We start from the raw sequence: 121,896 nt of genomic DNA, 5'->3' as shown, positions 1-121,896 counted from the left end.
GATGCTACTGTGGGCTGTACAGTATTGCCTATGCAGAGTACTTATTGCCTGTGCAGAGTACTACCTGTGCAGAGTACTTACTATCTGCGCAGTGTGCTGCCTTTGCATAGTGCTGGCTGTGCAGAGTAGTTATTGCCTGTGCAGAGTACTTACTGCCTGTGCTGAGTGCTGGCTGTGGAGAGTACTTCCTTCCTGTGCAGTGTGCTGCTGTGCAGAGTACTTGCTGCCTGTGCAGAGTGCTGCCAGTGGAAAGTACTTACTGCCTGTGTAAAGTGCTACCTGTGCAGAGTACTTACTGTCTGCGCAGTGTGCTGCCTTTGCAGAGTGCTGGCTGTGCAGAGTACTAACTGCCTGTGCAGAGTGCTATTTGTGCAGAGTACTCACTGTGCAGTGTGCTGCCTGTGCAGAGTAGTTACTGCCTGTGCAGAGTACTTACTTCCTATGCAGTGTGCTGCCTTTGCACAGTGCTGGCTGTGCAGAGTACTTGCTGCCTTTGCAGAGTGCTGACTGTGCAGTGTGCCCCCACCCTTCTCATCCCAAATTGCAAGCTCAGAGGAAGGCAGGCAGAGTTCCCCCCAAATTTTGGAACACTGCTTGTTGGAGCTGGTTGAGGTGTCATGGACATGTCTTCACCTATGAACACCCGTGGGAGTTAAGTCCTCCCGAGGTGTTATATTCTAAGATGGGACCTGGCTGACGGCTGTGAGGTGAATTGGCCAAGATTTTTGTAAGGTCCATTGCGTTAGTTAATGGACTGAGTGTCAACCCTCCCCGAGTGTGGGCTACCAGACAAGGGTGGCAAGCATGCCCTTAGGACAGGGAGGCTCCCCTTCTGTGACGGCTGTGCTGAGGAGCAGCACCAGGACTCCAAGCCCATCCTCACTTTGGAAGTCATGGCTCCTGCAAAGGCAAGTGTGGCCGTAGTCTGTGGTCCCTCAGTCGCTACACACCTTCCTGCTGTCCTGCCTTGTCCCCTGATCCTGTGAGATATGGCGAGTCCCACTCCTGGGGCAAGGTGGCGTAAGAGCTAATGGCCCTAAATAGCACCTGGTGCTAAAATGCCCAAGGAGCTTAGCAACCTCCTCACTGAATGCAAACCACCCAAGGAAACAGCCCAGGCGCTGCTCGGTGTGTGCTGACCCCTCATGCACTGGTTCTCGCTCTCGCAGGTCTAGAGGCCACACCCGCACTGCACTAGTGGAGACTGACTCGGATTCCAGCGACATCTACTGGGACACCCTGGGGAAGGGAGCAGCCACGTACAAGACCGGGCACTGGAGAGGTCCACTGCAGATCTTTCCAGTGACAACGCCTAAGGTCAAATCAATGAGGGATAATAGAGAATTAGAAACTCAAACTTGAAACTTCATGTGTCTTGAAACTCAAAATATTTTAAAAGATTTTATACAGCAGGAGGGAGACAAAAGGGCCAACTGGTTGTTGAGAGTACCTCGTTCTGGTTCTGTGCTATGTCAGCCAGTATTTCCAAGGACCCCCAAATTCATAATCTTTTATTAAAAGACCCCCAGAGCCTGAGGACCAAATTCCTGAAAGACGCCAGTGACCCTGACCCCTACCCACGAGGGACTGCCCCAGAGACCATACCGCTGAGTCCACCAGAATTAAAGGCTCCCACCACAGATGATCCCAATGCCATAACTGAGGCTACTGGTGACAAGGGAGAGCCAAATTATGCCCTGGTGCCAAGCCCACCCCTGTGTCATTGTTATTACAGCAGAGGCTCAAAGCCAACAGTAGTCACTGGATGAATCCTGACTCACTCTCCATCAGATTGGTGTGGTCAATGGGTCTATCACTTCTTTTTTTTATTATTTATTGTTAATTTTGTCTACAGGATGTTATAGGTTTTGTTTTTACTGTGGCTTTCTTACTAAGTGCCAGATACTGTGCTAAAAGTTACACATGCACTGTCTCATTTAATCTTTTTCTTATTATTTTTATTTTATTCCAGTATAGTTAACATACAGTGTTATGTTAGCTTCAGGTGTAAAATACAGTGATTCAACACTTCCATATGTCAGCCAGTGGTCATCACAACAAGTGCACTCTTAATCCCCACACCTATTATGAGTACAGGTCTTTCACCTCTCTGGTTAAGTTTATTCCCAGGTATTTTATTATTTTTGGTGTAATCGTAATTGGAATTTCTCTTTCTGCTACTTCATCATTAGTGTACAGAAATGTAACAGAATTCTGTATATTGATTTTGTATCCTGTGACTTTGTTGAATTCATTTATCAGTTCTAACAGTTTTTTCATGGACTCTTTTCTCTCTCTTTCTCTGTATATATACATATGTGTGTGTGTGTGTGTGTGTGTGTGTGTGTTATCTGCCAACAGTGAAAGTTTTACCTCTTCCTTACCAATTTGGATTCCTTTTATTTCTTTTTCTTGTCTGATTGCTGTGGCTAGGGCTTCCAGTACTACGTTGAATAAAAGTGGCAAGAGTGGACATCTTTGTCTTGTTCCTGACATAGAGGGAAAGTTTTCAGTTTTTCTCCATTGAGGATGATGTTAGCTCTGGGTTTTTTATATAGGGCATTTATTATGTTGAAGTATGTTCTCTCTAAGCCTACTTTATTGAGGATTTTTATCATGAATGGATGTTGTACTTTGCCAGATGTTTTTTATGCATCTATTGAAATGACTATATGATTTTTATCCTTCTCTTATTGATGCAATGTATCACATTGATTTGTGAATATTGAACTACCCTTGCAACCCAGGAATAAATTCCACTTCATTGTAGTGAATGATTGATGGACTGATTGATTGATTTTAAGTAATCTCTATACCCAATATGGGGCTCTAACTTACAACACTGAGATCAAGAGTCACATGCTTCATCCACTGAGCCAGCCAGGCATCCCCAAAGTTTTTTTGTTTTTTTTTTTTCTTTTTTATTTATTTATTTTTTATTTTATTTTTTTTTTTTCAACGTTTATTTTGGGGACAGAGAGAGACAGAGCATGAACGGGGGAGGGGCAGAGAGAGAGGGAGACACAGAATCGGAAGCAGGCTCCAGGCTCCGAGCCATCAGCCCAGAGCCCGATGCGGGGCTCGAACTCACGGACCGCGAGATCGTGACCTGGCTGAAGTCGGACGCTTAACCGACTGCGCCACCCAGACGCCCCTCCTCTTTCATTTTTTATTTTGTTTATTTGAGTCCTCTCTCACTCCCCCTGCCCCGCCCCTTTTTTATGAGTCTGGCTAAAGGTTTATCAATTTTGTTGATCTTTTCAAGAACCAGCTTCTGGTTTTATTGATCTAATCTACTGTGTTCTTAGTTTCTATATCATTTATTTCTACTCTAACCTTTATTATTTCCTTCCTTCTGCTGGCTTTGAGTTTTGTTTGTTGTTATCTTTCTAGCTCCTTTAGGTGTAAGGTAGGTTGCTTATTTGAGATTTTTCTTGCTTTTTGAGGTAGGCCTGGATTGCAGTATACTTCCTTCTTAGAACAGGTTTTGCTGCATCCCAAAGATTTTGGACCATTATGTTCTCAATTTCATTTGTCTTCATGTATTTTTTTATTCCCTCTTGATTTCTCTGTTGACCCATTCATTGTTTAGTTACATGTTATTTAACCTCCACATATTTGTCCTCTTTCCTGTTTTCTTGTGGTAGATTTCTAGTTTCATAGCATTGTGGTCAGAAAAGATGCATGGTATGGCTTCAGTCTTTCTGAATTTGTTGAGACTTGATTTGTGACCTAATGTGGGATCTATTCTGAAGAATGTTCCATGTGCACTTGAAATGAAAGTGTGTTCCACTGTTTTAGGATGGAATGTTCTTAATATATTCATTAGATCCATCTGGTCCAATGTGTCTCATCTTCTCAAAGAAAAAAAGAAAGAAGGAGAGGAAAGAAAGAAAGAAAGAGGAAAGAAAGAAAGAGGAAGGAAAGAAGGAAGAGAAAGAAAGAAAGATAGATCGATTTCTCCCTGTCCCAACAACAATGCAAACAATGTTTGCAGTCAATGAGATACTGCCACAACCTTGAACTCCTATTCTTTCCCAGTAAACTTTTGTTGAAAACAACCTTTCCCAATTTCTTTCTAAAACCTAATAAAAGCTTCCCTTCCCTTTGTCTCTTCTGATTTGCCTGTGGTTCACCATAGCATGCATGTTTCAAATTACAAGTCCTCTGTTATCCCCAAATAAGCTCATTTTGTTAGTGAAATAACTGGCTCTTTTATATTTAAGGTTGATGCCTTAACATAAAAATTATTTTGAGCTGAAGCATATTGAGAAGCAGCGAACCCAGAAAGAGCTCTCTCTTTACTGTCTAAAAGCAGGAAATAAATTCTCCTTTACTGGAGACAGACTTATCAGGCCAGTGATGGCACCAGAGGAATCTGCAGAAAACCTTATGTCCGTAGTTTCCTTCCGTGTTTCTACCTTCCCACAGTTTGCTGCCTTTGGAGCCTAAAATCCTCCCTTGTCTTATCATTTCTCTGCAAATTTATTATTGTTCATTGAAGATGGTACAGAACCTGGAGTGCTAAGCCAGCCTGCTTTCGAGTTACTTTTTTGAGGTTTCTCTATGTGATGTTCGCTGCTTGCACTATATAATGCTTTTCTCTTGCTAACCTGTCTTTATGTTAAAGAGCCCCAGCTGAAAACGTCAGGTAGGTGGGGGCCATGTTGCCTCCCCTACAAGGTGAAGAAGTCTACGTTCCTTCCAAAGAGGTCACAGTCTGAGACACCTGGTTCTACCACCGGTTTCTCAGTTTCCTTCCATTCCTTACCCACACACTTGATTACCCCCTCACCTCCCAGCCCACCTTGAGACCCTGTACCCCCACACCCGGGCTCTTTAATCTTTATTCAAATTATCCCACGGCATGTAAGGCCCCCCTTCAAATGCAAGTCAATTCTATCACCTTCCTCATAGAACTATCTCCAGTTCCTCAGCTGGAAATAACAAGTTCCTCCCTTTGGTTGTCCATCCCCCTTAGATAGTAGCAGGTGAGTGAATGGTAAAATTACAAGAAAAAAACCCCTGTAAACCCAGCTATGGTGCTCTAGGCAAAGCAATTAATAGCTGTGAAATTTCTGTCATCCAGAAAAGAAAACCATGTTGCAGTATATGAATAATATTATGTAAATGATGTACTGTATCCACATATAAAGAGTATCCTAATTGCTTAAAATGTCCATTTAACTGTTGTATCTCCTATAATGTGTTATACATATGCATGAAATACATACTCCTAGTCAGTACAAAATTTCATAAATGTAAAAGAACGATAGCACTGTTTTCTGAGTGATAAGATTGTGGGATTTTCACCACATCTTCACTGTTTTGAAATCAAGCTACTTTGTCCCCTTCTGTAGCCACACAGCTTCTGCCGATTTGTCAGTTTGTTGCTTCTCAGCTTCAAATTCACCCTTCTTGCCTGTTCCGGACAGTGGACAGCTGATCTGGCCCTTTCCTTTCCCTCCTGTCATGATAGGTATGAATCTCTGCCAGTGGACCATGCTGGAGCACGGAGGAGGAAAGACTTTCCTTCCTGCTTCCAGTGTGCTTACTCATCAGGCCCTCCAAAACTTCTCTCCAACCCAAGAGCACCAGGAAACCTGGGAAAAAATGGTCAGAAACAACATTTTTGAAACTCTAGAAATTAGGGCCGCCTGGGCGGCTCAGTCGGTTAAGCGGCCGACTTCAGCTGGGGTCACGATCTCGCGGTCCGTGGGTTCGAGCCCCGTGTCGGGCTCTGGGCTGATGGCTCAGAGCCTGGAGCCTGCTTCCGGTTCTGTGTCTCCCTGTCTCTCTGCCCCTCCCCCGTTCATGCTCTGTCTCTCTCTGTCCCAAAAATAAATAAACGTTGAAAAAAAAATTTAAAAACAAAACAAAAAAACATACTCTTACCATTCAATTCAGCAACTGTTCTCCTGTTTTGGCGTCTGCCCAAAGGACTGGGAATCTCATGTCTATACAACACCTGCAGATGGATGTTTATAGCAACTTTATTCCATAATTGCCAGAACCTGAAAGCAACATAGGTTTCCTTCAGTAGGTGGTTGGACAGATAAACCTTGGTCTCTCCCGACGATGGGATATTACTGATGTGCTAAAAAGAGATGAGCTCGTCCACTTTTGTGTGCCACACAGTTGTGTGGCAACTGAGGTGTTGGCAGGCAGGCACCATGGATCAGGTAATGGAGTGCATAAAGCCAAGTCGGCAGTTCGTGAAGGGCTCAGTTTGACTGGTTAAAAGATGCACTACACCCGACAGGAAAGAATTCCAGAAGATTGTCATGGCAACAGCAATAAGATATGCTATAATAGGATTCATTGGCTTTTTTTGTGAAATCGATGCATATTCCTATCAATAACATCATTGTTGGTGGCTGAATATCTTTTAAGAAGAGTTTTTCATCTTGGGGATTGGTAAACAAGTGAGAATTTAAGAAGCTCATGGAGCAAAAATTTGCCTGTATGTTTTGGGTTTTGCTATCATTTTTTTCCTCCAGATGTTTTGTATTTCTAAATTAAAATAATTTTGAAATAACAAAATAAAAATTGAGCTATCAAGCCATGAAAAGACATAAAGACATAAAGGAAAATTAAATGCATATTACTAAGTGAAAGAAAAGGCTACATATGGTGTGATTCCAACTCCGTGACATTCTGGAAAAGCCTAAACTGTAGAGACAGTAAAAAGTTTGGTGCTTGCCAGGGGTGAGGGGAAAGGATATGAACAGGATGAACTCAGGGGATTTCTAGGGCAGTGAAACTATATACTATAATATAATACCATAATGGTGGGTATGTGTCATTACGCATTTGTCAAAATTCATAGAATGTACGCCAAGAATGATGTCGACCATGGACTTTGAACAATGATGAAGTGAAAAACTGCTAATAAGTAAACAAATAAAATTTTTACCTAACCCAAAGTCATTAAGATATTTTGTTTTCATCCAAAAGCTTCATTGCTTACATTTCATATTTAGTTTTGCAGTACACCTGGAATGAATTTTTGTGTCTGGTGTGAGGTTTGAGTCAATATACATTTTTTTCCTCATATGACTTTTCAAATGACTCTGTACTATTTTTTGAAAACCATCCTTTTCCCATGCCACACTGTATTTATCCTCACCCTTTGTAATAGCTATAAAGTATTCCATTCTAAGTCACTCCCATTACTTATTTACCATCTGCCACGGCCTCTGCTATCATCAAACAGCATGAACATCTTTAGATATCAAGGCATTCTTCTGCAATTGTTAAAAGTGGAACTGAACTTCTGAGCCAGAAAACATTTTTTGAAAATTAATAAATGATATGGTTCAAAACTGAAAGAATACAAAAAGGCCCAGTGAAAAGTTCACCTCCTACCAATCCTTCCAGTCCCTCCACCAGGTAACTGCAGTCATGAAATCTTGAGTATCTTTGCAGAAACCTTATAATGGACGAACAAGCATTAGTTACATGTTTTTCTTTACATAGCTAGTGGCACACTGTATGTTCTGTTCTGCATCTTGCCTTTTTAGCTAAACAATGTATGTTAGAGGTCTTCCTATTACTGCACATAAACAAGCATCGTCATTCATTTTTGAGGCCACATATTCCATTGGAAGGGTATACCGCCACTTAGTCTCCTACTGATGGACATCTGGAACGTTTCCAGTTTTTGCTGTTCCAATAATGCTACAATGAGTAACTTTGCACATGCCGTTTTACATGTGTGCGGTACATCTGTTGGGGGAATTTCTAGAAGTGGACCTGCTGGGTCCAAGGGGATATGCATCTGTCATTTGATCAGCATCACCAAATTACACTCCCACAAGCAAAGGGTAAGAGTTCCTGTTTTCCCATAGCCCTGGCCTTTTATTTATTTATTATTATTATTTAATTTTTTAAATGTTTATTTACCTTTGAGAGAGAGAGAGACAGAGACAAAGAGACAGAGCACGAGTGGGGTAGGGGCAGAAAGGCGGAGACACAGAATCCCAAGCAGGCTCCAGGTTCTGAGCTGTCAGCACAGAGCCCAACCGGGGGCCGAACCCACGAACCGCGAGATCATGGCCTGAGCCGAAGTCAGACACCTAACCGACTGAACCACCCAGGTGCCCCTGACTAATGACCTTTTAGATCTGGGATCTTTAGCCATTTGATAGGTGGAAAATTGTAGATTATTTGGCATTTATTTTATCGTGGTGAGATCGCGCATCTTTTCCGAAGTTTAACTTCGCAACTTGTGTTTTTTGTCAAAATCCTTTGTATACACTTCTTTAAAATCGCTCACTGCAATTTCCTCCTAATGTTTCCTCATGAGAAGCCTTAGACTTGGGCTTCCTGGTCAGAGTTCGAACTTTTTAAAAGGTCCCAGCTGACCGTCCCGAAGGGAGGCCCCGTTGATGCTCCTTCCACAACTTGGTCCTGAACCGGGCTCCCTTCCTCACTGACTCCTGAGTAAGCTTGAAGCTGGCATCTCCAGCTACGGTTGGGGAACCCTGGCCGGCGGGGGAGGAGTTGGCCCCGCCCAGTCACCAGGAGTCCCCGCCCCAGACGCGTAGCCCCGCCCCCGCCCCCCGCCTATCACGACCACGCGGCCCCGCCCCCTCTGCGTGCCCTGGCGTCGCACGTCACGTGACGTCCAGAAGCTGCGGGCTGGGGAAGCCGTCCGCCATTGTTTCCCCGCCCCGGTGCTGGCGCCCTCCGCGCACGATGGCTTCCCCCGAATGAAGCGCGCTGCGGCCGGACCGCGGGGAACCGGCGAAGGCGCAGACGACGCCCGGACACCGTCTCCAGCTCCGGTCGGCCGCCCGGTCCGGCTCCCGGAAGCAGCCCGTTGCTAGGCAACCGCGTCGCTCCAGCGGGGAGGGGCGGGGCGTGCGGAGGGTCTGCATGGACCAGTACTGCATCCTGGGCCGCATCGGGGAGGGCGCGCACGGCATCGTCTTCAAGGCCAAGCACGTGGAGGTGAGCGGGGCCGTGGGATCTCCGCCTGCAGCCGTTCCTGGCCGAGGGACGCTCCCCCCCACCCCCCGCCACCGTTTCCGCTGCCCGCGTGTGCACCGCTGCGCCTGCCTCCTCGCCCCGCTTCGTGGTGTGCGCCCACCACTTTGGCCCCCATCAGTGGGGGCCGTCCGGGTTGCAGGCTTCCCACCCACCCGCGAGGCCACCGCAGCTATGCCGCGAGTGCCCGAGGAGCGTGGCCTGAAAGCCTCTTAGCTGTTTGCGCGGCGCTGGGACAGCTGGTCCCGAGCTGTACCTGATTTCCCTCCCTTCCCACCCCACGAGGCCCCTGGGCCTCTGCGTCCCACCCAGGTGGCGCCTTTCCCGTCCCCGCGGCCCCTTTCCCAGCCTGGGATGGGTGGCAGTGTCTGCGTTCTGTCCTGCACAGACTGGGGAGATCGTGGCCCTCAAGAAAGTGGCCCTGCGGCGGCTGGAGGATGGCATCCCCAACCAGGCCTTGCGGGAGATCAAAGCCCTTCAGGAGATCGAGGACAATCAGCACGTGAGTGGGGCTGGGGTTGGAGGGCCTCTCCTTCCCTTGTCACCCACCGACTTCACTCCGCACTCATCCCTCTCACCCACTGATTTCTTCCCTTACTCATTCTCTTCTTCACTGACTTCTTTCCATAAAGCATTTAGTGATTTTTAATGATAATGATCACTGCCACCCATTGAGCTTCTGTTCTGGTCACAGGCTGGGTTAACTGTTTCAGGTATTTGTCATTCTGAGTTCTCCGCTGCTCAGCCAGGCCCATTTCAGGATCTCCCCTCTGCCAGCTTGTGGGCGCTCGGCTGGTCCCGGGAGGCTTTGGTCAGGGTCTGATCGAGGACATTCTAACCTTGGGTCCTCTCATGGGCCCTACCCTGTGCTGGGCGTTGGCCCCGAGCGGACTTCTGATGATTTAAGTGCTGCAGGGGAGATGGACAGAGGCTGCAGGGCCCACGTGGCTTGGTCCATGGGGCTGGGAGGCGCTGTGGGCACGCGAGGAGGGGCACTTCCCCTCAGCCCCGTTGCTCTTCACGGTGCTGTCTCTCATCCCTGGGAGGTGACTGGTGTATCCTGTCGTGCTCTGACTTGCTTGTTATCCTCTGGAGATGTCCATGACATGTTGGCTATGTAACGGAAGCACTTTGTAAACTGCTTGTAAAACACAGAAACTATGCGTCCTAGTTTTGTACAAACATGTGTGCCTATATGTGAGTGTGGGATTGTACGTGCCCTATCTGTTGTAAAGTCGGTTAGAACGTGCTGTAAGTTTGATTGTAGGTGATAGGGTTTTTCTTCTGTTGTTTTTTCTTTATAATTCTGTGTATTTGAGTATATGTGTGTGACCTGGGGAATGATTGGGTGCTATCTTCGAAGTCTGAAAACCAGCAATAAAAGTCCACGGGCTCAGGGCACCTGGGTGGCTCAGTCGGTTGAGTGTCTGACTTCGCTCAGGTTGTGATCTCACGGTTTGTGAGTTCAAGCCCCACATACGGGCTTGCTGCTCCCAGCTTAGAGCCTACTTCAGATCCTCTGTCCCCATCTCTCTGCTCCTCCCCCTCCCCTCAAAAATCAACAAACATTAAGAAAATTAAACAAAAAAAAGGTCCACGGGCTTGCACACACAGCCCATACATGGGAGGGTGACACGGGCCCTCCACCTGTGAGTCAGCAGCCCTGGAGGTCCCACCTTCAGATGCCCCAGCGTGGAGCCCAGGCTGCCCTCATCTCCGACCCGAATGACCGCGCCATTTCCTTGCTGGTGCTCCCCTCCCCACCGTCCAAAAGTGTGGATGAAACCCTTCACTTCCCTGCTGGAAAAGCCCACTGGCTTTTCTTCACACCGAGAGCTGCAGCCCCTCTTCATCCTACACGACCTCCGAAGCGTCCCCTGTGACGGGTACCGTCCGGGCCTCAGCACAGGGCAGACGTCCTTCCCGTAAAGGACCCTACGTGCCCGTGCCCCTCCTGCCGCCTCACTGTCCCCTCTGCCCCCAGGGCTTTGTGCTTGGTGCTCCTCTGTCTGTGCTCCTTCCCGCATCCCTGCCTTACCGACTCCCCTCGCCCTATTTATTCTGTCTGTCCTCGTCAGAACCGGACACCCCAGCCCTTGGCTCGCTCAGTTGTCTGTCTCCCTGTGCTGTGAGCGCAGCACAGGCCCTGCCAGGCCTTGCTTCTGTTCTGTGTTGTGCAGCCTGGCCCCTCTGACCCGTGGTCCCTTGGGAAGTGTATGTGACGTGTGTCCAGCTCTCCTGGTGCTGGGGTTTCGTGGCCCTAGAGGAGCCCAGAGGAGACCTGTGCCCTGTGTGTGTTTGTGTGTGTGTGAGTGAGGGGCAGGGGGTGGGGGGGGGGGACACTGCAGGTGGTTTTCCAGTTCCTGGGCTGGGGGGATGCCCAGTCACTGCCCTGGGTGACCTTCCCACCTCCTCTTCCCTGAGTGAGTGAGTGGAGTGTTAGAGGGGGACCATCTTCTCTCTGGAGAGGGGAACGACTGGGGGTTCCGCATCCCTGGTTCCGAGCTCAGGTCTCACATCACCCACCCGCCTGGTCCTCTGTCTGGGGCGGGGCTGGGGTCCCCCAGCGGGTCGGAGCGATGTGGGTCCCGGGGCTGACCGGGTGCCTGCCCGCAGGTGGTGCAGCTGAAGGCCGTGTTCCCGCACGGCGCAGGCTTTGTGCTGGCCTTCGAGTTCATGCTGTCGGATCTGGCCGAGGTGGTGCGCCACGCCCAGAGGCCCCTGGGCCAGGCACAGGTCAAGAGCTACCTGCAGATGCTGCTCAAGGGTGTGGCATTCTGCCACGCCAACAACATCGTGCATCGGGTCAGTGTCAGCACGGCAGCGGCGGGACCCGCGGGCCGGCCCTTGAAGAGGGGTCAGAGGGGCGGGACCCGTGGTGTGGCCACACCACAGACTCAGTGGCCCTGGAGAGGGTGGGGCCTGGGCTGACCCGGGTGCTTCGCCTGCCACAGCCTCCTGCCCCAAGGTCCTCAGGGGTGCGGAGGAACTGATGCCCCCTTTGGTGTCTTCAGGACCTGAAACCGGCCAACCTGCTCATCAGTGCCTCAGGCCAGCTCAAGATAGCAGACTTTGGCCTGGCCCGGGTCTTCTCCCCAGATGGCAGCCGCCTCTACACACACCAGGTGGCCACCAGGTAGGGAGGGCCAGTTCCCAGGCAGGAGTTGGCAGAGGACAGGCCCCAACCTTCTCACCGGGCTGAGATGCTTCTGGACGTTCTGTTCAGACATTGCTTGTGGGGCTGATGTGGGGCGGGGGTGACCTTTCTGGGCAGCGTCCGTCAGACAAGCAAGCTGGCTGTGCCCACCCCCTCCTCCCAGGTGGTATCGAGCCCCGGAGCTCCTGTATGGTGCCCGCCAGTATGACCAGGGCGTCGACCTGTGGTGAGACTTCTGTGGGCTGGGCACGGGGGAATGTGGGGTTGCTAAGCCATTTGGGGGCGTCTTCGTGCTGTGAGCTCTAGGTTGCCTTGGGGGTGTTTTCCCTCGTTGGGGAGTCTCTGAGGAGTTTGGGTCAGTTTTCACTTGGGTGGGGGTCAGGTGTGATGGGAGCGGGAAGCATCTGGGCTGGAGTCAGGGAGGTAGTTGAGGCTCAAGGCATGGATCCTCTAATCTGGTAGGCAGGGGTTGGTTATATGCCTGGGTGTGAAGGCTCTGAGCCTTTATTTGGGTAGGATGGTTTGTCCATGCCTAGGCACTTGAGATTTAGGGGCTATTTTGGAGGTCTGTCCCAGAAAGTGAGGAGTGAGAGACGGTGGCTGCGTGTCCCAGAAACTGAGGCTCTGAGAAGTCTCAGAACCACTGAGGGGGTTGCTATGTTTTCTAGGGTTGAGGCCAGTGAGCTGTTGGAGAGGGGGACGTGGTCTGTGTTCTAGGCTTGTGGGTTTTGTTTACGAGTCCGTAGCCTCAGGTACGAAGCCGCTGTGCTATTCTGTGGTTCCTTGGCCCTAGTATGGGGTGTGGGTGCAGTGTGGGGAGATCTGTGTCATAGTGTGAGGCGATCGAACTGGTGTGGGGAGATCTCTGAGCTGTCTGGGTCTGTGTCTGCAGGGCTGTGGGCTGCATCCTGGGGGAATTGTTGAACGGATCCCCTCTCTTCCCTGGGGAGAATGACATCGAGCAGCTTTGCTGTGTGCTTCGAATCCTGGGCACCCCCAGTCCTCAAGTCTGGCCGGTTTGCAGGGGTTCCCAGCGGGGAACGGGTGGGGGCAGGTGTCTTCCCTTCCCCCCAACAGCTAGGACCACCCTCTGTGCCTTTTCTCTTGTGGCTCCACACCTCCCTGGCCCCCTCCCCTCCCCCAGACCACTGTTCTGGCCTCTCTTGGCGGCTCCTCCCATCCTGCCCTGCTGGATGCAGGAAGCCGGGTCCTGTCCCTCCCCTCCTGCCGGCACACTGGCACTTTGTACACATGCCTGAGACGTGGGGTGGGGGGGGATGACCGGTGAGCAGGTGGGCCACGGCTGCACGGACTGATGACCATGGTCCTAGGAGATCACGGAGCTGCCCGACTACAACAAGATCTCCTTCAAGGAGCAGGCGCCTGTGCCCCTGGAGGAGGTGCTGCCCGACGCGTCTCCCCAGGCCCTGGACCTGCTGGGGCTGTTCCTCCTCTACCCTCCGCGCCAGCGCATCTCAGCCTCCCAGGTAGGGTGACCCCGTTTCCCTGACCCTCCTCACTCGGGGCCCTGTGACAGGCTGGCACCAGAACCCGGGGGGCCACGGGCAGGTGGGGACCCCAGTAAAAGACATGGCCACCTTGCCGGAGAGCGCGCCTGGGTTGTGGGTGACCGGCGGCCTCATCCCTCCAGTGGATATTTACTCTGCATCTGCACACGCCTGGCATCTTCCTGGGCCCTGGGGGTGGGCAGGTGGGACTGACTCTGGGTGGGGGGGGGGGGGTGCCAGTTTAAGCTTGGGGAGGCGTTTTTCAGGGAGAAATGATGAGCAGAGGTCTGGCGAGGGGGACCTGGAAAGGGGTTGTGTGGCTGGGAAGGAGAGGCAGGACCATGGGCTGACGTGGGAGCCTCTCTCGGGTGTACCCGTGCCCGCAGCCTCACCGTCCCCGTGCCCTGCCCGCCCCAGTACTAGCAGGCCCCTGGTGAGCCGTCTCAGCGGACCAAGGCCGCTGGACCGAGGCCACCTGCCCGCCTCCCTGTCTACGCCACTGCCTCTCAGATCCTGCTTGTGTCTCTTTGGGGCACCCTCCCCTGGCAGGCCAGCTCAGACCCCAGCAGGGCTCTCCTGTGGCTCCCTCTCCGAGCAATCACATGCTGGGGGACATCACCTCTGTGACCCTCCTGGCCACTCTCCCCCTGCCCCCGGGCCCCGGGCCTGCTGTGTGTCCTCAGGCCTTAACTGTGCGCCTCTGGGATCTCTGCTCCAGCACCCCTCCCTGGAGCTCGCCCGCACTGCTCTGCAGGCCCGCAGCCTCTCTGGTTCCCCCAACCTCTGCTGTCGCTCTGACACAGCACTAGTCATCTGACGCTCCCTGTCCCTTTCTCCTCTGTCTTGTCTGTCACCCATACCCCTGACGTGGGGAAGACTCCCGGGGAGGCTCTGTGTTCTGCCCCCTGCTGGCTCCCGAGAACCTGTGACGGTGTTCAGGTGCTGAGCGCGTGGAGATGCTGTGGAGCAGGTGTGGGAACGGGCCTTGGCAGGGCAGTGCTCCGTCCTCCCTCAGAGGCAGGTGAGCTGAGGTTGGGACGGGGAGGTGACTCATTGCCTTCTGTCCCTTGCTTGCCGCCCGCAGGCCCTCCTGCATCAGTACTTCTTCACGGCTCCCCTGCCTGCCCACCCCTCGGAGCTGCCGACTCCCCAGCGCCCAGGGGGACCCACCCCCAAGGCCCACCCGGGCCCCCCCCACGTCCATGACTTCCACGTGGACCGGCCTCTCGAAGAGTCACTGTTGAACCCGGAGCTGATTCGGCCCTTCATCCCAGAGGGCTGACGCTGGGCCCGCCCTGCCGTCCTGTCCCCCAGAGCCCCCTGGGCTTCTTGTTTCTCTGCTGAGCCTGACCCAACCTCCTGTGGCCTCCACACAGCCTCACTAGGTCCACCCCTCACCTGGTCTGCTCCCAGGCTGGGGATGAGGCAGAGGGGACCTACAGCCGGTGCCATTGGCCTCCCATGTGCGTGCTGCCAACTGACCCATCAGAGGGAGACCGTGAGCTCCGTGGCTGTGGCTGCCGTGGTGCTGGTTGTCCAGGCCCTGCCTTCCCGGTCAGGGATGGCCCCGGTAGAGCCATCTAGGGGAGCGGAGAGTGTAAGGTGTCCTCATGTGGGAACACCAGTGGGAGGGCAGCTTTGTTTGATTTTGTTTTCAGAGGCATTGAAAGCTAGTTCACTTTGGAGATTTATTGTAAAAAGCCCAGGTAGTTCTGCCTGGTGTCAGCCCCCCTCCATTCCTACCGAGGGAAGTGGCCAAGGTGGCAGGCATCGTTTCCTGGCCCTTGTTTCTCTGTGGTCACCAGGAATGCAGCTCCATTCACGGCTCCTCCGGTCCTGGGGGCTTCATGCAGTGGGGCTCCCATTTGGAGGTGCCTTGGCAGAATTCAAGCCCCAGGATGGCTCAGGTTGGGGACCGATTGGGGTCAAGCCGCTTACCAGCATCTCTACCCTGAGGACAAGGGTGAGCCAGGACCAGACGTGCCACCTCCTTACTCAGGTACAGAGCAAGTGAGGAGATAGGCATTCTTGGAAGTCATTTCTTAATTCAGTAAATCTGAATACTTAAGCCCAGTTGGCTCTTGTTTGCTTGCTTAATAAATTTTGATCAGCTGATTCTATAATCTACACAGAAATGAAAGGGTTAAGAGAAGGCAGAAGAGAAAAACCAGGGAAGGACTCACTGTTAGACCTAAGACTTTTCATAGGGCCTGTTGAGACAGTGCAGTCCTGGTTCAGGAAGAGTTAACAACGGACCAGAGAAACAAACATATCCTTAGCAATCTCTTACTCTTAAAATGTGCATTTTGTTCTTCGTGTGGCTAAACCCGTGTCAGCCCTGAGCACAGGTGACACTGCCAGGCATTGCCTCCAAGCTTCTGGGGAAATACAAAACAATAGACACAGCGTTGCTTTCAGGGAGAGGTCTGATGTTTTAGGGATCTGTCCTCTGCCTGTTTGTCCAGCCACATCTGTCGATGCCAAGCTCCAGTCTAGCTAATTTCTGGGAGCTCTCAGCTCCGTTTAAATTTGAGCCTGTACCCACGTCTGGATCACTGACCCTCCACAAACTCCATCCACAGGATACTCTAAACTTGCCCTTGAACCTGACCTCACCTTGAATGTCAAGGTCAGAGTGAGGCTGAGGGTCACTGTGAAAGCAAAGGGGAGGCCAGGGTGAAGATCCCAGTGATGGTCACAGTGAGTGTCAGGGTCAGGTGAGGGTAGGGATTCAGGATAGCGTGGATGGCAAGGTTGAGGGTTGTGAGCTGGGCGAGGTTGGAGGAGGGTCAGGGTCAAGGGTGAGTGTCAGGACCAGGGGCAGGCCCGAATCTGGTAAATGGGAGGCCCATGTCAAAGGCCAGGTTGAGAGCGGCAAGGGTCCGAAATGGAGGACAGGTCAAAGGTGAAGTCAAAGGCCAGAGCAAGGGCTTGGGAGGGGCTGGGTTCAAGACCACCACAATGTCCAACGTGAGGGTCAGTGCAGGGGTGAAGGTCAGAGCGAGAGCCAAGGGGTGGTCAGAGGCAAGTGGAAGGTCAGGGAGGAGCGGGGCCGACTGGCTCCAGCTTAAGGCGGAGGGCTGGCAGGCTGGCAGGCTGGCAGAGGATTGACCCGACAGAACGGAAGCATTGAGCACTGGGTGGGCGTAGTCTGCGGGGCGGAAGTGGGCTGGGATGGGCGGGGCTTGGCCGTCCGGAGCGGAAGGAAGCATCTTGGCGTGCTCCTCGGCCTGCCGGCCAGAAGCACGGCGTGATGGGCGGGGTTTGGCCCTCGGGGCGGAAGCGTGGCGAGATGGGCGGGGTTTGGCCGGAAGGCCAGCAGCGCGTGGAAGGCGTGGCCGGAGGGCGGAGGCTGGGCGGTGCGGGCGAGATGGAGCCGAAACTTGGGTTCCATGAGCTCCTGCACGTTTTCTCCTTCCTGGAGGCCCGAGACCTGCTCTGCGCCGCCCAGGTGGACAAGGTAGCGCGCCCTGTCCGGGAGGCAGGACTGGCTTTATGGTTCCTGCGTGTCCAAGGCTGGCCCTTTGCTGGGCCTCAGTTTCCCCGTTTGGGGGGCGGCGTCCGGCGGCCAATTCCGTGGTGGGCCGAGCGCGCTGAGGCCGGGGTGGTGACCTGAGGGCTTGTGTGGGTGCTGCGAGCCGCCGCCCCGGGGACTCCCAGAGCCCTGTTCGCTGGTCTGCTGCGGCCCCCCTGCCATCAGCTTTCACTGCCTGGATGGGCTTGGGGGGCCTGTTTCCTTGCCCCTCCCACCTCTTCTGGAACATTCTATGATTTCCCTCTGGGTCTTGTCTGGGAAGCCAAGAGTTTCCTGTGAGTGGTCAGTCCCCTGGGGTCAGGGCGCCCGCACGCCTGGGTCCTGGCTGTCATCCGCCCCGTGTGCACCTGCGCCGGCTCCTCCTAGGGCTCCGCACAGCTTAACTGCTGGTATAGTGTATGTGGTTCACGTCCGCTTCCCCCCCCGCTGGATTCGTGCCTGACAGCCAGCATCCTGTCTCTGGCACCCAGCGTGCCCTTTGTAAATACTTGTCGAGTCAGGGAATTTCATAAAGGAACCTAAAATACATTTGTTCACCTTAGATAGAAAACTGCCAGTTATCTTACCGGCAAAAATGGGTTTGTTTGGGAATAACGGAGAATTGCAATCCAAGACCAGCGGGGCCTGGCAAAACAATCGGCGAGTCCAGAGAAGAAAGCTGAAGAGGCTCTTTTACAGAGGAAGGCGAGGCTGGAAGGGCTGTTGTGAACTAAAAGTCCATTGCAGTGAACTGGGGACTGGAAGTGTGGTGGCTTCTCCCTGGCTGGGCTGTGACAGTCTCCTTTGCTGGGCTGTTGGGAGGTGGGGTGGGGAGAAATCTTACTCCCTCTGAGGCAGTGAAGGAGTAGCTAAACTGGCGTTGGTTTGCAAGGTGCTGGGTCTGCAACTGACCAGGGCTGTGGCCTGAGAGCCCCCCTGCTGGTCTCCAGAGGATTTTCTTTTTCTTTTTCTTTTTTCGTTTTTAAGGTTTATGTATATTTTGAGAGAGAGCGTGAGGGGGAAGGGGCAGACAGAGACGGAGAGAAAGGATCTGAAGCTGGCTCTGTGCTGACAGTAGAGGGCCCGGTGTGGGGTTGAACTCCCAAACCATGAGATCATGACCTGAGCCCAAGGCAGACATTTAACTGCCTGAGCCACCGAGGCGGCCCTCCTGAAGATTTTCCTTATTAATTGTCACACATTATCATATCGTTTTACAGAAAGATCAATAAACAGATTCGTGTTTGAATTCCATAACTATATTTAAAATGTGTCAGGTAAAATACCGGGTTTTCTTCCCCTTTTTTACCAATGAAGAGACAGTCCCACCCAGCTAGTCCCATACAGGGCTGGGACTGGATCCCTGCAGCAGGCTAGGGATGGCGCAGGGGCAGAGTTAGGAAGGAGGGCGACTTGTACCCTTGGGCAGCACAAGCTTCTCTGGGACATGGTTTCCCTGCTGGGTAAGATGAAGTCAGTTATCCTTGCCTCACTGTGTTGTCGTGAAGGCCAGCATCTAACAGAGGGGTCCTCTGGGTGGGTAGTATTTATTTTTCAGATTATATTGCACATCATACTCTGTGTTTGGGAAATAAGGTCTCAATTAGGTTTTGAACTGGGAACTCCATAAAAGGAAAATGCGTAAATCTTCTTGACTGTCTTGGCTTGATTTCTGCAAATTATAAACTTTACGTTCCTGCCAAAAAGACCGAGGCACTTTGACCCGGCAGGTGAGCAAGGGCTGTGTGAGCGGGGCCCGGGCTGCGAGGATGGTGTTTGCTTCTGCCAGGGACTGGACAGCCAGGTTCGGGGATGGGGCCTTCAGTGCGTCTGGACCACACACAGCTCTCCAGAGTGGTTCCCTCGGAAGCTGTGTGGGCTCCGGGATCCAGGCTGGCCTAGTTGGAGAGGCCAGGGCGTGCCAGGACGCAGCTGTGGGTCTGGGTGAGGGCAGGCATGACACTCTGGTTCCCTCCCAGGACTGACTGATCCCGAGAGCCTCTCTCAAATACTTCTGCAGGGGGCGGTTTACGGGAGCAGGGCTGACTGTCTCCCAAGACGGCTGTTCTATCTTGGCGTCTCTGGGACACCATCCAGGCCAGTGCCTTTAGTTACTCCTCTGCGGCAGCCTTTCTGGAGCCTGTTGCCCTGCCCGCATTTCCAATTCTTCCTTCTCGAAGGAGCCAGTGATCTAAGTAAACAGGCTACCCCGCCACTCCTCCATTCACAATTGCCAAGTGGCTTCTCACTGGTTTTGCCAGTACGACTTTGCGAGTTGGGTCTAAGCAGATTCCCAGCTCCTTTCCCCAGAGCGCTTTACTCCACTTAAGGCAGAATGCTTGCTAGTTTTTTCCCACTTCACAGTCTTTGCTCCAGTAGTCTTCTCTCTCCCTGGAATGCTTCAGCTATTGGGGATTTTGTCAGTAATCACTTCTGAGCCCCTCGGCTCCACCGACATTGTTGTACTCTCCTTTCTCACTCTTGATTGTTTTTATTGGACCGTCCACATATGTCTGATTCCCCAGGGTGAGTTTTGTTGCCCACAGGCACTGAGTCTGATCTAGCTCTCTGTCCTGTCTATGGTGCCTGGCAGGCCAGGTGCCAACTGCATACAGACTGACCAGACTTCTCTGTCCTCTTGTTCTAGGTCTGGAATGAGGTTTCAGGGACCAAGGAACTGTGGAGGTAAGTGAAGGAAGAGCCAAACGTGGGCAGGAGAGGGTCCTGCAAAGGTGAGGGGTGTAGCGTGTAAGTGTTTTGAGCACCGTGTGTCTGGCTCCGCTGAGTACATCAGAAAGGACAGTCCGTAGCACCTGTCAGTGGGGAACTACTCCTGTCATGCATGTAGTGAATACTTTTTTTTTTTTTATAGTATATTGAAATATAAGAGATTTTATTAATTGAATGGGAGATTGACATGCATCAGGAGTACCAAACTTGGGCAGATATGTACAGCAGATGCATGTGGCCAGCTGACAGAAGACAAATCAACAAACCACTTTTATTTTTTTATTTTTAAATTTTCTTAAATGTTTGTTTATTTTTGAGAGAGAGACACACAGAGTGCGAGCAGGGGAGGGGCGGAGAGAGAGGGAGACACAGAATACGAAGCACGCTCCAGGCTCCGAGCTGTCAGCACAGAGCCCGATGCGGGGCTCGAACTCAGGAACTGTGAGATCATGACCTGAGCCAAAGTCAGACGCTCAACCGACTGAGCCACCCAGGTGCCTCCAAATCACTTTTATTTTAACTCATCTTTGGTGTAACAACATAGCTGTGTATGAACGCATATGGTATTAGAATTTTTCAAAATTTAAAAGATTAAAGTTGAAAATAAAAAATATCTTAATCATTAATTTATTAAGTTTTTTTCTTATTCTTTTTTCCTTTGGAACCTGACTCCTTTTGGCCCAAGAGAGGAGTCTCACATCTTCTGTCTCTTGCTGAACATAAGACAGGCTGTGGCCTTGGCCGTCCACTAGGAGCTGTGTTTAGTTTTAGCCACTTATGATGGAAAACAGCTGTTCACACACAAAGAATCTTCCACGCTTGGAGGGAATCTCTGCTTGATGGGTTTTGCTTTCAGGGTAATGTTGCAGTTGTGGTCCTTGAGGATTCTGGATGCCAGGCCTGCCACTGCCGTGTTCGGTGTTCTGTGGCATCTGTTGCTTCTCATCCACTTCTTATTGCTAATGTTTGTTAGAAAAATGATGCCGATCTCTTCAGTTAGTCTTGAGGAGAGCTTTTATCGGATTCCAGTCTTTATCTCTGCACTTTGGGGAATGTCTCTGGAGAGAACATTCAGTTCTGGACGTTGATTTCTCTGTAGGGGAGTGGACAAGATTTTTTGTCTTCCCAAATGTGATTCTCAATGACATTGTGTCCTGGGAAATAAATGGATTGACTCCTGGGTTGGTGTATTTGTGGAAGTGCTCGCAGAGCCGTATTCCCACATTGGAATAGGTAGGAAGCCAGCCCTAACCCTGCTCTTTGTTCTTGTCTCTGCTGAGAAGCCAGGAAGGAATTTGAGTGACGGGAGTGAGTTCCTTCCCACAGCTCAGAAACTGTCTTCTGCGGCTTATCACCTGACCTCTGCGCGTACGTGTGTTACCACGTTGTGCCTCCAGGTGCCTTGGGTAGATGGTTTGGCGTTTGCAAACCAAGTCACAGAGTGGTTTCAGTTCATCACTGTTTCATAATTGGTGCTAAACTTTTAGCATAAAGTCATTCCTCAAGATTGTATCCTTGGACTGCGTTCTTATAAAAACCCTGGGTTTAGGGGTGTCTGGGTGGCTCAGTCGATTAAGCATCTGACTCTTGGTTTTGGCTGAGGTCATGATCTCACAGTTCTTGAATCAGGCTCCACATCAGGCTTTGGATTCTCTCTCTCTGCACCTCCCCTGCTCATGTGTGTGTTTGCTCTCTCTCTCTCTCTGTCTCAAACTTAAAATACACACACACACACACAAAACAAAAAACACTGAGTTTATGTTTCTGGAGCTGGGACAACAGCATTTCAGGAGCATTGTCATCTGTGGTCACATGCATATCATTTCTGATGCTGTGTCTTATCATGAGTACCGGGCCCCAAAGTTCTCCAGGCCCGTTAGAAATTCTCATGGACACAGTAAATTAATGTAGTTAACTGGTCATGTATTTTTTTTTTTTTTTAACTTTTTTAACGTTTATTTATTTTCGAGACAGAGACAGAGCATGAACGGGGGAGGGGTAGAGAGAGAGGGAGACACAGAACCGGAAGCAGGCTCCAGGCTCCGAGCTGTCAGCCCAGAGCCTGACGTGGGGCTCGAACTCACGGACCGTGAGATCGTAACCTGAGGCTGAAGTCGGACGCTTAACCGACTGAGCCACCCAGGCGCCCCTGGTCATGTATTTTTAATATGTATTGTATAATTTTATTCTGTTTATTTTTTAATTTTTTAAAGTTTATTTATTTTGAGAGTGAGAGAGAGAACAAGACTGCGAGCTAGGGAGTGGCAGAGAGAGGGAGGGAGAGAATCCCAAGCAGGCTCCTTGCTGTCAGCACAGGGTCCAAGTGGGGCTCGAGCTCATGAACCATGAGAGCATGACCTGAACTGAAATTAAGAGTTGGCCCCTTAACCAACTGAGCCACCCAGATGCCCCTGTATTGTGTAATTTTAGTTGGAAATGCTGCAAGGTCCTTTTTTTAATGCCTCAGGACCTTTTAAATTCTGTTTCTTCAATACAGTAAGCGTTAGGTTTTGGTTAGAAATAAAATCGCAAATATTTGCTTTTGTTTAAGGTACATAATTTCTGTTGTGTACAATAGATTATTTTGTTATTAGTTGCTATCTGAAAAGTCTTGGTATCAGTATTTTTTTCGCTTGATATATCGCAATTCAGAGGCGTATCACATAATTTATTCATCTTCATACTTCAACCTTTTTGATGGTCTGCCTTCATTTCTGTCAAATCACTTTTTCATTTCTCAATATTGTTCATAGGTCCTGCTTAAGTTTTGAGTGTGTAATATGTAGAAATAGACTTAACTTCCACAAAGAAATGTGCCTTCTCCTCTTTTTCTTAAGCCACATTATTTTCTTGGTCTAGCTTTTGTTTTCACACTCTTCACATTGAGGTGCGGGTGCAAGAAATTTCCCTGTCTTCTTATTTCAACTCAAAGCCAACAACAGGAGTGGTGGTTTGAGGTGTCTCGGTCTCACCACCCAGAAGAGAAAAGAGACGGTGAAGCCGAGGGCTCGTTCTTGTGTGAAGGGCTCAGCTTCATGTGGCTCCAGACCCATTTTGTCCGATGGGAATTTAGGTTCAGCATAACCAGACCACCTGCCTTTTCCTGATTTTCATGTGACAACTCAAGAGTTTTAAGTGTCGGCAGCTAGTTCACTGGGCTAATCCTGTGCAAGCCAAACAGAATAATCTGGGGGTCCATTCTGCCCACAGGCTGCCAATATGGTGCTTCTGATAGAAGGACTAGAGTTCCAGCAAACACAGTAAAACCCGTTCGGAGCGCAGGTGGTGGATCCTTCTCCGTGTGTTAGAAGGTCCCTAGTGCCTAGCACAGGCCTGGCGTGGAGGTACTCGGTGAGTGGAGAGGCCATGACGACTGGGTGTGGTACTTGTTGAGGCCACGGACCGTGAGCCCCGCATTTCCCACCTGACCTTGTGTTCTCCGTGAGGTAGGAGTGCTGGGCTGGAGCCACATGATGCCACCTCAGCTGTGGGGACTGTAAATGCTGGAAGCCTCTGCCCGTGAAGCCTCCCCAGTCCCCTCCCGGCCGGACATCCGCTCTTGGTGCTCAGTTCCCATAGCTCCACATGTTGCCCCTCCTGAAACGCCACGTTTCTCCCCCGCCCTTTTGTTCTGCTCATCCTCCTCCCAACCACTGGCTGAGAGTGCCCTCGGCAGAAGCCATGTCTCACTTGCTCTGGTGCCCACAGACCGGGTGGGGATTCTGTAGTTCTCTACAGTGTGGCTGAGCTAACGTTTCTCTCCTGAAAAGTCTCATGAGAGAGGTGCTGTCAGAGAATTGACAGTAGTCGCACGGAAGCGCAGAATGCAGGCTCTTGGGAAATGGTGGATTTGAAGTTTTTCTCCTCCCTAAAAGCAACGAAGAAACTGGCACAAATTGTCAAAATCAACTTTTTCAGGGCTCTGGAAATTAACAAGAGACTTGTAGTAGCTTAGGAAGTGTTTGTTCAAGAAGAAATATTTGAATCTTAGAACACCAGGTTTTCTTGCCCTGTTCCCATAAAGCCCTTCGGTTCTGTGTTAGCCTTGAATGTCATCAGCGCACAATCACAGACCAGGAGCCTGGCAGTCACTGGAGGGAGAAGGATGGGATTGGATTTTCGTTCCTGGAAAATTGTCATTATTTGACCTGTCTGGTATTTCTTGGAAGACCCCATGGGCAGACTGTTTGTATTTGGTCTGACTTCGAGTTCACCCAGTATGAAAAGCCTTTTCTTTGGGACCTTTGTCCAAATAATAACAGACAATTGATGAACTTTGTGATTGTCAGAGCTGATGGACAGCAATTGAGCAAACAAGTAAGCTAACCAAAAAGCTTAAAAGGAAAAGCTGAGGACGTGACATCTTTAGGGACTTGGACCTTGAAAAGCTGTCACATTCCTAAAAAGCCCAGGCACGTGTAACAGGGTTGTGCACAAACTCAGGGAAGACCTAAGAAGGCTCTACACTCACATGTTTGGCTAACCCTGAGGTTCTGTGCAAGTCGGAAGTTAAGTCTAGGGCAGAGTGGTCAGCTACCTTACTGGGTGTTGAGTGCATGCCCCAACATGCACAGAAGCCCTTTGGTGATGACTGGGAGAGTTGGTGGTTCTAGGTGTTTGGGAAATCCCTGTCCAATCATTAGTGAGCACTGATTTAACTGGGCGAGAGTTCAGTGGCCACAGGTAACAAAGAATGCAGGCTTTTCAGAATTTATTCAGAAACATCACTAAACAAACAATAATAACAGTAAGGAGGTAGAACAACAAATCTAGGGGTGGGGTCAGATTTCCAGAGTTCCACATTATTTAAAATGTTCAGTTTTCAACAAAAGTAATGAGTCATGCAAAGTAATAAGGTGTAGCTTCTACACAGGAAACAAAGCAAACAACAGAAACTGTCTTTGAGAAAGACCAGGCCTTGGACCTACTAGATGAAGACTTTAAATCAGCTATTTTCATTATGTTCAAAGAACTAGAAGAAACCATGTACAAAGAACTGGAAGTAGGACAACGTCTCATCCAATAGAGCATATCAGTGAAGAATCATTATAAAAATAACTAAATAGAAATTATGGAGTAGAAAAGTATACTATTGACCTTTTTAACTTTTTTAAGTGTTTTATTTATTTTTGAGATAGAGACAGAGTATGAGCAGGGGAGGGACAGAGAGAGGGAGACACAGAATCCAAAGCAGGCTCCAGGCTTTGAGCTGTCAGCACAGAGCCCGATGCAAGGCCTGAACTTGTGAACCACGAGATCATGACCTGAGCTGAAGTTGGACTCCTAACCAACTGAGCCACCCAGACACCCTAACCTTTTTAATTTAAAAAACTCAGGATTTGAGCAGATAGAAGATAGAATCAGTGAATTTGAAGATAGGTCGGTGGAGATTATCTGAAGAATAGAATCAATATGAAGAAGGAAGAAAAGTCAGCAGTGCCTAAGAAACCTGTGGGCCACCATCAAGCATGCCAACATTGTATAACAAGAGTCCCAGAATGAGAGGAGAAAGGGAGAAGGAAAAAAATATTTAAAGAAATAAGGTGTGGAAACTTCCCAAATTTGACGAAAAATGTTAATTTATACATGCAAAAGCTCAATTAGCTGCAAGTAGGATACACTCAAAGAGTTCCACATCAAGACACATTGGAGGGACACCTAGATGGCTCGATCAGTGGAGCATGCAACTCTTGATCTTGGAGTGATGAGTTCAAGCCCCATGTTTGGTGTACAGATTGCTTTTAAAAATAAAATATTTAAAAGGACCCATTGTAATCAAACGAGAGCTGAAGACCTAGAATCTTGAAAGCAGCAAGAGAGAGGCAACTCATCATGTAGAAGAGAACCCCAATGAGATGACCAGTTGATTTCTCATTAAAAACCATGAAACCCAGAAGGTAATGGGATGACATATTGAAGGTATAGGAAGAAAAGCTTGTTACTAAGAATTGTATGTCTAGAAAAATGAAGGAGAAAATGAGGACCTTTTCAGATTAGCAAAAAGCTCAGAGGGTTTGTTGCTATATGCTTGTCCTATAAGAAATGCTAAAGGGAATCTTTCATATTGAAGTGAAAGAACATTAGGCAGGAAGTTGAATCCACATTAAAAAATTAAAAAAAACACTAGTGAAGTAACTCTATAGGCATATAGAAAAGGCAGTATAAATATGTTTCTTAATTGTAAGTCTTTTTTTCCTGTATTATTTAAAAGACAACTGCATAAAACAACTAAGTCTCTATTCGTGTATATTTAACATGTAAAATGTAATTTGTAGATGTAGCGGCACAGTTGAGAGGAGCAGGAAATGACGCTACAAAAGAGCAAAGTTTTTGAATAATGTTGAAATTAAGTTGCTGTTGGGGCACCTGGGTGGTTCAGTAGGTTAAGCATCTGACTCCTGATTTCAGCTCAGGTCATGATCTCATGGCTTGTGGGTTCAAGCCCAGTGTTGGGCTCTGCACTGACATCATGGAGCCTGCCTGCTTGGGATTCCTCTCTGCCCCTCCCCTGCTCAGGAAAAAAAAAAAAAGAAAAAGAAAAAGAAATTAAATTGATATTAATTAAAACTAGATTAATCCCCAAGGCAACCACTAAGAACTCAAAAAACATGATAGAAGAAATGACAAGGGAATTAAAATAGTATATCAGAAAATATTTAAGGGGTGCCTGGGTGGCTCAGGTGGTTAAGCATCTGACTCTCGATGTCAGCTCAGGTCATGATCTCACAGTCCTGAGATTGAGCCCTGCATCAGGCTCTGGGCTAAGTGTGGAGCCTGCTTGGGATTCTGTCCCTCTCTTTCCCCACCTCTCTCACTTGCACCTGTTCTCTCACTCTTTCACAAAAATAAAAATAATTTAAAAAGAAAATATTTAACACAAAAGAATAAGGCAATCATAGAGAAATTGCATCAAACTTACAGAAATAAGTAGCCAAATAACACATAAATTGTGTCTTATCATTGATTACATTAAGTGTATTTAATGTACACACCAATAGAAAGAGGTTGTTAGAAAGGATAAACAATATTCAACTTTATGCTGTCTACAAGAGACATACTTCAGATTCAAGGACATAGATAAATTGAAATTAAAAGAATGGAAACAGATATACCATGCAACAGTAACCAAGGGAAAGCTGGAACGGCCATGCTAATATCAGACAAAATAGGCTTTAAGACAAAAAAGCATTACTAGAGAAAGAATGCCATTTCATGATGTCTATCCACGAAGATCAAAAAATTATAAACATATATGCACTTAATAACAGCAACAAAATACACAAAGGGCTGACAGAACTGAGAGGAGAAATAGGCAATTCAGCAGTAAGAGTTGGAGACTTCAAGAAATACCCTTGAATGGCAGTTGCATGACCAAAGCTGCATGCCCTTGGCCTTGGGTCAATTGTTAAAGTTCCCTGTCGTGTACAAGGGGATCAGGTAGACTTCATGGGGGTGTCAGGAAAACTGGCTAATACACAAGAAACACTGACACCTGGTGGTGGTGAGCGCTTGCTCATTGTCACTTCCTTGCTTTCCCCATTTTACGGTGGGGACAGTTAAGGCATAGGTAGGCAGAGTGAGTTGTCTAAGCCACTAGATGGTATAGCCAGGAATCAAAGCTAGACCTGTCGACACCACAGTACCTTCTAACGTGTGTCATGTCCTGCCTGGGATCATGGGTCTGTTTTCCAGGCAGCTGTGTCTGAGACGCTGGTCATCATGTAAAACCTCCCAGATGACCTTGGGCACACAAACATGGAAAGAGTACTATCTCTGCCGATCCGAGCTGGAGTTCCGAATGGAATGTGGGCGGCCAGAGAAGGACTTCATCTGCAAAGCCATTGCCGGGCACACAGGTATGGTGGGGAATGTAGTCCTGTGTGCTTTCCCACTGCTCACTCCTCCTGGTCGAGTGTCGTGGGACTTGGTGTTCAGCCATTGAGCAGGAAGGTGACACTTGATGAGTACGTGCCCTGCTGCGTTCTGTATTTGCGCCATGTCCCTTGGTGCCTGCGGTAATCCTGTGAAGAAGGAATTGTTACGTTTATTTCAGAGTAGAAAGAAAGAAAGTGAGATATTAGGCACTTGTTTGTGGCTTTGTGGGTGGTGGACAGGGGCAGTCCAGGGTGTGAAGCCCTAGTTCTTTCTGTCCACTGCTCACCCCTAACGAGCACCTGTGTGCTTCTGAGAATGCAAGAGGAATGAGTGTCCTGCCCGTCTTTCCCCAGTCTGAGTGTCCATAGCCCAGGCATCTGTGTATGCATTCAAGGCCAGTCTGTGTTCTCTTCCAGGAGAGATAGACGAGCTGGCTTACATCTCAACCAAGGAGTGCCGGTTTGACGGGCAAGAGAAGTCCTTGGTGTGCACCGTGTCCTCGGACAGCACCGTCCGAGCCTGGGATGTGCAGGAGGTGAGCCTGCGGAGGGGCCGGGGTGTGACCCGCTGGGTCTTAGTGAGGTCTTTCCCTTTTGCCAGCTATTTAACCCTCCTGGCCAGCTCGGAGGCGGTGGGATCCCCGTGGTACAGACGAGAACTCTGAGCTGCAGGAGACCTGGTCACACTCGGAACTCAGGTCTGATCGCAGATGGAGCCTGATCTGCCTTTGACTCTGTGCTGCCTGCCTCGGAGAGGTGGCCACCTGCCTCAGTGCCAGTCCCGGACCTGCAGCGTCTGCTTTGGAGCCAGTGCCCAATCTGGGTGGTTTTTCCCAGACAATTGCCACTTTTAGTTACCCTCGTATACCAATTAAGTGTTGAGACCTTGATAACACGAGCGGGGTTTTCACGCTTGGTTGTCACAGTTAAAAAGCTTCCTGGTCTTATTTTCTCACGTGGTTCTCACAGCAGCCAAGCAATATGTGCATTGTTATCATCATGAGTTTTTAGGCCGTCAGTCCGAGACCAAGAGGGAAGGTGTCTCGGAGTCTTGACTCATGTGGTTCCCTGTAAATCCATGGGTTCTGTGCATGTAGACAGAACCCAACCTTCTATAAAGGACTTTTTCCTGGATAACTACAGATCAACTCACGATTTTCCAGGTCCTTGCTACATTAGGTAGGGAGCCTGCTCATGTCCCCATCGGTCAGGTCTGCTGGAAGTGCCCGGTCCTGCTCATGGGAGCCTCGTGCACAGAGAGCAGAGGGGCTCCCCTGACCCCCCCGGCCCCTGTGAACAGGGCATCCTGACTCTCAGCAAACTTCCTTGTCAGTGTGCGAGGGAAGCAGACCACTGGGAGCTGCGTCTTTGCACCCCCGTGCTAGCTGTGGGGTCACTGCTCTGCCCAGATGTCACGTTAGAGTCTGGTAAGTGTGGGTGTGCACCACATTTGTCCACATGGGGACGCTTGAGAGGCCACCTGAGGCTCCTGGTGGCAAGTGAGCCTCAAAAGCCTTAGCTGGGCTCTCGCCAGATCTTGAGGACCAGGGGGCTGGGGCAGGTCTGGGGACAGAGGCAGGTGGTGCTGGGTGGGGGGACTTTGGGGATCGGCTGTGGTTAGTTACAATTTATTTTGCTTTTGAATCATGAAAGTGAAACAGTTGAGGGTTTGGGAAAGTCAGGACTAGGAGATATTTCATGAGTGAAATAGTTCTCCCTGCCTGTTCTCAGCAGCTCTTCCCAGAGGTGACCACTGTTCAAGGGCTGTCTGAACCGGTTCCCGGTTCAATTCACCAGTGTTTATGTTAGTAGACTCGGTTTCTCGATCTGCGTGCTTCGGAGGACATGTTGTCTGCCTACTTTACAGAAACTTCTCTAGTTTCCAGGTCCCTATTCTTATCCCCTATTGTTCTGTTTTGTTTAAAGGGTCCAGAGTCATTTGTGTCCTTTCTGTCTGCTCTGTGGTCAGGTTTTCGGTTGTTGGTGGGTTCCTCTTTCTTGTGCTTGGTTTCTAGGGTCATTTCGTGGGAGGGCCCTGCGTGTGCCAGTGCGGGGGGCTGCCCGCCTCCCTGTGCCTTCTCTGAGGACCCGCCTCAGCTGCAGACCCCTAGCCGAGGTGTGTGGCTCCGGGTGGGGACCCGGCAGGAGACCCGGCGACTGGGAGGGCCCAGCGCTGCCCAGTTACGTGGTTCTCAACTTGAAAGGGGCGGGCGCCTGGGTGGCTCAGTCAGTTAAGCGTCCGACTTCGGCTCAGGTCATGATCTCGTGGTTTGTGAGTTTGAGCCCCGCGTCAGGCTCTGTGCTGACAGCTCAGAGCCTGGAGCCTGCTTCGGATTCTGTGTCTCCCTCTCTCTCTTCCCCTCCCCTGTTCATTTTCTGTCTCTCTTTCTCTCTCAAAAATAAATAAACATTAAAAAAAAATTTTTTAGGGGCACCTGGGTAGCTCAGTCAGTTAAGCATCCAACTTCGGCTCAGGTCATGATCTCACAGTCTGTGAGTTCGAGCTCTGCGTCAGGCTCTGTGCTGACAGCTCAGAGCCTGGAGCCTGCTTTGGATTCTGTGTCTGCCCTTCCCCTGCTCATGTTCTGTCTCTCTCTGTCTCAAAAAGGAATAAAAACATTAAAAAAAAAAAGGGAGGAGAGTGCTTTGGTGCAGGCTCGGCCGACATTTTCTGGAAAGAGCCCTGTGGTCCCGTTGCAACCACTCAGCTCTGCCCTGCAGGAGCAGAGAGCAAAGAGAGATACGCTGTGTTCTGGCTGAGCTCGTGATGCGGCTGATGGACAGGTGCACGTGTTTCCATGTGTCGTGAAGTATTCCTTTGATTTTTTTTTTTCCACCAAAATACAAATATGGGCAGTGGGCCAAGTTGTACTTGCGTGTGGTCTGTGTTTCCATCATGGGCCTGTTCCAGAGCGGTCTGTGCACATTCTGCCTGGTTGCACAAACTCAGTTCTGTGCACGAGCAAATCTCTTGTAGAAGACGACCCCTCTTTCCTCCTCCTACATCCACACAGGGTAACCTTCCCATCCCCACATAATAATGTGTATTCTTAGTATTACAATCATTGTGTAAAAGCTGTTCACACCAAGCCAAGAGGCGAACTAACATTTTGCTTTTCCGGAAGTGAATAAATATTCCTAATCTGTTGAGACCACATTTTTGACTGGTGATACTGGTGTCTGATCTGGCTGTCCATCCGGTTGTATCCACTGCCCCCGGAGAATTCTAGGGTTTGAGTTTGTCTTTTTCTGGCATCAGTCTTGGTGCCACCAGCAGAGCCCCCTTCCTTCCTGTGGCAGGTGTGTGGCCTGCGGTCCCTGGCGCGTTTCTGCGCTCTGTCCCCCTGACCTCCTGCAACCAGGAGTCTCATGCCTTCTTCACTGATGCTGTGTTCCTCAACACTCCCTGCCCTTCCCCCATCACTGGTGCCCAGCTCCTGCTCGCCGAGCTCTTGCTGGTTGATGACGGTCATCACCTTGCTGCTTGAGCAACAGAAATCAGCTGAGAAAGCAACCCATAGAGGAGTCAGACATCTGGTTGGAAAGAGATACAGATCATGGTACAATGAACATGTGCTAGAACAAGGTCATAATGACCCGGCACTGGAAAGGAAGCCCAGGGGGCGGCCCTGGGACCCTGGGACAGTGGTTAGTGGATGGTTCTCTGCCCCCCTTCAAGTACCCTGGGCCCACTGGCACTGACTCTTTACTGCGGATTCCAGTTGTACAGTCCTGGGAGAGGCTGTGGAATCACCCAGCTCGGGCCTCGGCCAGGGCACGCCATAGGAAAAGGGGTGTTCTGCGCAGGGCAGCACAGACATGCCCTGTGGACATTCATACCTGCGAGCCTGAGTTAGCCGATCTAAATGGGGCTGCCTGAGGACAGGCGAGAAGTTCTCTCTCTGCAGCCATAGTGGCCCAGGCTGCGCTCCCTGGCCGGCCTTCCTCAGTGGAGCTGGGTAACCACCGTGTGCACGCCTGGCCCCCCGCCCCCCAGTGCCGGTGGTGCCTCTCAGCCCTGGGGAACTTAGCCACTGCTCTCCAACGTCTGTGTTGTGCTCTTTGCTGCGTGGATCCCGTGAGGGTGGGGACCCTGCTCTTTCCCCCTGTGCATCCCCTGTGCGCACTAGGGAATGATTGTGGAATGAACAAAAACAGTACGTTTGTGAAACGAACAGCCCCCAAGTAAGTTGTTATGTTCCTTTTGTTGTTGCCCAGGGCACAGAGATCTGGTCGAGCCCTCTGCAGCCCGCTGCTCTGGTGAACGTGGTGACCTTCCCTCGGCTCCAGCTGGCCATCACCGTGGATGAGCGGGGCCTCATCAAGGTTTGGGGAGCGGAGAACGGATGGGAGCAGGCCTCCTTCCGCCTGCCTACATTCTCGTCTGCATTGCAGGCCTGCGACCATCCAGAGGGCCCTTTCCTGCTGGTGAGTGACTGGCTCTCAGGAGCCTCTGCGTGTCCTAGCTGTCCCAGGGTCGTGGACACGGTGATGGGGGGCGCCTGGAGCTGGGCACTCGCTGTGGCAGACCAGGCAATGATTCTGCTGTCCGCACAGCCGGTCTCCCTGGCCCCCCTCTGCCAGTCCCCAGGCGTCAGCGAGACCGGGTCGTGGGCTGCCTGTGCCCTTGCTTTCTGCCTCCTGACCTTGCTTGTATTCTTTCTTCTCCCTGCAGTTCCTTCTCTCTTCTGCATTCTTACTCTTCCTTCCCTTGTTTCAAGTCCCAGCTATGGTCCAACTCAGGAGAAGCTGAGGCACGTTTGACAAAACATGAGCGTTTGCCCAGGACACCAAAGGCTACTGTTACCAGGATGTCCATTTAGAAGTGACTCAGGCATCGGGAGGGTTTGGCGAGAAGAAACCAGGAAAGTGGGTTTACGGTGGCAGGTGGACGAAGTGGCTCTTGGCTGGAGGCAGTGTCCCCACCTGTGGGGAGGAGGCCCTGGAAAGGACGGGCAGGCTGGTGTCCCAAATATCAGGAGGAGCGGGTATCCAGGAGCAGCTTTACGTGCGCACGGAATCAAATGGAAAGGGACTAAGCTCAGCAAACAAAACAAGTAATGTCTAGTGAAACAGATTTCTCATAAACCACTCTGCAGTTGTTGAAGACTTTAGAGTAAGTGTGATTAGTATCCCCAGATGCGTTTGAGAATCTGTCACGCAAACGAGGAGGCCGTGGGCTGTCCCTGGGAGTGGTAGACAGTGTGATGCCCAGTTACTTGTCTGCAAAGGGCAGTTGGAGAAGTTAGAGCGCATGCAGTAGTGGAGAGCAGAGAGCTAGGTGCAACAAAAGGGTCCGGACCGAGGTTCAGGAGATGCGGCGGAGACCAAGTGCTGAGCCCAACGCTGCGGCTGCTTTGCCCTGGAGACGCTTTCCCCAGGCAGCCGAGAGGCCACAGACCTTTGAGAGCTGAGGGGACGAGTTGGGGTGCGGGGCCACTGAGGGTCAGGCCCCGTGCCTCCCCTTTTACTTGGGGGTTGTCAAGTGGTACGGCCCAAGAGGAGGGTGTGAAGGTTGGCAGTTGCCCGCCCTGGCTGCAGGCCACCTGGGAGGAGTTTGCAAAAATCCTTCCTGGGCCAGGATAACACCACCAAGACCTCATGTTATTTCCGTTTGCAAATGTAGCATTCAGCACACACTTAGAGCTAAGGGGACCACGAGAGAGGAACTAGTACCAGCCACAGTGGCTGGGTGAACCGCGGGTGACGTCGGGAGAGCCACAGGGTTTCAGATGCTGCAGTTGCTGCACACTGAGACACCTGTGGCCTCTGTGTCCAGGGAGGTGACTTTGAACAGGGAGCTCAGAACTATGAAAAATGACGCAACAGATTTAGAAAAGAGCCAAGTAGAAATTCCAGAACAGAGATGGGGCACAAAGGTTAGCTCAGAGGCTGGGGGTCATAGCAGGGTGGACAGTGGAATCACTCTAAGATGGGGGGCATAGGGGAGCTTGTGGGCCTCTGGCAACATCCTGTTTCTTACTTGCATGGCGACGTGAATATTTGCTTTGTAACAATGTATGGAGTGCTATATTTGTGTTTTGTGCACTTTTCCGTCTGTGTGTTTTCTGCATCAGTGAAAAGTTCATAAGAGAGGTTACCTGGAGTGACATGGGGATGTCGAGTGAGGTGAATGGGAAGAGAGGGGGGGAGATGTAGACAGTGCTCCTCAGGCTTTGGTGGGTTGTGAACCACTGAGATGTTGTTTAAATGCCGATTCCCATTCGGTGAGTCCCTGGGGGTGACTAAATTCTGACTTTTTAACAAGCTTCTTGGTAGTATTGGTACTGCCAGTCTGCAGACGACACTTTGAGTAGCAAGGCCATAGAGGAAGACCCATGACAAATTCTGGTATTTGGTAGCAGGAGCAGGTGAGGGAGTGCATGGGTCAAAGGCAACATTTGAAGAGGTGTCAGCAGATGTTTTCCTAAAGTAGACTAAGGACGTTAATCTCTGGAATCAAGAAGGCCTGTGAACCCCAAGGGGGATAAACCAAAATAGATCTGCACACGGGCCTGTCAGAGTGAACTGAGATTATCCAAGGACCAACAAAGCACACGGGCCCAACAGAGTGAAGATTATCCAAGGACCAGGAAAGCAGCCTGGGGACGTAGACTGCCTTCAGCGTCTGACTTGTTAACAGCAACTATGGGACCTCAGAGACAGTAGAATGGTATCTTGGAAGAAGTAATCGCCGGCCAGGAATTCTAGAAGAGAAAGTGTCCTTCCAGAATGAAGGGGAATGAAGGCCTGTCAGATAAAATGGAGAATTAGCACCAGCCACACCACCAGTGAGAAGGACACGCGTGGGACTTGAAGCAGAAGGCAGATGAGCAAAGCTGGTATCCCAGGGTGTCGGGAGACGTTGACGAACAGCACTGGTGGAGGCAAGGAGATCTGAGGGTACCGACTGTGCGACAGCAGTAACCATGTCTTGTGGATTTTAAACTTAGGTGCAGAGAAGAAATTTGTGATGTCAGCATTTACATTAGGAGAAGGTTAGGAAGCACCAAACAGCCCAAGATCCTTGAATTGGCCGGGCCGAGTCATGTACTGATGGGCAGGGACGTCTGTAAGGCAAGGCTGCGTGTAGCAGAGAGAAATGGAGGAGCGAGTAACCTTTAAATCGTGAGAGGAAAAGGGGTAGGATCAAGTCTGGCACCAAATTTGGCTTATCAAGCCCGATGAAGCCACGTGAGCCCCAAGAGGATATGAAGAGGTAATCTGCCATATAACAACCTGCTTTTGGGGACAGTGGCTCCCAGGAGGCTGGTCTGAATGGCCGGAGGCCAGCAAGTGACTGGCTTACTCTTCCTGTGGGTGGAGCCGGCGGCGGGAAGGCGAGTGCGCAGGGGCCGGGTTTCTGTGGGTCGAATTCTCGGCAGGTGCTCTTTATCTGCTCGGCCTGATTGGGAGCAGAGCCGGGGGAGCAGCAGGCCTAAAAGCTGTCAGCAACCAAACATCAGAGGTGGAGTCGGACTCCAATATGCTTCCCTTCTGATGACTTTACTGTAATTCTGTCTTCGGGCCGATGGCTGAAATGTGCAGATTTTATCTCCTTGAACCAGGGCTTGTGTGAGCCAGCCATTTGTGCGGTGCCCCATGAGGCTCATAAGGTTCGTTCGGGAGCTCGAGTGTTGTGTATTTGAGAAGTGAAGTGAGTACCTTGGTCGCTGTTGGTATGTCTGGGTCTCCAGAGGGGAGGCGGTGTCTGCTATGTGTGGAGACATGTGTGATGGCCATTTATGTCTTGGGGGGGGGGCAGGGAGTCCAGGGTTCCTGAGGTCTTCACCAAGAGGGAGAATTTTGGACGAGACGCTTTGTTTCTGGCCACATGGCTGCAGCGCTGGCAATGGCCTGAGAGCGTAAATGTGCATCTGGGGCTGGTCCTTACCTGGGGCTTCCCGGGCTAAGGTGACCGCCCGAAGTTAGGTCCACGTTTATCAGGGATGTTCCCGTTAGCAGGTGGGCTGCGGTGGTGGGCCCTTCGCATGCGATGGCAGCAGCGTGGCCTGTGCACTGCAGGATCGCTCTTTCCTGTTTATCTAGAGGGTGGCCTTCTCCAGGGTCCTTGCAGGTGACACGGATCTGAGGACAACAGGAAGCTCCTTCCTTGTGTAGAGGGAAAGCCCAACATGACCCAGGCCTGCCTGGGTCCTGAGGATGCCATTTTTAGGTCAACAGGGAAGCTTCTGTGGCTGTGCTGAGCCTGCAAGGTGCTGCCCCCACATCCCCAAGACATAACGCCTCCCTGGGAAGTCGGGGGCTCAGGCCCTCTGAGCACCAGCCACACCACAGGGCCCAGATGCGGCCGGCAGCATTCGCTGGATGGGTTGTTGTGTGGACAGCAAGCTTTGGCCACAAGCACTCGTGTTTTTTGGGTTGCCCTGTAGGAGGATGGGGCAGGGCCAATTCCCTACCGAGATTTGGCTCAGATTTGGAGATTGCTAATTCTGTACATGTACCGGGAGAGGATGGTAAAGGGTATCCCCACTCACCACCCCCCAAATTCATGTCTACACAGAGCCTTAGAATGTCACCTTATTTGGAAATGGTGTCTGGTTAAGGATCTCAGGTATAATCATCCTGGATTTAGGTTGGGCTGTCATAAAGGAGGAGAAGACACAAACACACAGAGAAAGCCCTGTGCACACTGAGGCAGACAAGTCAAGGAAAGCCCTAGAGTCTTTAGAAGGAAAGGGCCCTGCCAGCACCGTGATTTTGGGCTTCTAGCCTCTAAAACCATGAGAGAATTAAAAAAAATATATATATATATACGTATATATATGTGTACGTATATATATATATATATATATATACATATGTATATGTATATATGTATATATATATATACACGTATATATATATATACATATGTATATGTATATATGTATATATATATATACGTATATATATATATATATATATACGTATATATATATATATATTTTTCTTTTTAAGCCACCTGATTTGTTATTGCAGCCCTAAGAAGTTAATATAAGACTCTAAAATGGGACACTTTGGGGCCCCTGGCTGGCTCATTTGGTAGAGCGTGCAACTCTTGATATCAGGGTTGTAGGTTCAAGCCCCATATTGGGTGTGGAGATTTATTAAAAATAAAATCTTTTAAAAAACCCAAAAAACAAAAAACAGCACTTAAGGAAGTTTGGAATGAAAAGGATGCGAAGAGAGCACGCACTGGAGATGCTAACCAAAAGCAGGCTGACCAGCTATTAATGTTAGGCCAGAAGACTTCAAGATAAAAGTCATTGCTAGATATTCAGGGACGCTCTGCAATAATAATTAGATCAGCCTCCTAGGAAGATACAGCAAAGCTAATTTTGGATGCACCTCAAAATTGGCCTCAACATATCTAGAACAAAATTTGTGGGATTTCAAGGAGACTGGTCAAATCTACAGGCATTATGAGAAGTTTGTTACACAGCTAAAGGAAAATGATCTGGGTGGGCCCGCTGAAATCCCATGAGTGCTTTGAAGGCAGAGAGTTTTCTCTGGCTGAACACAGAAGAAGTCAGAGGCTGGAGCCCTGGGGGGCAACTCACGTGAACCGGTCATTGGCTGCCATGTTGGGGGGGGCCTGGGAACCAGGAACGCCCCACCCCTCACCACCAGGGAGACTTCAGCTCAAGGGACTGAGCTGCCAACAACCCTAGTGGGCCCCCAGGTGAAACCCTGGCACCTAGACTCAGCTTTGTGTGACTTCTCTTACCCAAGGATTACTTGGAAGTGCAACATGTAGATCGTTTAGAGTTAAATTATATGTGTGTGCAAGGTCAGCATTGAGGTTCATTTTTATTTACAAGTGGATATCCGGGACATGTAGGAAAGGCCATCCTTTCTTCACTGAATTACATCAGCACTTTTGTTTGTCAGTGTACCAACATCATGTGTGAATCGATTTCCACTGCTCTGTGTGTCTGTCTTTGAGAAAGACACAGGCTCTCGTTAAAGTAAGTCATGATCTCTAGCAGCTTCTTTCTTTCTTTCTTTTTTAATGTTTATTTTTTGGAGAATGAGAGGGACAGAGCGTGAGCAGGGGAGGGGCAGAGAGAGAGGGGGACACAGTATCCAAAGCAGGCTCCAGGTTCTGAACTGTTATCACAGAGCCTGACACGGGGCTTGAACTCATGAGCCACGAGATCATGGCCTGAGCTGAAGTCTGGTGCCCAACTGACTGAGCCACCCAGGCGCCCCCTTTAGCATTTTCTTATTTCAAAATTAGATTTCTGTAAAAATTTTCAAGTCAGCTTGTCAATTTCTATTAAACTGCTTACTGAGATTTTGATGACATTGAATCTATAGATTGATTTGGGGACAGCTGACATCTAAATATGTAATCTAAGTCATAAATAAGGCATATATGTCTCTATTTACTTATAAGTTTTTTTTTTTAATGTTTATTTTTGAGAGAGAGAGAGTAAGAGAGAGACAGAGCACAAGTGGGGGAGGGGCAGAGAGAGAGGGAGACACAGAATCCGAAGCGGGCTCCAGGCTCTGAGCTGTCAGCACAGGCCCGACACGGGGCTTGAACCTACGAGCTGTGAGATCATGACCCAAGTTGAAGTCAGACACTTAACCGACTGGAGCACCCAGGCGCCCCAAAATATGTCCATTTAGAGGGGACTTTACTTATGTCTCTCAACAAAGTTTTGTAGTTTGAAGTGAAGAGGGCTTGCATATATTTTATTAAAATTACTTATTTGCATTTTATACTATTTTAAATGTTATTGTTTAAAAAAATAATTTTCCAATTTGTCCTTGCTAGAATATAGCATATATAGAAATATATGGAGGGGCGCCTGGGTGGCGCAGTCGGTTGGGCGTCCGGCTTCAGCCAGGTCACGATCTCGTGGTCCGTGAGTTCGAGCCCCGCGTCGGGCTCTGGGCTGATGGCTCGGAGCCTGGAGCCTGTTTCCGATTCCGTGTCTCCCTCTCTCTCTGCCCCTCCCCCGTTCATGCTCTGTCTCTCTCTGTCCCAAAAATAGATAAACGTTGAAGCAAACTATTAAAAAAAAAAAAAAAAAAAAAAAAGAAATATATGGAAATGTGTAAATAATTTATAAATGCATAGTTTTGCATTTATAAATTGCTTTACATAACTATAGCACACATAAAAATTATTTCTATATAAACATACATGGGAATACATTTGAATTTTGTATATTTTGTATCTAGCAGCCTTACTAAGCTTGTTTTTTAATTTTAATAGGTTTTTTTTTTTTTTGGTGGACTAGAAAACTTTCCTAGGTAAAGATTTCTTAGGACACAAAAAGCACTGACTGTATAAGAAAAAAATAAATTGCACTTCATCAAGTTGAGAAATTTTGCTCTTTGAAAGCATTGTTCAGCAAAAGGCAAAACTTAGGAGAAAAAATTTATAATAGTGCAAACTGTCTCAGGACTTTGTCTAGAATATATAAAGAGCTGTTATCACTCAGTAGGTAGGAGACAGCCCCACTTTGAAACTAGGCAGAAGATTTGAACACTTCACAAAAGAATATAAACAGGTAGCCATTAGCACATGGAGAGAGAAGCTCCATGAGTCATCAGTGAGATGCAACTTAGAACCATGGTGAGATCCAGCACCATATTGTCCTAAAGAGCTGAAATTAAACACGTGTTTACAAAGATGTGGCACAACACTTTGGAGAATTGTTTGACAATTATTTTAGTATTAAAAAATGCTTACCATATTTTCCAGCAGTTTTCTCTTTTAGGTATTTACCCACGAGATACAAAAATCTTTACACAAAAAGACTTGTACACAAATATTTGTAGGAGTTTTAGTAATAATAGCCAGATTGGATGCACCCCAAGTGCTTATCAACAGGTGAATGGATTTATAAAAATGGTATATGTGTACAGTGGAATATTACTCAGCATGGAAAAAGAACAAGGTTGTGGATCTGTGCAGCAACGTGGATGAAACTCAGAAACATGCCAAGCGAAAGAAGCCAGCTACAACAGAGTATGGGTATACTGTAGGATTCTATTTCTGGAAAGTCCAGTCCCAAGAGAATAATCTGTACTGTCAGCAGACTGGTGGTCCTTAGGTATGGAAGGGACTGATAAAGGACACAACTTTTTAGATGATGGAGATACTGCAGAACTGGATTATGGTTGTGATATCTAGTAAGTCTGCTTCCCCTTTTATTTTTTCAAGGTTTCCTTAGCTACTTTCATGTTTATTTTTCATATGAACTTTCTATCTCCTAGAAAGAAAATGATGTTTTCATTGATACCAAGTTCAGTTTAAATACCAACATGGAGGGGCGCCTGGGTGGCTCAGTCGGTTAAGTGTCCGACTTCAGCTCAGGTCACGATCTCGCGGTCCGTGAGTTCGAGCCCCGCGTCGGGCTCTGTGCTGATGGCTCGGAGCCTGGAGCCTGTTTCGGATTCTGTGTCTCCCTCTCTCTCTGCCCCTCCCCCATTCGTGCTCTGTCTCTCTCTGTCTCAGAAATAAATAAACGTTAAAAAAAAAAAAAAAGTAAATAAATAAATAAATAAATACCAACATGGAGAAAATGGACATCTTTATGATGCAAAGTCTGTCCAAGAATAAACGATGTATTTCCATTAATTCAGGTTTGCTTTTTCTTCAGAAGTGATTTATATTTTTCCTCAGATTAGTTTAGCACATTTCTTGTTGTTAACTTTATTCCAAAGTATTTTATTGTTTGTTTTTGTTCCACTGATATGTGAGAGTATTTTCTGTCCTATTGTTTTCTTTTTAAAAATTTTTTTTTTCAACGTTTCAATGTTTATTTATTTTTGGGGGGACAGAGAGAGACAGAGCATGAACGGGGGAGGGGCAGAGAGAGAGGGAGACACAGAATCGGAAACAGGCTCCAGGCTCCGAGCCATCAGCCCAGAGCCTGACGCGGGGCTCGAACTCCCGGACCGCGAGACCGTGACCTGGCTGAAGTCGGACGCTTAACCGACTGCGCCACCCAGGCGCCCCTGTCCTATTGTTTTCTAACCAGGTGGCGTTTGTTTAAATGAAGGCTGCTGTTGTTCTTTTTTTTTTTTTTTAAATTTACATCCAAATTAGTTAGCATATGTGCAACAATGATTTCAGGAGTAGATTCCTTAGTGTCCCTCACCCATTTAGCCCATCCCCCCTCGCACAACCCCTCCAGTAGCCCTCAGTTTGTTTTCCATATTTATGAGTCTCTTCTGTTTTGTCTCCCTCCCTGTTTTTATATTATTTTTGTTTCCCTTCCCGTATGTTCATGTTTTTGTCCCTTAAAGTCCTCATATGAGTGAAGTCATATGGTTTTTGTCTTTCTCTAATTTCACTTAGCATTATGCTAGAGGGTATTATACCCTCTAGTTCCATCCACGTAGTTGCAAATGGCAAGATTTCATTCTTTTTGATTGCCGAGTAATACTCCATTGTGTATATATACCACATCTTCTTTATCCATTCATCCATCGATGGACATTTGGGCTCTTTCCATACTTTGGCTATTGTCAGTAGTGCTGCTATAAACATGGGGGTGCACGTGTCCCTTCGAAACAGCACACCTGCATCCCGTGGATAAATTCCTAGTAGTGCAATTGCTGGGTCGTAGGGTAGTTCTATTTTTAGTTTTTTGAGGAACCTCCATACTGTTTTCCAGAGTGGCTGCACCAGCTCGCATTCCCATGTTGTTGTTCGTTTTATATTCTGTCATCTTACTGATTTCTCCTACTTGCATTTATTTTATAATTGATTCTCTTAATTTATAACGTTTATTCATTCTTGAGAGACAGAGAGAGAGCATGAGTGGGGAAGGGGCAGAGAGAGAGGGAGACACAGAATCCAAAGCAGGCTCCAGGCTCTGAGCCATCAGCACAGAGCCCGACGCGGGGCTTGAACCTGTCAGGAGCTGCGAGACCATGACCTGATCTGAAGTCGGACACTCAACTGACTGAGACACCCAGGCGCCCCCTTTTGTTTTCCAATTATTTTTTAACATTTATTCATTCTTGAGAGACAGAGAGTGACAGAGCATGAGTGGATTCTCTTCATTTTTTTAGGTAAATACTTTGTCATCCAAAAGTAGAGATACTTATTTTTTTCAAGCCTTCGGCATCCAGCTTTCTTTTCTCTGACTGCTCTGGCTAATACTTCCAGGAAATGTTAATTAGTGCTGGCACTGGTGGCCATTTCTCCATGTAGCTGAGCATAGTGGGCCGACCTGGAGAGCTTCGCTCTGGGGGAGGGGGATGCTGGCTTCAGGAATGATGTTAATGAAAAAGCCATCAATGACTATTTCACTATTAGTTTTGTTTTGTTTTTTCTCAAAAAGCGTCCATGAGTTTTATTAGATGTGCATGTGAGTGGAAGAGAGAAGCGACAGTTTCTGGTTTGAAAACTCTCCAGATATTTACACCTTTTAGATAATAGAAATAACCATTACAAATTCATTACCAGGCAGCAAGTATCAAATAAAACAGTCTTTCAGAGTTTTTTTTAAGATCTTTTAAAACTATATAAAAGTGTATTTTTAAAAATAATTCATTGTCAAGTTAGCTAACATACGGTGTATACAGTGTAGTCTTGGCTTTGGGAATAGATTCCCATGATTCATCACTTACATGCAACACCCAGTGCTCCTCCCAACAAGTGCCTTCCTCAATGCCCATCACCCATTTCCCCCACCCCCATCAACCCTCAGTTTGTTCTCTGTATTTAGCTCCTCCCAACAAGTGCCTTCCTCAATGCCCATCACCCATTTCCCCCACCCCCATCAACCCTCAGTTTGTTCTCTGTATTTAAGGGTCTCTTATGGTTTGCCTCCCTCTCTGTAACTTATTTTTCCTTCCCTTCCCCCGTGGTCTTCTGTTAAAGTTTCTCTAATTCCACATATGAATGAAAACATAATATCTGTCTTTTTCTGACTAATTTCACTTAGCATAATACCCTCCAATTCCATCCCTGTTGTTGCTAATGGCAAGATTTCATTCTTTCTCATTGCCAAGTAGTATCCCATTATATACAAACCACATCTTCTTTATCCTTTCATCAGTTGATGAATTTGGCCTCTTGCCGTGATTTAGCTCTTGCTGATAGTGCTGCTATAAACATTGGGGTACGTGTATCTCTATGAGGCAGCACTCTTGTATCCTTTGGATAAGTTCCTAGTAGTGCTATTGCTGGGTTGGGGGGTAATTCTATTTTTTTTTTAATTTTTTTTTAACGTTTATTTATCTTTGAGACAGAGAGAGACAGAGCATGAACAGGGGAGGGGCAGAGTGAGAGGGAGACACAGAATCCGAAACAGGCTCCAGGCTCTGAGCTGTCAGCCCAGAGCCCGACGCGGGGCTCGAACTCACGGACTGCAAGATCATGACCTGAGCCGAAGTCGGCCGCCCAACCGACCAAGCCATCCAGGCGCCCCTGGGGTAATTCTATTTTTAATTTTTTGAGGAACCTCCATACTGTTTTCCAGAGCGGCTGCACCAGTTTGCATTCCCACCAACTTCACTATTAGTTTTAAGGTGTAGAATTTTGTGAAAGCCTTTTTCAGCATGCAGATATAATTACAGGACTTTTCTTCTTAGGTTTATTATGGTGATGTTTTTAGATTTTAAAGTATTAAATCACATATTTCCTTTTTTTAATATATATATATATATATATATATATATATATATTTTTTTTTTTTTTTTTTTTTTTTTTTTTTTTTTTGGGAGAAAGCACGAGTGGGAGAGGGACAAAGAGAGAGGGAGACACAGAATCTAAAGCAGGCTCCAGGCTCTGAGCTGCCAGCACAGAGCCCATCGCTGGGCTCAAGCTCACTAACTGCGAGATCATGACCCAAACCAAAGTTGGAGACTTAACCGATTGAGCCACCCACGCACCCCATATATTTCTTTTTAAAGTGCTTTTTAAATGCTAGTATTTTAGTTGGATTTTGGATCTATGTGAAGTAGGTCTTTAGTTTTTTGTAGCTTCCTTTATCAGGTTTACATATAAATGCTATACTTCATTTGAGGAATCTGCACGTTTTTATTCTTTTTTAATGCCCTGGAACAATTTAAGTTACATTGGGATTATATGGTTTTTCAGTTTGGTAGAATTTATTTTTGACATTATTTGGTGCTGGGTGCTTTTTTTTGTGGGGAAGTTTTAAAACAGTTTTCTCAGTGTCTTCTATGGAAATTGGTCTGTTCAAGCTTTTCTTTCTCTGCTAAGATCAAATTTTAATATATTGTATTAAACTACCCACTGTATCTAGGCTTTCAACGTTTTTATGCATACAGTTGTCTAGAATACTCTTTAGAGATTCTTCCCTTAAATTTCCTCTGTTTGAACATTTGTTTCCCCTTGTCATTTCTTTCTGTATATATGTGATTTTTCCCATTTTTTTGTGCTTATTTTAGCTGGCACCTTGTCTATTTTATTTAATATTTCCATTAATTTCTAGTTTCATTTCATTGTGATCAGGGACTGTCGTATTACTTTACCATATAGAATTTACTGAGATTTCTTTGTGACGATATATTCAAGTTCTGTGAAAGTTTGTGTGTGCTTGCAGGGAAGGGGTAGTCTCCATTATTATGACGCAAAGATCCAAATTCTGTCATTAATTGTATTGTTAGGTCTTATATTTATTTACTGTTTGTCTACTTGGCCTGCCTTAGACTGAGAGCATTGTTACTATTTATTTTTATATAATAATATATTTAATTCTGGGGCACCTGGGTGGCTCAGTCAGTTAAACAACTGACTCTTGATTTCAGTTCAGGTCATTATCTCACAGTTGTGGGATCAAGCCCCATGTGGGGCTTTGTGCTGGGCATGGAGCCTGCTTGGGGTTTTCTTTCTCTCTCCCTTCCTCTCTCTCTCTCTCTTTTCTTCCCCCCTCTCAAAAAGTCACAATATATTCATAAATATTTATTATTTTTTAATGTTTATTTATTTTTGAGAGAGACAGAGACAGAGACAGAACTCTAGAGGGGAAGGGCTAGAGAGAGGGGGAGACACAGAATCTGAAGCAGGCTCCAGGCTCCGAGCTGTCAGCACAGAGCCCGATGCAGGGCTCGAACTCACTAACTGTGAGATCATGACCTGAGCCGAAGTCGGATGCTTAACCGACTGAGCCACCCAGGCGCCCCATAAATATTTAAGTATTATTGTGTTTCACTCTGTTTCTCCTTGTATCTGCTTCATAAAGATTATTGGGGGTGTTTCTTTAATAGGTGTAATAGGTTTTATTTCTTTGTTGTGAATTACAGCCTTTAATATTGTTAACTTTGAAAATAAAACTTCCAGTTATTTTATTAGCAAAAATGGGTTTATTTGGGAATAGCAGGGAATTGCAATTTAAGACAAGCTGGTCATGGCAAAACTATAGCTGAGTCCAGAAAATAAAGGAGAGAGAGGCTCTTTTATAAAGGGGGAATAGGGAGGAGCTGTTGTAAACTAAAAGTCTGTTGGAGTAAACTGGGAGCCGGAAGTTGAGTGGCTTCTCATTGGCTGAGCTGTGACTGCCTCTCATTGGCTAGGCTGTACTGGTGAGGAAGGAACCTTCCTCCCTCCTGCTGGGGTAGTACAGTAGCATCCACCTGTGAGCTCCTTCTCTTCTTGTTGGGTCTACAAGTAACAACCAGTGTTTGGCATGGGCACTCCCAATGCCCACCTCCTGACTCCCATCTTATTTTATTATTTTTTTTTTAAGTTTATTTTTTTTGAGAGAGAGGGAGCACGAGTCGGGGAGGGGCAGAGAGCTAGAGGGAGGGGAAAGAACCCCAAGCAGGCTCCATGTTGTCAGCACAGAGCCCAGTGCAGTGCTCGAACTCACAAACTGTAAGATCATGACCCAAACTGAAACCAAGAGTTGACACTCAACCAACTGAGCTACCCAGGTGCCCTGGACTCCATTCTAAATGAGGTTTCCTTTTGTTTATTTTCACAGTGTGGGGAAGTGTCTATTGTTGCATTTCCTACTTTGGGCCTGAGTCCTCCCTTTTCTGGTATCAGGCCCACTTCACCTGCTTTCCAAGGATTTGTGTGTGCCTGGCACACCATTACCCTTCCATCATGGTTAAACTTTCTGTTTCGATTGAGCCTCTTGAATATTCAGCCATGTTTTCTTTTGTTCATCAATCTGATCATCTTTTTATTCTAACAAAGTGAGTTAAGCCATTTATATTGAACAGTGTAATTTACATGCCTGATCTCAACTTTTGTTTTATGTCACATTTAGGGTGTGATGTGGCCCATCACTGAGCTCCTTTCTCTGAATATGTTTTCCCATTTTTACATGTTTTTGGGTAGTGGTGATATCTTATGTTATTTAGAAAGGTTTGTATTTTTGTGGGGGTGGTTACCTTTGTCTTAATACTTTCTGTCTCCATTTTCTCTATCCAAGCCTATGTACTATTTTGTTGGCTTTAAATGATACCACTTACCTCCCATGGCAATCGGTGAACTTATTCTACTTTGATACTTCGCCTTTGTCTTCCCACTTTTGAAGATCCATTATTCCCACCTTTTTGAGAACATGCAACATTTACACACCTTTTCCTTGTCTCCTTTTTTTTCTTCTTCTTTTTTTAATTCTTTGACCCATAGCGTACTGTACGTAGTAGCCACACCAGTTCTGGTGACATTTTCCCTGTATCTTGTGATCTGGTGGGACCCATTCTCTAGTAGATCCCCAAGGAAGTCTCGCGGATGCATCCTTGTGCAGATCCCAGTGGGCCTGACACTGCTTTTCTGTAGCCTGGAGGCTTGAAGGATGGCCTGGATGGGCCTTAAGTCCCTGGCTCATACTTGTCTTGAATTTTGTAAAAATATTATTTCATTGTGTATGTGTCTGTTGAAAAGTCTACTCCGACCTTGACTTTTCCTTGTTAGACACTTGGGACTTTTAAATCAAAGACCCATATGATTTTTGAAATATTTAAAGGGTAGTAGTTTTGTTGTGAGATGTCTGTGGTGACTGTCTGGAGTTGAATTTTCCAGGAACATATGTACTCTTTCAGTATATGGATTCAGGTTTTATTTGCAGAAAATTTCATTGTACATGAGTTTTAAGTATTTGTCTATTAATTGTTTGCTTTTCCTGCAGGAGCTTCACTTGTCTTTTTACTAGGTCGTCTTTGCCTGTCTTCTTGGACACCTGCTCTTGGATGCATCTTATTAACTCTTTATTCCGTCTTTGTTCTCTTGCCCATTTTCCTTCTTCCCTTTAGTGTCCTTATGGGTCCAGTAGAATGTATTCTCCCTTAGGCATATCGCTATTCTTAAGATAATTTTTTCTTCATAATCTTTCCTGAATTAATTTAACTCTTATTTCACATCTTGGCTTTTTGTCCATTTTGGTCTGAGTGTAAAATGTCTGATTCAGGGTGTTCTTTCATGTCTGCACATGCTTATTTTATGATAATTTGATTCATGTTGGGGTGTGGCTACCGGTATCTTGGTTCCTAGTTGTTCTTTGGGGAATCAGCTAAAAAGTTTTGCTTCTCACTTACTTTCTCTTCCTTCTAATGACTTTGAATGTTGCCTGCCATTTTCTGCACATTGTGAAGTTTTTGTGTTTTCTTGGCCAGTATGAATAGGTATTTTTATGTAAGTTGAACAGAATACAAAGTCCGGAGAGGGTTCCATGTGTAAATGCCTGTGGAAAGATGTCCTTTTAAAACAGTAGGTGAAGGCTTTTTTCCAAGATGGCGGAGCAGCATAGATGTTGTAAGCTTGTCTCATCCCTGAAATGCAGCCAGATCAACACCAAACCATTTTGCACACCTAGGAAATTTTATCTGAGGATTAACACAACAATCTGCATAACTTGAGCCACAGAACTTGGCAGGTATGTGAGGTGGAGAGGTGAACTGGGAGAGAAAAATCCGTGGAGGGTAAGGAGCTGTTTTTGCAAAGAGAGGGCAGAGAAAGGGAAAGGGGGAGAGTGCGGCACACCAGGATCGTGCAGGAAAAGCACTCCTCTGAAAGTAGCTGGCGAGAAAGAGAAAGAGTGGAAACTCTTACAAAGGATTGAACAATAAATCTGTTCCCCAAAGACATTCATGGGAAGAAAGGAGAGGGTTTCACTACCATTAGGATTCTATAAACGGTGGAGCATAGAGTTGGAAATTCTGGGGCTCAATACTGGCAGTGCTCTGGTGAGGAATGAATCTCCAGGAGCAGGCAGTGAGGTCCAAGGGGTCTGTGGGCCACATGAGAAGCGGTTCCCCTGCTTGGAGTGCATTTGGTAGAGGCCATACAGCCTCCCCTCAGGCAAAAGTCCCAGCCGACCCTGGAGAGCAGCCATGTTTGCTGGTATTGGGACAAAGGTGCCACAGTGTGGTGAAACCTGATGCTGGCTGTGTGTTGTGATTTGTCACAATCTCTCAACCTCTTGCTGCAGTGTGATTGCTGAACATTTTCTGGGGCAAGCTGGCACCCGGCCATTGCTCAGCGAGACCCTCCCCCAGAGTGTCAGGGGGCATCCAAGCCTTAGGGTTCTCTGAGGTGAGGGGTTTGGAGATACAGCCCCATCTGAGCTAAAACTTGGAAGGGAGGTGCACCTGGCAGGCTGACAGCTTGAACACGGACAGGATAGAAGTGGGGAGTGGACAGAAGCCTGAGACAAAGCAGGGGCTTGATTACCAGTTGGTGAGAGCACAAAGTTCTTGTGCCAGAGGCTAGGAAGCAAGGTGAAGCCATTTCCACCCCACCCCACTCACACGCGCACGCACACACACATACACATGTACATCACGCCGATCCACCTCAGTAAGCTAAGCAGTGACATCTAATGGAGAATGGAGCCATTACACCAAACCCCGCCCTACTGTACCCTCCAGGCACATCCCCCTAGAAGACCAGCACAAGTCACTCTGCCTGCTTAGTGTACAGACTATAGAGTGCTTCATAGTTTTATTTTTAGGGAAACTGGATGGAGCTTCATTTGGGTTTCAATCTGTTTGCTGGTTCATCTTTTGTTTCTTTTGTTTCTTTTTGCTCCTGTCTTTGTTAAAAAATTTTTTTCTCCTTTTTCTTGGATACAGAAAGAGAGAATTTTATTTTTCTTTTCTTTTTTCTTTTTTAAAGTTCTTTTTACTATGTTTTTTACTTTTTCTAAATTTTAAAATTCTATTTCACTTTCTTCATTTTATTCTATTTTATTATATATATTTTTTAATTTTTAAACTTTTTCTTACCTTTTCTTTTAATTTTCTTTTTTTTCTTTCCCTTTTTTCTCTATTACATCACACTTCTTTCAACAACCAGACTAAAACACACCTAGGATCTAGCTTCCATTATTTGATTTTTTGTGTTGTTTTTAATTTTTAGTTTTTAATTTTTATTTATTTTACTAACTTTTTTTCTTCCTCCAAAATGACAAAATGAAGGAATTCACCCAAAAAGATAGAACAGGAAGAAATGACAATCAACACAAATATAAGATGTCTGAACTAGAATTTAGAATCACGATAAAAGAATACTAGGTGGGGTTGAAAAAAGCATAGAATCCCTTACTGCAGAGATAAAAGAAGTAAAATCTAGTCAGGACAAAATTTAAAATGCTGTAACTGAGATACAATCTCAAATAGATGCCATGGTGGCAAGGATGGACAAATCAGGGCAGAGAATCAGCAATATAGAAGACAAAATTCTGGAGAATAATGAAGCAGAAAAAAAGGGAAACTAAGGCAAAAGAGCACAATATAAGAATTAGAGAACTCAGTGACTCATTAAAAAGGAGTAACATCTGAATCATAGGAGTCCCAGAAGATGGGGAGAGAAAAAGGATAGAAGGTTTATGTTAGAATTATAGCAGAAAACTTTCCTAATCTGGTGAAAGACACAGACATCAAAATCCAAGAAGCACAGAGAACTTCCACTAGATTCAACAAACACTGACCATCAACAAGACATATCATAGTCAAATTCACAGAAAACACAGACAAGGAAAGAATTATGAAAGCAGCAAGGGGAAAAAATCCTTAACCTATAAGGGAAGACAGATTAGGTTCACAGCAGACCTACACACAGAAACTTAGAAGGCCAAAAAGGAGTGGCAGGATATATTCAGTGTGCTTAATTGGAGAAATATGCAGTCAAGAATTCCTTATCCAGCAAGGCTGGATTCATTCAAAATAGAAGGAGAAATAAAGAGTTTCCCAGACAAAAACTAAAGGAGTTTATGACCACTAAACCAGCCCTGCAAGAAATTTTAAAAGGGACTCTGTGAGTGGAGAAAGATGAAACAAAACTAAAAAGACCAAAAGCAACAAAGACTAGAAAGGACCAGAGAACATCACCAGAAACTCTAACTCTACAGGCAACATAATGGCACTAAATTCATATCTTTCAGTTCTCACTCTAAATGTCAGTGGACTAAACGCTCCAATCAAAAGACACAGGGTAACAGAATGGGTAACAAAACAAGATCCATCTATATGCTGTTTCCAAGAGACCCATTTTAGACCTGAAGATAACCTTCAGGTTGAAAGTAGAGGGGTGGAGAACCATCTATCATTCTAATGGTCGACAAAAGAAAGCTGGAATAGCCATGCTTCTATCAGACATTTTAGATTTTAAAATAAAGACTGTAACGAGATGAAGAAGGGCATTATATCATAATTAAGGGGTCTATCCACGAAGATCTAATAATTGTAAACATTTATGCCCCCAAGTGGAAGCACCCAAATATATAAATCCATTAATCACATAAAGAAACTCATTGATAGTGATACCATAATAATAGGGGACTTCAACACCCCACTTACAGCAAAGGACAGATCATGTAAGCAGAAAATCAATAAGGAAACAATGGCTTTGAGTGGCACACCGGACCGGATGTACTTAATAGATAATAGAACATTTCATCCTAAAAGCACATTCTTCTCAAGTACACATGGAACATTCTTCACAGTAGATCACATACTGGGACACAAATCAGCCCTCAACAAGTACAGAAAGATCGAGATCATACCATCCATATTTTCAGACCATAATATTATGAAACTCGAAATAAACCACAAGAAAAAGTTTGGAAAACCACAAATACCTGGAGATTCAAGAACATCCTACTAAAGAATGAATGAGTTAACCAAGAAATTAAAGAGGAAATCAAAAACCTCTGGGATGTAGCAAAGGCAGTCATAAGAGGGAAGTATAGAGCAATCTAGGCCTTCCTAAAGAAGGAAGAAAGGTGTCAGACACACAACCTAACCTTACACCTTAAAGGACTGGAAAAAGAATAGCAAATAAAGCCCAAAGGCAGCAGAAGTCAGGAAATAATAAAGATTAGAGTAGAAATCAATGGTATTGAAACCAGAAAAAACAAAAAAAAAAAACAAAAAACAGATGAATGAAACCAGGAGCTGGTTCTTTGGTTCTTTGAAAGAATTAACAAAATTGATAAACCCCTATCCAGTTTGATCACAAAGAAAAAGGAAAAGACCCAAATAAATAAAATCAAGAATGAAAGAGGAGAGATCACAACCAACAGAGCAGAAATACAAACAGTAATAAGAGAATATTATGAGCAGTTATATGCCAATAAAATGGGCAATCTGGAAGAAATGGGAAAATTCCTAGAAACATATAAACTATCAAAACTGAAACAGGAAGGAATAGAAAATTTGAACAGACCCATAACCAGCAAAGAAATTGAATTAGTGGGGCGCCTGGGTGGCTCAGTTGGTTAAGCATCCGACTTTGGCTCAGGTCACGATCTCACAGTTCGTGGGTTCGAGCCCCATGTCAGGCTCTGTGCTGACAGCTCAGAGCCTGGAGCCTGTTTTGGGTGCTGTGTCTCCCTCTCTCTCTGCCCCTCCCCTGTTCATGCTCTGTCTCTGTCTCAAAAATAAATAAACATTAAAAGAAATGTAAGAAATCAAATTAGTAATCAAAAATCTCCCAAAAAAATGAGTCCAGGGCCAGATGGCTTTCCAGGGGAATTCTACCAAACGTTTATTTTTTTTTTTAAGTTTTATTTTATTTATGTTGAGAGAGAAAGAGTGAGGTAGGGGCAGAGAGAAGGAGAGAAAGAATCCCAAACAGGCTCTGCACTGATGTGGGGCTTGAACTCACAAACCTTGAGATCATGACCTGAGCCAAAATCAAGAGTTGGATGCTTAACCAACTGAGCCACCCAGGTGCCCCCAAACACTTAAAGAAGAGTTAACACCTACTCTTTTGAAGCTGTTCCGAAAAACAGTAATGGAAGGAAAACTTCCAAACTCATTCTACAAGGCCAGCATTACCTTATTTCCAAAACCAGACAAAGACCCCACTAAAAAGGAGAACTACAGGGGCGCCTGGGTGGCTCGGTTAAGCGTCCGACTTCAGCTCAGGTCACGATCTCGTGGTCCGTGAGTTTGAGCCCCACGTCAGGCTCTGGGCTGATGGCTCAGAGCCTGGAGCCTGCTTCCAATTCTGTGTCTCCCTCTTTCTCTGCCCCTCCCCCGTTCATGCTCTGTCTCTCTCTGTCCCAAAAATAAATAAACGTTAAAAAAAAAATAAAAAAAAAAAAAGAACTACAGACCAATTCCCTCATGAACATGGATGCAAAAAATCTCAACAAGATACTAGCCAGTTGGATCCATCAATACATTTAAAGGGTTATTCACCATGATCAAGTGGAATTTATTCCTGGGATGCAAGGCAATATCTGCAAATCAATCCATGAGATACATCACATTAATAAAGGAAAGAATAAGAACCACATGATCCTCTAAATTAGATGAAGAGAAAGCATTTGACAAAATACCCCATCCTTTCTTGATTAAAACCTTTAAGACAGTAGGGATGGAAGGATCATACCTCAAGATCATAAAAGCCATATGTGAAAGATTCACCGCTAATGTCATCCTCAATGGGGAGAAACAGAGCTTCCGTATAAAGTCACAACACTGTCCACTCTCGCCATTCTTATTCAACATAGTGTTGGAAATCCTAGCCTCAGCAATCAGACGACAACAACAACAAAAAATAAAAGGCATGCAAATCAGCAAGGAGGGAGTCAAAACTTACACTCTTTGCAGAAGACATGATACTGTATGTGGAAAACCCAAAATATTCCACCAAAAAAACTGCTAGAAGTGATCCATGAATTCAGCAAAGTCGCAGGATATAAAATCAATGTACAGAAATTGGTTGCATTTCTTTTTTTTTTAATTTTTTTTTTCAACGTTTATTTATTTTTGGGACAGAGAGAGACAGAGCATGACCGGGGGAGGGGCAGAGAGAGAGGGAGACACAGAATCTGAAACAGGCTCCAGGCTCTGAGCCATCAGCCCCAGAGCCTGACGCGGGGCTCGAACTCACGGACAGCGAGATCGTGACCTGGCTGAAGTCGGACGCTTAACCGACTGCGCCACCCAGGTGCCCCAGAAATTGGTTGCATTTCTATACACCAATAATGAAGCAACAGAAAGAGATATCAAGGAACTGATTCCATTTACAATTGCACCAAAACTATAAAATACCTAGGAATGAACCTAACCAAAGAGGTGAAAAATCTGTACACTTAAAACTATAGAAAGCTTCTGAAATATATTGAAGAAGGCACCAAAAAAAAAAAAAAAAAAAAAAAGGAATACATTCCATGTTCATGGATTGGAAGAACAAATATTGTTAAAATGTCAAAACTACCCAAAGCAATCTACATATTCAATGCAATCCCTACCAAAATAACACCAGCATTCATCACAGAGCTAGAACAAACAATCCTAAAATTTGTATGGAACCAGAAAAGGCTCCGAATAAGCCAAAGCAATCCTGAAAAAGAAAACCAAAGCTGGAGGCATCATAATTCCAGATTTGAAGCTGCATTACAAAGCTGTAGTCATCAAGACAATATGGTACTGGCACAAAAACAGACACATAGATCTAAGGAACAGAATAGAGAACCCAGAATTGGACCCACAAATGTATGGCCAACTAATCTTTGACAAAGCAGGAAAGAATATCCAGTGGAATAAAGACAGTCTCCTCAGCAAGTGGTGCTGGGAAAACTCGACAGCCACATGCAGAAGAATGAACCTGGACCACTTTTTTACACCATGCAGAAAATAAATTCAAAATGGATGAAAGACCTCAATGTAAGACCGGAAGCCATCAAAATCCTCGAGGAGAAAGCAGGCAACAACCTCTTTGACCTCGGCTGCAGCAGCTTCTTACCTGACATGTCTTTGGAGGCAAGGGAAACAAAAGCAAAAATGAACTATTTGGACCTCATCAAGATAAAAAGCTTCTGTACGGCAAAGGAAACAAGCAGCAAAACTAAGAGGCAACCAATGGAATGGTTTGCAAAAACCGAGAAGATATTTGCAAATGACATATCAGACTAAGGGTTAGTATCCAAAATCTATAAAGAACTTACAAAACTCAACACCCAAAAAATAAATAATCCAGTGAAGAAATGGGCAAAAGACATGAATAGACACTTCTCCAAAGAAGACATACAGATGGCCAGCTGACAAAATGCTCAACATCACTCATCATCAGGGAAATACAAATCAAAACCACAATGAGATACCAGCTCACACCTGTCAGAATGGTTAAAATTAACAACTCAGGCAACAACAGATTTTGTAAGGATGTGGAGAAAGAGAAACCCTTTTGCACTGCTGGTGGGATTGCAAACTGGTACAGCCACTCTGGAAAACAGTATGGAGGTTCCTCAAAAAATGAAAAATAGAACTACCCTACGACCCAGCATTTGCACTGCTAGGTATTTATCCAGAGGATACAGAAGTGCTGTTTTGAAGGGGCACATGCACCCCAAAGTTTATAGCAGTGCTATCAACAATAACAAAGTATGGAAAAAGCCCAAATGCCCATTGACAAATGAATGGATAAAGATGTGGTATATGTATGACAATGGAGTATTACTCGGCAATCAAAAAGAATGAGATCTTGCCATTTGCAACAGTGTGAATGGGACTAGAGTGTATTATGCTAAGCACAATTAGAGAAAGACAAATATGCCTTCACTCATGTAGAATTTAAGATACAACACAAATGAACATAAGGGAAGGGAAGCAGAAATAATATAAAAACAGGGACGCCTGGGTGGCGCAGTCGGTTAAGTGTCCGACTTCAGCCAGGTCACGATCTCGCGGTCTGTGAGTTCGAGCCCCGCGTCAGGCTCTGGGCTGATGGCTCGGAGCCTGGAGCCTGTTTCCGATTCTGTGTCTCCCTCTCTCTCTGCCCCTCCCCCGTTCATGCTCTGTCTCTCTCTGTCCCAAAAATAAATAAAAAACGTTGAAAAATAATATAAAAACAGAGAGGGGGAAATCCATAAGAGACTCTTAAATACAGAGAACAAACAGGGCTGCTGGAGGGTTTGTGGGTGGGAGGATGAGCTAAATGGGCAAGGGGCAATAAGGAGGACACTTGCAGGGATGAGCACTGGGTGTTATGTGTAGGCAATGAGTCACTGGATTCTACTCCTGAAACCATTATTGCACTATATGCTAATTTAAAAAAATAAATTAAAAAAAAATAAAACATAGGTGAAGGAGAAGCTATTTGAGAAACTGAAGACTTGGTCAGGAAGAGAAAACAAGTTATTCCCATGTCATTCAGTAGAAATATATTTAGAATAATTAAAAACTAATGCAGAAGGCAAGAGTATAAAGGTATCTGGAAATACATAAATGGTTTTGAGTCAAGAAAAATTACATAGTTTTGATTTACCTAAAATTCTGTTCCGATTACCAAAACATCTGAACCAGAGAATATTGTAACATTAAGATCCATGAAAAGTTGTGAGTAAACACTGTATCTTCTTTAACAAAGCACTGATAGCAGATGATATGAAGCATAGAGTGTAGGTGAAAAAAACAGCACAAATGGTCAATAAAATGTAATTACTAACTGGTAAGAAAGTGACATTAGGATGAGGCTTTTCAAAAATTTGAGGAAAAAAAGTTAAAAATAGAAAAAAAAGGTTGAGGCTTTTATTTTCACTTATTAGGTGAGCAAACATTTTCAAAGATTAGCATTGTAATAAGTTGGATGAGAAAAAGGTATTTTTTTGTACATGCATAAGAACATAGATTGAGCTCTTTTCAAAAAACTTTTTAAGTTTCTCTTGTGAAAAGAGAGAGAGAGCGAGAGCACACATGTGAGCAGGGTGAGGGGCAGAGAGAGAGAGGAGAGAGAGAATTCCAAGCAGGCTTTGTGCACTGTCGGCCCAATGTGGGCTTGAACCCACAAACCGTGAGATCATGACCTGAGCTGAAATCAAGAGTCGGATGTTTAACCAACTGAGCCACCCAGGTGCCCCAGATTGAGCTTTAAAAAACAAATGTGTATTTACTTTGAAAGAGAGAGAAGGCATGAGTGGGGAAGGGACAGAGGGAGAGAGAGAGAGAAAGGGCCCAATGAGGCTCCACACTGAGTGTGGCTCAATCCCACCACCCTGGCATCATGACCTGAACAGAAATCAAGAGTCACATGCTCAACCGACTGAACCATCCAGGCACCCCAGGTTGATCTTTTTTGAAAAGCTTGTTGGTTTTCTTCTGCCAAAAGTCTCAGTCTGATGCTCTTTGACCTAATAAAGCCGCTCTCGGGATCTCTCAGGAGGAAATCCTCGTGTCGGTGCAGAAAGCTAATGCACAGGAGTGCTCAGTGCTGCAGTGGCCAAAATTGTGAACAGCTCCCATTTCCACTGCAGTGAGAGAAAGTGAAAGGTCGTGGGAAGTCTCCTCTGACAAGAACTAGTTCCAGGGAGTATTACAGGCAGAAAGGCAGTCTGCAGACAGCGCCTGAGTCTCACACAGAGAAGAATCACTGAAGGTCCTGCCCGGAGGCTGCAAAGGGCGGGCGGAGGGTTCCCTCTGGAGGCTTACCTCCTGTTCGGACGTTCCTGTTTCTGGTGTGAGGAGGTGGCATTGCCTCAGCAGGGAGGCGGGCAGGCAGCTGACCTCTGCCCTGGGGTGAGGCCACGTGCTGACCGTGGCCCTTGCCTTGCAGGTGGCCTGTGCCGAGGGCTTCCTGTATGCGCTCACGGTGCCCCAGCTGCAGCTGCGGTCCAGGACTCGCGTGTTCCCGAGCAGCCCCACCAGTCTCCTCTGCTCTCCTGACTGCCAGTGGGTGTTCGCTTCAACCCAGAACTCAGACCTGGGCCCGAAGGTCAGTGGTGGGCTATGTCCCTTGCTCGGGGGGCCTGGCTTTGTGCACGGAAGGTGGTGGGGCCTGTGCCCGGGCTTGTGGATGCGTCTAGGAGGGTGGCTTCCGGTGCAGGACCAAGCCCGCCAACGGCACCGGCACCTTGACGGGATGGTCCAGGGACAGAGGAGGCATCTGAAGCAGACTGCAAGCAGATAGGAGAGGAAAGCAGAGGCATGTCAGGGACAGGCGCTGCCCCAAACCACCAGAGTCATTGATTCGGTTGTCCTGGTACACTGACCGACGCGGGACTGGTGGGCGAGGCGTTTCCCGTCAGACCAGACGGGCTGGCCCCAGCGTCTGGGGGTGCACAGGTGGTTCCAGCAACCCCGTAAGACAGAGTGAGGTCACTGGGTGTGGGTCTGCGGCGCTCCCGGGTGGTTGTCAGCGGCATGGGCCACGTGATGGTGTTTCCCCAGGTGTTCCACACTCGCTCCCTGCTGTGTCTGGTGGAGGAGGAGCCTCCCGTCTCCACCACTCTACCCATCTGGCTGACCTCCAGAGCCTGCTGGGCCCCTGACGAGACAGCCAGGCTGATGGTGACGCACAGAAATGCCAACGGCATGCAGCTGGTCATCACCACCTACGAGCTCGGGACCAAGCGGTCACGGGAAGGAGTGGACGTCGTGGGTAAGGATCCCCGTGCCAGGACTGTCACCGTTGTGCTGTGGTGCTTCAAGCACAGATTGCTCAGGTTTCCTTCAGGCCGCTTTTCTTCCCTCTCAGTGAATACAGCGGCCCAACAATTGTTTTGTTGTTTGTGATCGTATGTGCTGGCCGAGTGGCTGAGCACTTGCTGTGGCCCCGGAAGCCAGACAGTGACCGCCGGCCACGTAGTCTCGCCTCCTCACTGTCTTGTCACAACTCTGACAAATGCACTCTTCTCAGTCCTCAGTGTGCACAGAGGTGACTAAAAGCCACAACCATTTCTTCCCCAAGGAGCTCCTAGGCCAGCAGGCAAATAAGACCCACAGTCATCTCCTTTTCTGCCTTCTCTGTCTCCCAAACCACACGTCACTGTGCCTGGCCAGCCCTGTGGCCCTTAGCAGTTTTTCTTTTATATTATGTTCATTTGTTTTCATATCATCATTTGACAATAAACTTTACTCTGAGCTTCCTAGCACCCGAGGAAAAAAGGGAAATGGGATGTGTAATATAATCCCTTGTCTGATACAAGCATGAATTCTTCAAGAAAGGTAATTTTTGGGGTGCCTGGGTGGCTCAGTTGGTTGAGCGTCCAGCTTTGGCTCAGGTCGTTATCTCACAGTTCATGGGTTTGAGCCCCGCATCAGGCTCTGTGCTGACAGCTCAGAGCCTGGAGCCTGTTTCAGATTCTGTGTCTCCCTCTCTCTCTGCTCCTCCCCTGCTCATGCTCGCGCGCGCTCTCTCTCTCTCTCTCTCTCTGTCAAAAATACATAAACGTTAAAAAAAAAAAGAGGTAATTTTTTTTCCTGGTGCTAAACACCATAAGGAAATGATCCAATTAATTGTTTTTAAATGAGGAATGCCACACAGTATAAAAGATAGTGTTGTCAACAGCAGTTTTTCGCAGATGTTGTGAATGTCCTAGTTCTCATGTAGCCACTTCTTACCTCACCCTGCCGTAGATGGGAAGCGCGGGGGGGCCCATTCCCTGGAGGGTGTGTGTGCAGATATTGTCACTTCCACATGCATATTGCCTCAAATCTTTGTAGTGCCCGTAACTAGGGTGTTGGCATCGGTGTTGGAGAGCCGGTGAACGGGAGGCTCCAGCGGGTGGACGCTTGGGTTGGGATTGAACGTAGGCGTGACCACGAAAGTGCTGCTCTTTCCAGTGCCATGCACGGCATATTCGGTGAGGCCCGTGTGCTCTGGACCCCCAGCTGCTATCGCAAGATGACAGTCTGTGTGTTTTTCTTTCACAAAGTACAACAGATGGCAAGTTTCCTCCTGCCCAACTCCATGACCCCTCCTCACCTCATGAAGGGCCACGGCTCTCAGGTGATCCTGCTGGTGTCCGGGTCGGAGCTGGCGCTCTTCACCATCCACGGGGTGCAGCTGGCAGCCTTCCAGGACCACCAGAGGCCCATCACGTCCATGTGGGTGGTGAGTGTGGGCTTGCCTGTGTTGCACCCCCACCTGAAGAGCCCGTGGCCCCACCTCACCTGGCTTTTCATTTCAAGGACCAGAGCCGAGTCATCACCGCTTCCTTTGACCTATCCCTGCGAGTCTATGTGTGGAATAAAGAAACGAAGCCTCCCGTCCTCAAGAGCTGCTATCACCTGCTTGGGGGCTCCCACAGATGGGCCAGGTAACTGCTTCCACTTTCCTTCACAGTGGCCTCACCTAGCCTGCCAGCGGCATCTGTAAGATGGCCATTGGAAAGGGTGAGACTGCGGCTTGGGTCTTAGCTCCGCCATTCCCTCGCTGTCTGGGCACCCGAGGCAAGTCACTGCTCAGATGCTATTTCCTACTCTGCTTAAAAAAAAAAAAAAAAAAAAAGATGCTAAGCATCACGTACATTATCTCCTCTAATGTACAAAGCTACCACCTGAAGTTGGTGTTACCCGCTTTTCCAGATGAAACAGAGGCTCTGGGATGTGGATACTTTGCTCACAGTCCCCCGGGGACGCGTAGTGATGCCCAGGGGGGCCCAGCACCGCCCTGCAGTCCAGCTCTCATGTGATTCCGAAACCATATACCACGTACAGGTGGTGGCGGGGTCAGTGGGAGTGAGATGGTGAAAGTCCCGAAGAAGGCAGTTTTGCTTTGGGTTCTAAAAGTAGTGTTTGGAATCACTTATGTTTCTTCTTGCCACAGTGAGTTCTACAAAGTAGACAGGCCGTGGATCTTACTCCCCTGGCCTGCTCACGACAAGAGCGCTGACAGCCATCGGTTACTTGGTATGAGGTCTGGGGTAAATTCGACCTCCTGGGGCAAACATCTTACCTTCGTAAATGAAAAAACACTAAGCCCAAAACCAAATATTTTAAAAACTAGATTTCTATAACCTACTTCGTTTCTGAGTTTTCAGTTAGTTGTCATTCGAGGATAATTATTAAAGCAAACTCCTAATTAACACAGAAGAATCTTCATTTTTAGTAAACAACTCAACTTTCTGATAGGGTAAAGAATTAACTAGAGAGTCAATTTAAATCTTAACGACAACTGGCCTGTAAGTCGGTTTTAACCCTCTCTCTTAAATTTCTAAACAAACTGTACTGGACAGCCTGATGCTCTCTTTCTTATTGTTTTTTTTTTTTTTTATTTTTTTATTTATTTTTGGGACAGAGAGAGACAGAGCATGAACGGGGGAGGGGCAGAGAGAGGGGGAGACACAGAATCGGAAACAGGCTCCAGGCTCCGAGCCATCAGCCCAGAGCCTGATGCGGGGCTCGAACTCACGGACCGCGAGATCGTGACCTGGCTGAAGTCGGACGCTTAACCGACTGCGCCACCCAGGCGCCCCTCTTTCTTATTGTTTTTTAAAGTTGATTTATTTATTTTGAGAAAGAGAGTATGAATGAGTGGAGGAGGGGCAGTGAGAGAGAGAGAGAATCCCAAGCAGGCTCCGTGCTGTCAGCACAGAGCCTGATGCAGGACTCCATCCCATGAAATCATGAGATCATGACCTGAGGTGAAAGCAAGAGTTGGACACTCCACCGACTGAGCCACCCAGGCCCACTGTGCCCCCCGCCCCCCTCTCCACCAGACGCTCTCATTCTGAGGACTTGGCATCTTCACAGTTGCTTCATCACTCAGGATTCCTCCTTAAATTCCTTTGAAGTTCGAGGCCACGTTCACATCTGTAGGTGCTGTATTTTCGCTAGTTAATGCCCCAGTGCTGTTACCCCTTCAGGCCCCTGCCCTCAGCGTGGGGGTCTTGCGGCCTTGTGGTGCTGAGTCTGCGAGTGACCAGAGGCCTTTGCGACAAGCCTCTCAGGTTGGGGAGGTCCCGATTTATAGGCCACAAACACTCGGACTGTCGGTGATGGCTTCCTTCTGCAGCGGCAGGAAAGCCTCTGTCTTCTGAGGGACACACAGCACACACACTTGTCCTCATGGTCGCTGAAAAGAGGCTGGGTGGGGAGGCTGCCTGCCAGGGATTGTGCTCCCATGTCAGCCTCAAAATACACTTTTTGTCCTCTCTTTTCTGTACGCGTCTTTAAAGAATTCTCTACATCATTACTGAGTGGTTAGAACAGCCTCTCCCTGAAATAACACTGTTCTCAACTTAGCAGGCAAGTGGCACTTTTAGACATTTCTTTTTTGCCTGTCTTTTAAAACACATACCCATGCATTACACAACACATCCATTCACTGACATGACCCTGTTCTTTCATGCTGAGCACGTAGCACTCTTAGAATCTTCTTTTTCATATGTGTTTTTACACACTGAATTACATGGATGTAGAATGGTGAATACATCCTTCACTGAAATGACACCATTCTCAATGTGGCAAGTAAGTAGGACACTAAGAAATATCTTTTTAAAAATGTGCTTTAGGGGCACCTGGGTGGCTCAGTTGGTTGAGCATCCGACTTTGGCTCAGGCCATGATCTCGCAGTTGGTGGGTTTGAGCCCTGCACCAGCTGACAGCTCAGAGCCTCGAGGCTGCTTCAGATTCTGTGTCTCCCTCTCTCTCTCTGCCCCTTCCCCACTTGTGCTCTGTCTCTCTCTCTCAAAAATAAATAAATGTTGGGGCTCCTGGGTGGCTCAGTGGTGAGTGTCCAATTTCGGCCCAGGTCATGATCTCACGGCTTGTGGGTTCGAGCCCCATGTTGGGCTCTGTGCTGACAGCTCGGATCCTGGAGCCTGCTTTGGATTCTGTATCTCCCTCTCTCTCTGCCCCTCCCCCACTCATGCTCCATCTCTCTCTCTCCCCTTCAAAATAAATAAACATTAAAAAAAATTTTTAAGTAAGTAAATATTAAAAAAATTAGAAAATAAATATAAATTAAAAAATAAAAATAAAACATGTGCTTTAATCAGGACCCTGGAATGAATCATGATAATGAATTATGCCCCATTCCTAATTGAAAACAGATTCCTCAGGAAATCCTTAGTTGAGTGGTAATTTCTCTTGGGGAGCTTCATTTGACAACAAGAAATCCTGCCATCTTGTTTCATGCTGTTCCCCATAAACTTTTTCCAGCATCTTTTGAATGCTGCAAGACATAACCAGTACTTTCTGAGAGCTTTTCAGTTTCCCAAAATGTTATCATCTGTGAATACCTATTGATTCTCTAAAGAAAATAGGGAAGACAGGTATGTTAAATATAAATTTACCAGCAACCTAGCTGCATACTCCCAGGTATCTACCCAAGAGAAATAAAACTTATGTCTACACAGAGATTTGTACATGAATGTTCTTAGCTTTATTCAACATACCCCCAAAGTGCAAATACTGTGAGTGCCCATCTGCTGGTAAATGGATAGATTCAGTCGGGAATCTGACTCCACAGTGACAGGGAACAGCTTTTTGACACGGACACTGTAGGTGAACCACAAAAACATTGTGCTACATGAAAGAAGCCAGATGTGTGAGACCACGTTGTATGATTCCATTTACATGACCCTTCTAGAAAAGATGAGTCTGTAGAAACAAGGCTGCCTGGGGCTGGGCGTGGGAGGGGATTCACTGCCGACGCGCCCCACGGATCCTCTGGAGTGATGGAAATCCAAACTGGATAGTGGTGATGGTTGCACAACTCTGCACACTTACTAAAAATCAATGGACGAGAAAAGACTAAGGAATTCTCTAAAGAGAATAAGAAAGGAAGCAGATGCTGGTTCAACTTTTCTTGCCAACAAACCGTGAGGACCACTGGCTGACTGACTATGCTGCCTGCTTCCTGCCCAGCCCCAGTGTAGACTGTCCAGTGCTGCAGTTTTCTGAGTCTGGACATGCCACCTTGCATTCTTGATACTAATTTCTAAGTTAAGTAGAACTTCAGTTGCTACTTAAACTCAGTAAGTCAGTGTGGAATTTACTCCAAGCTAAAAGGTATTTCATAAAAGTCAGAGTGGCAGTGTTTTTAGAAGCAATCTATAGCCAGAAACAGCTTCTGCAGGAAACTCCAATCCCTTGTGTGGTTCGGTTGGTTTGGTTCTCTCACCGGCTCGTTCTCTGTCATGCTCAGAGCAGCACTGTCGGTCTTTCTAGGTGAAGAGAACACTGTAGAAAATGATGGCCCCATTAGCTCCTGCATTTGTCTTTCACTGAGACTGGTCAGGAATTGATGGGCTGATTCTCACTTCCAGGGAAATGACTCTACCCCGCCAAGATTGGATTGGATACCAGTTCTTCTCTATCAGGAGATGTTTCTAGACCAGCTGGAATCGTTGTGATTCAGGCAGCTGCTGTCAGGAGGGCCCCAAGCTGTTGTCCCCACTCCAGAATGTGATCATCTTGCTATCTGTTAGAGTGAACACAAGTCTCAACACAGATGGGGTGCCCTGGCTGGAGACGGTCAGGACGTTGCACTCCATTCTCCGTGTAAAGGCTTCGCTACTTAACCACATGTCTCTTCCTCAAGTTAACGTGCAACCTGTCCCTTCCTTTCGCAGTGGATTCACCCACGTGGAAGGCGACAGTATGAGCATTGTAGGTGTGGAAGCCAGGAACATTGGGACGAGTATTCTGAGGTCATATTGCTTCAGAGTGCAGCATGGCTCAGATGACTGCATCAATTGAAGATCATCTCACTTTGGTGAAGAGCTTGTCTACATACAGACTAAATGATGACTTATCACCATCGAGACAGAAATGAGCAATTCTCAGATACCTGTTATGGACCAGGCACTGTGCTATGTGACTTTTTGTTAATCCTCACAAACCAGTTAAAGAGGTATGATGTCTCTGTTTTTCACATGAGGAACAGGACCAGTAATGGGAGAGTAACCCATTATTGGCCTGTTGTCCAGCTGCCACGCCCCCTGCCTAAGCTTGTTCAGATAGTAAGTGGTAGAGAGGAGTGGATGCCAGAAGGCCCAAGTACAAGGGGCTGGGCTTGTACCATGATTATTTTGTTGTTAGATATGTAACGAAGTAAGGAAATGGTTTTCCCCCCCATTCTGTTATGTGCTTTAGGCACACGTTAATAAATGGTTGTGTGGCACCACACTGCCCAGCTCTAGGGATGCCATTCTGTGTCTTGTACAGATGGCATCCCTGGAGTTGGTCCACAGGGAGGCCCTGGCTGCTTTGGTGGGTGGGTCACTGGGGTACTCAGCTACAGGCAGCAGGGACAGAAAGCTAGGTAACTAACACCAAGAAAGCAATTTACTGGAAGGAGATAGAGAAGTGTGCCGGGTCAGTGGGGGGGGGGGGGGGGGGGGGGAGCTGGAGAAACAGATCTGGAACCATAGGAAGCAGGGCCTGTTCCAGCAGTGTCTGGCCTATCGTCCCTGTTTTCCCCAAGACTTCCACGCTGCTGCCACTGCATCTGTGGCACTGACACCGTCTGAAAACTTACCAGCTGCTTCTGGGGAAGGGTGACTTCAAGGCTAGGAACACCAGGATGTGAGTGTGATTTTCTGACTTTGCCGCAAGCCCTCACCATCCAGGTCAGGATGGGAGAGTCTGACCCTTTAAGCTTCAGTAGAGCAGCTCCCAGTCCAGACTCACACTGTGAGAAATTCTTCAAAACTAGGAAAAGTTCCTGAGAAACAGACAATGAGGATGAAGAGCTCGCTACCACAGCCTGCCACTTCAGCTGTCCAGTACCGATACCCCCTTGCCCAGTACTTGCACGTTATACCCAACATAGCACCTGTGTCCCATAGAAGCCCAGATGCAGTTATTTACCCAAGAGGAGAAGATCTGTGTCCTCCCCCGTTTAAAATCTAAGGTTTGTTTTGGGATAATTTTACATTTACAGAAAAGTTGCAAAAACAGGGCAGTGGATCCCCATATATCTTTCGCTCAGCCTCCCCTCGTGTGAATACCTTACATAAGGTGGGCATTTGGAAACCCAAAGTCTTTGTCAGCTTGAAGTCAGAACTCTCTGTTTGTCCCATCACAGTCCTACCGGGTGTTCAGCGGTCCTAGTGCATCCTGCTTACAGCCATGGGGGAAGGGAGAGGAGGCAAAAAATTCGCTGAAAAACACACACACATGACACAGCAAGAAAGGAAATAGCTGTTCAGAAGATAAAGGGAAGATTCAGGTAAGTTGAGATAGAGGAGTTTTTGCTGAAGACACGGGAAAGGGGTTGGAATGTTGGCAAAAGAGGGGAGGTCCGATAAGGGACTGGTGAGGGTACAAGCCACCCGAGAGGTGTGGACATGTGATAGCTGGGGAAGCAGTGTGGTCAGTTCTTAGGGAAGGCAGCCCACCAGGGCCTCATGTGTGCTGGCAGCAGCATTAAATGGTGTCACGTCTGGGTGTGATGGCCCTGCCCAAGGACAGCTCTGTGGTGCGGGAGGCTTAGGGAGAGAGTTGCCCTAACTCGAGCACAGGAGACTCTTGGAGAAACCATGTGTTGAGTCTGGCAGATGTGCTCCTCAGGGAAAAGCAACATCTATGAGGTGTGATGCCACAGCCTGGGGGAAACACAGGAAGTGTGTCCTGCTCCCAGGTACTCTAAATCCAAGTTCTGAGGCTTCTTTCCCTTTGAGGGCTGATGCTGCCGGGGAGCATGAGGGCCTTAGCAGCACCTCTGATTCCTGCCAGCAGGGAAATCTCAACCTTCCTCAGAGCCTCTGTTACTGCAGGTGCAACACCCAAGATATTCTGTATAAGTACAGAAAATACTGAAAAAATTTCCCTAGTTCTTGGCCACAGGTGACATCTTAACAATTTCTAAAATATTAATTACTAACTATAATAATGCCTTTTTAAAAAGACAGTTACCACAAACACAATCACTCTTAAAATTCACTTTTATTTTTTAAAGTTTATTTTTATTTATTTTGAGAGAGACAGGAAGAGAGAGAGAATCGCAAGCCGGCTCCATGCTGTCAGTGCAGAGTCTGACACAAGGCTTGGACACACAAACTGTGAGATCATGACCTGAGCTGAAACCAAGAGTCAGGTGCTTAACTGATTGAGCCACCCAGGCGCCCCTAAAATTCACTTTTAAATAATTGATGGGTTAAGTAGAAAGTACAAAATAACAAGAATGGGAGATAATTTTCTTAACTGGATAAAGGGGATACAAAAGAGCAAATATGCTTGATGAGTGGTCAGAAATGTTTCCACTGATGCTAGAAACAAGGTAAGTGTGACATTGATCACCACCATAATTAAGTATTGCCCTACAGGGGGAGGAGTCAACATGGTGGAGAAGTAGGGGGACCCAAAGTTCCCTTGTCCCTCAAACATAGCAGTATTGAGGCCAGAAGACTTGGAATTCCAGGCTACAGAGTGACAAAAACATCTCCAGGGGCCCATGAGGATAGCTTGGCAGGCCATAGGTGCATGACTGTGAATTGGGAGAGAGGAAATGGACAGTGTAGGCATGGAGGGGAGGAATCCCCTTCGGTGGAGAGACAAAAGGAAGAGACTGTGTAGGATTGTATTTGGACAAAAGAAAAACATCCAGACCATAGACGAGGGAACAGAAAAAAACAGAGAAGAAACAAATTCCTAACACAATCCAGGGTTGCAGGGCTTTCTCTGGACTGGGGTCTGCTGCCCTACACATATGCCCTGGGGGAAAGGGGAGGCAGAGCCCAGCCCTGGGCTCAGTAGCCAGCTCAGAGGTGCAGTCAGAGAGAGGAGTCCTGTCCCTTGAGTGCTGTGGGAAGAAGGTATATAGCCTCCAAGGACAAAAGACCCTGCAGGTGCCCACCAGCCAGAAGCCCTTTGTCATCTGGCTGGGTGGAGTGGCACAACCCCAGAACCAGGGCTTGTGGAGTGGGATCCCTTAAGACATCAGGGTTTGAATCCCAGCTGAGTGCCTGGGTGGTGTGGGAGACTGTGGAATGGGACAAACTGGCCTGTTTGTGCCCCCGCAGCACTGTGAGAACAACCTGAACAGAGTGGTCTGGACACCCAGTCCAGGAAGGAGAGACTGGGGTTTCACCATTTTTCTCCCCATCCAACAAGGTGGGGCTTCAGGGAAGGGACAGTAGGCCCACAGTGGAGGCAGGACTCACCTCTACAAATTGTGCCCCTCCATGCCTGGTAACTGCGTATCTACAAGAGCGGGATTGATGCTGACAAATCAGACAGCCTCTCCTCCAGACCAGCACAGCCACTGACTCCAAGGCACTGTCATATATTGGTCCAGTGGTTTTGCATTTTCTGATATGATTATTGGTCTATTCTTATTATAGATTATATACATATATATTGTTATTATATGTATATACATATATCATATGTATATATGTGTGTGTGTGTGTACATATATATGTGTATATATGTATATGTATGTGTCTATATACACACACACACATTTCTTCCTCATTTCTTTCTTCCTCATTTCTTCCCTTCTCTTTTCTGGTTGTCCGTTTGTTTAAGTAGACACTTTTAATCTAGTCTTTTTACACGTATTCTGTATCTCCTTTATTTTCCTCTCTCTGGATTAAACCATGTAGTTTCTCTGATTCTCTGCCTGGTCAATTTCTTTCTTCTTTTCTTTTCCTCACCACCATCATTTCTCTCTTTCTATGGGATAAGGCTTCTTCCACCACCACCCCCCTTTTTAAAATTTTTCCAGGGTTACTTCAATGAACAAGTCAAACCACAACTGGTGGAAGATCCAAACTGCCACTATGAGTAAGAAGAGAAAGCAACCAGAGTCACAACAACAGAGAGCACGCAACACACTCCAAAAACACCTCCTGAAGGGTCAGGCCCTGGACAGTGTATGACCCCTTTTTAATATAGTAGTGCTTGTAGGTGCAGGACACATAACAAGCTATTAAAACACATGAAGGATAGAAAACTAGCCCAAATGACAAAACGTAACTCTCACTAAAAATTCCAGGAAGAAATGGCAGCTAGAGAATTGCTCAAAACAGATAAAAACAATATAACTGATCAAGAATTTAGAATAATAGTCATAAGATTAATAGCTGGGCTTGAAAAAGCATAGAAGACAGCAGAGAATCTATTGCTGCAGAGATCAAGGAACTAAGGCATAGTCACGACAAATTAAGAAATGTTGTAAATGAGGTGCAAAATAAACAATGCAATGACAGCAAGGATGGAGGAATCAGAGGGGAGAATAAGTGAAATAGAAGATGAAGTATGAAGCTGAGAAAAAGATAAGAAAATGCTAGACCATGAAGGGAGAATTAGAGAACTAACTCAGTGAAATGTAATAATACCCATATCATAGGAGTTCAGAAGAAGAAGGAGAGAGAGAAAGGGGCAAAAGGTTTACTTGAACAAATTATAGTTGGGAACTAACCTAATCTGGGTAAGGGAGCATAAATCCAAATCCAGGAGGCACAGAGAATTCTTCAGAATCAACAAAAATAGGTCTTCAACACAGCATAACATAGCTAACCTGGCAAAAACAAAGATAAAGAGAATTCTGGAAGCAGTTGGGGAAAAACAGGCCTTAACCTATAAGGATAGACACATAAAGGTAGTAGCAGACCTGTCCACTGAAACTTGGCAAGCCAGAAGGGACTGCCAGGAAATATTCAATGTGCTGAATAGGAAAAATATACAGCCAAGAATCCTTTATCCAGCAAGGCCATCATTTAGAATAGAAGGAGAGATTAAGGCATTCCCAGACAAGAACTGAAGGAGTTCATGACCACTAACCCAGCCTTGCAAGAGATCCTAAAGGACACTCTGAGTGGAATGCTGTAAAGACTACAAAGGACCAGAGAGATCACCACAAACATGAAACCCACAGATAACACAGTGACATTAAGTCCGTATCGTTCAGTAATAACTTTGAATGTGCATGGCCTCAATGCTCCAATAAAAAAACATAGGGTATCAGAATGGATTAAAAAAAAAAAAGATCCATCTATATGCTGTCTACAAGGGACTCATTTAGACCTGAGGACACCTTCAGATTGAAGTAGGGGGATGAAACACCATCTACCATTCTACTAGAAGTCAAAAGAATGCTGGAGTAGGCATACTTATATCAGATAAACTAGGTTTTAAACTGAAGACTGTAACAAGAGATGAAGAAGGGCATTATATCATAGTTACGGGGTCTAGCCATCAAGAAGAGCTAACAACTGTAAATGTTTATGCCCCCAACTTGAGAGCACCCAAATATATGAATCAATTAATCACAAACAAGTAATCTTATTGATAAGAATACAGTAATTGTAGGTGACTTTAATACTCCACTTACAACAACGGACAGATCCTATAGGCAGGAAATCAATAAAGAAACAATGGCCTTGAATGGTACACTGGACCAGATGGACTTGATAGATATATTCAGAACCTTTCATCCAAGAGCAGCCAAATACACATTCTTGAGTGCACATGGAACATTCTCCAAGATAGATCACATACTGGGTCACAAAAAAATGAAATGAAAAATGAAAATGAAAACATGACAGTCCAAACCCTTTGGGATGCAGCAAAGGCAGTGCTAAGAGGTAAATACGTTGCAATCCAGGCCTATCTCAAGAAATAAGAAAAATCCCAAATACAAACCTAACCTCACACCTAAGGGAATTAGTAGCAGAGCAGCAAAAAAAGCCCAAAGCCAACAGGAGAAGAGAAATAATAAAGATTAGAGCAAAAATAATATAGAATAAAAAAAAAAAACAGTATTACAGAGCAATGAATCTAACAGTTTTTTTTTTTTTGAAAGAATAAACAAACTGGATAAACCCCTAGCTAGACTTCTCAAAAAGAAAAGAGAGAGAACCCAAATAGATAAAATCATGAATGAAAGAAGAGAGATCACAACTAATGCCACAGAAATGCAAACAATTATTGAATATGAAAAATTATATGCCAACAAACTGGACAACCTGGAAGAAATGGACAAATTCCTAGGTGCCCACACACTACCAAAACTCAAACGGGAAGAAATAGAAAATTTGAACTAAATCAGTTATCAAAAATCTCCCAACAAATAAGAGTCCTGGTCCAGATGACTTTCCAGGGGAATTCTACCAGACATTTACAGCAGAGTTAATACATTCTTCTCAAGCTGTTCCAAAAACTAGAACTGGAAGGAAAGTTTCTGGACTCATTCTATGAAGCCAGCATTACCTTGATTCCCAAACCAGACAGAGATACCACTAAAAAGAAGAATTATCCCTGATGAATATGGATGTGAAAATTCCCAACAAGATACTAGCAAATCAAATTGAACAGCACATAAAAAGAATTATTAACCGTGATCAAGTGAGATTCATTCCTGGGCTGCAGAGCTGGTTCAACATTCACAAATCAATCAGTGTGATACATCACATTAATAGAAGAAAGGATAAGAACCATGTGATCCTGTCAACAGATGCAGAAAAAGCGGGGCGCCTGGGTGGCGCAGTCGGTTAAGCGTCCGACTTCAGCCAGGTCACGATCTTGCGGTCCGTGAGTTTGAGCCCCGCGTCGGGCTCTGGGCTGATGGCTCAGAGCCTGGAGCCTGTTTCCGATTCTGTGTCTCCCTCTCTCTCTGCCCCTCCCCCGTTCATGCTCTGTCTCTCTCTGTCCCAAAAATAAATAAATGTTGAAAAAAAAAAAAGAAAGAAAGAAAGAAAGAAAGAAACTGTCTTTAAAAAAAAAAAAGATGCAGAAAAAGCATTTGACAAAATACAGCATCCTTTTTAAGTAAAAACCCTCAAGAAAGTCGGGATAGAAGGAACATACCTTAACATCATAAAAGCCACATATGAAAAGGCCACAGCCAATATCATCCTTAATGGGGAAAAACTGGGACCTCTCCCCCTGAGATCAGGAACATGACAGGGATGTCCACTCTCACTGCTGTTGTTTAACTTAGGGTTGGAAGTCCTAGCCTCAACAATCAGTCAAAAAATGAAATAAAAGGCATCCAAATTGCCAAAGAAGTTAAACTTTCACTTCTCACAGATGACACGATACTCTACGTGGAAAACCCGAAAGACTCCACCAAAAAACTGCTAGAACTGATACATGAAATCAGCAAAATTGCAGGATGTAAGATCAATGTACAGAATTCAGTTGCATTTCTATACACCAATAATGAAGTGACAGAGAAATCAAGAAATTGATCCCATTTAAAATTGCACCAAGAACCTTAAAATCCCTAGAAATAAACCTAACCAAAGTTGCAAAAGATCTGTATGCTGAAAACTTTAGAAAACTTATGAAAGAAATTGAAGAAGACACACAGAAATGGAAAAACATTCCATGCTCATGGATTGGAAGAAAAAATATTGTTTAAATGTCAACACTGCCCAAAGCAATCTACACATTCAATGCAATCCCAATCAAAATCGCACCGGCATTCTTCTCAGAGCTAGAACAAACAGTCCTAAAATTTGTATGGAGCCACAAAAGACCCGAATAGCCAAGGTAATGTTGAAAAAGAAAACCAAAGTTGGAGGCATCACAGTCTTTAACCTCTACTACAGACTTTAGCCTCTGCTACAAAGCTGTAATCATTAAGACAGTATCATATTGGCACAAAAACAGTCACATAGATCAGTGGAATAGAATAGAGAACCCAGAATTGGACCCACAAATGTATGGCCAACTAATCTTTGACAAGGAAAAAGTATGCATTGGAAAAAAGAGAGTCTCTTTAGCAAATGGTGCTGGGAGAGCTGGACAACAACATGCAAAAGGATGAAACTAGACCACTTTCTTATACCATACACAAAAATAAACTCTAAATGTGAGTCAAAACTAAATGTGAGGCAGGAAACCATCAAAAACCCTAGAGGAGAAAACAGGCAACAACTTTTTTGGCCTCAGCCGCAGCAACTTCTTACTTGACATATCTCTAAAGGAAAGGGAAATAAAAGCAAACATGAACTATTGGGACCTCATCAAGATAAAAATCTTCTGCACAGCAAAGGAAACAACAAAACTAAAAGGCAACAAATGGAATGGGAAAAGATATTTGCAAATGACATATCAGATAAAGGGTTAGTATCCAAAATCTATAAAGAAATTACCAAACTCAATACCCAAAAGACAATCCAGTGAAGAAATGGGTAGGCAGGAGACGAATAGTCACTTTTTCAAAGAAGACATCTAGATGTCCAACAGACACATGACAAGATGCTCAACATCACTTCTCATCAGGGAAATACAAATCAAAACCACCATGAGATACCACCTCATATCTGTCAGAATGGCTAAAATTAACAACTCAGGAATGAACAGATGCTCATGGGGATGTGGAGAAATGGGAACCCTCTTGCACTGTTGGTGGGAATGCAAACTGGTGCAGCCACTCTGGAAACAGTATGGAGGTTCTTCAAAAATTAAGAATAGAATTATCCTATGACCCAGCAATAGCACTACTAGGAACTTACTCAAAGGATGCAGGAGTGCTGATTCATAGGGGCACATGTACTCCAATGTTTATAGCAGCACTATCAACAATAATCAAAGTATGGAAAGAGCCCAAATGTCCATCAACTGAAGAATGGCTAAGAAGATGTGATTTATATGTACAACGGAATACTACTTGACAATGAGAAAGAATGCAATCTTGCCATTAGCAACAACGTGGATGGAACTGGAGGGTATTATGGTAAGTGAAATAAGCCAGTCAGAGAGAGACAGATATCATATATTTTCACTCATGTATGGAATTTGAGAAACTTAACAGAAGACCATGGGGGAAGGGAAGGGGGAAATAGTTTCAAACAGAGAGGGAGGTAAACCATAAGAGACTCTTAAATACAGAGAACAAACTGAGGGTTGATGGAGGGGCAAGGGAGAGGGAAATGGGTGATGGGCATTGAGGAGGGCACTTGTTGAGATGGGGCACTGGTTGTTGTATGTAAACAATGAATCATGGGAATCTACTTCTGAATCCGAGAGCATACACTGTATGTTAGGTAACTTGACGATAAATTGTATTAAAAAAAAAAGTGTTGCCCTGGAGGTGCTGATTAATTGTAAAATTTTCAAAAATTAAATTCTAAAAATATTAGAAATGGATGTTTGTTGTAATTTCCAAACAGTACCTTCTCCCTTAGAAACCTAAGAAAAGCATTAGAATTAGCAAATCAGCATGATTTGAAAATAATATTTGAAATCAGTGTAACATATTGAGATCAGTATAATAATAATTAGAAAATATGATAGGAAAATTATCCCATTTGCCACAACACTGGCAACTATGATACCTTGGAATAATCTAAAATGAAAAAAACTTTATGAAGAAAAAACACAGCTTTTCTAAAGGAATAAATAATAGAGAGATAACCCATGTTCATGATAGAAGAATTACTACTTTTAAGAGGCCATATATTGAAAGCAATACTGATAAAATTGCTACCGTTTAAAAAATAGAATGTAAAAAGATGATTATCTGATTTATATTCATCTGTACAAGTACAAGAGTAGTCAAGACAATCTTGCAGAAACAAAAAGGCAGAGGAAGGCGTAGACCTGCCCTGTGAATTATGAAGACAAAGTTAAATTTTATCGAGACCAGCAGCATCAGTGCATGAATAGACAATAGAGGATCAAGAAACAGACCTATGTATATTTTGAAATTTGGTATACAATAGGTGACATTTCAAATCAGAATGGAGAAATGATGCTTCAGTAAGTGATCTTGGAAGGACTGGCTATCCACATGGAATGAAGCAGATCCTTTCCTCATACTGTGCACAAAAATAAGTTTTTATGTGTGAAGGATCTAAACTTTTTTTTTAAGTTATAGGGAAAAAATTAGAAAAGAGTAGGCTTTTAAAGCAGGATTAAATAATACAAAAGCAAAACTTATAGCAAAATAATTAGTCTATATAAAGATTTAAATCTTTTGTACAAGTGACACCATAACCAAAATTAAGACATGCTGTTGACAGCAACCCCTAAATTGAGCAAAGAGGAAACATAATTTGCAGAAGAAACCAAATCCTAAAGTACAGGATAAAGTGCTCAAAATCATTAGTAATCACAACAAAATAAAACAGTAATGACCTATCACTTTGTACTATTAGGCTGGCCAATAAAAAGAAACAAAGAAAGCTGGATGATGCCGAGTGTGCAGACGCATAGAGATATGCGACACAATGATGGAAGCTGCCTCTACCTGGCTCGCATCTGAACATCTTTGGCCAATCCAAGGTATGTGTTCCCAGTAGTGTGGGTTCCAGGTAACAGTGTCTCAGCTCCCCACCATGTCCCTGCCCACCCCCTGTTCTGATCATCAGAAGGCTGCATTCTCTACTATTCCCTGCATCTGGCAGGAGGGGCAGACTTAGATGCTAATCTCTTTGCTCTGAGGGTATAGCTTTTTGAAGTCCTAGTTCAGTGTGAGGCTGACTCCTGTGCACCTCCATTATGCACATCCAGCACCTAGGTGGCTGACAGAGAGCCAGCTCCAAATGCCCTGCAGTATATGCCTCAGTCACTTCCAAGTTTGGGGCAGCCTGGGGTAGATGGGGTGCCAATCGCAGGAGAGCAGGAACTGGTTGAAGGAACTGGAGAAGGTGTACAAGCTTTGTGTCCCAGCTTAGTCCACCATTTGCATCACTCCCATTGTGTACAGCTTTCCTCCCTTGACTGAGAACAAAGGCATCCTTACTCTTTGCAAGTGTGATTGGAATCTCCAAGTTGATGATGACCTGTTCTAATCTGAACACCTGTGCCAGAGCACTAGCAAAATGAGCAAGAGTTCTTCTGCTGGATTCCCTTTACTCTAAGCAGCACTTTGGGCTCTGTGGGTTGCTTGTTTGGTGGGGTGATCCAGACCTTCATCCCCAGGGTGATGTTGTGGTGGTTTTCCTTGCTCATTGAAAGTCATTGCTGGGTATGACAGTTAAGAGATACCCAGTTATTTACATAGACACACTCCACTCTACTTGATTCTCTACTAGCAGTCTAGTCCCTGATGCTTGTCAGTTACAATCCCAATCACCAGAGCCAATCCTTTCTTTACCTTTGGGCCACTGGCCAAGAACAGAGAATAGTCAGGTGGTAGTCATAGCTTCTACTTAAGAGGAATGTTTGCTGTAACCCTGAAAGAAGTGTCTCCACTCATATCTCCAGGAGCTAGGACCTGTAATCCCAGAGAGCCAAAGGTTGCATGAATAGGAAACAAAAAAATATGTAGGGTTGTGGTCTGTCATAAGAGAGGGGGCCACCCCTACACTTGTTGGTTCTCAGACTCATGTATTCTAGCAATACTGGCACTACTGGTCATCAGTCATTATTGATTCAGAATGTATGCCACATCCTGGATTGGAAGATGGTATCCAAGCCACACTAAGTATTGACTCTTGGCCAGCACCTTAGGGGAACCATCAATAGGGCATCCCACCATCATATCAGACCAGTTAATTCTGGATGATGGGTAGGGGACAAGATCAATGCATTCCATAGTCATGAGCTCATGGTTACACCTCCTTTGGTGTAAAATGGGCCCTTTGTTCTGAGGCAGGACTGTGGGATATCACAGGTAAGGCATTCTGCAGGTGTCTGGGTGATGTGCCGGTAGAACCATGGGCAGGGGTCATAAGGACAAAATCATGCCTTGTGATTAATGGTGCCAAGTTGATAGCATCAGTCTGCTGTCGACTAGATGGGCCTTTGGCAATGGTGGCAACTATGTCAGTCTTGACATAGGAAGCCCTTGCCATTGGGCCTGTGCTTAGCTCTCACCCCTGACACTGTTCACGGGCCTTTGCACAAGGACTGGGTTGTCAAGAATAGCCTGTCTGGCATGGCAGCCAAAAGATGGTCATCCTGTTACCAGTAATACTGAGAGCCTTTTCTGCAGTGTGTGGTCTCTGGCAGGCTTTCAAGTAAGACACAAAGATCTCATGCTGTCTGCCCTACTGCACATCTCTTTCTCAGACCTCAGACCCTTCTAGGCCCCTGACCAGACAAGCCATCTGCCACTGCCAAAAGTCCATATGTCTCTGTACCTCTAGTCGTTTTCTTTCATATGAATGAATTACTAACAGAGCCACTCCAAGCTTGGCTCACCTGAAGGACTTCCTTTCATGGTGTCTTTCAGGGATGTCCCAAGTGGCATTCTAATGAGGCAGGAGTGCAGCAGCAGACCATTTCAGCCAACACCCACATAATGAGCCAGCCTAGCTTTGATTCACTCTGAGTCATTTCTTTATGCTGGTTAGTCATAGGAAGCCCCCATGAAACATGGGTGCTGGTTGAGGGAGAGGCAGCACAGGTAGGAGTCCGGGCCACCTGTTCCTGTGATTTACCTGGGCCTTATGGCCCCGCTTAAGCCCAGTCCCAAATGGGCCACTACCATTACACGATTGATCATTGCTGTGATGATGGATCATATCAATTTCTGTGTTGACGGATCATATCAAATCTAGTTTATGATGGCAAACTCAGATCACTTGTCACTTTGTGTCCTGTGGTGGGGTGATCTGTAACTACCAGGGCATGAGAGCTGCTCTTCAAATGATACCTTCAAATAGAGGGTATCAGTTTACTTTGTGTCCTGTGGTGGGGTGATCTGTAACTACCAGGGCATGAGAGCTGCTCTTCAAACTGATACCTTCAAATAGAGGGTATCAGTTTACTCCAAATCATACCTCTCTGTTCTGTCTTCTCTATTGGAGCTTTCCAGATTCCAAACAACGTCCTTACCAACCGTAGATCTCACGAGCAACTTCCGACCTGCTGAGTTCTAGGATCAAGAAGGAGGGCAGCTTGTGCCACAGTTGGGGTCTTCTCTGGACCCTTGGGAATTTGACAGCCTCTGGGGTTATCCAATAAATGAATCAGAGTATTCCTAACTTTGGTACTTGTTTCCTCCAAATTCAAATTCCAAAGAGACCCACAATGTATTATTTTCATTGTTGTTATTTAAGTGGAGAGATATTTCAAGTGCAGCAGCTTGCCCATCACCTGTGAAGAAACATCCCTACCTGACCTTGATCTACCCAGTGCCAGGAAATAGCCATAAGTTCCTTTGAGAAATGGTTGCAGGAATATTTACTGTGTACATTTGCGTGGAGTTACAGGAGTGTTACTAAAGGGGGACTGACCTTCCACTTCATGTACTCTGAGTGTGTAAATTTAGAGCTGAGCCCTGGGTGTGGGACCCTGATTTTCCATTAAGGTAGCAAACGGCTAATTATTTATTTATTTTGTTTGCTTGTTTATGTAAATAAATTATCACCCTAGAGAACTGTGGTATCAGCCACAACCTGAGATCCCTGCAGATCAAACCATCTTGATTGCCACTCCAACTTTGCCTGTCCTTAGTCTGCTGAGATGGCTTTAGGTATTTGTGCTTAAGTAAAAGTCATGAATCAAAGGTGAGTGCCCGGGTCAATAAATGATCTCTCTGCTCTTAAATTCTACATTCGCTTCTACACAGACTCCCCAGGCCCTATTGTTAGGCAGCTCCTGTAATACCTTTTGTTATATAGGCATTTTTTTCTCACAGGAGGACTTTTTATTTCTCTCCCCAGGCTGTGCTGGTACCTGACTCTTGGTATCAACACAGAGACAATGAGGAGTCGGGGGAATGGAGGGGCAGGTAGGTCCTGAGAAGGACAAACATCATCATTTAAGGCATCCACTTCAGGTGAGGCTAATGTGGAAAACGCTGTTTCTGCCATCAGGAAGTGTTCAGGGACATGAGGGGGAGGGGTTTCAAAATTATCAGATTGTGCTTCCAAATATCCCAATCCCAAATATTAGAGTATTACTCATCCTGCATCTGGGCCTGATTTTCACATAAAACCTGCTGAGGCTGTAAATGTAAACTCCTTTGCATTCCACCCTGTGTTGACAGAAGATAAAGTTCTCTGGCTTTCAGATATTTTCTTAAGTTGGAGAATGACTGTCATTTAATTTTTGTAAACTGACATGATATTGAATTTCATCCAAGTACTAGAAGGTAAACTAATTCAAGTAGCTCACTGACCAAGAGAAAGAAGCAGGAGTTCTCGAGAATATAAGGAGGTACACAGTTTACTTCCCAATATGGGCATCACATCTACAACTACAGAATCTATTTTCTTTGCAAGTACACAGAGCATTTACAAAAAAAAAATGAAATATACTGGGAAATAAATCAAATCTCAGTAAATAGTAAAGAATTACTATTATTCAAAGTATGTTCGCTGACCATAATAAAATTATTTTAGAAATAAGTGACAAAAATATCAGAAATTTCCATGTTTTGAAATTAAGCTTACTACAAAATAACCACATGTCAAAGAGCACGTTGAAAGAGAAATTTAATTACTTTTGAACAAATGATGAAAAAATACTATGAATCAAAACCTGCAAAGTGCAGCCAACTCAGGATGAGGTCGAATTTTATAGCCATAAGGGCCTATATTGGGAAAGAAAAAAAAAAGCTACAAATTAATGAGCTTCTAATCCATCTTAAAATGTTATAAAAAATAACAGGAAAACAAAAATGGAAATAAAACAATAAAAACAATGAATTCATAAAACAAAAAAATGCATAATAAAAAGGAACAACAAAAGTTAACATGTGGCTCTTTGACAAGACTAATAAAATTGACAACTCCTTACGAAGACTAAGTAACAGAAAGAAACAGCACAAAAAGCCAACAGTGGGGATGTGAAAGAGGACATTACTAAGGAGAGTGTGGAGGATATCATGAATAATGATATGCCGGTAAATTCTCAGTCTGGATGACATGGATGAATCCTACAAAAGTATTACCCTGCTAGAAGGAGTCAGAAAGCTGAAGAGTCCTATATTCATTTAAAAGAAGAATTGAACAGAGTTGAGAGTTTCCTCAGAAATTAACAGAGAAGATATGTAGATGACAAATAGCACTTGAAAAATGTCCAGGATCATTAGTTACTGTGGAATGCAAATTACAATCACAGCTACTAGTATAGGTAAAATTTTAAAGGTAAGAGTGGAAAATAACAATTGTTGGCCAGGATGTGGAGCAGTAGGAACTCTCCTGGCCTGCTGTGGGAAAGACAAAATGGTTCATCCTCTTTGGGAAATGGTTAAACAGTTTCTTACCAAGTTACACATGCACTTAACAGACCAGCAATCCATCCCATTTCTTGTGTTTACCTAAGAGTAAAAAAACATACATGTGTACCGTAAGAAAGAGTCTAACATCTTTTGATGTTTTTGGACAATTTTTAAGCCTAACACCTCTCTCTTCCCCTTCTTCCCAGTTTCATGCAAGCTAATAATACCTCAACACAGGTGCTCTCTCACTGCTTTCGTGAAGATATGAGGCTCAAACCACACAAGTCCCTGCCCATGCTCTGGAACCTTCCTCCAGCCCCACTCCCATAAAACTCCAAGCCAGTCTCCTTTCCTTGATCTTCTAAGTCATTTTTTGGGCCTGCTTGGCAGGCATTCTGCTTTCCCCAGAAAGCCTCCTTATGTGAATAAGTGAGTAAGAAGGCTTTTCTTAATTTGGGGTGCCTGGGTGGCTCAGTTGGTTCAGCATCTGACTTCAGGTCATAATCTCACAGTTTGTGAGTTTGAGCCTCACATCGGGCTCTGTGCTGACAGCTCAGAGCCGGGAGCCTGCTTCGGGTTCTGTGTCTCCCTCTCTCTCTCTCTCTCTCTTTCTGCTTCTCCCCGGCTTGTGGTCTGTCTCTCTCAAAAATAAATAAATAAACATTAAAACAAATGTTTTTTTTTTTTTTTTTTTTTTTTTTTTTTTTTTTACAAAAAGAAGTCTTTTCTTAATTCGTGCTAGCATCATCAGTCTGGACATCCAAACCAAACTTGGCAAATCTGCCTCTGCAAGGTGACTGCCATATCCGTGCAAAGGCTTGCGTGTGAATGTTTATAGGAGCTTATTGAAAACAGCCAGGTATAGGAACAACCCAAATGTTCATCAACTGGTGAGTGGATAAACAAGTTGTAGTTCATCTATATACACAGTGAAATACCACTCAGCAATAAAAAGGAACAAAATCCTGATACATACACAAGCATGGATGAATCTCAAAGGCGTTATGCTAGGTGAAAGAAGCCAGTCACAAAGGCTATATACTGGTTGATTCCACTCTAGGAATAGAAACCAAATTAGCAGTTTCCTGGGCCTGGGTAAGGAGAGAGGATTGAAAACAAAGGAGCATGAAAAGATTTTTCATTGGTGTTAATGGTCTACATCTTGTGGTAGTGGTATATGATGTGTACATTTGTCCAAATTCAATGATCTGCACATAAACCTGACTTAAAAGGAAAAAACTTCCACAAAATGGAAGCTCCAGGCTTCACTGGTGAGTTCTGCTAAATATTCAATGAAAAAGTAATTCTAAATCTTATACCGTTCCCAGATAATAGAAATAAGTGAATATTCCCAACATTTTACAAGGCTAGCATAACTTGATAATGAAACCCGACAAAGACATAAAGAGAAAAGAAAATTATAGGCCAGTGTCAGTTATAAACATGGATACAAAATGGCAAAATGTCAGTAAAACAAATCCAGTGATATATTTTAAAAACAGACAATATATCATAGTCAAGATAGGTTTATTCTAGGAATGTAAGGTTTGTATAATAGAAAACCTATCAATGCAACTTACCACATTAACAGATTAAATAAGGATAAAAATCATGTTACACCTCAGAAGATGCAGAAAAATTATTCAGTAGAATTTAAAATTTATTTTAATAAAAAATTAGCAAACAAGGAATAAAGGGTAACTTATATTGAGAAATGTGTCTATATTAAACCTACCACAAAGCATCCTTACTGGTACATTGAAATCTTTCTATTTATAATCAGGAACAAAACAATCCACTTCTGTTTAACGTTTTATATATCTATATCTATATCTACATCTATATCTATATAATTTATTGTCAAATTGGTTTCCATACAACACCCAGTGCTCATCCCAACAGGTGCCCTCCTCAATGCCCATCACCCACTTTCCCCCTCTCCACTCCCTCATCAACCCTCAGTTCTCAGTATTTAAGAATCCCTTATGGATTGCCTATTTCCCTCTCGGTAACTTTTTTTTTTCCCCTTCCCCTCCCCCCTGGTTTTCTGTTAAGTTTCTCAGGATCCACATATGAGTAAAAACATATGGTGTCTGTCTTTCTCTGACTGACTTATTTCACTCAGCATGGAACCCTCCAGTTCCATCCATGTTACTGCAAATGCAGGATTTCATTCTTTCTCATTGCCAAGTAGTATTCCATTGTATATATAAGCCACATCTTCTTTATCCATTTGTCAGTTGATGGGCATTTAGGCTCTTTCCATAATTTGACTATTGTTGACAGTGCTGCTATAAACATTGGGGTACAAGTGCCCCTATGCATCAGCACTCTTGTATCCCTTGGGTAGATTCCTAGCAGTGCTATTGCTGGGTCATAGGGTAGATCTATTTTTAATTTTTTGAGGAACCTCCACACTGTTTTCAAGAGCGGCTGCACCAGTTTGCATTCCCATCAACAGTGCAAGAGGGTTCCCATTTCTCCACATCCTCTCAACCATCTATAGTCTCCTGATTTGTTCATTTTAGCCACTCTGATTGGCGTGAGGTGGTATCTCCATGTGGTTTTGATTTGTATTTCCCTGATGAGAAGTGACATTGAGAATCTTTTCATGTGCCTGTTGGCCATCTGGATGTCTTCTTTAGAAAAGTGTCTATTCATGTCTTCTACCCATTTCTTCACTGGATTATTTGTTTTTCGAGTGTGGAGTTTGGTGAGTTCTTTATAGATTTTGGATACTAGCCCTTTATCCGATATGTCATTTGCAAGTATCTTTTCTGATTCCATTGGTTGCCTTTTAGTTTTGTTGATTGTTTCCTTTGCAGTGCAGAAGCTTTTTATCTTGATGAGGTCCCAACAGTTCATTTTTGCTTTTAATTCCCTTGCCTTTGGAGATGTGTCAAGTAAGAAATTGCTGCGGCTGAGGACAGAGAGGTTTTTTCCTGCTTTCTCCTCTAGGGTTTTGATGGTTTCCTGTCTCACATTCAGTTCCTTCATCCATCTTGAGTTTATTTTTGTGAATGGTGTAAGAAAGTGGTTTAGTTTCATTCTTCTGCATGTTGCTGTCCAGTTCTCCCAGCACCATTTGTTAAAGAGACTGTCTTTTTTCCATTGGATACTCTTTCCTGCTTTGTCAAAGATTAGTTGGCCATACGTTTGTGGGTCCAATTCTGGAGTCTCTATTCCATTGGTCTGTGTGTCTGTTTTTGTGCCAATACCATACTGTGTTGATGATTACAGCTTTGTAGTAGAGGCTAAAGTCTGGGATTGTGATGTCTCCCGCTTTAGTATTCTTCAATATTACTTTGGCTATTCAGGGTCTTTTGTGGTTCCATACAAATTTTAGGATTGCTTGTTCTAGCTTCAAGAAGAATGCTGGTGCAATTTTGATTGGGATTGCATTGAATATGTAGACAGCTTTGGGTAGTATTGACATTTTAACAATATTTGTTCTTACAATCCATGAGCACGAAATGTTTCTCCATTTCTTTGTATCTTCTTCAATTTCCTTCATAAGCTTTCTATAATTTTCAGCATACAGATCTTTTACATCTTTGGTTAGGTTTATTCCTAGGTATTTTATGCTTCTTGGTGCAATTGTGAATGGGATCAGTTTCTTTATTTGTCTTTCTGTTGCTCCATTCTTGGTGTATAAAAATGCAACTGATTTCTGTACATTAATTTTGTATCCTGCGACTTTGCTGAATTCATGTATCAGTTACAGCAGACTTTTGGTGGAGTCTATTGGGTTTCCCATGTATATCATGTCATCTGCAAAAAGTGAAAGCTTGACTTCATTATGCCAATTTTGATGCCTTTGATTTCATTTTGTTGTCTGATTGCTGATGCTAGAACTTCCAACCCTATGTTAAACAACAGCAGTGAGAGTGGACATCCCTGTCGTGTTCCTGATCTCAGGGGGAAAGCTCTCGGTTTTTCCCATTGAGGATGATATTAGCTGTGGGCTTTTCATAAATGGCTTTTATGATGTTTAAATGTGTTCCTTCTATCCCAACTTTCTTGAGGGTTTCTATTAAGAAAGGATGCTGAATTTTGTCAAATGCTTTTTCTGCATCAATTGAGAGGATCATATGGTTCTTATCTTTTCTTTTATTAATGTGATGTATCACATTGATTTATGAATATTGAAGCAGCTGTGCAACCCAGGAATGAATTCCACTTGATCATGGTGAATAATTCTTTTTATGTGCTGTTGAATTCAATTTGCCTAGTATCTTGTTGAGGTCTTTCTCCTGTCCAAATATGGTCCTGCACTTCCCTAGCCACTCTTTCTCTTCCCTTTGTCTCTCCACAGAAGGGGGTTCCTCCCCTCTGTGTCCACGCAGCCTTTTTTTTTTTTAATCTCCCCCAGTTCGCAGTTACCCACCTATCTTTTTTTCCAGCTTTCCCATTTTCTTCCTAGTAGATTCAGTCTCTTTTCCTCCTGGGCTCTGGTGTTCAAAGTCCTTTGGCTTCTACACTTCTTTGTTTGAGAGATGGGAAGGATGGATCCCCCTACTTCTCCACCATGTTGGCTCCCTGCTCCTTGCTGTTTAACATTTTTATTGGAGAACTGAGCCTGAGCAGTAAGGTACATAAAAATAAGTGTATAGTAGGGGCGCCTGGGTGGCGCAGTCGGTTAAGCGTCCGACTTCAGCCAGGTCACGATCTCGCGGTCCGGGAGTTCGAGCCCCGCGTCGGGCTCTGGGCTGATGGCTCAGAGCCTGGAGCCTGTTTCTGATTCTGTGTCTCCCTCTCTCTCTGCCCCTCCCCCGTTCATGCTCTGTCTCTCTCTGTCCCAAAAATAAATAAACGTTGAAAAAAAAAAATTAAAAAAAAAAAAAATAAGTGTATAGTGATTGGAAAGGATGAAATAAGAGACCATCCTTTTTGGAAATAAGATGATAATATATGTAGCAAATCCCAAATAGACTTCAGGTCAACTATTAGCATCAATAAGACATTTTAACAATTTTGCTAGATAAAAAATGAGTAAATAAAAATCTAGTGTTCGTCTACATGCCAATTATTTACAAAATAAAGGAGATACTAATTACAATGCAATAAAAAGTTTTATTTTTAAGTAGGCTCCACACCCAATGTGGGGCTTGAACTCACAATCCTAAGAGAGATCGAGTCAGGTGCTCTACTGACTGAGCCACCCAGGCATCCCAATGCACTAAAAAGTTTTAAGTACCTAGGAATAAATGTAATAAAATGTGTATACAGTCTTTTTAAGTGAAATTATAAACCTTTAATTAGATTTATTAAAGAAGACCCAAGTAAGTGCAGAATATTATGTTCCTGGATCAGAGGACTCTGGATATATCAATATCCTCAGTTTATATATTTCCCCCCCCAATGCAATCCCAACACAGTCTCAATACATTTTTGTCTGGAATTTGACAACATGGAAATGCAGAGGGCTGAGAATAGCTAAGGAACAGTAAAAAATGGTACTTGTTTTTTAATGTTTATTTTTTTGAGAGAGAGCACGGGCAGAGGAAGGGCAGAGAGAGAGAGAAACACAGAATCTGAAGCAGGCTCCAGGCTCTGAACTGTCAGCACAGAGTCTGACGGAGGGGTTGAACTCATGAACCATGAGATCATGACCTGAGCTAAAGTCATATGCTCAACGAACTGAGCCACCCAAGCACCCCGTAACAGTCAAAAATGAAATTAAGGTGTAATATGAACACTTGTTACGAAGAAGACTAAGATAGTACAGTGTTGGTAGTGGGATGAGGAAGGTGAGAGAGATCAAGGAAAGAAGGGAGAGCCCAGAAATAGATCCATGGACATAGTAACACAGCAGAACAGGAAGTAACACTGAAGAGTAATGGGAGGGAAGGATAATTTTTAGAAATAAATAGTGTTGGGATAATTGAGTAGCCATGTGGAAAAAAAACGAATTCTTCCTCAAACCATATGCAAGGATCAACTCTATGACACATGGAAAGTAAACTATAAAGCATTTAGAAGAGTGAGCATATGGAAGAGTTTGTTTGTTTTTACTGTGTGGTATGTTAGAATTATTTAAATCAGTCATAATAGAATTGCCCATTAAGGAACAGATTTATAATTTACATTAAAATTTAAAAATTCTGTGCATTAAAAGCACCATTTAAAACTTGAAGAGATAAAGTAGGCGTGTCAAATTTTTCCAACATATATAAACAAAGGGTTAAAATGTAGACTATATATATTTAAAAGTCTCGGGGTGCCTGGGTGGCTCAGTCGGTTAAGTGGCGGACTTCCACTCAGGTCATGATCTCGCGGTCTGTGAGTTCGAGCCCCGCATTGGGCTCTGTGCTGACAGCTCAGAGCCTGGAGCCTGTTTCAGATTCTGTATCTGCCTCTCTCTGACCCTCCCCCGTTCATGCTCTGTCTCTCTCTGTCTCAAAAATAAATAAACGTTAAAAAAAAATTTTTTTTAAAGTCTCTTCAATGAGAAAGAGCAGGCAAAGAATGGAAAATAGATGGGAATTGATAAATAAGAATTGCCAAATATGAAAATTTACTTAAAATTATTATTCAGGAAATGTATATTAAAGTATGGTGAGATACCACTCTAAACCCTCAGATTGGCAAGAAACTTAGAAAGCTTAAAAGTAACAAATGTTGAAGATCTGTCACAACAGGAACTCATTCATCACTGGAGTGCCTATTAGTATCTCCCCTTGGAAAAATGTTTATTAAATGGTAAAGTCAGAGGTACTCTTATCACCACTCCTAGGAATATATATCTTTAGAAGCTCTTGCACATGTGAACCATGACATATGAACAAGATTTTTCATAAAAGTGTTCAGTAGCCCCAAAGTAGAAAAAAAAAAAAAACCCAGGAGTTCAAAAATAAAATAAATATTCTATGGCAGAGATACACAACAGGAATAATAATACAAATAAACAGACTATATGCAGCTACATGCAACAACACTGGTGAATCTTACAGAAGGTTGAGCAAATGAAGTAAGATATAAAAGAATAAATCTAGTACAGTCACACTTAGATACAATTCAAAAATAAGCAAAATGAAATGGTATTACTTACAGATGTAAACATAGGGGGTAAAACCATGAAGCAAAACAAAGAATTGATTACCACGAATTCAAGATTCAAGATTGCAATTATATATAAAGTGGATTAAGAGGGTTTTTATCATGAAAGAACACATATGTTCTTTCTAGGGACCTGCAGTTTTCTATTTCTTAACCTGAGTAGTAATTGCATTAGTGTTTGCTTTATAATACTTTGCTAAACTGTACATCTATGTTTTATCCATTTCTCTGTACATAGTTTCACAATAAAAAGTTTAAAATTGTATGTTGTCTGTTGTATAACAAATCACCACAATATTTAACAGTTTAAGCAATCAAATATTAATTATTTCACACAGTTTCTGAAGGTCAGGTTTCTGGGGATGGTACTGGCTAGGGCTGTGATCATCTGACTGGGACTGGAATCCACTTCCATGATAGCTCACTCTCATGGCAGTGGGTGGGAAGTCTCAGCTCCTCACCACACAGGCCTCTTCAAAGGACTGAGTGTCCTCACAATGTGATGGTTGGCTTTCTCCAGAGAGTGATTTGAGAGAGAGGACAAGTCTGCAGTGCCTTTCATTACCTAGTATTGGAAGTCAGACAGTGTCACTGCCACATTCTGTGCAAAAAAGAAAGTCATTCACACTCCAGTCATGCTGAAAGATAGGGATTAATAAGATCGATTTCTCCAAGGGAGGAATATCAAAGTATTTGTGGACATACTTAAAATCACCATAAATTTTATAGAAAGCCTACTATAAACAAAAGTACTTGCAACATATATGAAGCAGAAGACTATTACAAACAAGGACAAAGACCCAATATGCATACTGACAAAGGACATAAAACACATTCCAGGGAAGATATAAAAGAAACTATCAAGAAACATTGCTAATGAAAAAAATCTGGGGGCGCTTGGGTGGCTTCAGTCAGTCGAGTGGCCAGCTCTTGGTTTTGGCTCAGGTTATGATCTCATGGTTCCTGGGTTTGAGGCCCACATTGGGTTCTGTGCTGATAGTGTGGAGCCTGCTTGGGATTCTCTCACTCCCTCTCTGTTCTACCCCCACTCGCACGTACATGTGCACGCATGCTCCCTATCTCAAATAAATAAACTTAAAAATTTTTAGAGTCTCTTGTGGTTTGTTTACTTCTGTCCTTGATTCGCCTCCCTTCCCATATGTTCATCTCTTTTCTTTCTTAAATTCCACATATGAGTGAAATCATATGGTATTTGTCTTTCTGATTGACTTATTTCGCTTAGCACAATACATTCTAGCTCCATCCATGTTGTTGCAAATGGCAAGATTTTATTCTTTTTTTTTTTATTTTTTTTTAACGTTTATTTTTGAGACAGAGAAAGACAGAGCATGAACAGGGGAGGGGCAGAGAGAGAGGGAGACACAGAATCTGAAACAGGCTTTAGTCTCTGAGCTGTCAGCACAGAGCCTGACGCGGGGCTTGAACTCATGGACTGTGAGATCATGACCTGAGCCGAAGTCGGGTGCTTAACCGACCAAGCCACCCAGGCGCCCCAAGATTTTATTCTTTTTGATAACTGAGTAAAAGATTCCATAGTGTGTGTGTGTATACACACACACACACACACACACACACACACACACACACTACATCTTCTTTATAAGTTGATGAACATTTGGGCTCTCTCCATATTTTGTTTATTGTTGATAATGCTGTTATAAACATTGGGGTTCATATACCCCTTCGAATCTGTATTTTTGTATCCCTTGGATAAATACCTAATAGTGTAATTTCTGAATCATAGGGTAGTTCTATATTTAGTTTCTTGAGGAACCTCCATACTGTTTTCCAGAGTGGGTGCACCAGTTTGCATTCCCACCAACAGTGCAAAAGGGTTCCCCTTTCTCTGAATCCTCACCAACATCTGTTATTTCTTGTGTTAATTTTAGCCATTCTGACAGCTGTGAGGTGGTATCTCATGGTTGTTTTGATTTGTGTTTCCCTGACAATGAGTGATGTTGAGCATCTTTTCATGTGCCTGTTAGCCATCTGGATGTCTTCTTTCGAAAAGTGTCTATTCATGTCTTCTGCCAGTTTTTTAACTGGGTTGTTTGTTTTCTGGGTGTTGAGTTTGATAAATTCTTTATAGATTTTGCATATGAACCCTTTATCCGATATATCATTTGCAATTATCTTCTATTCTGTAGGCTGCCTTTTAGTTTTGTTGTTTCTTTCACTTTCACATCTTTATCTTGATGAAGTCCCAATAGTTCATGTTTGCTTTTGTTTCCCTTGCCTTTGGCAACTTGTCTAGTAAGAAGTTGCTATGGCTGAGGTCAGGAGATGCTGCAAGTCCTCTCCTCTAGTACCTTGAATGTTTCCTGTCTCATATTTAGGCCTTTCATCCATTTTGAGTTTATTTTTGTGTATGGTGTAAGAAAGTGGCCTAGTTTCATTCTTCTGCATGTTGCTGTCCAGTTTTCCCAGCATCATTTGTGGAAGTGATTGTCTTTTTTCCATTGGATACTCTTTCTTGCTTTGTCAAAGATGAGTTGACCATATAGTTGTGGGTCCATTTCTGGGTTTTCTTTTCTGTTCTGTTGATCTTTGTGTCTGTTTTTGTGCCAGTACCATGCTGTCTTGATGACTACAGCTTTGTAGTATAGCTTGAAATCCAGAATAGTGATGCCTCCAGTTTTGTTTTTCTTTTTCAGGATTGCTTTGGCTATTCAGGGTCTTTTGCAGTACCATAAAAGTTTTAGGATTGTTTATTCTAGCTCTGTGAAAAATGCTGGTGGTATTTTGATAGGGATTGAATTCAATGTATAGATTGTTTGGGGGTAGTACAGACATTTTAACAATGTTTGTTCTTCCAATCCGTGAGCATGGAATGCTTTTCTATTTCTTTGTGTCCTCTTAAATTTCTTTCATAAGTGTTCTATAGTTTTCAGAGTACAGATCTTTTACCTCTTTGGTTAGGTTTGTTCCTAGGTGTCTAATTGCTTTTGGTGCAATTGCAAATTGGATCTATTCTTTGATTTCTTTTTCTGCTGCTTAATTATTGGTGTATACAAATGCAACAGATTTCTGTACATTGATTTTATATCTTGTGACTTTGCTGAATTCATGTATTCTTGCAGGGTTTTTTTTGGTGGAGATTTTCAGGTTTTATACATAAGCTTTCATGTCATCTGAATAGTGAAAGTTTGAATTCTTCCTTGCTGATTTGGATGCCTTTAATTCTTTTTGTCTGATTCCTGAGGCTAAGATTTCCAGTACCGTGTTAAAAAGTAATGGTGAGAGTGGAAATCTGTATCTTGTTCCTGACCATAGGGGAAAAGCTCTCAGTTTCAGTTTTTCCCTGTTGAGGATTATATGAGCTGTGGGTCTTTTGTATATGGTGTTTTTGATGTTGAGGTATGTTCCATCTATCTCTCCTTTGTTTGTTTTTAATCAATAATGGAGCTGTATTTCTCAAATGCTTTTTCTGTATCCAGCGACAGAATCATATATATGGTTCTTGTCCTTTCTTTTATTAATGTAGTGTATCACGTTGATTGATTTGTGAATACTGAACCATCCCTGCAGCCCAGAAATAAGTCCCACTTAATCATGGTGAATAGTTCTTTTAATGTACTGTTGAATTTGATGTCTAGTATCCTGTTGAAAATTTTTGCATCCATGTTCATTAGGAATATTGGCCTGTAATTCTCCTTTTTAGTGGGGTCTTTGGTTTTGGAATCAAGGTAATGTTTGCCTTATAGAATGAGTTAGAAATTTCTATTTTTTGGAACAGTTTGAAAAGAATAGGTATTAACTCTTCTTTAAATATCTGGTAGGGGAGCCTGGGTGGCTCAGTCGGTTAAGTCTCCAACTCTTGGTTTGGGCTCAGGTCATGATCTAACAGTTCATGGAATCAAGCCCTGACTCAGGCTCTGTGCTGACAGTGCAGAGCTGGCTTGGGATTCTCTCCCACTCTCTCCCTCCCCCACACATTCTCTTTCTCTCTCTCTCAAAATGAATAAATACACAATAGATATATAGATATATAAATATAGATATAGATATATAGATACATATAGATATAGATATATAAATATATAGATATATCTGGTAGAATTCCCCTGGGAAGCCATCTAGCCCAGGACTCCTGTTGGGAGTTTTTTGATGATGGATTCAATTTCTTTGTTGGTTATAGGTCTGTTCAGATTTGTTTCTTCCTGTTTCAGTTTTGACAGTGCATCAGTTTCTAGGAATTTGTGCATTTATTCCAGATTGCCCAGTTTGTTGGCATATAGTTTTTCATAGTATTCTCTTATAATTGTATTTCTGTGGGATGGATTGTAATCTATCCTCTTTTATTTGTGATTTTATCTATTCGTGTCCTTTCTCTTTTCTTTTTGATAAGTCTGGCTAAGGGTTTATCAATTTGTTTATTCCTTCAAAGAACCAGTTCTTAGTTTCATTGATCTTTTCTACTGTTTGTTGTTGTTGTTTGTATATCATTATTTCTGCTCTAATCTTTACTATTTCCATTCTTCTGGCTTTAGGCTTTATTTGCTTTTCCTGTTCTAGCTCCTTTAGGTGTAAGGTTAGGTTGTGTACTGGGGATTTTTTTGCTTCTTGATATAGGCCTGCATTGCAATATACTTGCCTCTTAGGACTGCCTTTGATGCATGCCAAAGGATTGGATTGTCTCAACAGTGTTGATAGTACACATCTGTGTCTTACTCCTGACCATAGAGGAAAAGCTGTCACTTATACCCTACTGAGGATGATATTAACTGTGGGTTTTTCATATATGGCCTTTATGATGTTGAGGTATGTTTCCCTCTATCTGTACTTTGTTGAGGATTTTTATTAAGAATGGATGCCGTATTTTGTCAAATGCTATTTCTGCATCTGTTGACAAGATCATATGATTCTTATCCTTTATTTTATTAATGTGGTGTATCATGTTGTTTGATTTGCAAATATTGAATCACTATTGCAACCCAGGACTAAATCCCACTTGATCATGGTGAATGATTCTTTTTTTAAGTTTATTTATTTTGAGAGAGAGAGAGGGAGAGTAGGGGAGGGGAGGGGAGAGAGAGAGAAAGAGAGAGAGAGAGAATATATCTCAAGCAGACTCCACACAGTCAGCACAGAGCCCAACGTGAACTCACAAACCTTGAGATCATGACCTGAGCCAAAATCAAGAGTCAGACACTTAACTACTGAGCCACCCAGGGTCCTCATGGTGAATGATTCTTTTAATGTATGGTTGGATTTGATATCCTAGTATTTTGTTGAGATTTTTTGTGTCTATGTTCATCAGGGATATTGGTCTGTAGTTTTCTTTTTTACTTGAGTCTTTATCTGGTTTTGGAATCAGGGTAATGCTAGTCTTATACAATGACTTTGGAAGTTTTCCTTCCATTTCTATATTTTGGAATAGTTTGAGAAGAATAGGTATTAACTCTTCTTTAAATGTTTGGTCAAATTCCCCTGTGAAGCCACCTGGCCCTGGACTTTTGTTTTTTGGGAGGCTTTTTAATTAACGATTCAGTTTCATTGTTGATTATCAGTCTGTTAAGTTTTTCTATTTCTTCCTGTTTCAGTTTTGGTAGTTTATATGTTTCTAGGAATTTATCCATTTCTTCCAGATTTTCCAATTTTTTGCCATATAATTTTTCATAATATTTTCTTATATTTGTTTGTATTTCTATGGTGTTGGTTGTGATTTCTCTCACATTTGTGATTTTATTTTCCAGTTCCTTTCTCTTTTTGGTAAGTCTGGCCAGAAATTTATAAATTTGGCTAATTTATAAACAGCTTTGGTTTCACTGCTCTGTTTTATTGTTTTCTGGGTTTTGTTGTTGTTGTCGTTGTTTCTATATCATTTATTTCTGCTCTAATTATTTACCTTCTCCTGATGGCTTTAGGCTTCATTTGCTGTTCTTTTTCTAACTCCTTTATGTGTAAAGTTAGGTTGTGTATTTCAGATTTTTCTTGCTACTTGAGGTAGGACTATATTGCTATATACTTCTCTCTTCTGGCCATTTTTGCTGCATCTCAAAGCAGCATTTGCAGCCATTTGGACTGTCATGTTTTCATTTCCATTGATTTCCATGTGATTTTCAATTTCTTCTTTAATTTCTATTTACTCTTTAGTAGAATGTTCTTTCTCTTTTTTTATTGAGGAGAAACAGGATGCAAGTGAATGAGGGAAGAGAGAAAGAATCTAACGAAGGTCAGAGAGAGAGAGAGAAGCGGAGTTCACCCAATGCAGGGCTCCTGCTCACCCGATATGGAGCTCAAGCTCACCCAAAGCAGGAGCTCACCTGATGTGGGACTTGAACTCACAAACCATGAGATCATGACCTGAGCCAAAGTCAGGTGCTTAACCAACTGAGCCACCCTAGTAGGATGTTCTTTAACCTCCAGGTATTTGTGGTCTTTTCTAATTTTTCTTGTGGCTGAATTCAAGTTTCATAACATTGTGTTCTGAAAATATGCATTGTATAATCTCAATCTTTTTGTATTTGTTGAGGCCTGATTTGTGACCTAGTATGTGATCTGTTGTGGAGAATGTCCCATATGCACTTGAAAAGAATGTGTATCCTGCTGCTTTAGGACGAAATGTTCTGAATATATCTGTTAAGTCCATCTGGTCCAGTGTGTCATTTAAAGCCACTGTTTCCTTGTTGATTTTCTGCTTAGATGATCTGTCCATTGTTGTAAGTGGGGTGTTAAAGTCTCCTAATATCATTGTATTATTACCAATAAGTTTCTTTAAGTTTGCAATTAATCGTTTTATATATTTAGGTTCTTTCAAGTTGGGGGCATATATATTTACAATTGCTAGATCTTGTTGGAAAGACCTCTTTATTATGATATAATGCCCTTTTTCATCTCTTGTTATTGTCTTTGATTTAAAATCCTGTTTGTCTGATACAACTATGGCTACTTTGGCTTTCCTCTGATATCCTTTTGCATGGTAAATGTTTCTCCATCCCCTCCTTTTCAGTCTGCAAGTGTATTTGGGTCTAAAGTGAATTAAACAATTCTCTTACAGGCAGCATTTAGATGGGTCTTTTAAAAAATCTATTCTGACATCCTATGTCTTTTTTTAAGTTTTATGTATTTATTTTGAGAGAGAGAGAGGAAGAGAGAATCTCAATCAGGCTATGTGCTATCAGCATAGAGCCATTTGCAGAGCTCAATCTCACCATGAGGTCATGACCTGAGCTGAAACCAAGACTCAGGTGCTTAACCAACTGAGCCACAAAGGTGCCCTCACCTTGTGTCTTCTGATTGGAGCATTAAGTCCATTTACATTCAGAGTAATTATTGATAGATATATATTTAGTGCCATTTTATTACTTGTTTCGTCATTGTTTCTGGAGATTTTCTCCCTTCCTTTCTAGTCTTTGTCGCTTTTGGTCTTTCCCACTGAAAGAGACCCCTTTAATATTTTTTGCAGGTGGGTTTAATAGTCATGAATTCCTTTAATTTGTGTTTGGGAAACTCTTTATCTCTCCTCTATTATGAATAGAGTATTCTTGGTTGCAGATTTTTCCCATTCAGCACATTTTCTATATCATGCCACTCCCTTCTGGCTTGCCACGTTTCTGTGGAGAGATCTACTGCTAAACTTATAGGTCTTTCCTTGTAAGTTAAGGACTTCTTTTGTCTTGCTGTGTTTAGGATTTTTTCTTTATATTCTGCAAATTTAACTACAATATGTCTTTTGCTTATTAGCCTGCTTTTGTTGATTTTTCTGAGTTCTCTGTGCCTCCTGGATTTGGATATCTGTTTCCTTTCCAAAATTAGGAAAGTTTTCAGCTATAATTTCCTTAAATAAACCTTCTCCCCCCTTTTCTCTCTCTCCTCCTGGGACTCCGATGATCTGAATGCTATTACATTTGATGGAGTCACTGAGTTCCGTAAGTATATTTTTGTGATCCCAAGATTTTTCTTTCCCTTTTTTGCTCAGCTTCATCATTTTCCATAATTCTATTTTCTGTATCACTTATTCATTTCTCTCCTTCTTCTGCCCTCATGGTCTTTCCATCCAGTCAGTTTCAAGTGTTGGTTATTGTATTTTTTATTTCATTCTGATTGGTTTTAAGCTCTTTTATCTCTGCAGTAAGGGAATCCCTGATGACTTCTATGCTTTCCTCAAGCCCAGCTAGTATCCTTATAATTGTTGCTTTAAATTCTGGATCAGGCATATTACTTATATCTGTTTCAGTTAGATCCCTGGCTGTGACCTTTTCTTGTTTTTTCTTTTAGGATGGATTCCTCCATTTTGGCACTTTGTTTAGGTCTCTGCCTTCTTCTATGTGTTAGGAAAGCCTGTTATGTTTCCTGCTCCTGAGTAATGGCTTTATGAAGAAGAGGTCATATACTATCCAGAGCCTGGAACTTCAGGGAGTGTCTCTGGTGTGTGCTGCATGCACTCTGCTGATATTACAGCTGCTCTGTTCCACAGGCCAGTGGCTCTGCAGAGTTTCTTCTTGTCTGCAATGCAGAGCGTTTGGACCTTGGACTCATGGTGGTGAGTTTTAATTAGGTGTGCTTTGAGCTACTTTCAAAGAGACCTGATGCTCTTCCACTAGAACTGAAGCTTTGCAGAACTCTGTGACCAGTAGACATGGTGTTGTGCAGGGGTTTGTGCTGGTCTTCTAGGAAAGAGGCCTGCTGCACTCGTCCTAAGGTACACCTGCCAGAGAAAAACAGCACTAGCAGAGCACAGCGAGGGTGGGACTTGGTGTAAGCAGGCAGCCAGTGTTGGCTTTGTGCTGTTTACTGAAGTTTGTCTATGCGGGGTAGTGGGTAGGGGGAGGATGGGAGGGAAATGGCGCCAGCCGTCTCCTTTGTCCCTGGAGAGGGGAGTTCATGCTTACTGCAGTCAGGGAGGCCCTCCCAGAAGAGTGAATAATTTCCCCTTGTTCTTCCTAGACATTTTTAAGATTGCTCTTTTCACATTGTGTCCAGTTTGCTTGGGCTATATCCCAACCAGGCCAGCTAACTTTAAAAACTCCAAACTTTAGGGACCTAGTATGGTGGGGACCTGTGCTGGTCTTCTGGGAAAGGGTCTCACTGAGCTGGGACTGATACAGTCTGATCAAACTGATCAGACTGATACAGACTGATAAAGACCCAGAAGATCTGTTGCATCAGAGCACAGAGGCATGGGATTTGGAGCAAGCAGCCAGTGTCCAGGTTAGCCACCCTCAGCAGGTGTCTCTGCACCTATACTGAGGGTTGGGGAAGGGAAATGGCACCCACTGACTCTTTTGTCCCCAAAGAGGCAATGCTATCTCTCTCTCTCAGATGTGCTCTAAGAAGGAACAATCTCTCCCAGTGTATCTTAAGTGATCCTGATTGTGCCATCTGTCCCTGGGTTACTTACCTGCCTCCTCTGCTGGAGCACTGCAGCACCCTCAGGGCTATATGCCAGCCACACTGCAGGCCTCTTAAACTCCAGTCTTTGAGCCCTGCTAGTTGCAAAAACTCATGAAAATAAGCCCCTCTCATTTTCCCAGTTAGTGACTTTGGTGAAGTGTTCTCCTTGTATGTTCCCCTATATGTTCTCTCTCTCACCTTTCTCTGTGATCAGGGCTCCTTCCCCTCCACAGCACCAGTGATCCATTTCTTCCCCAAACCACGCCTCCACACCTACCTTCCACAATGTAGCCTCTTCTCTCCCTTTAGTTGTGCAGTTTGCTCCGTAAGTCCTCAGATTGATTTCTTGGGTATTCAGAATGATTGGATATTTATCTAGCTGTGTTTAAGGGATGAGGAAAGACTAGGGTCCTCCTATTCCTGTACCATCTTTACTCCTCTTCCAGGATATGCCTGAACTTTAATGACCAAGGTAAGGAGTACCTTGTGGATATTCTCAGAATCTCCAAAGTTCACATGCTGTGATTGGTTGAATATAATATCTAATAAACTTTAACACAATGCGCTTTGCAAGGAAACTTATTTTGTGACAGACACCATACTGAGTGTTGACTGTATGTTATTGTCTTCATGAAATTTATTATATTAGTTATTTATTTATGAACTGGATAATTCATGGATTATGCATATTTGCTTTATAATATTTATAATCTGTGATAATCTTTCCTCTCAGAGCAAAAATTGTGTCAAAGCAGACTTGGTTACATTAGATTCCTGTAGAAATACTCAATAATGATAATCCTCTATCAGATGGGAGTATTCTCACTAACTCCTATTATGAAATATCTTTCACATTTTATTTTTTTTTTTTTTTAATTTTTTTTTTCAACATTTATTTATTTTTGGGACAGAGAGAGACAGAGCATGAACGGGGGAGGGGCAGAGAGAGAGGGAGACACAGAATCGGAAACAGGCTCCAGGCTCTGAGCCATCAGCCCAGAGCCCGACGCGGGGCTCGAACTCACGGACCGCGAGATCATGACCTGGCTGAAGTCGGACGCTTAACCAACTGCGCCACCCAGGCGCCCCTATCTTTCACATTTTATATCAGTATAAAGTGTGTGTGTGTGTGTGTGTGTGTGTGTGTGTGTGTGAGAGAGAGAGAGAGAGAGAGAGAGAGAGAGAGAGACAGAGACAGAGACAGAGAGAGAGAGAGAAAGACAAACAGGAAGGGAGAGGGAGAGAGAAATTGGCTTTCAACGTCCGCAAGTGACCTAGGTTTGTTTTCGTGGGCTTATTTTGTATTATAGAACTCTGAGTCATTGTAAAATATTTTATTTTAAAGTGAAAATAAGATGATAGTGATTATGAGGCTCAAGATGATTCAGGGATGATGTTTTACCAAATATTCCTTTTACATTAACAGGTTTGGAAAATTGCTCCATGTAAATTTGTCAGTCTTCAATTTTCCCTACAAATGTAGAGCTTTGAATTCCAGTATACAAGATAATTTATTAAATTCTCTTTTTTCATATTTGAATAATCACAGGGGTTGGTAGGTGTCACATTTTTGAAGCCCTGATATTAATGTAAGAAACTGAGCTGAAAGGATATTTATTATGTTTACTCTGTCAGGAAATTTCAGGCAAAGTGACATCCACAATTAAGATTTAATTTATCACTTGTTTGCATTCTGCCCAGATAGAGAAACTCTCCACATGGCCCTTCATTGGTGGTTATAGTAAAGCAATTTATTTGAATTCGATGCCATAAAGTCAGTGAACAGTTTATACAAACTTTAAGTATTGGTCATTTGAAAGAATCCTCTTGTTTCTGAGTATTGCTCCTTTTTGTTTTGTATTTATGATGATACTTATAACTCCCCACCCACGTAGTTATTTTTATTTTTGAAGGTTCTAAAGTATGTAATAGAGTATGGGATAGGCATATGGTATGAAGTGTGTTATTTAACTTTCTTCATTAAAGTGCATTTGTATACACTTCTTAGCAATTATTCTGAATCAGAGTGTTCCATTTGTACACTGCCTTTGCCATTATTTTGGAAATGCACTCTGTCTTATTGCCATTATTATCCCTGAAATTCTTAAAGAATTTATATTCTTTCTTAGGTTTAGCTGTTCATATTTTGTTTTTATAATTTTATGTGGGCAGGAAAGCCACTTGTCTTCCTGTCATGAAATTTACCCAGCCCACAGATATATAAATTTTCATGAGATTTTTTTTAAAGAAAAAAGCTAATCTTTCCTTTCCTTTTTTTCCCCAGAAGTTCCTGAGCCATGACCATTCCATTTTGAAGGAAGATTAGTATACTGAAGAAGAGAGTAATGATGATGACAGATGTTTTTCTTGCTAAACTTGAGAGAAAAAAAATAAAGGAATGAAGAACAGGTTGGTGAGGTGAGATTGTATTTTTGTATGTTATTTCCATAGTACTGAATCTCAATATTAAAAATACTTGGCATTAAAGCATTATATTCCTTATGGGAGGGATTATACTATCCTTGTGAATGTTTTATTGTACCTTTAATATTAAATTTTTAATGTTTATTCGTTTTTTTTTTTTTTTGAGAGAGAGAGAGAGAACAAACGAGTTGGGGAGGGATAGAGAGAGAGAGAGACACAGACTGAAGCAGGCTCCAGGCTCTGAGCTTGTCAGCACAGAACCCAATGCAGGGCTCAAACTCACTAATTGTGAGACCATGACCTGAGTTGAAGTTTGACGCTCAACGACACCCAGGTGCCCCTTTATTGTACCTTTGGAACTATAGATCTGAGATTATCATTTCCCTGTCATGATAGGAAATACTTATCTCTACTTTTGTCTGAGTCTCCCACTTTGCTACCATGTTTCTTATTTTCCATTAATTTTCAGGAGTTGTTTATATATACTTGCAAAGAGCCCTTTGTGACTTAATATGTGTTATTAATATTTCTTACAGTGTGGACTGCTGATAACCTTCTTATGGTGGTTTTTGGTACCCACAGTATTTAAGTACTTCAAATATCAATATTATACTTAAAACTTAGAACTATTCATTCATTTTTTGGTGACATATTGCAATTTTTCTTTTCTCTTTTTTCATTCCATTATATATATATATATATATATATATAAAATTTAAATTCAAGTTAGTTAATATACAGTGTAGTCCTGGCATCAGGATTAGAACCCAGTGATTCTTCACTTACATATGACACCTAGTGCTCATCCCTAATGATGAGTATTTAGGGCATCCCTAAAAAGTGCCCTCCTTAATGCCTATCACCCATGTATCCCACCCCTTACCCACACCCCTCCAGCAACCCTCAGTTTGTTCTTTATATTTAAGAGTCTCTTATGGTTTGCCTCTCTCTCTGTTTTTATCTTATTTTTCCTTCACTTCCCCTTTGTTTCTCAAATTCCACGTATGAGTGAAATCATATATTTGTCTTTTTCTGACTTATTTCACTTAGCATAATACACTCTAGCCCATCTACGTTGTTGTAAATGGCAAGATATCATTCTTTTTCATTGCTGAGTAGCATTCCATTGTATATATCTACCACATCTTTATCCATTCATTAGTCAATGGACATTTGGGCTGTTTCCATAGTTTGGCTATTGTTGACAGTGCTACTATAAACACTGGCATCCATGTACCCCTTCAAATCAGCATTTTTATATCCTTTGGATAAATACCAAGTAGTGCAATTCCTGTATCATAGCGTAGTTCTATTTTTAATTTTTTGATGAATCTCCATACTGTTTTCCAGAGTGGCTGCACCAGTTTGCATTCCCAATGGTGCAAAAGGGTTCTCCTTTCTCTGCATCCTCACCAGCGTCTGTTGTTTCCTGAGTTAATTTTAGCCATTTTGACAGGTATGAGGTGGTATCTCATGGTGGTTTTGATTTCTATTTCCCTGATGATGAATGATGTTGAACATCTTTTCATGTGTCTGTTAGCCATCTGGATGTCTTCTTTGGAAAAGTGTCTATTCATGTCTTCTGCCCATTTCTTCACTGGATTGTTTGTTTTTTGAGTGTTGGATTTGGTAAGTTCTTTATAGATTTTGGATATGAGCCCTTTATCCAATATGCCATTTGCAAATATCTTCTCCCATTTAGTTGACTGTTTCCTTCACTGTGCAGAAGTTTTTATCTTGATGAGGTCCCAATAGTTCATTTTTGCTTTTGTTTCCCTTGCCTCTAGAGACATATCAAGTAAGAAGTTGCTATAGCCTAGGTCAAAGAGGTTGCTGCCTCTTTTCTTCTGTAGGATTTTGATAGTTTCCTGTCTCACATTTAGGTCTTTCATCCATTTTGAATTTATTTTTGAGTATGGTGTAAGAGTGTGGTCCAGTTTCATTCTTCTGCATGCCGCTGTCCAGATCTCCCAGCACCATTTGCTAAAGAGATGGTCTTCTTTCCATTGGATGTTATTTCCTGATTTGTCAAAGATTAGTTGGCCATATATTTGTGGGTCCTTCTCTGGGTTCTTTATTCCATTGATCTATTTGTCTGCTTTTGTGTGCCAATACCATACTGTCTTGATTACAGCTTTGTAATACAGCTTGAAGTCCAGGATTGTGATGCCTCCAGCTTTGGTTTTCTTTTTCAACATTACTTTGGCTATTCAGGTATTTTGTGGTTCCATACAAATTTTATGATTGTTTGTTCTAGTTCTGTGAAGAGTGCTGGTGTTATTTTGATAGGGATTGCATTGAATGTGTAGATTACTTTCAGTAGTATCAACATTTTAACAATATTTGTTCTTCCAATTCATGAGCATGGAATGTTTTTCCATTTCTTTCAGTCTTCTTCAATTTCTTTCATAAGCTTTCTGTAGTTTTCAGTGTACAGATTTTTCACTGGTTTAGTGGTTAGGTTTATTCCTAGGTATGTTATGGGTTTGGGTGCATTTGTAAATAGAATCAATTTCTTGATGTCTCTTTCTGTTGCTTCATTACTGGTGTATATAAATGGAATGGATTTGTGTACATTGATTTTATATCCTGTGACTTTACTGAATTCATGTATCAGCTCTAGCAGTTTATTGGTGGAGTCTTTTGGGTTTTCCATGTAGAGTATCATATCATCTATGAAGAGTGAAAGTTTGACTTCCTCATTGCCGATTTGGATGCCTTTTCTTTTTGTTTTCTGATTGCTGAGGCTAGCTAGGACTTTATGTTGAACAACAGTGGTGAGAGTGGACATCTCTGTTATGTTCCTGACCTTAGGGGGAAAACTCTCAGGTTTTCCTCATTGAGGATGATATTAGTTGTGGGTCTTTCATATATATAGCCTTTATGATCTTGAGATATGTTTATTCTATTCCTAATTTTGAGGGTTTTAATTAAGAAAAGATTCTGTATTTTGTCAAATTCTTTTTCTTCATCTATTGACAGGATCATATGGCTCTTATACTTTCTTTTATGAATGTGGTGTATCATGTTGATTGATTTGTGAATATTGAACCATCCCTGCAGCCCAGAAATAAATCCCACTTCATCATGGTGAATAATTATTCTAATGTATTGTTGAATTTGATGTGTTAGTATCCTGTTGAGAATGTTTGCATCCATGTTCATCAGGGTTATTGGCCTGGTTTTGGAATCAAGGTAATGTTGTCTTCATAGAATAAGTTTGGAAGCTTTCCTTCCATTTCTTTCCTTTTTTTTTTTTTTTTTTTTGGAACAGTTTGAGAAGAATAGGTATTAACTCTCCTTTAAATATCTGGTAGAATTCCCCTGAGAAATCGTCTGGCCCAAGACTCTTGTTTGTTGGGAGCTTTTTAATAACCAGTTCAATTTCCTTGTTGATTATGGGCCTGTTCAAATTTTATATTTCTTCTTAAGTTTTGGTAGTGTGTGAGTGTCTAGAAATTTGTTCATTTCTTCCAGTTTGTTGGCATATAATTTTTCATAGTACTCTCAAAGTTATTTATATTTTTCTGTGGTGTTGGTTGTAATCTCTCCTCTTTCATTTGTTATTTTATCTATTTGTTTCCTCACTTATTTTTGAGAAGTCTGGTAAGAGGTTTATCAATTTTGTTTATTCTTTCAAAAAGCAATCACTTTGTTTCATTTTTTTGTTTTGTTTTTTTTTGATTCTGTATCACGTATTTCTGCTCTAATCTTTATTATTTCCCTTCTTCTGCTGGCTTTGGGTTTTATTTTCTGCTCCCTTTCTAGCTCCTTAAGGTGTAAAGTTAGGTTGTATATTTGGGACTTTCTTGGTTCTTGAGATAGGCCTGAATTGCAATGTATCTTCCTCTTAGGACTGACTTTGCTGCATCACAAAAGGTTTGGGCTGTCATGTTTTCATTTTCATTTGCTTCCATGTATTTTTTAAATTTACTCAATTTCCTGATTAATCCATTCATTCTTTAGTAGGATATTCTTTAACCTCCATATACTTGAAGGCTTTCCAAATTTCTTCTTGTGGTTGATTTCAAGTTTCATAACATTGTGGTTTGACAATATGGTATGATCTCAATTTTTTTTGCACCGGTTGAGGCCTGACTTGTGACCCAATATGTGATCTATTCTGGAGAATGTTCCATGTGCACTTGAGAATGTGTATTCTGCTATTTTAGTATGTAATGTTCTGAATATATCTGTTATGTCCATCTGGTCCAGTGTGTCATTCAGAGCCATTGTTTTCTTGTTGATTTTTTGCTTAGATGATCTGTCCATTTCTATAAGTGAAGTATTAAAGTCTCCTACAATAATGGTATTATCAATAAGTTTGCTTATGTTTGTGATTAATTGATTTATATATTTGGATGCTCTCAAGTTGGGGGCATAAACATTTCCAATCGTTATCTCTTTTTGATGGATAGACCCCTTCGTTATGACATAAGGCCCTTCTTCATCTCTTATTACAGTCTTTGTTTTGAAATCTAGTTTGTCAGATATAAGTATGGCTACTCCAGCTTTCTTTTGACATCCAGCAGTATGATGCAATGGTTCTCTATCCCCTCACTTTCAATCTGCTGGTATCCTCAGGTCTAAAATGAGTCTCTTGTAGGCAGCACATACATGGATCTTGTTTTTTATCCATTCTGATACCCTATGTCTTTTGATTGGAGAGTCTAGTCCATTTACGTTCAGAGAGATTACTGAAAGATATGAATTTAGTGCCACTGTGTTATCTGAATATTTTGTGTTTCTGACAATGTTCTCTGCTCCTTGTAGTTTTGCTGCTTTCCACTCAGAGTCCCCCCTTAAAATTTCTTGCAGGGTTGGCTTAGTGGTCACGAAATGCTTTAGTTCTGGTTTGTCTGGGAAAGTCTTTATCTCGCCTTCTATTTTAAATGGCAGCCTCACTAGTTAAAGGATTCTGGGCTGCATATTTTTCGTATTTAGTATATTGAATATTTCCTGCCATCCCCTTCTGTTCTGCCAGGTTTCAGTGGACAGGTCTACTACTAACCTACATGTCTACCCTTGTAGATTAAGGACCTTTAGTCCCTAGCTGCTTTCAGAATTCTCTCTTTATCTTTGTATTTTGCAAGTTTCACTTTGATATGTCTTGGTGTTGACCTGTTTTTGTTGATTTTAAAGGGAGTTCTCTGTGTCCCTTGGACTTGGATGCCTATTTCTTTCCCCAGATTAAGGAAGTTCTCAGCTATAATTTGTTCTAATAAACCATCTGCCCCTTTTTCTTGCTCTTCTTCTAGACCTCCTATAATACAGATATTGTTTTGTTTCATACCATCGCTTAGTTCTTTAATTCTCCCCTTGTGATCTAGTAATTCCTTTTCCCTTTTTTTTCAGCTTCATCACTTTACATAATTTTATCTTCTGTTTCATCTGTTCTCTCCCCTGCTTCTTCTATCCTCGCTGTCACTGTATCTAGTTAATTTTGCATCTCAGTTACCGCGTTTTTAAATTAATCCTGACTAGTTCTTACATCTTGGATCTCTGCAGCAAGGGTTTCTCTGGGGTCTTCTATGCTTTTTTCAAGCCTGGCTGTTAGTCTTATAACTGTTGTTCTAAATTCTTGTTCAGATATATTGTTTATATCTGTTTTGAGCAATTCCCTGGCTATGATTTTTTTCTCGACCTTTCTTTTGGAGAGAATTCCTCCATCTTGTCATTTTGACGAAGTTTCTGTCTTTTGCATATTTTAAAAGCTTGTTATGTGTCCTGCACCTGAGAGTACTACTTTGTTAAAAAGGTGTCATACAGTGTCCGGGGCCTGGTGCTCCAGAAATTGTTTCTGTTGTATGTTGCATGCACTCTGCTTTTGCATTTGGCTGCTCAATCCCACTGCAGTCTTCTGCAGAGTTCCTCCTTGCTTGCAATGGTGGAGTGTTTGGACCTTTATCTAGGTGTGCTTTGATTTGTTGAAGTAACCCTAGAAAAAAAAAAGGTGGGGGGGGGGGGATGGGAAGCCTGATCCCATAAAAAGATAAAAAGGAATGGGAGAAAAGAAAACCAGAGAATCAAAAAACTGTAAGGCTAATTAAAAGGAAAGAAAAAGAAGAATAAAAGCAGAAGAAAAAAGATGGAACATGAATAGAAGTAAAAAGCCTGATCAAAAAAAATTACATATATATATATATATATATATATATATATATATATATATATATATGAAACAAAAAAATCAGAAACTATGAGCCTGATTAAAAGAAAAAAAAAAAAAGAAAAGGGAAGAAAAAAAGAAAAGAGAAAAAAATTGTCTCTTGGTGCCTGGGGATTGGTGGTTGTGCTGGTCAGGAGAAGCCAGCTGCCTTGGGTCAGTCAGTCTTGCTCTAGTAAATAAGCACTTGCCAGGCATGGAGGGGTGGGGTTTGATATAAATGGGTCCCACCTTCACTGGGGGCCGCTGTGCTGCTCTCTGAAGGCCCACTGTGTTGGTGATGGGAGGAAAAATGACCACCACTCCAATCTCTCCTCCCTGGACTGGGACTCTCAACCCACGTTGTTCAGGAAGCCTTCACAGAATAGTGAGGGCGGTCAGCTTGCCCCATGCCACAGTTCTCCTGAGATTTCCTTTTGGTGCTTGACTAGGATTCAATACCAGATGTCTTAATAGACCCAGCACCACATGGATCTGCTCCTGTCTTCCGGAGTAGAACCTTTACACTGTGCTGATGAAATGCTTTTGGCTGGCACCTGCAGGGTCTTTTGTCCTTGGGGAGGCAATAACTTCTCTTCCCATAGTACTCTGGGAAGAGGACTGTTCTCTCCCAGTGTGTCCTGGAGATTGCTACACCATGCTACGCACTCTGGGGCCAGCACCCTCTTCCCCAGGAGTGCATGCCATGGCTCTGCTCCAGACAAAGTTGCCCACTTCCAAAACCTCCAAGTTTCAGCTCCCAAGGCTGTTTACAAAAAAGAACTGGCAATCTCTGTACTTCTCGTTCCCCAGTATGTGGTCCAGAGAGGTTTTCTTCTTGTGCTAGCTCAATGCTGCACTTTCACAACCCCTCTCTTTCTCTCCTTTTGTCTCTCCACAGAAAGGGTTCCTTCCCTCTGTGGCTATGCCATATTATCTCCCCCAATTCACATACATACACCTCTATCCTGCCAAGCTATCTCCCTTCAACTATGGAGATCCTTATGCTGCTCCGCACATCACTTTCCTGGATATTCCAAGTGATCTGACCTCAAAACAGCTGTGTTTGAGGGATCAGGAAAATTCTGGTCCCACTGCTTCTCCACCGTCTTAACTTAGGATTGATATATTTCAGTGTTATTTCATTTTCCTTTAAAAACTGAGGTGACATACACGCATACACTCATGCACACACAATCATCTTTATCAGTTTATCTATTTGTCTATTGATGGACATTAGATTGTAACCATATTTTGTCTATTGTAAATAATGCTGTAGTAAGCATAAGGGTGCATATATCCTTTCAAATTAATGTTTTCATTTTCTTTTTTAAATTTTTTAAGTGTTTAGGGGTGCCTGGGTGGCGCAGTCGGTTAAGCGTCCGACTTCAGCCAGGTCACGATCTCGCGGTTCGTGAGTGTGAGCCCCGCGTCGGGCTCTGGGCTGATGGCTCAGAGCCTGGAGCCTGTTTCCGATTCTATGTCTCCCTCTCTCTCTGCCCCTCCCCCGTTCATGCTCTGTCTCTCTCTGTCCCAAAAATAAATAAACGTTGAAAAAAAAAATTTAAAAAAAAATTTTTTTTTAAGTGTTTATTTATTTTTGAAGGAAAGAGAGACAGCGTGAGAAGGGGAGGGGCAGAGACAGAGGGAGACACAGAATCCGAAACAGGCTCCAGGCTCCAAGCTGTCAGCGCAGAGCCCAATTCGGGGCTCGAACTCACAAACTGTGAAATCATGACCTGAGCCGAAGTTGGTCATTTAACTGACTGAGCCACCCAGGCGCCCCAATGTTTTCATTTTCTTTAGGTAAGTGCCCAGTAGTGGGATTATTGGATTATATGGTATTTCTATTTTTAATTTTTTGAGGAATATCAGTGCTGTTTTACACAATGGCTGTATCAAATTACATTCTGACAGTGCACTAAGTGCACTAAGATTCCCTTTTCTCCACATCCTTGCCAACATTTGTTATTTTTTGTCTTTTGACACTAGCTATTCTGACAGGTGTGAGATATCTCATTGTGGTTTTGCTTTCCATTTCCTTGATGATGAGTGATGTTGAGCATATTTTCATGAGCCTGTTGGAGAAATAGCTATTTCAGTTCCTCTACCCATTTTGAATCATATGATGGTGATGGTGATGATGATGATGTTGATGATGAGTTTGCTAATGAGTTGTATTCTGGATACTAACCCTTATCAAATATATCATTTGCAAACGTCTTCCCCAATTCCAAGGTTGTCTTTTTATTTTGTTGGCTTCCCTCACTATGCAAAAGCTTTTTATTTTGATGTAGTCCCAATAGTTCATTTTTGCTTTTGTTTATCTCACTAACTATAGTCAATGTCTGAGAAATTACTATGTTCTCCTCTAGGACTTTTATGGTTTCAGGTCTCACATTTAGGTTGTTAATCCATTTTGAGTTTATTTTTGTGTATGATGTTAGCAAATTGTTTAATTCTTTTGCATGTAGTTGTCCAGATTCCTGAATCATTTGTAAAAGAGACTGTCTTTTCCCCATTGTATATTCTTGCCTCTTTTGTGATAGATTAATTGACCATATAAGTGTGGGTTTATGTCTGGGATCTTTATTCTGTTCCATTGATCTACATGTTTGTTTTTATGCCAATACCATACAGCTTTGATTACTACAGTTCTGTAGTATATCTTGAAACCTGGGGCTGTGATACCTCCAGCTTTGTTTTTAATTAAGATTGCTTTGGTTATTCAGGGTCTTTTGTGCTTCCATGCAAATTTTAGGATTATTTCTAGTTCTGAGAAAAAAAATACTACTGGTAGTTTGATAGGGATTGCATTGAATCTGTATATTGCTTTGGATAGTGTGGAATTTCAACAATATTAATTCTTCCAATCTTTGAGCATAGAATATCTTTCCATTTCTTTGTGTCAGCTTCATTTTATTTCATATATATATGTTGTATTTTTCAGAATACAAATCTTAATTCTTTGGTTAAATTTATTCCTATTCCTAGGTATTCTTTTTGGTACAAATGTAAATGGATTTTTAGAAATTTTTCTTTCTGATTTGTTATTAGTGTACATATTTCTGGATATTAATTTTGCATCCTGCAAGTTTACTGGATGTATTTATTCTAGAAGCTTTTGGTGGAATGTTTAGGGTTTTCTGTGTATAGTATCATGATGTATGCAAATAATGACATTTTAACATCTTTATCAATAATAATGTGTCTTCTTTTTCTTGTCTGATTTCTGAGTGTAAGATGTCCAGTACTATGTTGACTAAAAGTGGCAAGAGTGGACATCTTTGTCTTCTTCCTGATCCTAAAGAAAACCTCTGTTTTTACAGAGTATGTATGGTGTTAGCTATGTTTTTTTTAATGTTGATTTATTTGGAGAGAGCACAAGTAAGGGAGAGACAGAGAGGGGGCAGAGGATCCGAAGGAGGCTCTGTACCAACAGCTTTGGTGCTTATGGCAGTGAGCCTGATACGAGGCTTGAACTCATGATCCATGAGACCATGACCTGAGCCAAAGTCAGACACTCAACCGACTAAGCCACCCAAGCACCCCAATGGGTTTTTCATATATGGCCTTAATATGTTATGTTCCCTTAAGCCCACTTTGTCATTATCATGAATGGATGTTGAATTTTGTCAAATTCTTTTTCTGCATTTATTGAGATTATATAAATTTTTCCTTTGTTTTATTGATGTAGTGTATCATGTCGATTGAGGGGCAAATCACTATCATCCTTGCATTCCCAGAATACATCCTACTTGATCATAGTGAAGTATCCTTTTAGTATATTCTTTTTTTTTCTGACTAACATTTTCTTTTTTTCTTCCGACATATTACTTAAATTCACTTAGTTCACATATAGTGTAGTACTGGATTCAGAAGTAGAATTTAGTGATTCATCACTTACATATAACACTCAGTGCTCATCACAAGTGCTCTCCTTAGTGCCCATCACTCATTTAGCCCATCCCCCACCCACCTCTCCTCTAGCAACCCTCAGTTTGTTCTGTATAGTTAAGAGTCTGTTACAGTTTCTCTCCTTCTCTGTTTTTATCTTATTTTTCCTTCCCTTCAACAGTGTTCATCTGTTTTGTTTCTCAAATTCCACATGGGTGAAATATATTTGTCTTTTTCTGCCTGACTTATTTCGCTTTGCATAATACACTCTAGTTCCATCCCCATCACCGCAAATGACAAGATTTCATTCTTTTTGATGGCTGAGTAATATTCCATTGTAAATATACACCACATCTTTATTCATTAATCAGTCGATGGACATTTGGGCTTTCTCCATAGTATGGCTATTTTTTAATGTTTACTTATTTATTTATTTTTGAGAGAGAGAGCACAAGTGGGGGAGGGGAAGAGAGAGGGATGGAGACACAGAATCCAAAGCACAGAGCCTGACACAGGGCTCAAACCCACAAACCATGAGATCATGACTTGAGCCAAAGTTGGACACTTAACTGACTCAGCCACCCATGCTCCCCTGGCTATTGTTGATAATGCTGCTATAAACATCGAGGTGTATGTGTCCCTTCAAATGTTTATTTTTCTATCATTCGGTAAATACTTAGTAATGCAATTGCTGGATTGTAGGGTAGTTCTATTTTTATTTTTTTGAGGAACCTCCATATTCTCCAGAGTGGCTGCACCAGTTTGCATTACCATCAAAAGTGTAAGAGTTTCCTTTCTCCACATCCTTGCCAATATCTATTGTTTAATGAGTTGTTCATTTTTGCCATTCTGATAGGTTTGAGGTGTTATCTCATTGTGGTTTTAATGTGTATTTCCCTGATGATGAGTGATGAGCATTTTTTCATGTCAGCCATTTGTATGTTTTCTTCGGAGAAATGTCTGTTCACGTCTGTTGCCTATTTCTTAACTGGATTACTTATTTTTGGGGTGTTGAGTTTGATAAGTTCCTTACAGATTTTATCAGATACATAATTTGAAAGTATCTTCTCCCATTCTGTAGGCTGCCTTTTAGTTTTGTTGATTGTTTCCTTCACTGTTAAGAAGTTTTTCATATTGATGAGGTCCAAATAGTTCATGTTTGCTTTTGCTTCCCCTGCCTCTGGAGACGTGTCTACTAAGACATTGCTCTGGCCAAAGTCAAAGAGGTTACTGCCTGTGTTGTCTTCCAGGATTTTGATGGTTTCCTGTTTCACATTTAGGCCTTTCATCCATTTTGAATTTATTTTTGTGTATGGTGTAAGAAAGTGGCCTAGTTTCATTCTTCTGCATGTTGCTGTCCAGTTTTCCCAGCATCATTTGTGGAAGAGACTTTTTTCCATTGGATACTCTTTCTTGCTTTGTCAAAGATGAGTTAACCATATAGTTGTGGGTCCATTCCTGGATTTTCTATTCTGTTCCGTTGATCTATCTGTCTGTTTTTGTGCCAGTACCATGCTGTCTGGATGACTACAACTTTGTAGTATAGCTTGAAATCCAGAATCGTGATGCTTCCAGTTTTGTTTTTCTTTTTCAGGATTGCTTTGGCTATTCAGGATCCTTCATGGTACCATAAAAGTTTTAGGGTTGTTTATTCTAGCTCTGTGAAAAACGCTGGTGGTATTTTGGTAGGAATTGCATTAAGTGTGTAGGTTATTTTGGGTAGAACAGACATTTTGACATTGTTTGTTCTTCCAATCCATGAGCATAGAATGCTTTTCCATTTCTTTGTGTCATCTTCTATAAGTTTTCAGAGTACAGATTTTTTCCTTTTGGTTGGGTTTATTCCTAGGTATCTAATTGCTTTTGGTGCAGTTATAAATGGGATCTATTCCTTGATTTTTTTCCTATTGCTTCATTACTGATTTATAGAAATGCACGAGATTTCTGTACATTGATTTTATATCCTGCGACTTTGCTAAATTCATGTATTAGTTGTAGCAATTTTTTGGTGGAGTCTTTTGGGTTTTCTACATAAAATATCATGTCATGTGCACATAGTGAAGGCTTGACTTCTTCTTTGCTGATTTAGATGCCTTTTATTTCTTTTGTTGTCTGCTAAGGCTAGTATTTCTAGTGCTATGTTAAATAGTAATGGTGAGAGTAGACATCTGTGTCTTGTTTCTGACCATAGGGGAAAGGCTTTGTTTTTCCCCATTGAGGATATTAGCTGTGGGTCTTTGTATATAGCCTTTTTGATGTTGAGGTATGTTCTATCTATTCCTACTTTGTTGAGGGTTTTAATAAGAATGGATCCTGTATTCTGTCAAATACTTTTTCTGCATCCATTGAGAGGATCATATAATTCTTATCCTTTCTTTTAGTAGAGTGATGTATCACAATGATTTGCAAATACTGAACCACCCTTGCAGCCCAGGAATAAATCCCACTTGATTTTGGTGAATCATTCTTTTAATGTACTGTTGGAGTCGTTTTGCACTTGTTGACAACTTTTGCATCTGTGTATATCAGGGATATTGGCCTGTAATTCTCCTTTTCAGTGGGGTATTTGCTTTTGGAATCAAGGTAATGCTGGCCTCGTACAATGAGTTTGGAAGTTTTCATTTCTATTTTTTGGAAAAGTTTGAGGATAGGTATTAACTCTTTTTTAAATGGAAGGGCACCTGGGTGGCTCAGTTGGTTGGGCATCTGACTTTGGTTCAGGTCATGATCTCATGGTCCATGGAATTGAGTCCTGCGTTGGGCTCTGTGCTGACAGCTCAGAGTCTGGAGCCTGCTTCAGGTTCTATGTCTCCTTCTATCTGCCCCTCCCCACTCACACTCTGTCTCTCAAAAATAAATAAATGTTAAAAAGAAAAAATTTAAATGTCTGGTAGTATTCCCCTAGGAAGCCATCTGTCCCTAGATTTTTGTTTGTTGGGAGATTTTTGATTACTGTTTCAATTTCTTTGCTGCTTATGGTCTATTCAAATTTTCTATTTCTTCCTCTTTCAGTTTTGGTAGTTTGTTTCTAGAAATTTATCCATGTCCTCCAGGTTGCCCTTTTTGTGGGCATATAATTTTTCCTGATATTCTTGTAATTGTATTTCTGAAGTGTTGGTTTTGATCTCTCCTGTTTCATTTGTGATTTTTGAGTCATTTTTCTTTTTGATAAGTCTGGTTAAGGGTTTATCAATTTTATTAATTCTTTCAAGAACCAGCTCCCAGTTTCATTGATCTATTCTTGTCTGTTTCTGCATTGTTTATTTCTGTTCCGGTCTTTATTATTTCCCTTCTGTTGGCTTTACGCTTTATTTGCTGTTCCTTTTCTAGCTCCTTTAGGTGTAAGGGCAGATTGTGTTTTTGAGACCTTTCCTGCTTCTTGAGATAGGCCTGTATTTCAATATACTTCCCTCCTAGGACTGTCTTTTCTGCCTCCCCAAAGTCTCAACTGTTGTGTTTTCATTTTCATTGGCTTCCATGTACTTTTTCTTAATTTCCTGGTTAACTGATTGGTTCTTTAGTAAGTTGTTTTTAACCTCCATGTATTTGTGATATTTCCAATTTTTTTTCTTGTGGTTTACTTCAATTCTCATAGTGTTGCAATCCAAATATATGCATGCTATGATCTCAATCTTTTTGTAGATGTTGAGGCCTGATTTGTGACCCGGTATATAATTTATTCTGGAGATCATGTGCACTCAAAAAGAGTGTGTATTTTGCTGATTGAGGATGGAATGTTCTGAATATATCTGTTAAGTCCATCAGGTCCAGTGCCATTCAAAGCCATTGTTTCCTTGTGGATTTTCTGCTTATATAATTTGTAAGGGGGTGTTAAAGTCCCCTCATATTATTATCAATGATTTTCTTTGTTAGTAATGATTTATATATTTGTGTGCTTTCATGTTGGGGGTATAAATATTTATAATTGGTAGCTCTTGTTGATGGACAGAGCCCTTAAGTATGATATATAATGCCCTTCTTAATCTCTTGTTACAGCCTTTGTTTCTAAATTTTTTTTAACACTTATTCACTCTTGAGAGAGAGACACAAAGTGTGAGTGGGGAGGGGCAGAGAGAGAGGGAGACACAGAATCTGAAGCAGGCTCCCGGCCTTGAGCTGTCAGCACAGAGCCCGATGCAAAGCTCGAACCCATGAACAGCGAGATCATGACCTGAGCCCAAATCGGATGCTTAACCAACTGAGACACCCAAGCACCCTTATAGTCTTTCTTTTAAAATCTAGTTTATCTAATATAATAAGTATAGCTACTCTGACTTTCTTTGGCATCCATTAGCATGAAATCTGGTTCTGCATCCCCTCACTTTCAATCTGCTGATGTCTTTAGTTCTAAAATGAGTCTCCTGGGGCCGCCTGGGTGGCTCAGACGGTTAAGCATCCGACTTCGGTTCAGGTCATGATCTCACGGTCCGTGAGTTCGAGCCCCGTGTCAGGCTCTGTGCTGACAGCTCAGAGCCTGCAGCCTGCTTCCGATTCCATGTCTCCCTCTCTCTCTCTGACCCTCCCCCGTTCATGCTGTCTCGGTCTCAAAAATAAACATTAAAAAAAAATTTTAAATGAGTCTCCTATATGCAGCATATAGATGGGTTTTGTGAGGTTTTTTTATTTTTTTTTTAAATTTACATCCAAATTAGCATATAGTGCAACAATGATTTCAGTAGATTCCGTAGTGCCCCTTACCCATTTAGCCCATCCCCCCTCCCACAACCCCTCCAGTAAACCCTGTTTGTTCTCCATATTAATGAGTCTCTTCTGTTTGGTCCCCCTCCCTGTTTTTATATTATTTTTGTTTTCCTTCCCTAACGTTCATGTTTTCCCTTACAGTCCTCTTATGAGTGAAGTCATATGATATTTGTCTTTCTCTAATTTCACTTAGCATAATACCCTCCAGTCCCATCCATGTAGTTGCAAATGGCAAGATTTTATTCTTTTTGATTGCTGGGTAATACTCCATTGTGTGTGTGTGTGTGTGTGTGTGTGTGTGTGTGTGTGTGTGTGTGTGTATACACACACACATACATACACACCACATTTTCTGTATCCATTCATCCATCCATGGACATTTGGGCTCTTGCCATACTTTGGCTATTGTCGATAGTGCTGCTATAAACATGGGGGTGCAGTGTCCCTTCGAAACAGCACACCTGTATCCCGTGGATAAATGCCAGGTAGTGCAATTGCTGGGTCATAGGGCAGTTCTATTTTTAGTTTTTTGAGGAGCCTCCATACTGTTTTCCAGAGTGGCTGTACCAGCTTGCATTCCCAGGGTCTTGTGTTTTTTTAATCTGATATCCTGTGTATTTTGGTTGGAACATTTAGTCCAGTTACATTCAGAGTGATTACTGAAAGATACAACTTTAGTGCCATTGTGTTATGTCTCAAGTTGGTATTTCTGGTGATGTTCTCTGTTCCCTTCTAGTTTTTGTTGCTTTTAGGGTTTTTTTTTTGTCCCACTCTAAGAGTCCCCCTTAATATTTCTTGAAGAGCAGGTTTAGTGCTCACTAAATTCTTTTAGTTTTTGTCAGAGAAACTCTTCTCTCTCCTCTTAGGAATGACAGCCTTGCTGGATAAAGTATTCTGGCTGTATATTTTTCCCATTTAGAATGTTGAATATATCCTGCCCCTCCTTTCAGGCATGTTAAGTTTCTGTGGACAGATCTGTGAATCTTCTCTTCCCTTTTAGATTAAGGACTTTTTTCCTTTGCTGCGTTTAGGGTTCTTTCCTTGTCTGTGTATTTTGTGAATATGACTGATATGCCTTGATGATGACCAGCTTTTCTTAAATTTAATGGGACATCTCTGTGCTTTTCGGATTTTGATGTCTATCTTTCCCCAGATTAGGGAAGTTTTTAGGTACGGTTTGTTCAAATAAACCTTCTGCCCCTCTTTCTCTCTCTTCATCCTCTGGGACTCTTATGATCAAATGTTATTCCACTTTAATAAGTTGCTGAGTTTCCTAAGTCTACCTTCATGATGCCTGACTTTTGTTTCCTCCTTATTTTCAGCTTATTTTCCATAATTTTATCTTCTATATCACTAATTGTTCCTCTGCTTCATCCATCCTCACTGTTGTGGCACCCATTCAGGTTTGCAGCTCAGTTATACATTTATAATTTGTGCCTGACTAGACTTTGCTTTCATTTGTACAGGAAAGGATTCTCTAGGTTCTTCTATGCTTTTTTGAAGCCCACTAGAATCCTTGTAATTGTTTTAAATACTACTTCAGACAACTTACTTGTATCTATAATGATTAAATCCCTGGCCATGATTCCTTCCTATTCTTTCTTCTGGGATGAATTCCTCTGTTTTGTCGTTTTGGAGACAAAAAAAATAATAAAATTTAAAAAGCTAAAAACTTAAATAAATAAAGGAAGCTAGATTCTAAGTTTTAGTCTGCTTGATAGAAAAAGGAAGAAAAAGATAAAGTAAAATTAAACAAAGAAAATAAAAATTCGCTCTTTCTGTATCCAGGAAAAAAAAATCCAGAGACATAAAAACAAACCCAAAGGAAGCTAGATACTGTTTCCCCTAAAACTGATGCTTTGCAGCACTCTATGACTATAGACTTGGTAAAAAGTCAAATTTTAAGTGAAATGGTAAGGTTCTTGTCTTTCTCTTAGTTCACTTAACACAATACTCTCTATGTCCGTCCATATTGTCACAAATGGCAGAGTCTCAATCTTTATACAGCAATGTGTATATATACACCACATCTTTTTTATCCATTCATCTATTGATGGACACTTAGGTTGCTTAACATATCTTGGCTATTGTACATAACGCTGCAGTTCTCCCATCACCATTTGCTAAAGAAACACTGTTACACGGAACCCGCACTACTGGGAACACATAACCTTGGGTTGGCCAAAGACGTTCAGATGCGAGCCAGGTAGAGGCAGCCTCCATCATTGTGTCCTGTGTCCCTATGCATCTGCAAATCCTCGGCATCATCCAGCTAGCTTGCTTGCTTGCTTTTTTTTTTTTTTTTTTTTTGGCCAGCCTAATAGTGCAAAGCGATAGGTCATTATTGTTTTATTTTGTTGTGATTACTAATGATTTTGAGCACTTTATCCTGTACTTTAGGATTTGGTTTCTTCTGCAAATTATGTTTCCTCTTTGCTCAATTTAGGGGTTGCTGTCAACAGCATGTTTTAATTATGGTTATGGTGTCACTTGTACAAAAGATTTAAATCTTTATATAGATGATTTTGCTATAAGCTTTGCTTTTGTATTATTTAATCCTGCTTTAAAAGCCTACTCTTTTCTAATTTTTTCCCTATAACTTAAAAAAAGTTTAGATCCTTCACACATAAAAAACTTATTTTTGTGCACAGTATGAGGAAAGGATCTGCTTCATTCCATGTGGATAGCCAGTCCTTCCAAGATCACTTACTGAAGCATCATTTCTCCATTCTGATTTGAAATGTCACCTATTGTATACCAAATTTCAAAATATACATAGGTCTGTTTCTTGATCCTCTATTGTCTATTCATGCACTGATGCTGCTGGTCTCAATGATAAAATTTAACTTTGTCTTCATAATTCACAGGGCAGGTCTACCCCTTCCTCTGCCTTTTTGTTTCTGCAAGATTGTCTTGACTACTCTTGTACTTGTACAGATGAATATAAATCAGATAATCATCTTTTTACATTCTATTTTTTAAACGGTAGCAATTTTATCAGTATTGCTTTCAATATATGGCCTCTTAAAAGTAGTAATTCTTCTATCATGAACATGGGTTATCTCTCTATTATTTATTCCTTTAGAAAAGCTGTGTTTTTTCTTCATAAAGTTTTTTTCATTTTAGATTATTCCAAGGTATCATAGTTGCCAGTGTTGTGGCAAATGGGATAATTTTCCTATCATATTTTCTAATTATTATTACACTGATCTCAATATGTTACACTGACTTCAAATATTATTTTCAAATCATGCTGATTTGCTAATTCTAATGCTTAGGTTTCTAAGGGAGAAGGTACTGTTTGGAAATTACAACAAACATATCCATTTATAATATTTTTAGAATTTTTAAAAAATTTTACAATTAATCAGCGCCTCCGGGGCAATACTTTTTTTTTTAAATACAATTTATTGTCAAGTTACCTAACATATAGTGTATGCTCTCGGCTTCAGGAGTAGATTCCCATGATTGTTTATATACAACAACCAGTGCCCATCTCAACAAGTGCCCTCCTCAATGTCCATCACCCATTTCCCCCTCTCCCTTGCCCCCCCCTCATCAACCCTCAGTTTGTTCTCTGTATTTAAGAGTCTCTTATGGTTTACCTCCTTCTCTGTTTGAAACTATTTTCCCCTTTCCCTTCCCCCATGGTCTTCTGTTAAGTTTCTCAAATTCCATACATGAGTGAAAATATATGGTATCTGTCTCTCTCTGACTGGCTTATTTCACTTACCATAATACCCTCCAGTTCCATCCACGTTGTTGCTAATGGCAAGATTGCATTCTTTCTCATTGTCAAGTAGTATTCCGTTGTACATATAAATCACATCTTCTTAGCCATTCTTCAGTTGATGGACATTTGGGCTCTTTCCATACTTTGATTATTGTTGATAGTGCTGCTATAAACATTGGAGTACATGTGCCCCTATGAATCAGCACTCCTGCATCCTTTGAATAAATTCCTAGTAGTGCTATTGCTGGGTCATAGGATAATTCTATTCTTAATTTTTGAAGAACCTTCATACTGTTTCCAGAGTGGCTGCACCAGTTTGCATTCCCACCAACAGTGCAAGAGGGTTCCCATTTCTCCACATCCTCGCCAGCATCTGTTCATTCCTGAGTTGTTAATTTTAGCCATTCTGACAGATATGAGGTGGTATCTCATGCTGGTTTTGATTTGTATTTCCCTGATGATGTGATGTTGAGCATCTTTTCGTGGCCATCTGGATGTCTTCTTTGGAAAAGTGTCTATTCATGTCTTCTGCCCATTTCTTCACTGCATTGTTTTTCAGGTGTTGAATTTGGTAAGTTCTCTATAGATTTTGATGTCATTTGCAAGTATCTTTTCCCATTCTGTCAGTTGTCTTTTAGTTTTGTTGACTGTTTCCTTTGCTGTGCAGAAGGTTTTTGTCTTGACGACGTCCCAATAGTTCATTTTTGCTTTTAATTCCCTTGCCTTTGGAGATGTGTCAAGCAAGAAATTGCTGTGGCTGAGGTCAAAGAGGTTGTTTCCTGGGGTTTTGATGGCTTCCTGGCTCACATTTAGGTCTTTCATCCATTTTGAGTTTTTGTGTACAGTGTAAGAAAGTGGTCCAGTATTATTATTCTGTATGTTGCTATCCAGTTCTCCCAGCACCATTTGCTAAAGAGACTGTCTATTTTCCAATGGATACTCTTTCCTGCTTTGTGAAAGATTAGTTGGCCAGACATTTGTGGGTCCAATTCTTGGTTCTCTATTCTATTCCATTGGTCTATGTGTCTGTTTTTGTGCCAATATCATACTATCTTGATGATTACAGTTTGTAGTAGAGGCTAAAGTCTGGGATTGTGATGCCTCCCACTTTGGTTTTCTCTTTCAATATTACTCTGGCTATTTGGGGTCTTTTGTGTTTCCATACAAATTTTAAGATTGTTCTAGCTTTGAGAAGATAGCTGGTGCAATTGGCATTGCAGTAAATGTGTAGAGTGCTTTGGTTAGTATTGACATTTTAACAATATTTGTTCTTCCAATCCACGAGCATGGAGTGTTTTTCCATTTCTTTGTGTCTTCTTCAATTTTCTCGCAAGTTTTCTATAGTTTTCAGCATACAGATCTTTTACATCTTTCGTTAGGTTTATTATTATTTGGTTGGTTAGGTTTGCTTTCTCTTTCTGTTGCTTCATTATGGGTGCATAGAAACACAACCGGTTTCTGTACATTGATTTTGTATCCTAGGGTTTTGCTGAATTCATGGATCAGTTCTAGCAGCTTTTTGGTGGAGTCAGGTTTTCCATGTAGAGTATTTTGTCATCTGCGAAAAGTTAAAGTTTGACTTCTTTGTCGATTTTGATACCTTTGATTTCATTTTGTTGTCTGAATTCTGATGCTAGGACTTCTAACACTATGTTAAACAACACTGGTGAGAGTGGACATCCCGGTCGTGTTCCTGATCTCAGGAGGAAAGCTCCTAGTTTTTCTCCATTGAGGAGATAATAGCTGTGGACTTTTCATATATGGCCTTTTTGATGTTAAGATATGTTCTTTCTAGGGGCGCCTGGGTGGCGCAGTCGGTTAAGCGTCCAACTTCAGCCAGGTCACGATCTCGCGGTCCGTGAGTTCGAGCCCCGCGTCAGGCTCTGGGCTGATGGCTCAGAGCCTGGAGCCTGTTTCCGATTCTGTGTCTCCCTCTCTCTCTCTTCCCCTCCCCCGTTCATGCTCTGTCTCTCTCTGTCCCAAAAATAAATAAACGTTGAAAAAAAATTAAAAAAAAAAAAAAGATATGTTCCTTCTATACTGACTTTCTTGAGGGTTTTTATTAGGAAATGATGCTGTATTTTATCAAATGATTTTGATGCATCTATTGACAGGTTCATATGTTTCTTATCCTTTCTTCTATCAACGTGATATATTACACTGATTGATTTGCAAATGTTGAACCAGCTCTGCAGCCCAGGAATGAATCTCACTTGATCATGGTTAGTAATTCTTTTTATATGCTGTTGAATTCGATTTGCTAGTATCTCACTGGGAATTTTCACATCCATGTTCATCAGGGATATTGGCCTGCAATTCTCCTTTTTAGTGGTGTCTCTGTCTGGTTTGGGAATTAAAGTAACGCTGGCTTCATAGAAAGAATCCAGAAGCTTTCCTTCCATTTCTATTTTTTGGAACAGCTTGAGAAGGATAGGTATTAACTCTGCAGTAAATGTCTGGTAGAATTCCCCAGGGAAGCCATCTGGTCCTGGACTCTTATTTGTTGGGAGATTTTTGAGAACTGATTTAATTTCTTCACTGGTTATGGTCTGTTCGAATTTTCTATTTCTTCCCATTTGAGTTTTGGTAGTGTGTGAATGTCTAGGAATTTTTCCATTTCTTCCAAGTTGTCCAGTTGGTTGGCATATAATTTTTCATAGTATTCCCTGATAATTGTTTGTACTTCTCAGGGGTTCATTGTGATACGTCCAATTTCATTCATCATTGTATCTATTTGGTTCCTCCCTTTTTTTTTTTTTTTTTTTGAGAAGTTTGGTTAGGGGGTCAATTTTATTTTTTAAAAAAACTGAGCTCTTGGTTTCACTGATGTGTTCTACTGGGTTTTTTAATTCTATATTCTTTATTTCTGCTCTAATCTTTATTATTTCTCTCCTTCTCTGGCCTTTGGGTTTCTTTGCTGTTCTGCTTCTTACACAGGTTAATGATTACTATCTGTTTTCTTCACATTCACGCAGTAAGATCTTGAGAGATCAATAAATATGGGGGTGAAACCCCTGTTTGGGGCTCTTGTCTCCTCCCAGACATTAGCTTCTCTTGTATTCAATTCTGCATCCTCTGGGTCCTCTGGGACCTCTGCCTATGGGAGAGGCCGTACAGCCTCTACAAAATGCCCTCCTAGCACAGGAACTGCTTCTCCCCATGTGGCTTGTGGACCCCTCAGACCTCGCTGCCTGCTCCTGGAGGATTCATCCTTCCCACCAGAGCACCACCAGGTATTGAGCTGCAGAATTTCTGACTCTGCCTTCCCCTGTTTATAGAGTCCTAATGGTATTGAAACCCTCTCCTATCTCCCTTTCTTGTTCACTTGTGGGTGTTTCCACTCTCTTTCTCTCCACCTACTTTCCCTGGGAATGCTTTTCCTGTACTCTACCCCCTTTCTCTGTCCTCTCTCTGCAAAAACAGGTCCCTACCCTTTGTGGCTTCTTTCTCCTCCACTTCACCTCTGTGCCATGTACCTGTCAAGTTATGCAGATAATCCTCAGACCAATTTTATAGGTGTGCACAATGGTTTGGTGCTGACCTAGTTGTATTTCAGAGACAAGAGAAGCAGAGAACTTCCATGCTGCTCTGCCTTCCTAGCCTCCCAAGATTTTTGTTTCTTGAGGTAGGCCTGTATCACTCTAAACTTCCCTCTTATAACTACTTTTGCTATGTTCCAAAGATTTTGGACCATCGTGTTTTCATTTTCAAGTGTCTCCATGTATATCGAAATTTGCTCTTTGATTTCTTCACTGACACATTAGTTGTTTGGTAGCATGTTGTTTAGTCTCCATGTGTTTGTGTTTTTCCTATTTTTTTTCATTATGATTGAATTGCAGTTTCATATCATTGTGGTCTGAAAAGATGCTTCCTGATACAATGCTAACCTTAAATTTGAGACTTGTTTTGAGGCTTAACATGATCTATCCTGGATAAGGTTTCATATGCACTTGAATGTATATTTTGTTTTGGGGGGATGGAATGTGTATATGTATTATCTGTTAAGCCCCTCTGTTCTAATATGTAACTTGTGGCCACTGTTTCCATATTGATTTTCTGTCTGATCTATCCATTCGTGTTAAATTTTCCTACTATTATTTTACTGTCAATTTCTCTATGTCTGTTAGTGTTTACTTTATGTATTTAGATGCTCCTATTTTGGGTGGATAAGTATAATTGTTGTATCATTTAGTTTGACCTCTATCATTATGTGGTTAATTCCCTTCTCTGTTTCTTGCTACCATCTTTGTTATAAAGTCTACCTTGTCTGATAAATAAGCATTGCTACCATGGGTTTTTTCCCCCACTTCCATGGAATATCTTTTTTCCATCCTTTTGCTTTCGGTATGTGTCTTTAGGTCTGTAGTGACTCTCTTTTAGGTAGCATGTAGATGAGTCTTTTCTATCCTTTTAGTCACTGTAAGTCTTGATTGGAGCATGTGGTATGTAATCCATTTCCATTTAATTATTTATAGGTTTGTACTTACTGCCATCGAAATTGTGTGTGTGTGTATGTGTTGTAGTTCTCTGTTCCTTTCTTCTGCTTTCCTGCTTTTAGCATTATACTTGGATTTGTCTTTATTGGGCATCTAGTATAGATTTAGATTTGTGGTTACCATGGGGTTCATATAGATCCTATATGATTAGCAGTCTAGATTAAGTTGATGATCACTTAAGTTTAAATACATTTTAAAAGCACTGAAGTTTTACTCCCCGTTTTATGTATATATTTTACATCTTTTTAATGTATCCTTTGACTAGTTTTGTAGATGTTAATTGATTTTACTACATTTTTACTACTTTTGTTTTAATCTCCATACCAGCTGTTATAATGTAAACCAATGATTTTTTGATTTTATGATTCTATTTCACATTTGGCAGAAAACAGCCTTAGATTGATGTTTTAGTCCACTTACAGTAATTGTAACTACTCACAACATAGGATTTCTGCCATATTTCTGTGTTTCCTCCATATTCTATCGCCTTTTTATCTTTTAAGTATTTTGAAATACATATTTTAATTATCTCGTGCTGTAGACTCTGAGTCTAAAGTTCTCTCTTGGCCAGCAAGAGAGCAGATGCAGGATTAAAAGCGAGAGACGGCTAATGTCCGGGAAAAGACAAGACCCCCAAGTAAGGGTCCTTACCCCATATTTATTAAAATCAGAAGGCTTACAAACGTGATGGGAGTGCACAAAGAGACAATGAATTGGTAAACATGAACTCATGGACATGAGGGAAAGGGGGTTTTGAGGATATACGGTTGGGGTTTGGGTCAATATAAAACAATCCTGGCACCAGGCAGATGGTTGTTAACAGCAGACAGGAGGTGCCCTGTTTATGTTAGCTAGCCTAGGGGATAAGACAGAGCAAGTAACCTCAGGGTTAACAACACACCTTTTCTTTTGCTAATCAGCTCTGCTCTGCAGTTTCATCTGCAGTGCAGTGGTCTACAGCCCTATTTACCTGTTTGCCTAATTTGGCCCGTCCTTCCTATGAAAGCAGCTTTCTGCTATAGTACTAAATTGGGGGACACTTTTGCCCTGAATACCTAATCTTGCTTACCTCATATACCTTTGTATTGGGGGCCTTTGCGCCCCCTCCTCTATTCTGGGGGCAATCCTGTTTCCCAAGCGTGGATGTGAGCATCCTATGGCTTTGTAA

At 43.2% G+C, this 121,896-nt stretch overlaps 2 protein-coding genes, 1 long non-coding RNA gene and 1 pseudogene across 6 annotated transcripts; all 4 read left to right on the top strand.

Annotated features, from left to right (window-relative positions):
* The first annotated feature begins 6,007 nt into the window (after positions 1–6,007).
* LOC123593262 lies at positions 6,008–6,424 on the top strand (annotated as a pseudogene).
* Positions 6,425–8,602: 2,178 nt separating this feature from the next.
* Positions 8,603–15,729, top strand: CDK20 (cyclin dependent kinase 20). 2 transcript variants are annotated; one of them, XM_045470334.1, is made up of 8 exons: positions 8,603–8,955; positions 9,380–9,493; positions 11,608–11,796; positions 12,006–12,127; positions 12,312–12,374; positions 13,041–13,164; positions 13,480–13,635; positions 14,741–15,729. In XM_045470334.1, the coding sequence occupies exons 1-8, from the start codon at positions 8,881–8,883 to the stop codon at positions 14,936–14,938; spliced, it is 1,041 nt and encodes a 346-aa protein (XP_045326290.1). In that variant the 5' UTR covers positions 8,603–8,880; the 3' UTR covers positions 14,939–15,729. The 2 variants fall into 2 exon arrangements, with proteins under 2 accessions (XP_045326290.1, XP_045326291.1); XM_045470335.1 differs by lacking the exon at positions 14,741–15,729 and adding an exon at positions 14,074–14,727 and having other exon boundaries at positions 8,622–8,955.
* On the top strand, positions 15,077–64,032 carry LOC123593811 (F-box/WD repeat-containing protein 12-like). 3 transcript variants are annotated; one of them, XM_045470332.1, is made up of 10 exons: positions 15,077–15,655; positions 19,818–19,855; positions 27,593–27,756; positions 28,192–28,310; positions 31,993–32,202; positions 56,732–56,890; positions 57,346–57,556; positions 58,833–59,004; positions 59,089–59,216; positions 63,477–64,032. In XM_045470332.1, exons 1-10 carry the CDS (start codon positions 15,077–15,079, stop codon positions 63,506–63,508), a joined length of 1,812 nt encoding a protein of 603 aa, XP_045326288.1. In that variant the 3' UTR covers positions 63,509–64,032. The 3 variants fall into 3 exon arrangements, with proteins under 3 accessions (XP_045326288.1, XP_045326287.1, XP_045326289.1); XM_045470331.1 differs by having other exon boundaries at positions 58,833–59,011; XM_045470333.1 differs by lacking the exon at positions 15,077–15,655 and adding an exon at positions 16,858–17,116 and having other exon boundaries at positions 58,833–59,011.
* Positions 64,033–73,450: 9,418 nt separating this feature from the next.
* Positions 73,451–79,407, top strand: LOC123593810. Its single transcript, XR_006710550.1, has 3 exons — positions 73,451–74,085; positions 76,557–77,530; positions 79,123–79,407. It is a non-coding gene; the product is annotated as an uncharacterized LOC123593810 (long non-coding RNA).
* The last annotated feature ends 42,489 nt before the right edge of the window (positions 79,408–121,896 follow it).

The sequence above is a fragment of the Leopardus geoffroyi genome, chromosome D4 (genome assembly GCF_018350155.1).
Source record: "Leopardus geoffroyi isolate Oge1 chromosome D4, O.geoffroyi_Oge1_pat1.0, whole genome shotgun sequence".
Classification (NCBI taxonomy): domain Eukaryota; kingdom Metazoa; phylum Chordata; class Mammalia; order Carnivora; family Felidae; genus Leopardus; species Leopardus geoffroyi.
This window is presented reverse-complemented; position numbering and strand designations above follow the sequence as displayed.

Bases quoted from the DNA above. Each gene is read 5' to 3' on its own strand.
- LOC123593811 (XM_045470331.1), top strand. From the start codon at position 15,077: ATGAGGCAGAGGGGACCTACAGCCGGTGCCATTGGCCTCCCATGTGCG. The intron at 15,656-19,817 runs GTACAGAGCAAG...CTCTTGTTCTAG, and splicing joins CGTGCCACCTCCTTACTCAG to GTCTGGAATGAGGTTTCAGG. The intron at 27,757-28,191 runs GTATGGTGGGGA...GTTCTCTTCCAG, and splicing joins AGCCATTGCCGGGCACACAG to GAGAGATAGACGAGCTGGCT.
- CDK20 (XM_045470334.1), top strand. From the start codon at position 8,881: ATGGACCAGTACTGCATCCTGGGCCGCATCGGGGAGGGCGCGCACGGC. The intron at 12,128-12,311 runs GTAGGGAGGGCC...CCCTCCTCCCAG, and splicing joins ACACACCAGGTGGCCACCAG to GTGGTATCGAGCCCCGGAGC. The intron at 13,165-13,479 runs GTTTGCAGGGGT...CCATGGTCCTAG, and splicing joins CCAGTCCTCAAGTCTGGCCG to GAGATCACGGAGCTGCCCGA.